Source organism: Chrysemys picta, chromosome 10 (assembly GCF_011386835.1).
Source record: "Chrysemys picta bellii isolate R12L10 chromosome 10, ASM1138683v2, whole genome shotgun sequence".
Taxonomy (NCBI): Eukaryota; Metazoa; Chordata; order Testudines; family Emydidae; genus Chrysemys; species Chrysemys picta.
The window spans coordinates 86,872,508-87,016,336 of record NC_088800.1 but is presented as its reverse complement, the minus strand read 5'-3'; the positions used below and the strand labels follow the sequence as shown (position 1 = coordinate 87,016,336).

The 143,829-nt window shown below is 50.9% G+C and overlaps 1 protein-coding gene across 3 annotated transcripts; it reads right to left on the bottom strand.

Annotated features, from left to right (window-relative positions):
* Positions 1 to 82,781: 82,781 nt before the first annotated feature.
* On the bottom strand, positions 82,782 to 143,411 carry USP31 (ubiquitin specific peptidase 31). Of its 3 annotated transcripts, none has more exons than XM_065560364.1 (16): positions 142,648 to 143,411; positions 116,297 to 116,434; positions 114,171 to 114,259; positions 112,286 to 112,378; positions 110,665 to 110,800; positions 109,858 to 110,002; positions 103,668 to 103,848; positions 102,508 to 102,619; positions 100,575 to 100,669; positions 98,222 to 98,299; positions 97,591 to 97,720; positions 95,453 to 95,572; positions 94,727 to 94,952; positions 93,363 to 93,521; positions 91,938 to 92,090; positions 82,782 to 91,047 (listed from the first exon to the last, which is right to left on the bottom strand). In XM_065560364.1, exons 1-16 carry the CDS (start codon positions 143,236 to 143,238, stop codon positions 89,510 to 89,512), a joined length of 3,984 nt encoding a protein of 1,327 aa, XP_065416436.1. In that variant the 5' UTR covers positions 143,239 to 143,411; the 3' UTR covers positions 82,782 to 89,509. The 3 variants fall into 3 exon arrangements, with proteins under 3 accessions (XP_065416436.1, XP_065416438.1, XP_065416437.1); XM_065560366.1 differs by lacking the exon at positions 142,648 to 143,411 and adding an exon at positions 129,419 to 133,803; XM_065560365.1 differs by lacking the exon at positions 95,453 to 95,572.
* Positions 143,412 to 143,829: the final 418 nt, after the last annotated feature.

Sequence of the window (143,829 nt, the reverse complement as noted above, 5' to 3'; positions counted from 1 at the left end):
ATGCACACCCATCCCACACTGCGGGCACACACCCCACCTCCCTGCACCAGCATGTGCACACACCAGCTCGCCCTGCCCCCACACACACCCCACCTCCCTGCACCAGCATGTGCACACACCAGATCGCCCTGCCCCCCCCCACACACACACACACCCCACACTGCGGACACACACCCCACCTCCCTGCACCAGCATGTGCACACACCAGCTCGCCCTGCCCCCCCCCCACACACACACCCCATCTCCCTGCACCAGCATGTGCACACACCAGATCGCCCTGCCCTCCCACCCCCAACGCACACACTTCTAGGGCCCTGCACCTGTCCCCTGAGTGACCTGCAAGCTGGAAGGGCAATACGTCAGACTTGCTTTGAAAAAAGTAGTTTAGAAAGCTCAGGTGCTGGAATATGAAAACCACCGACTCCTCTTCCCCCCCCCCGTCCGAATTAGCCAAGTCCCTGAGCGCAGCCTGGGTCAGTCCTAAAGCTAAAGAGGTTTGGGTCACAGACCGCTGGCTCCCTGCCGATTGAACTGCTCATGTAGAAAGAAAACTTTAGAGAGATCCCAGCAGTCACTGCTGTACCGGTGCTAACCCAAAAGGCTGCATCACACACGTTGTTTAGGAAGGCAAAGTTTGTGCACACGCACACACACACGCACACACTCTCCCTCTCCCCATTTCCAGCTGGTCGCTGAGTGACTAACACTGACTCAGCATTCGAACATTTCCTTTCAGGTTGTGTGTGGGCTCTAAACCGAGAACGAGCTGATTCAAAACACAAGAGCTGCGGGAGGCCAAGCCGACTGCAATAACGTTCTCCTTGTTGGGCACTGGAAAGAAGTTTATTGTTTTAGAGAAAAGGAAATCGGGCCTGTTTTAATAATGCACTTCAATGGAATTCTTGGCAGGTGAAACACCCACCCGCAGGCTCGAATGTTGATTGTGGGTTGAGCAGCCGGGGGCAGTTACGATGGCCACCACATACGCAGGACATGGCTATGCCAGTGTCCGCTCGTGGCAACGCTGCTGGAAGTCTGCTTTGCATACAGCCGGCTGAGGTCTAATTCTAAGACGCTCAGCCTCCCCAGAGAGGGCAAGGCTGTCAGGAGACCTGGCTGGCTGGAATTGTTTTATTCCTGGGTCAGATCTCTTTGGATCATGCTCCTGATAATGAAAACTCACCCGATGTTGTATCCATAACGTAAATTGCAACACGTTACTATGCACACGTGACGGGCTAATACATCATTTTCAATAGGTGAATGCAGATTAACTCCAGAGATGCACAGCTACCACTGGTGTTACCAGCTGCTGGGGTGTCTTCCTTCCAAGGAGAAGGGAAAGGGGACGAAGTTACATCCTGCAACCGCCTAGCAGGTTAGCAGCTAGCAAGGAGCAATCAGCTAGATCAGCTAGCAGAAAGAGCCAGGTGCAACTGATGCACACGAGGACATTCGTAATAGCAGTTTGCTTTCTGTTCTGGTAATTTTAGACCATCTGCCCCAGCTATCACAGAGCATGGCTTGGTGGAACACGGGTCCTTTCACCTCCAGGCCATCCGCTCAAATATGGCCCTGGTCAATACTGACCGACAGCTGTTCCTTTCCGATGGCTACTTGGCAGCCTGGAGCTGGAATGTTGGCTGGTTCTTACGTTGTCCCAAGCAGCCAAGGATTGGAGGCGGGTGCATGCAGAATCCCACAGGAAAACCCACTGGATGGCACCACCTCCCGCATCTAAACCAGTGGCCACCCCCATTGTGAAAGGCAATTTTTCTAAATATGCAAATCCATAAAAATGGATCTTTCTGCAATGACACCAGTTTTGGTTAGCACTGATTGGCCACTGAGGTGATGTCACATCTAGCACTGCTCCGAGAAGCAGGGCTGCCAAAGCGACAGTCACCGGGTTGGGTTTTCAGCAATGGCCAAGGGTCCAAAGACAAGTGAGAGAAGTAACAGCCTCTCTGTTAACGGAGTTTAACACAGGGAGGGGAGAGGTGACAGCGCCCACTGACTTCAGTGGAAAACCCAGACCTCTGTCTAGCCTCTAGCCTACTGGAGATTAACCTGCAAATATTACAACAGCCAAACGATTCATTGGCCAGTGACAATCCTGGGACAGACACTCATCTAACAACTGCAGAGCTGGTTCATGCAAATTAACCCTCCTATGGTGTCACGTGCACCACAAAATGCCCCCCCCCATTAGAGTTTGTGAGCGGTCGTCTCTCTGTAGCTCGTGAATTAGGATGTTCTGGACGCTGCGGGGTAAAGTCACCGCTCTCGGTACATGCTTATGTCCCTGCTCCTTTCCTCTGCTTGCCTGCCTAGTTTCCCTCAGACATTTTAGTGCCCGATAGAATTTGTACCTGTCTACAATTCTAGTCCGAACTGCTGTGCAACTGTTATATTTTAAGAAAAATGGTATTTATAAGGCAGCAATAAAGTGCTTTCGAAAGCACAATGTTCTTGGCAACTAGCAGAGTATCAGGTTCCTTGTTCAATGTTTGGTGGTTACAGAGTTGGTTGAAGCCAAGCAGCAGTTCTGTCTCCAGTGCCGCGGTTCCCAGGGTGGGGTGCGTGGGAGGGGAGGGCACGAGGCAGGTCTGGGGCAGTGGAAGCCAGGCAGCGTCTCGTTTCGTTCTCAGACATGCTTGGCCGGCAGTCTTTGAAGCTTTTAGGGCAGGTTTTGAACTCCCAGTGAAAGCCGTAAACAGGGGATGGGGAACTTGACACACCTAAGCTGACCGTTCAAACCCAGCTGAGTTTAGCAGAGGCCACTCACAACCCCAGACAGTGGTTCAGGGCCCTGTGTGAAGTGCCGTGATGGTCTCAAGCCAGCTCCAGCTAGGTAAGTGCCACATCACAACGGTCATGGTCAGAAGAGAGGCCCTGGACTGAATGGGCCACGTGGACCATCTCCCATTTGTGCTGCCTCTGCTACACCTGTCCTGAGGACAGATGGCAGCTGCCAGGGAATACATTAGGAGACACGACAATCCAGCCTCCTCCCGCCTGATACTGAGCACTCGGCAGCTGTGGGTTGGGCCATCAGTAAAACTCCTCCCCGCCCAAGAGCACACGGGGCTGACGAGCGAAGCAGGCCAGGGGGGTTTCTATGAAGCTTTCATGGGAGAACAGCAATTCAGCGAAACCCAAACTTTTTGAAGAAATGGATCCGTTTCAACAGTCCGGGGTGGACTCTCTGGTCAAAGCGACACGCACGCTTGCCCAGAACAGCCAATGGCTCAGTGGCTGGGGCACTCAGCAGACCTAGGTTGAAGGAGGGCCTCCCCCATCCCAGGTGAGCGCCCTCTCCACGGGCTATTGGCTGTTCTAGGACGGGGTGGGGGAAGAGGAAGGGGATCCCTCTCTCTCGTTTTCCCCCATATTTTTTGGGGGGGGGAGGGAGGCGAGGCTCAGTTTTGTTCCAATGGAGAACAAACAAAAACAAATGTCCAAAACCCCGACGTTTTCCAGGGCACAGAACTCTCGCTTCTCAGCCAGGCCCAGATATGACGCTCTTCAGACATCGCTGCTCATTCTTTATCTGGCACTTCACAAACAATCCCCCGTAGGTGCGTGCAAGGCCCAGAGCATCGTCATCCACCTTTTACCAAGCAGGACGCCGCACCAGCCTGGTGGAGCGATTTGTCCCGGCCCACCCCCACCCCACCCCACCCCACGAGCCAGTGGGAGAACCTGAGTTTCTGATCCTAGTTCCGTGCTCAGCCGACAGGGTGCCCTGGTGTCACACACAAAACTGTGCACCTGGGGGCCAGGTAGTTCTTTACCCCCCAGTTTGAGAACTCCTCTCTGGGCTGAGCCGCACCCTCCTGCCACTTCATATCTGAGACAACAGCTACCTGAGCCTAGCGGATGTAGAAGGAGGTCCTACATTAACAAGGGACCTCTTCCTTCACCGTGAAGTATGCGCCAAAGTGTCCAGGAGGAATGAGACCCGAGCTACATAAATCTGTCTATTGCCAGAGCGCGGATAAAAGAGAACATGCTGGTTAATTAAATCCATTCATAATTGGGTGGATTCTGGCTCTACTTCGGTAGCTTTGCTATGCTCAGAATCCTCTTCCTCGAATGGTTTTGGAAAATAAAGCAAACTTGACATTTTCTGAAATGTGCATTTTCCCCTGAGAGCCCTTGCATAATTTAATGGGAGGCAGCGTGCACTCACTGATAAGAGCCTGGCAAATCACTTTCTAGGGACATCTCAAATGTTACTCATTTCTCTTCCCCACTCACATTCAGAGCGGCTCAGCCTTGCCACAGGGCCTGCAGGGTTTGCACCCTACATTCTTAGCAGCCTACTGTACAGGACACAGCAGAGCTGGTATGAGTTTGTGTCACTGCCAGAAAAGCTGACTGTAAAACTGAAGCTTCACAGCCAATTCTTTCCCCAACATATTCCCGCTCCCTTACCCACTTCTTCTCTATTTCATCTCACCCGCCACCTTTCTCTCCTCCATCCTATTGCTAGAACCGTTTTCCATCCCGGTGCCTTCTTCCCACACTATACCGAGCCCATCTTCCTGCTGGAAAGTCAAGCAAAACATTTGTCCCAAGAAAGGATTCATTGCATGTCCCTTCGGTGGCTTTGTGAAATGCCCAGGAGCAGACTGGGCCAGCCACCAGTTCATTTAGCATTTAACATCGATCATTTGAAAATGGTTATTCCCCGCCCACACACACACACACCCCATAGGAACAGTTCATTGGGAAGGTTCAGCTGTCAGTTCACAATGGCCTGGTGAGCTACCGCAGTCACATATGGCTTGTATTACTGCAGGGCTGGTCCTGGACCAGCACCCCCTTGTGCTAGGCACTCTCCAGCCACACAACACGTTTTCTGTTCCCTGGTTAATTGCACAAGAGCACGTTCAGAGCATTATCAAAACTAAAAACGGAAAGTCACTTCCAGCGACCATTTGAGACTAAAGTTCACACGCAGCACGTGTGCTGGTAAAGCGAGCGCTCGAGTGGGTCTGCAGGAAGCAAAAAGAAAGCCAGTTGTGAACCCTGGAGAAACAAAGTTAACTCTGGAATTAAAAACAAATATTGACAGAAAATTCTTTCCAGTTTCCATTCTCCTCTGTCCAGGACAGAACAGGCATTAATTACCTGCCACCAGTTCCACATGCAGGGAGAGTTCAGAGCAGCCGTGTCAGTAACCTGGCAGGGATGGAGGGAAGGGACAAAGCAAATATAACCCCCAAAACCATTAGCCTGCCAGCCCTCACAATGTTAGCACATGGCTTGCAATATGTGGTGTTTTTTCTTAAAGCCACCTGACTCCAGGAGGTGGGGTTACATGAGAATCTCAGCTTTCATCTGAAGATTGTTTCTAGCCCTCACAGAGCTAGAAAATGTGACCCTAGTACATCCCCCAGGCTCAGAAACCAGAAGAACGAACCCAGACATTTATCATTGTTTTAAAATCTCATGATCTGAGGCCTCGTTCATGATTTCTGAACACTAACTGGCAATACTGACTGTCCCCCCACCACCACACTCCCCCACCACCTAAGAGCTCCTCTCCAATCCAGGCAGAGTGTTATTCCAGTCCCAGGAAAGCCCCTGCAAGAGGAGACGATTAAGTCAGCCTTTATAAAAGCCAGTTTGTTTAGTGCTCGGCCAGTCACAACTCCAGCTCTCTGATGGAGCTGCAGACAAGCCTGCAATCAGGAAGCCCTCAGACCCGCTGGAGCAGTTGCTGCACCTTGGAAGTCGTTTAGCACCACAAAGGGAACCCCCTGAGGAAGTGGTTCTCAACCAGGGGCCGGGGGCCCCCTAGGGGGCCACGAGCAGGTTTCAGGGGGGGCCGCCAAGCAGGGCCAGCATTAGTCTCGCTGGGGCCCAGGGCAGAAAGCCGAAGCCCCGCCACCCAGGGCTGAAGCCCGGCACCCTGAGCCCCACCTCCCGGGGCTGAAGCCAAAGCCTGAGCAATGTAACTTTGTGGGGACCCTGTGGCATAGGGCCCCGGGCAGTTACCCTGCTTGCCACCCCCGAGGCCGGCTCTGGCTGTTCTATGCAGAAAACCAGCTATTGTGGCACAGGGGGGCCGTGGAGTTTTTATAGCATGTTACGCCTCAGAAAGAAAAAGGTGAAGAACCTCTGCCCCAAGGAAGTCTACGAGAACTTCTTGTAGCACATTAATATTTTAGCTCTCCGAACAAACAGCAGGATTACGCCAGCACTTCCCGCAGGAGAGATCCCACCACCGCCAGCATTCAACCTGGGCACCCTAAAACCATCACACACACAAGCTGGAGGAGAAGCTGCACCTGCTGCCAGCATGTGGCAAACCCCTTCTGTCCCTTACTGGGTATGAGGAGCTATTGTCTGGTGGGGGTCGCTTGACAGAGCTGCTGACCTACATCCGAGCAGGGAGTTAGCCTAGGTCTAGATGACCCTTGTGGTCCCTTCTAGCCTCATGGCTCTGTGATTCTATGACCTGTGGGTGTCCATTCAGACGATTGTTTTCTGCCTTGGATTGTAATATTTTAGGTTATTTTATTGCACAGCCATCAGATGCTGCCTGGTGAACCTGACATACATATATTAAACAAACAATAGTCCTGGTGGTTCTCTCCTCTTTGCCAGCCTGGCCTCCAGCCACTTGTGCAACACGGCACGTTCAGTGAGAGAAGCACAATTTCAGCCCCATGCAGCGTCCCGGACCTGGAGGTCGCAGGGCGGAGGCGGCAGCCTGGTAACGGCGCTCTCCTCATTCGAGATGAGATGGAATTTACGCTCCATATCAAACTGGTATTCTGCGCTTTGTTTGCCGTCCAGAACCGAGTCAGAACTTCAACATTTACAGCGGAATGGAAAGTCCAAAGGGGTTATTCAAAAAACATTGAAATGTTTCATCTCCATAATGTCAGAGATATATATACACACACAATATTGTAAATGTAAAAGTCAAAACAAACTGGTAATGAAATGACTCATTTAGACTTTCTCCCATCAAGTTTCATCAAAATCAACATGTTCCTGACAAACATTTCAGGTTCAACAAAACTGTTTTCCAACAGAACCCTTCTCTCCACAACAGAGTTCCAGACTCTTCAGAGCCCAGCTGCGAGAACTGGAGGAGCACTTGAAAGGCTTTGGTATTAAAACACATTTTGTTTGAATGGGCCCAGTTTACCAAGGGACCCAGATCGCTCTGTAGGACTGTCCTTTCCCACCCGCCTCCACGTCATCCACCCGTTTCGTCAGCAGTGATTTCATCTGACAGATCACTGATGACAGTATTAAATAGTGTTGGGCCTAGTACTGATCCCAGCAGAGCCCCACTAGTCAGTGATGGTTCCCCATACCGCTATGGGGATGGCTGAACAACTGCTAACGCGGCCATTAAAACTAGAGGTGGTGTTTCAGTGTGAGACCAAGCAGGACTCAAACCCACAACTTGCAGGAGTGTAGGCAAGAGCCTGAACCACTCAGCCAGCTCACCGCTTGTTCAGCACAGAGTCAATAAAATACAACAAGGAGATTAAACCCATCTCTACGAGACCACAGGCCGTCTCCCCAGGGCGTGAAGCAGTGTAGCCCCAGTCAGTCTGGGCAGCTGCCAGGGACAAGCCTGGCTAGGGCCTTTGAGGCAGGTGAGGAGGACAGGGAGAAGAGGGAGTGATTGGGGATCCCTGTGGAGCCCCAGAAGCAGGTTTGCATTTTGGATTAATAGGCTGCAAACTGTCACTTTTCAGCTGCAAGTCATTGGATTGTGAGGCTGGAGGCCTGAGACCAGCCCTCGGGGGATTTCACCGTTAGAAGAGGATTGGCTCCCTGGGTAAGCCGTTATTACAGCTCGCCTCAGCCCAAGGGAATCCCCAACCCCAGGGTTACCGTAGCCCATGCAGCTCCTGCTTTGGGCATGCAGCAGACTCTCCCAGCGCCAACCGCTCCCAGTGCGCAGTCACTCCTGCGCCTTCAGCAACTCGGCTCCCCCCACCGCAGCCCCCGGCTAGGCCTGGCCGGGGGAGCTGCCCCCTAAGCCTTTGGAGGCAGCTCTCCCCAGAGTCCCTCCCGAACTCCCCGGAGCGTCAAGCTGACTCACAGCTGAGAGGAGAGAAGCAGAACGGAGCTCCCCCTGGGCAGCGCCTCAGCTGCTGCCCCTCTCTCTACACAGCCCGCCATGCTGCCCCCTGACCCACTGCAAAGGCAGAATACCAGGAGACGTCTGGGCACTAGCAGCCAGCCGGTTAAATGCCTACCTGGGGGCGTGTCATCCTGCTAATGCCGTATCACTGGGAGCCGGGCCAGAGCCTGCGCCCGCAGTACAGGTGGCTCCGGGCTAGGGGAGGCTGCCCAGGGCTCTCTTTTCTAGTAGCAGCATCCTTCTGAGCATGCCTAGCAGAGCACCCTGGGACCAGGGAAGCAGGTCGGGGCATGGCCTTGCAGGAGGCGGAGCTGGGGCACTATTAATAGTGCTTCCCTCTGCAAACTGTCGGTGTTTGGGGGTGCTAGGGGAACAGTCAGGCCCGTGAATCCAGGGAAGTGTGTCTCATTGTGACACCTCTGTCCAAATGCCCCTGGACTCTTCTTAGGGGTTCGTACACCTTTATCCTCAATGCTTTTCTTTGCGGATTTTCTGACTTCTTTATTTGTTGACTTCTCTCCTCTGTTTGCACCTGTAGTTCTGATTAGCATTTCCTAGACACCATCCCTGACAACAAACACCCCAGGTTGTACCTGGACACTCTCTCCTCTCTGTCGGGCCCTTCCTCAATGATCCCCTGAACCTGTAGCATTTAGATTCACGAGGGGCTTTAAATTGAGGTCTAGCCAGCGTCCTGCTTTGCACATTCCTTTATTCCGCTTCCCCAGACAGCTGGCAGGTCACGCCAGGCTTTGTGCCTTTGTACTGGGGCAGCTCTGGGGTCAGAGTAGCTCCTTGTCATGGGATAATGATTTGTACCCTGCCTGAGCTGCCCGCGTGGCCAGAATCTGCCTGCGAGCGTCCCGTGTGGTGGACCGAGCTGAACCAGGAGACTGAACGGATTAATTGGAATCAAATAGAACAACAGTAACAATCTATATGGGAAAAGCCACCCGTTTCTACAGGGCCAGTGCTCTCGTCACAAAACCACGCCCCAGCCAGGGCAGTCAGTGTGACAGTGATAGGGCCGGGCTGCCAGAAGTGCTCAGCCCCCAGCCCACCCCAGAGAGCTGCAGCAACCCCACCCCGTCCCCACTGGCCCCTAATGACCAGCAGTTTGTTCGATTAAAACCAAAAGGTTTAAACGTTCTGTTACTTGGGTGGGTTTTTGTTCAGCTGCTCCCCAGACCAATGGTAATTCCCAGCAAAATGGAGGGAGGGGCCTGTGGGTTTCATCATCCAGCATCCCTGACTCCCAGCTTCACCGGTCCCTGTGCCCAGCTCACGCCGCCTAGTCGAAGGGCAGAAGTGAGGTGACCAGGAGTCTTCACGCCAAGTCCTCAGGGTTACTGAGCAGGAAGGATTTCTGGGGAGGGGGACGGGGTTGGGGGAAGAGACGGTACCAGCGCCACGACGTTTGTACCTTTCTCCCCCTAGAATCTTTTTATTAAACATTTAATAGGTCATTTGAATACTGCAGACTCATTAAAAAATCCCGCTTTAATGGCGGCAATACACTGTGTGTGCATCCGCGTGTCATCTGTCCAAGCTCGTGTGGCTATAAATCAGCACTACATGCAGTAAAGCTAATGAGAGGCAATCATGGAAACCTCATTAGTCCTCATTTACATAAGATACACAGGGAAATTTCCTAACCTTTAATCCTTCCAGTCACAATCCATTTAGACATCTCCTGCACTTTTAATTCAAAGGCACAAGCAAAGCCCAATTCCCCCCCTGGGCTGCCATCACAGAACTCCGTATTCTCAGTCTTCTAGACCGAGGAAGATCCTTCCAACTGCTTCACTCTTTCTAAGCGCTGCTTAAAGGAGCGGGTACCTGCGCACCTTTCCGCTCCCTGCCCAGGGCCTCAGACGACTCCTCTGCTCCCAGCCTGACGTTACACGCCCATAGGGCCCACTCTTGCAATGCACGGCCTGGTGTTAATGCAGAAACCCACCCGGATGAAGCAGCAAGGCCAGCTGGTGCCCCACAGAGCCTGCCCGCTGTCTTCCCCAGCACAGCAAGGGGAGTTGCTGCCCCTCTGACCCCTGGCCAAAGGGGGTCTCTGCAGAGCGACAGAGAGCACTCCCGGCCCCTGCGGGACAGCCTACGGCCACAGCACAGAGCCGCCGGCTCTCCAGCCAGGCAGTGAGCGACCACGGGATCGCCAACAATGACTGGGCTGCCTCGCTAGCCCCCAGCCCAGTGGGGCCAATGGCGAGAATTGAGCGGGTGAAGAACAGCTTTTCACTGCAGAGAACGGCCCTGGAGAGCCAACACCAAGGGACCAGCAGCAACCGGAGAAAAGGGGCCCTGGAAGTGCAGGGAGATGAGAGAGGAAGGTAAAGCAGCGGGATTACGACGACTGAACCGTCAGCTCTAAGGTCAGCCTGCTACTTTCAAGAGACTGAACTGAAAAGAAATAAGCAAGTGCCCCCACCAGACACGTCGTGCTGCCAGACGCCTGCCCCCACACTGCCCCACGACACTCTTGTGGGACTAGCGCCTCCATCCTGGTGCCACCACCTCAGTAACTGGCCAGTGCGTCCCCAGGTGCCCCCTGCCACAGAGTCTAGACCGGGCACGAGGCTTATTCACTCATCCAAGCCAGGCCATCCCCCGGCAGGCAGATCTGCCCCATCGCACCTTTCCAACGACTTTCGCCAGACACGTTTTGGGTGTCCGAGGTGACAGCGGTTGCTTAGCCGGCCCCACGCAGGGACATTCCTGCCCGCTTTCCAAGTCCTGGCACTGGACATTGCACCTGAGAAGCAGAGTTTTTTTGCAACAGAAATAAAAGAAAAAGAAAAGGGGAAATTCAACCCCCTGGAGGAAACAAAGTTTTGACTGCACGAAAGAGAAATTTGCTACTTGCGCCAAGATACATCACCATTCCTGTAGCAAATCTGTGAGTTTTGCCAGCTTGGGTTGCAGTGCCGAAGCTCCCACAGTGCTGCACGACAGTCAGCAAAGGTGCCAGTCCTGTAGGAAAGCCCCCCAGGGGGCAGCTTGCAGAATCCGAGCCTGGCTATGTAAAATGCACGCACAGCAGCTACCCTGCCTGGCGCATTTCCGATACAGTCACAAAGCTTAATTAGAATCCTGTGTGCCATAAAAATATCAGAGCATTAAGGGTATTAGATAAAACTACTTCTCCTATTAAAGCAAATCACGTCCTGGAAATCAAAGCAGTAAACTGTGCAATTTCACTCTGCTATACGACTGGATTAAGTTGTTGCCACAAAAGCCTCTTATTGTACAAAAAAAAGCCATTAGCAACCTATGAAATCAATAGAAAACACAGCCCTGTTGCTGTAAAACAATAGAATTAGCCACAAAGCCAGCAATAGCACCAATTAGGCTGGTGCCCGGTTTCATAAACTCACCCAGGAAAGAGCCTCTCTGCAATAAGAGGAGTTATAATTTCCCCCCACTTGCAGCGTAGCTGAATTGCAGGGATAAATAATGCAAGCTGCAGGATTGTTGTTAGTGGCAATTTTTAGCAGCACTGATTCGGTTTTAGAAAAAACCCCAAACCCTACAGAGGAAGCGGCAGAGCAGCTTAGAGCTGACAAGCCACTGAGGGCTTCATTGATCGGTGAGCCAGCATCATGAACAGGGCAGATGGAATTAACTGCAGGAGCTCACGGGCAGGTGTCCGGCTGTCAGCCGAAGTGGCTGGTCTACGCTGTGATCAGGCAGTGAGGAAACCAATACTTAGCCACACCGGTGGCGAGTAGAGAGATGCCAGACCCTTCCTGAGAGCATTTGAGGGGCTGGATCCCAGCATCTCTGCTCCAGGTTTTCCTTACACCCTTGTGTAAAGCCAGCCTGGCCTCAGAAAGCAGAGTGAGCGCCAGGGCTCCTGCCGTCTGCACTGAATAGTCTGGGGAAGATTCTGGGGTGGAGGGCAGGCAGGAGGTGACGCTTTCTGCTAACGCAATTAAAGCCCAAAGCAAGAGGCAGCATCTCAGGGACAGTGCCGGCAGTTGCTCTGGACGCTCCACGATAGCGCTGCTCATGCACCAGTTTTGACCAGCAGCAGCCGCAGCTCTGCAAGTCGTGAGCCCGCCAGCGCGGCCAACCTCGCCCTAAGCTGGTCTGTAGCAGCCATTATTCCAGCCCTGGGCCTACAAACATGTCTGCAGAATTCTGCCGGTGCACCTCGAGCCTGACCTGGAGGTCTCCCCCCATGCTGCTCTGCCCAGACACCAGATCTGTGGCACTCCCTGTTCTTCCAGCCCTGCCCATCCCTCCCCCACCCACAGCTCTGCCAGTGCACCCCGAGACCGACCCACAGCACCCGTGGCTATTCCACTCCCCAGCTTCTGCTTCCCATCAGTGAGAGACGTGGCAAGTCACTCCAGCCTCTGTGGGGGATGAGTCCCACTAGGGGCAGGAGAGAGATCAAATCCGCATCCTCCTTACCTAACCCCTCTGAACCCAGGTCTCCTCATGCACAAGGCCAATGCAGCACCACCTCTCCTGAGAGGTGCGCCCTGATTTTCCCTGAGTCTACGTGAGCTGGGGATCACGCCCCCCACTCCAAGCATGGAGGGGGCTTTATTTAGTCAGCTTTGCCCAGGTAGCAAAACCCTTCTGCGAAGCTTCATCCAGGACCGGGCTCAGGGCTGGGGCAGCGGGTCGGGGTGAGGGCTCCGGCCAGGCAGCACTTACCTCGGGTGGCTCCTGGAAGTGGCGGCATGTCCGGCAGTGGCTCCTAGGCTCAGGGGCAGCCAGGTGGCTGTGCGCGCTGTCCCTGCCTGCAGGCATTGCCCCCACAGCTCCCATTGGCTGCGGTTCCCCGTTCCTGGCCAATGGGAGCTGCGGAGTCGGCGCTCAGGGCAGGGGCACCGCGTAGAGACCCCTGGTCGCGCCTTCTCCTCAGAGTCACTGGTGGACATGCCGGCCACTTCCAGGAGCAGCATGGAGCCAGGGCAGCGTGGAGCCCCGCTGCGCCACCAGACTTTTAGCGGCCTAAAATCTCCTGGATTGGCTTCAGTAGCCTCCGGGAGATTGAGCCGGATTCTGGGAGACTCCCGGCCAAACCGGGAGGGTTGGGAACCCTACTGGGGATTTGGCTCTCACTGGCCTGGACCAGAGACCGGTGCTGAGAAGCCTGGACTTGAAGGAGGAGAGCAAGGCCCCTTGGTGCACAGGACGAGGGACTGGACCAGGGGCTCCAAGCCCTGGGTAGGAGAGAAGAGAGCCCGCAAGGACAGCAGCGCAGCGGAGTGCAGGATGCCAGGAGAGCACTAGAAGCAGCAGGAGAGCAACGTCGCTAAGAGGAGAGCAGACAGCTCCCCTGCCCAGCTGGGGCCAGGACCAGCCATTGGACCCCAAACAAAAGTCAAATAAACATTGTTACTTTAAACATAGTCACTTCCCCACCCCTGGCTGCACCTAACCCCTCCCAACAGCCAGCCGGGCATCACACGCACGCTACGAACTTGGCAACGTTTCTAATCTAAGCCAAGGCGAATTGTCAGCCTGTTACAACTGCTCTGACGCCCCCCACCTGAGGCTGCAGGGTTTAGCCAGAGCCTTTCCCCTGCAGGGACAAAAGGAAGCTCGGCATATTAACACTCCGTATCTGCGGCTTGCAGGACTGCTGCAGAGTGCGCCGGGAAGGAGGTTACTAATAAGCAGCACTAAGTGGCATGGAGGCTTTGCAGTTTGCTGATAAGGGTAGAAAAGGAGCTCGTCTAATGGGCATTATGGGCAACACGTCAGCACAAAATCCCGTATAACAACCACCCAGGGGAACAAGCATGGAGCAGCGTTCCACTGCAGATGCAGGCCAAGAGCTGCTCAAGCCCTGCCCAGTGGATGGAAGGAAAAGCAGCCCCACTCCTGTCCTTTTCCTGCTGCTCTGTGGAGCTGTTCCACTTTTCACCACAAATTAAGTTGGCAGCTTTTATCCCACAGCAGCTCAGCCTCACACTGGCATCTGCAAACTGTCAGCCCATTTCCAAAAGCCCTTTGCTCACTAGGAGGCCAAATTGTTTTTCTCAGAAAACCCCAGGGCCCTTGCAGGGAGGATTGAATGGCATTTGCTCGACGGTGGAATCACGTCTGCACTGACACTCTCCGTTTATTGCTCCAGCTGTGGCTGCCCTGTTGGGATCTGACATAAGTACAGGGCACCACTTGGAGTCCCTGCTGTTTTCGAGTCTCTTTCTAATACCTCATTTCTAATTGTCAGTGGTTCAGTCTGGGGCAGAGTTGGGCGAAATGCACGACCCCACCTACGCTTCACAGAATGTTGCAAGTGCTGCAGAAATATTTGCAAGACGTCATTTTGCTCAATTTCCTCAAGTTTTATCCATTTGCCATAATTTCCTAATTTGGGATCCAATGTGGAGGAAATAGTCATTTTTCTGCTGGACGGAACCTGACTTCCTCTGATGGCAAAGTCTTGTGTATCTCCACCTCTGAACACAACCAAACTGCTGAATCAAAGGTCCTTGGGCCAAACAGCAGCCTCTCAATAATCAAACCTAATGAAATTTTGGAGATATTTTTACCACGGACATGGAAAAATGCTTGGAGAGATGCTACACACTGGCAGAAAGTTACAAATTGGAATCGAAACCGTGACCCAGTGGACACGGGCTTGAGGATCTATGGGCATATCTTGCCCTGCAGAACTGAAAGGAGAGTTTTGCCCTAAATATGGAGTGTCCTCACCAAGCATGGATTCTGAAAGCCCTTGCCCCTTCAGAGATCATGTCTGGAGATGGAGCTGATCAGAACAGTAGTCTGAGCAGGGCCGGCTCCAGGCACCAGCTTACCAAGCAGGTGCTTGGGGTGGCCACTTCGGAGAGGGGCGGCACGTCCAGCTGTTCGGCGGACGGTCCCTCACTCCTGCTCGGCGCGAAGGGCCTCCCGCCGAATTGCCGCCGCAGATCGCGATCGCGGCTTTTGTTTTTGTTTGTTTGGCTGCTTGGGTTGGCCAAAACCCTGGAGCCGGCCCTGAGTCTAAGCAAAGGCTTGGCTGGGAACTGGGTGCCTGCTGTTCTTTAAAAGGCTAGAATAGATGTTGATGAGTTTTCTCCAAGCTCCGAGCCACACCAGAGTCCCATGCTCCAGCCTCCGGCGCCCACTGCCCATCCCTAGGGCAAAGCATAAGAGGCGGAGGGTGAGAAGGGCACAAAACGTCCAGAGCAGATGATGTTCGCCAAGCAGGGAGTTTTCTCCACTTCCTCAAACTTCCACCAGTGATTCTCATAGTCAGAGACTTTACCCTCTTGAAAACAGCCCAAACCTCAAGTGCTGCCAGACAGGCCACCTCCATCCTGACACCAGGCCCCTGCTGCCCAGTGTTCTGCCCCTTCCAGGGGGACGCACTTCCCCTGTGCCTGGCCTCCACGGTCTCTCTATACAGGAACATGAGAACGGCCACACTGGGTCAGACCCAAGGTCCATCTAGCCCAGTATCCTGTCTTCTGACAGTGGCCAGTGCCAGGTGCCCCAGAGGGAATGGACAGAACAGGGAATCATCAAGTGATCCATCCCCTGTCGCCCATTCCCAGCTTCTGGCAAAACTGGAAAGGCTCCCATAGATTGGTTCAAACTAGATTCTCTAGAGAGCAACAGACAAGGAAAGGACTTCAGGATAAATAGCCTGAATTTAGACTGACTCAAGGCCTTCTTTCTAACCCAGCTAACAGACAGGATCTGCTGTCCCGGGGTGGGTCCAATCTTTGCAGAAGGACGTGACCGACGAGGGCCCCATATGACTGATGGTGACCTCTGGTGAGCTTTGGGCATGCATGTAGCTTCTTTTATTGTTTAAATATGTTTTCTTTGTAACACTTTTGCCTTCAGAATAAATGTGCTTGCTTAGAAGGAGCTATGTGGTAACTTATTACCGGGGCAATGCCCTGGGCATAGCCTTCAGAGAGAGAGCAAAGCACAGCCTCTGGCCCGTGCAGGTGGCCTGGCTTTCTGGGAATATCGCAGTGTGGGCAGGGAACTGTGCAGCCTTAAAAAAAACCCAGTCAGGAGGGAGAGACACACAGGTCTCTGCCCAGATTGGTGACCGCCAAGGAGCTGGGCGCCTAGAGTGGGTGCCCCAAACTGAGACAAGGAGCACTTTGGTGAGAGTGAAGATTTGCTTGCCTCTGGAGGGGCCAATAGTGGAATTAAGGGGAAGAGGTGTTCGCTCCGTGCAGAGAGAGGGGAACCTAGAAAAGCCAAGCCGCCTGCCACTCCTCCTGAAAGGGATTCCGTGGGCACTTGTTAAGGGCAGGTCAATATGAGAGAACAGAGACGGGAACCTGGCAGAGGGAATAGCCCATCAGCACAATCAGGGGGAGACGAATAGCTGAGCACTGGCCTGTTCTCCCTCAGAAGTGACTATCAGCACCTTGGAGCTGCAGGTCCCAGAGCCCCTGGTGCAGAGCGCCACCCCCTTCCATCATCTAGCAGGGTAGGGAAGCTGTGAAGTTGACACCGGCTACAGTGCAGGCCAGGGCCCCATAGGAAGCAAGCACCTGCCTGGAACAAAGTCCGAACTTCTGTTCTCCAGGTTAGCCCCAAGGCCTGGCCCAAGGCTCCAGCCTCATGCACAGCAAACAGGAGCAGATTTTCCCTCCGAACCTGTGAGGAAACAGAAGTGTAAATGTCTGCCCACCAGACGAAACGTGATCCCGAGGGAAATGCGAATGGCCCAACACTTGCTCCAGGGAGGCAGATGGCTTTCTTTGGAGCGGGAGAGGAGATTAAACATGTGACGGGATCCCCGGGGTGCAGCCTGGGATTGTGGGACCGCTGTGCCCTCTTAACTCTCTCCAGCCTGGGCTGTGTCTCACAATGCCCTGCTAGTGACCAGCAGCAAACCCCTCCAGGCGCTGTGATCACTCAGCACAACATGTGGAGCCCCACCCCCAGCTAGATTGTGTGAATGCTCCCAGAGCCACTGACGAATCCCCCAGAGACAGGCATCAGCCGAATCCCCCCAGCTCCCAGCACTGTACCCAGGAATATACCGACTTGCACTGCTCAAAACGAACATGCATATCAATTAATTGGTTCACCGCTTCACCAGTGGAAAGTGGACAGACACCAGCCTTTGCAAAACTGGAGCAGATTTGCCCCACACTTCATACAAATTCACTGGTAAAGATAAACAGTCAAACAAAGTTAGTGACTACAAAAAATAGATTTTAAGTGATAGGCAAAAAGTCAGAGTTAGTTACCAAAAGAAATAAACTATAAGCACGAGTCTAAACGCTCAGCCCTGTTAGACTGGGCAGCATCTAGATGGAGCAGTTTTCTCACCCCACTGGATATTGCAGTCCTTAATATACAGGAGAAGAGGCCCCACATGTGGCCACTGTGTTCGTTTTATACCCTCAGTCCACGTGCTTGGAAAACACAAGGTCAGGCATGTCCGGGGGGCACTGCTGAGTCTCCAGGCAAGTTGAGCAATTCCCCTGGTGTGGCCTCCTGCAGGAGTCACTGAATCAGAGCTCCCTTGCTGGACAACTGCTGTTGATGGGTTGATTGACACCCCGCCTGGGCGTTGGTCACTTTCCTTACAGTAGCCTCTGGGGAGCTACTATCTGGCTGATTCCCCAACTTACAGCTTGTTTTAGTGACCAGCATACAACACAATTCTCATAACTTCACATGCATTAATGATACACATCTATGGATAGAGAAATGACTTTCAGCAGATCATAACCTTTCCCCTGACACCTTACAAGGCTGCTTTATAAGGAAGATCACAATTCTATAAAAATGAGGAATATGGGGGTTCCAGGACGCTCCCCCAAGGTATAGAATGTCACAAAACATTTCCATTCAGCCTTTGAGAATCGCTGGGGACTTGTCGGAGTCTTTGGGAGTTCCAGTGCACCCTCGGCCCAGACTCAGACGGGCTCTGCTGTGCGGGCACGATGTAGATATGCAGTGAAGCAGGAGTCAGAGGGATGCGAAGAGATTTGGCTGCTCCAGGAGAGTCCTAGGCAAATGCAAGTATAGACAGAATCACCTCTGTTCTTTCCCAATTTGCTTCAGATCAATTGCCCTCATTAATTCTTGTCAATTATTTGTACTGCAATGGTGCTGAGAGACCCATCCCCACGTGCTAGGCGCTGTACAGACACACCACATGGAAACAGCCTCTTTAAAAACCCGCTATGGAATGTCTCCCTCGCTTTGCCTCCTGTGCTTATCCAACATCAGCCTCCTCTCAGGCCCTTCAGACACCATCACAGCCACCTTCTCCTATGCCACTTGTTCAGCCTGAAACAGCCTCCCCCTGTCATTTGGCTTCATCAGCTCCCTCCCTATCCCCGCCTCCCCTTTCCCCACCCCCAGTTCAAATCTCCGCTGAAAACTCTCTCTCTCTCAGCTAATGGCCTTATAATGAACATGGAGAGGGAGGGAGGAATAGATTGCTCTCTGGTTAGGTTTTGCATCACTCAGAGCTGTTCCAAGAGCTAGCACACTTCCTGACAGACAAATGTAGCTCTCCCAGTGCTAATGGACACAGTCAAGCCTCCACTTTCAGGAAACCAAAGGTGTGCACAATAATGTGCTTTCTTCTCAGCTGTGGTCTCTTGATTGAGCCTAACTTACTGCGAGAGGATGTCTTCTGGCCATCTGCTGTCCCCCAGCACAAGTGCCAAGACAGAGTCGTATGCTGCTCAAATGAGTCAGATGCATATTGAAAACAATTCTCTGACAAACACCATCTCACACGGCCCCCAGAATGAAACACAGTAAAAACTTTCTCTGAGCAACTACAGAGATGCTTAGAACGTCATGTCGGGCCAACTTTTGTGTTTCTTAAACTGACTTTTTTTAATTGTTTGTAATTAGGATTAAAAGACGAAGCGTGAGAAGAAACAGAATTCCAAATGGGCTTTCCACAATTCAAAGGCTGGCGCTTTTACTGTGGTCTAGGATTTTGCCAAAACACTCTGAGGCCGATTCTCCGGTTGATGTCTGCACATAAGTTCCATCGACAGTAACACGGGTTGACAGGCTGGATAGACTCCCTGCTGGATGTGTTCAAAGCCTGAAAATCTAGTGACAAGTATTTAAATATTAAATGATACCTAAAAGCGTGAGAGGCTTGGAAACTGAATCATGGCAAATACAACACCGTGAAGGGGGAATAAGAGGGCAATTGACAGCCAGCTATTTAGAGGCAGCTAACTACAAAACACCCAGAATTGCTCAAGAGAGTGTAAACCCACCGGTCTCTTACTGCAGTGATTCCACAGTGGTGATTTAACAGAGCAATAGGAGTTTTGGTGTTTGATTTCTAAAAATTAGACTATTAAACATTTTGCCTTGTGTTCCTAGCCTGGTGGGAGAAGTCTTTAAGAATACTGAAACCTACAAAACACTCCTGGATGGTTAGTTGAGCCAGACCTTCAGCTGGTGAAAATTGGTGTCACTCCACTGAATTGCTGGACTGGCAAGTTCAAAGAAAGGGTCGGTGGAGGAACATGACTGCCTGAAGCACCTTGCCAGGCAGAATGCTAGCTGAGGGCACTAACTCGGGGTTCAGATACCTGTCCATGCAGGGCTGGTGTATTAGCAGCCAGACTTTCTTTAGCTGAATCTGTATATGCCTATTATGCCTGACTGCCCCAGAAACCCCCCAATGGACCAACATGCACATGCTGTGGGAAGCAGAGGTCAGGTTTCTCTCTTGGACTTCACAGTTTCAATGTCCTGTTATAGAACAGCCGCTTTGTCCTCCCTGCCACCTACAGACAGGGCCGGCTCCAGGCACCAGCCCACCAAGCTTGTGCTTGGGGCGGCACCTGGAGGGGGGCGGCGCGGCGCTCCGGCCCCCGGGGAGAGCGGGGCCATGGCCGGGCTCGCTGCCCTCCCCCGGGGCTCCGGCCACCCTCCTCCCCCCCCCCCCCGCGCCCTCCCCTGCCGCACGGGGAAGGGGGGGCGGCCGGAGGCTTTTTTGCCTGGGGCCATGTGCTCAGGAATGGCTGCACTGAGCAGGATCGGCTCAGTCTCAAAGCCACGGAGGACGCCCTGAGCACGCACAGCTGCAGAAAGCAGGGCTCCCCAGTCTGCGCTGCAAACGCCAGACAGCTCTGGAAGCTCCAGTCCCTGCCTGGCTAATAGGCTGTTCCCGGCGATCTGGAGATTTCTCATCCATTAATGAGCCGGTGTCAGTCCCAGGAAAGCCGACGGAGATCACCTGCATAGCCCTACTCCCACACCACCTATTAGGCACTGTTTGCAAAGTGCTGAGAGAGGGAAAGTGCCGTGTACAGAGCACTGAGGTTTATTATTGTCATAAGCAGAGAAGGTTCAAGCCAGGGGCTCTCAGCCTTTTTTGAATCACAGCTCCCCCCCGGGCCCCCCCCCCGAGTCTTTTTATTATTTTTTAACTTGGAGGGGCCCCCCCATTACAAAATGGGACTCTCTTATGAAGAGGAGCCTACTTTAAGTAAATCAGCCTGTTGCACCTGCTGTCTAAATGCTCCCAGGCCAGGAAAGCTTTTCAAAGCCCAGACCTTACGTGACGCAGTAGGGAGCGGGGCGGATTGACCTGGGAATGTCTCTAGTTTTGCTGGGACTGTCTGCATGGGGGATGGGAGAGCAGGGGGTGACTTTATTTGAGGGATGATACCTGAGCCTGTAACCTGAGCGGGAGGGGGGGTTGGGCCAGGGGGCACTTTCTGCCCGGGAAACTGGACAAAGGCTGGGGGAGGAGCTGGGGGAGGGGGAGTGAGACCGGTGGAGGGTTGTTGTTTTTCAGTCTTGGGCTGGCGGGGGAATCGTAGGGAACCCCGAGGTTGGGGGCTAAGTTCCCTACTACCCAGAAGGATCTGACTAAGGGGTCCTGGCTGTACCTACAAGCTCTGGTTTGGACTGTGTTTGTGTCGTCTAATAAACCTTCTGTTCTACTGTCTGGCTGAGAGTCCTGGTGAATCGCAGGAAGCCGGGGATGCAGGGCCCTGACTCCCCCACTCTCCGTGACACCTTAGTATCCACAGCGTTTTCCAGGCAGCATTTCCAGCTGTGGCAGTGAAGAATGCCAGTGGGCATCGTGACCCAGTGCACCACGGTGCAATCACTCACTGCACTTTGGCGCGGCCAGCCCCATGATAGAGGCACAGCCTAGCCAAGTGTGAGTGGTGTCGCACCCCTGCAAGTGGGTGGGGCGGTTCACCGTACCCCTCTTAGAGACTTTGAGAGCCCTCCCAGCCCCCATTGAGAACCAAGCCATGCATGCTTTGAAATGGCACCAGAGCACAGCACCTCCTTGCTGGTCCTGCTGTTCACTATCTCAGCCATGCCCCCTGGCATGCCTGTTCCCGGAGACGTGCAGTACCCGGAATCTTCCCCCCTTCCAGCAGCGGGCAGGGCAGCAGTCTGCCCTGTGGAGATGGGGTTTCCAATTTCCAAGCGTTTCGAAATGTCTTTCCCCAAGCAAGCACATTGGTGTGGGGCTCAGCACCCCACCCAGGCTAGAGCCAGAGGGCTGATCCCACACCAGCCTCCTCCCTTCAGTCCATCGGCGTTCCTGCTGCTCACACAGCGCACCACGTCCCCGCGATCCTGGTGTTAGCACTTGGCACAGTGAAACATCAAGCCAGCCCCGCCATGGCGACTCGCCCCGCCAAATCCCATTGCTGACGACTGCCCCGGCAACGCGCCGGATGAAAGAAAGGGACGCCAGCCCAAAGGAGCACCGTCACTATGCGGCTGGCGGTGCCTCTGTCCAGGCCTGGAATGCTGACAACCGCCTCGGCACCGGGACGTTTCCTGGGCTTTAATGACCAGCTGGGGCTAACGCCCATCAACTTTCACTTTGGGGTCAGCAGTTCTCCCAGCCACTCATTAATCTCCGTGACATGCCCATGGCCAGGCTCCTTGCTGTCTGACGAGCATAGCGTCACGGTCTGTTATAACATGGATACATGCAGCAGGACGTGAACGTCATCAATGGACATGGTGGAACCAATTTGGTCTCAGTTGCTGTGCTCCCGACGCACGTGCAGGGAACTCCATCGTCACAGGGCCGCAGGGCTGTTCTCCCCTCCTTGCCGGAGTTCAGGTCAATCACTAACGAACTTTGGCTGGCTTGGGGAGAGTCGAAGTGTCACAGCCAATGGGTGAAGGGTAATACTTCTGATTTACTCCCATCAATATGACATGGCACCAGACTGACCAGTTAGTCATCAGCTAGCAATCTCTTCTGGAAAAATCAGAATCTAGCTAGGGTGAGAAGCCTGCTAGGCTGCTACATGTGCTGAGCTGACCTCAGTGACCCGTGGGAAGCACGAGGCCTGGGCAGGACGTGACACCGGCTCTCTGGAGTCCACCCTCTGCTTTCTTGTGTAGGTGCCCTGGATGCAGGCACCCAGAGAGCGCTCCCTCTCTGCGGCCTGCCCCCCTTCTCCCTCCCGGTAACGCTAACTGGCCAGCAGCCAGCCTGACGGCACTCAGCGGGGCCTGCAAGGGGTCCAAATTCTCCTCGCTCGAGGAGCCCGGTGCTGGCCGGCTGCAGAGTCATTGTACCTTCACTGCGCTGGCTGCTCTCCCTTACAATCCCCCGCAGTGCCACCAGCTTTAGAGACCCAGCCAGCGTCGAATGCAAACGGCTCCTGGATTTCACTGAGCTGAGGAGGATTGAAGGTGGGTGTGCTGCCTAACGAGCCGGTGTGCTTCTCCCAGCGGATCTCCTGGGCTGTTACCTTCTCCTGCAGCAGAGCGGGGCTCTTGCAGGCTTCCCCCTGCTGAACTATGCCCCCAAGCCTTCGACTGCTGACCCGTTGGGGCCACGTGTGCCCTGGGAGCGCTCACCTGAGTTGTGGAGCACCGCGGGCCACAGCTCAGCCCTCGCACCGCCATGGGCCCCAGTGCGGAAAGAGGGGGAGCATCTCCTGGCTCAGACTCTGACACCTGCACATCGAATTACAGGGTCCTCGCCTCTGCCTCTGTGAAAGCTCCGGTTTGACCCCGTCCAAATTGCCGGGCCACAGAAAGGTTCTCCGGGGCTGTTCTGGAGGAGACGACGTTCCTGCTCGCTTCATTGCCCAGAGTCCTTCTGTTGTTACAGTTTAATCAAAGTCGAATATTAAAGGTGCCAAACCGAAACCTGCTGCTCTGCCAACAGAGTCACTGCGCGATGAATAACTGAGACCTCAGACCAACCTTGGGAGAGCGCCTGGGATCGGAGAGGGGCGGGGAGAGAAGTATCCTCTCCAGCGCCGGAGAAGGGGCGGGGAGAGAAGTGTCCTCCCCAGCGCCGGAGAAGGATGCAGATGTGCAGGGCCAGCAGGCCCCGCGATGGAGCCTGCCAGACAGAGCTTTGCTGATGCTATCGATTGGACTTGATTTGGCCCCAGGAGTGTTGGCCCTTTTGAAGAGTGAGAGCCTTCCTTGGGCACACAGGAGTGAGCAGTTTCCAGACTGGCTCAGACCAGTGGCCATCTAGGCCAGGATCCCGTTTCTGACAGTGACTGGCACCAGATGCCCCCGAGGAAGGTGCAAGAAACCCAGCAGTAGAGATGTGGGATAATCTGCCTGCCATGAAGGTCTCATCCCAATCTCCAATAGGGATTGGCATCGACCCTACAGCAGGAGGTTTAGTATCCCTCCAAAAACCACGATTCATTAGAACAACTCCATTTCATTCTTAGCCATAGCCGAGGCTGGTCCCTCTTTCAGTCTCTCTCACGTCACGGCCTCGTGGAAACGTAGGAGCCTTTTGCTCAGGGGTGCCAGGGCTGCGGGAGTGGCTGACTCTCAGGCAGGAGGCCTGTGGTCTCTTATGTCTACGCTGTGGTAAAAATCCTCCAGCGCTGACTCTCAGAGCCTGGGTCAGGCGGCTCAGGCTCACAGGGCTACCACCAGCAGTGTCGCCGTTCGGGCTCAGATTGAAGCTGGGCTCGGGGACCCTGCGAGGGGAGAGGATCTCAGAGCCGGGCTCCGGCCCCAGCTCGAACGTCTACACTGCTATTTTAGGGCCCCTGAGAGCCTGTCAACGGATCCAGGCCAGCCACGTCCCTGCTGGGGGTCTTTTACTGCCAAGTAGACAGCCCCTTTGTGGCCTCCTCCTGTGGCCAAGACTCAATCTGCCCTACGACGGACACGCGGCTAAGAGACTCATGTTTATGGTTTATGTCACTTTCCTCCAGTTAAACAGTGGCCAGGGCCCATTAATCAGCCTCAACTGGACCCCGAAGGTTCATGTCCTGGGTCCTCAGAACGACGTCTTTTTCTCAGTTGTCTCTCCCCCGCTCCCTTCCTTTGCTGGTCTGAGGGCCAGAGCTTACGTCTGATACCAAGCTCATTTCAGTCCACAAATTTCCTTTTCGTGAAACACTCCCACACTAAAATGTTATGTTCCAGCAGACTAGCCCGTCAAAGCGGATATTCATTTGTATTCTGCTTTTCTATTCAAAGAGCATCACGCCACATTGCTCAGAGATTATAGAAGAAATGCATTAAACAGCGTATTTACCATGCAAAATGTATATGACAAGAGTCCTGGTTACATCCGCTTCTTCTCTGCCAGGGTTTCAGCACTCGGTTAAACCCCTCCCGATTCTTTGCGTACAGTTCCCCAAAGGAGAACCGACATTCTGACGAGATCTCAGCCATCGGCACTCATGGGACGAGCTCCGGAGCAGAGGAGAGGGAAGCTAAGAACGCAGCTGTCAGTCTGAGCGAAAGCTCAAGTGTAGGATTCCCAACACAGCCCCCACTTAGCCAAGTCTTCGAAGTCAGTGACGTTTTCAGGGATAGGCGACGCAGGCTGAAAAACGTTCCTGGTCATTCACGGCTAGCACGGGAGAAACAAGCATTGTGTGGTGTGATCTCTGCCAAAGGGGATAAGAGCAGAACCACTAGGGCTTTAAACTGTTACACCGTGTGAGGAATCTCCATTGCACAGGAAGAAAAACATTTCAGCACCAGACTCCTCGGGAGGCGGGAGAGATGGTTATCTAGGGGAACCGTGTGTGACCCTCAGTGTGGCAGGGAGTTTTACTTTTCATCCCTGCTGCCAACCCGGGATAGCCAGACCACCACCTACCCTCCCCCCCACACACACGCACACGGGATGGCCAGACCGCCACTTACCCTCCCCTCCACACACGCACCCGGGATAGCCAGACCGCCACCTACCCTCCCCCCACACACACACGCACCCGGGATAGCCAGACCGCCACCTACCCTCCCCCCCACACACACACACGGGATGGGCAGACCTCCACCAACCCCCCACACACACACACGGGATGGCTAGACCTCCACCTACCCCCCCCACACACACACACACACAGGATGGCCAGACCTCCACCTACCCCCCCCCCCACACACACACACATGGGATGGCCAGACCTCCACCTACCCCCCCCCCCACACACACACACACAGGATGGCCAGACCTCCACCTACCCCTGCCACATTTTCTTCTCAAAGTCACATGAGGGGGCAATAATCGTTTCCTCCCAGGAACCAACAGCAGAAGGGCCGAGGTTAATGGAAGCTCCTTAGAATGCGGCTCTCGCTCCCTGGAAATTCGGCGTCTCAATGGCACGCCAGGGACTCGCCTGGAGATGGAGAGCTGGTTTCATTAGAGTGAAGCTATAATAATAATAATAATGCCAGTAGCAGCAGCCCGACTGAGTGAGGGACAGGAGAAACCTGAGCGATAGCCATGGAAATGCAGACCGTAATTCTAGGCACTAATTGCCCAGACTACGCACTCCCATGATGGGTTTAAATAATAAATTCAGGTTAACCATGTCAGAAGCCCATAAGCTCTTCAAGTATCAGGGGGTAGCCGTGTTAGTCTGTATCTACAAAAACAACAAGGAGTCTGGTGGCACCTTAAAGACTAACAGATTTATTTGGGCATCCGACCGCTCGGGGGTCGCATAACTAGTTGGAGAAATGCCCAAATACGTCTGTTAGTCTTTAAGGTGCCACCAGACTCCTTGTTGTTTTCATAAGCTCTTCAGTCTCTCTCGGCATTGAGGAAGGAGAGCAGAAAAGGCTACGGACAGACCTTCAGTGTTAACTAACAAAAACCACCTCGTCTCTCAGGGGCAGTGTCCGTAGAGCTCTGGCGCAAGCCCCGGGGATATCGGAGCTGGGACACACCCCGCCACCTTCTCTGACACTACGGGCAGCTCCTGCTGCATGTCCCTCTGGAGACATCCTGGGATTTCCTCGGCAGGCAAACCCCGAAGAGCCCTGTTGATTCCAAGGGCGAAGTCTGATTGGCCACTAGTGGGCAAAGACAGGGTGATCCCGAGCCGCTTCTTTTCAGCAGCGTCACAGTGGCCTCCTGGGAGCTGTGCACTCCCGAGTGCAGATGAAGCTAGGCTGGTCCAGCCGCTCAGGGGCTGGCGATCCCCAGCCGCTCAGGCTTCTCTCGCCGGCACTGGACACACGGGCTGTGACGGGGAAAGCAGACACGGCTGCCCCCTTTCGGAGGTCATGGACTCTTCCTCCGATACTGATCCGGCTGCCCTTCTCCACAAACCCTCCAACGTGCTGTGGAAGCAGGGAAAGAAAGAGAGGGTTTAAGTGCAGCCATTTAAGTGTCAGAGACAGAGCAACTGTTCTGTCAAGTCTTAGCCTAATATCGCGAGACCTGTAGAAGCCGGGCTCCCGTCAGAAGCGAGTGGAAAACAGCAGAATAGTCAGTGTGACCCAGCCTTGAGATAACGATGTTTGAGAGGAGAAAGTGAGAAAATACTGGAATAGAGAGCAAATAGCCTAAATAAAATGTGGATGTTTTTATTTTCATGCACGTCATGAAGAGGTATAAATGCTTGTGTGACTTTGCTTGTACTTTGGAGAAACTGAGGCAGAGATGCTCTCTGCCAGCTGTATTCTTCCCCTGCAATTGCTTGAATAAAGCGCTCTCTGATTTTGTTGCTTCCAACCTGAGAGTGGAGTTTTGTTTCTTCCACAGTGCCATTTCTAAAGAGCCAAACCTGCTGGCAGGCCCCTGACTAGCCGCGCCAGAGAGTCCCGGGCATTAGTCAGTCCTTGGTTTCAGGGCACGCTGGCTCCGGTGGGACCGATGCTTTGCAGACCCGTGACAGTGACCTCTGCTATACACCCTGCTCTGCTCTGCTGGGAAGCTGGGCCCTGTCTGGATGAAATGCAGGTGCTGGGATGATGCCTGGTGACCAAACAGAGACAAGGATATCGACATTGGTTAAATCCCGCACAGCCTGTCATCTGCTAGCACTGCCACCCACACCCTGGCTCCACCCCTCCTGCCAGGACCACCTCCCTCCCCCAGCGCCAGCGGGGAATTTCTCCAAGCAACCCTGTCCCGCGCCTCTGTTTGCCTGAGTCATCCCAACATCAGCCACTCCATCGCAGGACTGGAGGAGGGTCCCAGCTGGTTTGTTTGCTCAGGTGGGCACGCCAGAGGTTATCGTCTTCCCCCAACGCATCAGAGATTGGGCACAGCTGGAGCCGGGACATGGCCTGCGGCACACCAGCGTCTGAACGGGTGCACAAGAAACCTCTGTCCAGCTACCTGGCTGGTGTGTTTTGCTCACGTGTTCAGGGTCACTCGGATTGCCAGAGTCAGCGGTGGGAAGCATTGGCGGCAGGTGTAACAGGCAGGGAAGGTTTTAGGGCTGGGGCTGTTCGGGCCAGCCGGCTGTTGGTTGGTGGTGGGGGTGGCTTGAGCTTCCGGCCAGCCCAGGGCTTCTCCAGCTGCAGGGGGATGCGAGGGGGCTCGGGGCTCCTGCCGCAGAGGGCAGGGCCTTGTGCAGAAGGGGGGGTCCACCCACTGCCCATGGTGGGAAGGAATTTCCCCCACATCAGATTGGCAGGGGGATGGACCAGCTGCTGACCACTGGGGCATTTTCCTACTAATAAACTCCCTGGCTTTGCAGGGCCTCCGCCACTGGTGGCACCTCGGTCTCTCCTGCTCTCTGCCTGTGGTTACAACCCAGTCTCCTGAGGACGGGAATCCTTTCACCTACCCCACGACTGGGCTCAGGAGCAGGGCACTGTGACAGACAGGCCCTGGTAGCCTTCCACTCCAGGACATCAACCAGGATAACAGCGCCCAGGTGACTGCCCAGTTCCTGAGCTCTTTGGCAGCCCGGCCCCGGGGCAGACACGGTTCCGTTGCCTCCCTCGCCCATCTGCAGGCTCACCGAGGGTCGCGTGGCTCAGGGGCACGGATATGAGAGCTGGGTTTGAAGGACTGATACACAGACGGGCAGAGGCGCTCAGTCTGTGTGGCTCCTTCAGTCCCGTTGAGCCTGCCAGGAAGGGAGCGTTTGGGATCGGGGGGTTGGAGAGCGGACACCTGCCTGGCCTTGCAACGCGTGCGGCACAGCCCAGCGGTGCCCTGGCTTTGAGTCCTGCCGGTGTCATTCACTCAGCAGCGCCCCGCAGTAACCAAAGGGGGGCCCCACGGATTGGTGTGTGGGGCTGTGACCGGATGGACCAGGCTGCTCTTTGCTTAACAGCAGAGGGGGAAAGGACCTCACGCCGCTCAGCGTCATTAACCCTTTGCGACGGAGTCGTTGCCGTTCACACACCTGACCAGCTCAATTCAAAGTATCCAGCCGAAAAGACAGCGGTGTGACGTGACGAACATGACTGGGAGGGTTCATGTAATATTGTACCTTCCTCAGCTGGGTGTGCGAGGTGGAGACAAGGGCCTGCAGGTTCCCGACAGGCGGGACATCCTCATCCAGCCAGCGGGGTCAGTGCCTCCCCAGCTGGCAGCTCCAGTGGCAATGGGCCATACAATCTCCAGAGCACTGCCAGGGTCCAGCGACAGCTCCCACCTCGATTCATGCAGGGGCATAAGAATTGGGCCAAACCCCAGCTCGCAATTTATAATCCCTCCTTGGAGCCCTGTTATTTTCTGCAAGCCGACTGTACGTGCCGGGGCTGGTATTCCTGGGCCTGACGAGGGCTTTAGACAGGATTTTAAAATACGATCACTTCAAGGAACAGGGAAAAATCTATCTGGGGGCAACTTCATGGGACACGTTTGTAACAGGTTTAACACTGACCCAGTTCCATATTTTCTTTAGCTCTATTGGGAGAGCTTAATTTCCTGTGAAAAGCAGGTTGCAAATGAATGTGGATGTGCAGCCAACCAGCAAAGTGGCTCAAATAAGTGATTTCATTTCAACTGATCAAGAACTCCAGCCTCCGCCAATGTCCTGGGCTGGGATGTGAAGCCAGAAGCATCTCAAGGCAGTTTGACACTTGCTTGGGGTTAATTTGGATTGTATTTAAAACCTAGCAGAGTGAGGGAGAATACGTCTGAACCAGTAGAAGAACCACCCCACTAGATGCTCGAGACAGGAGGTGTTTGCTTTTCTGATGTTTCATTTAATGTCATTGTTTTCTGCCAGCGAGTTCTTGGCACCCTTTCCCAGGTTCAGGAGAATGGCTGGTAAGTGCTGTGTTCAATATTTCTGAGTTTAGCTTTAGTTAGGGTGACCAGACATCCCGCTCTTTGTCTTATATACTCAACTATCCCCCCTCCCCCCTGATTTGCTAGCGGGTCACCCTAGTTTTAGTGCCTGGCTATTTGAAGAGGGGACAAGAGAGCATTGGCTCCTACACTAGGATAAGGGCCCCAGGAACCACACCCCGCCTAGTCCATATGAAAGAAATATTGAAATCCTGGCCCACGACAGGCGATGGGACCATGGTCTCGGGCTTCGCCTGGATTCTGAGCCCTAGGAAGCCCATTGCAGCATCAGCGCAATGCCAAGCGGCATTCACAGCCAAGAGCTGCTCTAATGCCGGTAGAGCAAGGCGTCTTCATGGTGCGGCTCACTGTGGCTGTGGCCAAAACACTAAAAGAAAATCCAAATGAACGAGGTAAGAGAGAGTCTTCAAGTCAGATGCCATCCTCCGCTCTGTCCTGCCTTGCTCCGTAGCTATCCAGGTCAGCCAGAGGCAGCGCGAGGCCTGCTCTCCCAAGCCGTGCAGGAGACACAACGCACTGCTCAGGAGGGCAGCTGTTGTTATCCTCACGTTAAACACGCCAGCTGTTCCCGGAGAGATTTCATCTAGTCTCGACTGGCCTTACAAAGCCAATTGCATGCCTCAGCTCCACTCTCTGGGCCCGAAGAGTCAGGGCACAGACATCGCCGGCCCCCGGGGCTGCCGGAGCAGAGCCTGTGAATATCTGAGGAGAGCGCCTGAGCCTCTGAACCAGCCCCAGGTGGACTAATCCCTGCGGCTCCTCTCACCCAGCCACAGCACTGCAGCTGCAACTCCCTCAGGCCTCACCAGCAAAGAGGGATGGGGCATGATGTGGGGGCTGCTTTTCCCCCTGGGGCTGGCCCTGGGGGAAGCTGTGCTGCTGGAGGTGCCACCTCCCTGGGGAGAGAGAAAAGCGAGGCCCTGGCCACACCCAGGCATTGAGGATCCCAAGAGTTACAGGTGTTACCCTGCTGCTCCCACCTCAATGACTGCAGAGTCCGAATTCACCCCTCTGGGACAGATCATGGAGTATGGTGTTTTCACAGCCACTGGGAGTTTTCAGAAAGATTTGGAAGGAAAGAATGAGCAATCTTTCACTTTCCATGGATGGACACTACAAACACCTGATTTTTGTCTGGTCTTAGCCACATTGACACAAAATAACGCACATCTTGAGAACTAAAATCTAGCTGCGGGGCTGGTTAAAGATACAGGGACAAATACAGCCCTGGGGTGAATAAATGCAACTCCAGGGGAGTCCCTGAATTTGCATATTGACCCTGGGGGCTGAATTTGGCTCACATGTCCTCAGGGCCGGCTCCAGGCACCAGCCCACCAAGCTTGTGCTTGGGGCGGCACCTGGAGGGGGGCAGCGCGGTGCTCTGGCCGCCAGGGAGAGCGGAGCCCCGGCTAGGCTCTCCGGCCTCCCCCCAGCACTCTGGCCGCCGGGGAGAGCGGAGCCCCGGCCGGCACGCCGCCCTACACCCGGCGCTCTGGCCGCCGGGGAGAGCGGAGCCCCGGCCGGCACTCCGCCCTCCACCCGGCGCTCTGGCCGCCGGGGAGAGCGGAGCCCCGGCCGGCACTCCGCCCTCCACCCGGCGCTCTGGCCACGGGGGAGAGCGGAGCCGCGGCGGGCTCTCCGCCCTCCTCCCAGTGCTCTGGCCATGGGGTAGAGCGGAGCCACGGCGGGCTCTCCGCCCTCCTCCCTGCGCTCTGGCCGCCGGGGAGAGCAGAGCCGCGGCAGGCTCGCCGCCCTCCTCCCTGCGCTCTGGCCGCCGGGGAGAGCAGAGCCGCGGCAGGCTCGCCGCCCTCCACCCGGCGCTCTGGCCACCGGGGAGAGCGGAGCCGCAGCGGGCTCTCCGCCCTCCTCCCGGGGCTCCGGCGGCCAGCGGAGCCACGGCAGGCTCACCGCCCTCCCCCCGGCGCTCTGGCCGGTTGGGGAGAGTGGCCTGCGGCCGGGCTCGGTGCCCTCCCCTGCCGCCCTGGGGGGCGGCGGCGGCTTTTTTGCCTGGGGCGGCAAAAAAGCCAGAGCCGGCCCTGCATATCCTGGTACCAGTGCAGTTACTGTATTTACATTTACATCTCTATCTGTACATTCGTTTGTCCTTGGGAGGGAAATATCTGCTAATGATTTTACATCATTAAACCTCCAAGCTGAGGCTTTGCAATCATTAGATTCAAAGTTCATTTAGCTGGGAGGCAGAGGAGTTTGCAGGGGGCCTGCAAAGAGATTGCCAAGACAGGGCTGGCATAAACAAGAGCTAGTGTTTAAAATGCCACAGTTAAGGGCAGTCACGTTCCCAAGAGGCTGGAGTTGTTCGGTCCCTGCTTCGGCCCTAGGAGCAGGCGTCATAACTGAGCCTGAGTGTCTCTCATCTGGAAAGCAGGATGTTTGAACAGTCTGAGAGACACACAGCTGGTGTCCAACAGCATCTGCTTTGCTAATGGGAATATTTATGAACGTAACAAACCCCTAGAACAGACCCCCAACAATTATGCTAACAAGGAGCTTTGGGTAGCGATCCACTGAATAAAATATACATCATGTAGGTTCAGGAGCAGGCCTCCTTCCCCTGCCTGGCCAGGAGAAGGGGTTACCTTTCTCGGGAAAGCACCTCCCTTCCCCCCACAGCTGGGTGGTGGGGGGAGGTACTGCTGGTTTGATTTGTCCACACTGAAAGACTGGGGGTCTCCGGCACAGAGCGAAAGAGCAACTTGGGTTTATGCCAGCACCGGGCCCAAACCCAAGCCCCAGATCCAAACACCGGCAAACTTTGGGGGAGCCAACACGAGACGCAGGAGCTGAATTTTCCTAATGGCCCACACTTTTACAACGGGCCAAACCAAAACCCAGCCCCCAGCCATGCCAAAGAACTACAGGTATTTGAACCCTAGATCTTTGCACTCTGAGCCCCTCTTGAGTTTCTACAGGAGATTGTTAGCAACTGCTAAGTAGCTAAATCAAAGTGGCCAACCCACTATTAGCCAATAACCAGTGAGGCTTTCACGGGGCTGCTGCCCACCCCATCTCTTAGCGACTGTCTCTCACCTTCCCCACAGGGTCCAGCAGCATCGTTTCAAACCAGTGTCTCAGCAGTGGCTTGTGTTGGACCTAGAGTCCCCCACGCAGGTTTGCTGCTGTGGAGAGACCATCAGTGATCTGTACTTGAAAGATCATTTTTAATTGCACCCATCAACAATTCCTGGTGCTGGTGACAAACAGATGCAAATAGATGAGCGAGAGGGAAAGTCTCTTGGATTTCTAGAATACTCGGGAACAGCAAGAGAGGGTGATGCATTATTTAAAGGCTCATCTAAGGAAGGAAAATAATTTCAGCTTAGTTAGCTTTTTAGGACAACATAAGCAAAGAGTGGAGGCTGCAGGCAGCAATGCAGGTGATAAATGTGACGCTGCGTGAGCTTCCGCCCTTTCAGTGGAAAGGCCGCGGCGCATTAGCGCTGTCCCAGCAGCTCGGGTCACCTGGGGGTGCTCAGAACTATTCGTTACAAGTCTCCAAGGGCAGAAGGTTGCTGGACTCCTGGCTAGCGGCTCGCTCAAGGCAGCTGGGAAAGACACGTTCTTCCAAGGCGCCAGTGGCAGAGCAGAGCAGCACAGCGCAGCAGCAGTGGGGACAGGCTCCGTACTGAGGGTAAGAATCAGTTCTAGTGGCCGGTTCCCAGTGAGAGGCCCCGCGAGCCCCAAGGACCGTGAGCCCAGCTCCCTGTATGGGCAGGGCTCAGACGTGCCAAGCAAGCTCAGCCAAGGCCTAGGGGAAGTACAATGCAGTTTCTGGACGTCCGGTTCCCAGCCATGGGCCATTTCCAGACTGTACAGCCATAAAGGGATACACAAGAACGGCCAGACTGGGTCAGACCAAGGGTCCGTCTAGCCCAGTGTCCTGTTTGCTGACGGTGGCCAATGCCAGGTGCCCCAGAGGGGATGAACAGAACAGAGAATCATCAAGTGATCCATCCCCTGTCGCCCATTCCCAGCTTCTGGCAAACAGAGGCTAGGGACACCATCCCTGCCCATCCTGGCTAATCGCCATCGATGGACCGATCCTCCATGAACTGATCTAGTTCTTTTTTGAACCCTGATATAGTCTTGGCCTTCACAACATCCTCTGGCAAGGAGTTCCACAGGATGACTGTGCATTGTGTGAAGAAATACTTCCTTTTGTTTGTTTTAAACAAAGGGTAGTGGCATAGGGGAGGTTCTGTTTGATTGCTGTCCCCCATAGGCCTGCAGAGCACAATCCACAACCCAAGTTATGTTTTCCTGGTTGTAAGAAAACCGTAATGATGGACGACAATAAGGCTTAATGGGCAAGTGCAGCGGAGGAGTTTATTGATGAATTAGGTGTCACAGGGTTTAATCCAGAGTCATTAGGCATGCTGAACACTGACATACCATTTGTTAAGCTAATGGATTGCTGGAGGTCATTGGGTAATCAGAAGGGGGGAGGTGGGTTATTAGTTTTTAATCAGACATTAATTGGCTAAAATCAATTACTTATTTGGCATTTGCAGTGTATTAGGGGTATTTTTTTTAATCAGAATGCACTTCAATTGGGAATGGGCTGGTGCAACCAGAGCTGAGTGATTAGCCAGGCTGGGTAGAGCTGGGGAAAGGCAGCTTTCTTTGGCAGGTGATAGGTAATTTCTCCAGGCTACAAAGCACCGTGCCAGTGTGACTAGGCAGAGCGCCGAGCCCACAGAGAGCTGGCAAAGCCAGGACAGGGACACATGGCGAGGACAGCCATTCCGTTCTCCTGTGACTGGAAACCAGAACACGCTGAAAACAGCTCCCGCTCTCACTCCTCCAAATGCTGTCTCCTTCCTCTCCTCCTGGCCTGCCAAGGAGACGTCTCTGCCATGGAACGAGGTGGGTTTCACTTTCCTCTTTGCAACTGGCTGCTCTACCGATGGCCGCTTAGCCTCCGTTTTGCTGCCCTGACCCAACTGAAAAACAAAACCTGGAATTATAAACCCAGCACCCACGTCATGCCGTGGAGTGGGTGGGTCTCATGAGAGCCATGAACTGCAGACAGGAGATGATCTGGAATGTGGATGGGGTCAAGGAATTAGAGCAATGGATGGGGAACCAGGAGCCCTGGGTTCTGGTCTTGACTGTGCCTGGGCCTCAATACAAGGGTCACGGCAGTATTCACTAGCTTCCCTTTCCGGGGGCTGGCAGGGGCGGGTGAGCGCCCTGAGGAACGGCGCTAGAGCAGCAAAGGGCCTCCCCATTTCTAAGCGTTTCCATAATGAAGGTGAAAGGCTCATGCCTGAAGATTAACAGCAGCTGTCGAGCTTGCATCTACCCGCTACGTGAAGTGCAGCCTTCACTGCCTGGGCATCTCCCAGATGCCAGTCACTCGAACTCTGCCCCAAGCCACGGCTCGCCCCAGCACAGACTATTACCACACTAACAGCTTTTATAACTCTCCTCCCTCCCACAGCCACAAGTGCCACTCAGTATTGTGGGGAAAGGAAGAAATTATTTTGGAACAGTTCAGGTGATACCACATTTATCTAACAAGCTTCCAAATGAAAACTAGTATTTGGACTTATTGCGTTCTGGCTCAAAATTTGATTACATTTTTCTACAGCTGTAAATCTGCCTTCCTTTCTGCAACATTATTATTAAAGCCAGCATTGAATTGGTGGTGTGATACGTAAAATTTCAATCCTGGCTTTGACATTCCCGGAAGTTAAAAACCAATTACAGTGTGTGCTTTGCCTCAGGACAGAATGAATCACTGAGCACAGCCACTTCACCAAAAGAAATGAACGCTTGGAGCAGCAACACAGGAAAGGCATCACGCTGAGAATCAAAGGTCAATTCAAGTAAAACTAAGTATTTTATTTTTAATATTTTGCTTACATTTTCATTCCTTCCAAGGAACAAGGAAGTGAACTAAACTGGCACTTTTATTTATTGGCTAGGTAATAAATCGACGCTGAAGTTTGTTTCTAAAGCTAAGAGGAAACATTCAGGTGATAAAACTCCCAATCCAATAACCCACATTAATCTCACCATAACAAAGGCTGCATAATAATTGAGGGCAGTGTATTCTTCCCCCAAACATCAGCAGTGGCTCAAAGGGCCGGCTTACCTTTCTGTGAGAGCTCCAGCATGGCCGTAATTAGCCACAGCTGGAAGAGGGGAGCAGCAAATTCTGGGGGAGGAAGGACTATCCATGGCCCCCTGCCCCTTCGGTACATGCAGGACAAGCCCCACAGGCCAATCTAAGCACTCCGACCCCACAAGGACTAGGCGCTGGGGACACAGCGTTCAGTAACGTTCTGCCCAGCCAGGATGCCTGGGTTCTCTTCTTGGCTCTGGCACTGACTTGGGTGGCCTCTCTTTACTGCTCATCCCATAGCACCCAGCACCACTCACTGGCCTCGCAAGGGGCCTGGTGCGTGTCCATGGAGAGACGTTCCTGCAGGCAGGACTGGGACTGGGTCAAGGCGCCGAGCAGAGTCCGAGTCCCAGGGGTTTCAACCCGGTCTGAAATTGGCCAGTCAGTGCCTCAGGTGTGTGTGGAAGGGGGCAGGGGGATATTTTTGGACACATTGGAAAAGCGAAGAGTCCGGGACACGGGCACAGGGGAGGGCAGAACCAAGCGGCCAGCATCTGGCAGTCACACGTAGTCCCCACGCCTGCCCGGGCAGACCTGCTGAGTGCAGTTAGAGGTGGAGCACGACATCCCAAAGGCCAGGCGTCTCCCAGCCAAGGCCTGCCCCCTCCCTCCCCAGGCAAGGCCAACGCTGGCTCCTGTCATAACCCCTTGGGACGGGTAATAGCCGCATTCAAGACAGTGCAGGCATGCTGCATTAACCCTCTCTCTGCCAGCCACAGGATGGGGGCCACACCTCCATCGTGAGCTGTAATAACTCCTGGCACCTTCCTGTTCCCAACCCCGCTACTGTGAGTGGGGGCAGCAGGCTCCTCGGGGAGCTGCATTCGCTCCCATAAGCTGGGATCCTTATAACCAACGAGGCCCTAACTACAAACAGCCTACACTAGCTCCGCGGACGAAATCCTAATACTTGGAATGGAATACTAATGCCCTGCCAGCATACACCCTGTGGGGACCCGGAGCCAGCCAGCTGCCTCCGCTCCTACAACGAAGACGAACAAGCCCAGTGGTTTGTAAGAATCTGGGTGCTTGTGCCTTTTCCCCAGAGCAGCCACGTGTGCTCCGGACCAGCAGGGGCAGGAGAGGGACCGGTTCAGATACGTTTGGATAAATGGTCTTTCCTCAAATTACCAGGCTGGAGTTTTCCGTTAACTGTTGGCGTCAAGCTATCCCGCAGTGGCTCAAGAACAAGAATACCAGCCTCAGGGCAGGCTGTTCGGAACCAGGGACCAACCCCAAACTGTCTGAGTTCTGTACTTAGATTTCACCCACCAGTTAGCAAGTGAAAACTTCTCGGTCACTATCACAGCCTAACCACGGAGTCACAGAGTCTCCTTGGGTACTCCCGTCATCTAAGCAAACCTGCCTGTGTGACAAATGGCCCCTTACACCAAGGATCATAACAATATTCAGGCTACTTCTGGTCACTTACTTCATGTCAGTTGCACCTTGGATCTCCCCGCAAAGACAACGCTTGTGGCCAATCCTATAATAAAGAGTCATTAACTAGGAAAAGGAAACAAGAGTTCTTTGCAAGGTTGATGGAGGTAAACATACACACACCAGTGACTTTCAGTCTTAAGTTTCTAAAGGCAATAGAAGCTTCTCTAATAAGCAAGCTCTGTATGTCCTTTAGGGCTAACCCAGGCCAAACATTGGGATCGCCTGGAAGTCCAAGCAGCAGAGAGATACAGTTTCTTCTTGTTAGGGGTTTTTATCCCATCCCCCGTTGTGCTTCTCAGCTGACGGGAGGAATTCCCTTGCAAGACTCATTTGGGGGACAGAGGGGAGGGAGAGAAGGGACGAGCAATTGACAGTCTTTTGTCCCCTTCAAGGTTCCACACTAGTTTCTCTGGCGTCGATGGGCTCTCTCTGGGGCAAGATTTTAACAGCATTTCACACTAGTGACTGGCTCTCCCGCCTGGTGAGTTACAACGCAAGCACTCAGTAGAGCCTTATAACCTGGGATACAGATGCTGTAAGTGAGATGAACGCAGGCAGCAATTTACTAGCAGTTCATAAAGCCTAAACACTAAGCACGTTTTTATAACTCTAATGCCTGCTGTAACAATCCTAACACCCAGGTGAGCCAGGCGGATTCCAGCCAAGGAGCTGTCGGTGTTCAGCTGAGAAGTGGGTCCCTGGCCTGCCAGCATCACAGCTAGGTTGGCCTATCAGTGCTGAGTTAGCCACGTCTATCAAGGCCCCGGTACAGGTCAGGGGCTCATCATTAACTGACGCATGGAGAAAAGGGGGTGCTCATTAGTGCTGGGGTACAAGTTGGGGTAAAGGAGCCGGGCCTGCTGCACCCTCCAGCCATTCCATGGCTCTGCAGGAGAACAGCAGGCTGTGGAGGATGGGGGTTCAGACATTTTTCAGGCGATTGTGCCAGCGTCGCCAGGAAGCGGGAAACCGGGAGCTCAGGCCCTGCCTGAAACCTCCCAGGGAAGCTTGTCACACAGCTCCCACTCACAGCAGTTATTTCTGGCTGAGCAGACAGCTCACAGCGTCACCATGGCCTCTGCTTGGGGACCCAGGGAAATGGAAGTGCAGTTCTAGTGCGAGGGAGCACGTGTCTCCCCCAGTGCCTGGCTGCTGGGGCCAGAGGCCACGACACAGTCAGCCGCTGTGCCTCCTTCCCTTCCGATTGTCTGTCTTTACTGAGCCACCTCTGCCTTCTGCAGTCACCCACTGTGGCCAACTCCCAACACCAGCAGTGGCCCCGCTGGCCCTAACCCGGGCACCGGCAGAATCCATGCACACACCTGTCTGCCCTCGGGGGGGGTGGGGGGGGTGCAGGAGTACCCATAAGAACAGGCTCAGAAAGGAGCCCGGCTCTGTCTGAACAATCCCCTCACCCTCACACCTAAAGCCACAAGTAAAAACACATAACACAGGCACATCACCACAGGCGTGCCCCTGGTGTCCCATGGGCTAGAGAGCTACAGCCCCCCAGCCCCTGCCCCTGCTGGGCACCGGCCCTAGCTCTCTGCTGCAGTAGGGCCCTCAGTGGCAAGGGGAGAGCATTTCCTTCTCCCTCAGCAAAACATACAAGACAAACCCCGCAGGCAAACACTGCGCGGGCAGCAGCCTCCAGTGAGCCTGCAGCTCCCAGGTGTGCCCCAGGTTTCACAGGGACCAGGCCGAAGGAAGGTGAGAGGCCGTGGACTCCTGGAACGGCACAAACATCCCCGCTGGGCTGTCAGAACCTCACGGGGTCTGCTTGCCTACCTGGAGGAGGGGCTCAGCTGCTCGGACAGGCCGGCTGGGGGGAGTCCAAGGCACTGTCCCCTGAGCCATCCTGTAGAAATCTCACAGAACGCACTCCAGAGGAAGCTCTCGCCAGCTATTTCCATACTCGAGAAGGGGTAAAACGGGCTTCGAAGGTGCTGCTTTCTGTCCAGAGAGCGGGCGCTCGGACTCCAGGAGCGCCAGGGAGGAAGGACACTCCCAAGGGCCCAGAACAGCGAGCACACAGCTTCTGAAGAAAGGAGAACACGTGTCGCAGCGGCCCACTGGCTTAGTATCCCAGCCCAGCCCATCACCCCCATGCCACGTGCTCTGTGCTGAATGCAGAGGTCATTGCAAGCTCTGTCGCGATACCCCGACTGGCCCTGGCTGCCCTGCATTCAGGACCTCCCACTGACAGCTCCATTCCACCGCGGGCTGGAGGAAGCGCTGGAGCGTGGGAGACAAAACCTGCACGGGAGAGGAGCTGGGCCCAGACTCTGAACTCTGCCCCCAGAGATAAAGGACCTCCTGGCTCACCACATGCAGAATTAAATGCAGCCCTCGGCCATGACTCATCTCTCTCAGAGAGGTCTTGCCCATACCAGCCTCTCCTGGAACTGCCCATTTGCAGGGGCATCAGTAAACATGAACCTTACTACTAAGGTGAATGTGAGTGGAGTTTCGACTCCGTGGGACCCAGTTCTGCACTCACACAGAGGCAACTACCCCAGACACCCCAAGAGCTGCACCCACATGACCCAGGGCATGGCCGGGAGCAGAGCTCCCGCAGCACCTGCCGCTGAGGAGGTTCTCACAGTTCTGAGCTCGGAGCTGCTGCTCTTGTGGAAGACGTGTTCCAGGTGCCGATGTCCCAGCCCCCTGCTTCCCTACCTTCACCTCGGCACAGCCGGCTCCATCCTCAGGGCACGTTGTCGGGTTAGAGCTGCCTTAGGGGTCATCTACAGCAGCGGTGAGTGCACACGTTCCGATGGAAGTGCGGTTTCCAAGTGAACAGCGGCCTTTCAGGTAGATTAGCAGCAGCCGCACTCCGGTTCTTGGCAGATCAGCAGAGTGTCCCTAGCTCAGCTGGAGGAAGTTTGGGGCATCTGTCTCTACGTTCAAGTGCCCGGCAGAATGACGTGGGGCTCCAGGGACGGGGTGGAGGATTTGCCTTAAACCCCAGTTTGCATTTCTGAGACGGTAGCACCTTTGACGAGACGGTCACTGCTCCAACTCCTGCAGGAAACCGCCTCTGATTTTTACTTCAGCAAGGTGATTTCCCTGGAAGCTGGTTGACTGGGTTTGGGCAGGGTCCGGGACTGCATGCTGCACCCTATGCCATGACCAACTCAGCTAATAGCCCTTCGTTAGCTGATAGCTTCCCTGGAGGCTTTGCAGTCCCGTTTCACGTCTGCTTCTAAAAGTATCTTTCCAGGCCAGTTTAAGCCTGAGTTGCCCGGCCTGCTCCTTCCCCTCCCCAGCTACTGTAACAAGAGCAATGCTGGCCACAGCTGTGCAATTCTTTAACCATTTCATCCAGGTAAGAAAGCCCAGGCCTCCTGCTCCCGCATTGTCTCCTGGTGCCGGTCTGTGCCTGCTTCCATAGCCAGCACGTGGCCACACCCACTTCTCTTTAGTTTTACGCTTGCTTTCCTTAGCAAGCCCCAGGCTGCCGCGGCTGCCTTCAGGTGCCACCTGGCATTTCGAAACAAGGGCAGTCGTTGCATGGGGGGGATGAATGTTGCGTCCCCCGGTTTAGATTTACAAATCTGGAGCGTGTCCGTTTCGAGACGCCAAGGTGCTCATCAGACTTGTTTGAAAGAGGCCAGCCGTGACGGGGCGGATTAGAATCCGGCTCGTTCCCAAGCTAAGAACGAACCCTGGCTGCTGCACTGTCTGAAAGGGAGCAGGAAGTTGCCCCTGTACCACGTGGCACCAGGTTATTCTGCGATAGCCCAGATTCAGTTCCAGGCTGCAGCCCCGGCCACCTTCTCCTAGAGGCGAGTCTCCCTGGTAAGTGATTAGTGTGGCCTTGTGTGGTCCTGGGACATGCCTGGCTCGCCGCACGCCCCCCACGCTCGCTGAGAAGGGCAGAGTTCTCTGCTCTGGCCTGCTGCAGGGCACGGGGACGTGGCTGGGCCGTGGAGCTGTGGCACCTGGGGGACAACGCACCAGAGCAGTGTCACAGCACAGCCACCAACGACGCTGCAATACACCAATTCCACTGGCAACTCCCCCAGGGAGAGAGCGGCCACACGGCGGAGACGCGCACACACCCAGGAACTCTGTGCGGAGAAGAACAACGAGAAAGTGGCACAACCCCCCGGCTACAACGGCTGCGATTGGGCTGCGCCAGGGAGCCCCCAAGAGCCAACACCACAGTGCAAGAGACGTGGAGGCACCAATGGAGGGAAATGGGCTTTTGTTTTCTCATCACAAAGCCAGACTGCGGTCGCTAGGGCAGAGCCTGGCTGTTCCCTACATGTCTGTCTATACGGGGCCCAGCGCGGCACTGACTGGCATCCTTAGACACTACTGTAGTACAGGCAGTGCTGCTGGGAGTGACAGCCATGGGCCCCAGCATGTGCCACGTCTCCCACCGTGTTTGAGGTCTTCAGTGCCCCCGAGCCTGGGGTGAGACGGCCCGGCAGACGGAAATCCGTGTTACCCTGGAGGACACGTGGCAGCCCAGTGAGGTTCTGTAGCTGCAAAGAAACCTCAGCCGAGGTTTGGGTGAGGGTTGCAGCTGGCTCCCGCCTTCTCTTAGGCACATCCCGGTACCCGGCTGCCTTGGCAGAAAGTCTGCGGCTTGGGTGCCCGAAGGATGCTGGGTGGGATGGGGCATGGGGTGCCCGAGGGATAAGACACTCTTTGGCCGGGACGCAGCATCCCTTCCCTCAGGGGTTTGTCTTTTCCCTGCTGTATGCATCAGGAGGTGGGGCCGATTGCCGCCAAAGAGCCCTGCCTACTGTGCTCACCCCCAGTGCGTGCCGGCTGTCTGCACGTTTCCCTCCTCGCCGCGCACCGGCACGCCAACAGCGCTGGGATGGCAGGAGCACTGAGGTGGAACGGCACTTCCACATGCCCGTAAACGGCCAGCAAGCACATTCTCCTGGGGAGCAGGCATCTCACAGCATTAGTGACAGGCCAGTGCTCTCAAAAATAATTGATGTGTTGACAAACGAGGGCAGCTCGTCACTCCCACACCGGTTTGCACCATTTAAAGTGTTTCCAAATTGAAGTGAGACAGCAAGGCTGGATGTGCAGCAACATGATACAGGTTGGAGCTCTGCAGTGAAAGGGCCTAATGTAGAGAGCAGCTATTGCAGATCCAAATGGTTTCCCGCCGTGGCTGGGGGAAGCCTCACAAGACTTGGGGGCTCCCTTGCACACACAAAGCTCACCCCAACTTCTCCAAACCATGTGGGGCGGGCAGTGCGCCAGGCCAGACTGACTTGCAAGACACCAAGTTTCTCCAGGGTTCAGAGAAACAAGAAACATTCCAAGCAAGGCTGTTCCCATAGCTTTTCCGCTTCCATGCCTGGCTGGAGCTGGGACCGCGCGCTCCTGGGAGATCCCCGACAGTCTAACCCTGAACATCCCCAGCGCCCAGCAGGCTGTATCCTGATTAGCGAAGCCAGGTTCCTTCCCGCCCCAGTTCTGCACACACGAGTGTTTTCTGTTAGTATTGGGATTGGCCAATGGTCTGTCACTGGAGGCAGTGGGCTGGTGGGATTCGCCTCCAACTCCCCAGGCAGCCCAAAGGTTAGTGAAACATTTCCATCCCATCCTGGCGGTGCTTACTCTACCAAGATCTCTGTCAGGAGGGCGGGAAGTCTGCCAAGGAGTCCGTTGTCCCGCGGGGTAGTGGAGTTTGAGCAAGATGGTTCTCAGCAGAGGCCACATCTGTTAGGAGTAAGGGGGAGGCAGGCGCTCAGAACCACTCCAGTGCATGAGCAGTTGCAAAATTGATTTACGTCGGGCTTGGGCTGGTCAAGCAGGTAAAACGTTGTCATGAGTCCAAGAGATCCTTGAACATCAACTCAGCAGTGACAAGGGATCAAATGCAAAGAGCTGCTACTGTTCTCCCCACAGCAGCATAACGCTGAAGGCTCTGATCCAAATCTGATGAAGAAATTACAGTTCATAATTGATTGTAAGATGTGATTTGTTGCTAGTGCTGGAAGCCAGCTGTACCGTGCAGACTCTCGATGGCGCAGGGATGTTTGTATTGCTTCACAGCCCTGCTCACAGGTGCTCCAGGCAGCCATGTGGACATGGGCTAATCTGCCCTGCCCAGGAACTCTTCCCAGCGCTGGACCAGCCCGTTCCTCCTCTGGCGTCAATTCAAAGGGAAGCGAGCAGAGCTGCAGCTCTTGCTGGACTGGAGCGGACTGGAGTGCTTCCTGGTGAGCTCAGTGAGCAAGGCTTTTCTGACAGGTCCCTCACCAAAGGCTCTTAAGCAAAGTGAGCAGAGATGGGATAAGAGGGAAGGTTCTCTCATGGATCAGTAGCTGGTTAAAAGCTAGGAAACAAAGGGTAGGAATAAATGGTCAGTTTTCAGAATGGAGAGAGGTAAATAGTGGTGTCCCCCAGGGTCTGTACTGGGCCCAGTCCTATTCAATATATTCATAAATGATCTGGGAAAAGTGGTAAGCAGTGAGGTGGCAACATTTGCAGATGATCTAAAATTATTCAGGATAGTTAAGTCCCAGGCAGACTGCGAAGAGCTACAAAAGGATCTCTCAAAACTGGGTGACAAAATGGCAGATGAAATTCAATGTTCATCAGTGCAAAGTAATGCACATTGGAAAACATAATCCCAACTTTACATACAAAGATAGATATTGGAGTCACTGTGGCTAGTTCTCTGAAAACAGCCGCTCAATGTGCAGCAACAGTCAAAAATGCTAACAGAACGTTAGGGACCCTTAGGAAAAGGAGAGAGAAGAAGACAGTAAATATCATAATGCCACTAGATAAAGCCATGGTACCCCCGCATCTTGAATACTGTGTGCAGTCCTGGTAGCCGCATCTCAACAAAGATATATTAGAATTGGAAAACGGTTCAGAGAAGGGCAACAGACACTGACTTTTGTTTTGCCAGCAAGTGTTCCTCTCCGCCCCCTCCCCTCCATGCAAGCAGCCGGCGGGGCCTCGGGGGGAAGAGGCTGAGCACGGGCGGAGTCTCGGAGCATGGGCAGGGCCTGGGAGGGAAGAGGCCAAGTGGGGGCAGGGCCTTAGGGCAGAGCAGGGGGTGGGCATCCCCTATTTTTTTTCGGTGGGTGAAGCAGCCCTGGAGCACCCACAGAGTCGGTGTCTATGGCAACAAAAATGATGAGCGGCATGGAACAGCTTCCATAAGAGGAGAGATTAAAAAGACTGGGACAGTTGCGCTTGGAAAAGAGATGTCTAAAGGGGATGTGATCAAGGTCTATAAGACCATGACTGGTGTGGAGAACGTGAAGAGAGAAATGTCATTTACCCCTTCACATAACACAAGAACTAGGGGTCACCTAATGAAATTAACAGGCAGTAGGTTTAAAACAAACAAAAGGAAGTATTTCTTCACACAACACACAGTCAACCTGTGGAACTCGTTGCCAGGGGATGTTGTGACGGGCAAGTCTAGAACAGGGTTCAAAACATAATTAAGTCAGTCATGGAGGATAGGTCCATCAATGGCTATTAGCTGAGATGCAATCCCATGCTCTGGGTGTCCCTAGCCTCTCACTGCCAGAACCTGGGAATGGCCGACGGGATGGATCACTCAGTTGTCCTGTTCTGTTCATTCCCTCTGGGGCACCTGGCACTGGCCACTGTCAGCAGACAGGACACTGGGCTAGACGGACCCTTGGTCTGACCCAGTGTGGCCATTTTAATGTTCTTATGTAAAGCAAGTGAAAATATCAGTGACTATTAAACTACATGTTGATTTACTGGTTTCCTCTGTTAGACTGAGAAAATTCACTGATTTCAATTTCAAGGACAATCTACTGCACCGTTTTACTGCTAAAGGCGGCTGCTGGGAGAATGTAATTTTAGATTTTAACCCTATGGCACAAAACCTTTAAAATGAATTAATAGCTAGATTCAGTCTGCTTTTCCAGCCACCAGCAGAATGACCGACTGTAGGCCTACAAGCATGAGCTAGCTCTCCCTTCACACACACACACACACACACACACACACACACACACACACCTGTATAAACTAAAACTTCCATGCAACAAAAACACATTCAAAACAATCACTTTTCAGTGCCAATGGGGGACACTCCACCACAATGAAACACACAGGGAGCCAGCTGGCCCGGGCCAGCCCTGGGTGTGTAATTGCAGTGTAGACACACCCTAAGTGCAGCTGTGGCTAGAAAGCAAATGTCGAGAGAAAATGGCTCATGTCCAGGACCATGAGTGCTATCTCCTGACTGGGTCAGGCCCGTGCTGCCAGTAATCCCCCCTCTCCCGCCTCCATCTCAACCATCACAGCCACCGCCACCTCCCCACTCCCCCAGGGAGCGGTGCCAGCAGGGCAGGGAGCTTACCAGCCTGGCAGCGTGTACAGTGAACCTGGTGGGATGGGATCAGCCCTGCTCCAGTCACCAACCCCCTGCACAGGTGGCCCCGCTGGGCACTCAGCAGCCAGGCCACACAGCCTGGGCTCCCCTCAGCCCGCTGGAAGAAGTCCCTCAGTCAGGGGTGAGGCGGGGGTTGGGGCATGCCGTGTGGGACGCTGCCAGTCACCCCTATTCTGGGCACCGGCGGGGCTGTCGATCCACTACATAAGCTAAAGCAAACTAAGACCACTTTAGTTCTGAACGGGCGCGTCCACATGGGGGTTTAACATGCTCTGAATTCGCACCCTTGGCTAGCTCAGCGTAACTCTGCTGTGTGGATGAGCCCTCCAAGAGCAGACATCTCCGAAGCGCTGGGTGCACCCGTGCAGACCCTGGGCTGGGCAGGTGAGAGCCTTTTGCCAGAGCCCAGCCCACCACCCTGCATCGGCAGCATCCTCCTCGCGCTGCCTGGCTGAGCGACTTGCACCAGTGCCGGGCAAACGGCGGGTGTGGGCCTGGGCCAAGTGGCGGTGCCGGAGTTGCTACAGGCAGGGGAGGACCACTGAGCTGCTGCAGGGCCCCCCGCGACGGCAAACGAGGAGACTCCGAGCCTGGCACAGACTAACCGAGTGACGCAACGAGACAGACACGCACCCTGCGACCATGGGAGCGCCTGGATGGGGAGAAATAAGGTTCCTCTGAGGAGAGCTGCCCCCTCATCCACCACAGACGCCCACGTGAGAGGCAAGCTGCTTCTAGAGCCCCTGTGCACAAAGTGGGGGTCGTGGTGGGGTCTCCCAGGGCCCAGCGGTGGGTGAGTCAGATGCTGCCGAGCAGGGAGGGTGGCCCCAGGGTTAGGGTGCTGGTCTGGGATTGGTTCAGTTCCTGGCTCTGTCATGGACTGTCCCTGTTGCCCTGGGACAAGTCACCCAGACACCCTGTGCCTCAGGTTCCCCCCTGTACAGTGGGAATATAGCATGGCCCTATCCCCAGAGCTGTGGGGAAGATAAATACATCACAGGGTGTGAGGTGCTCAGACCCGGCAGTGGGGGGTCAGGCCAGCACCTCATGGGGCAGCATAGCTGAGCTCACCAGCCTGCCTTTAGCTTAGCACAGCGTGTCAATGCACCCGGCCACCCCCAAACCAGTCTGTCCCTCCCAGCACGTGGGCCCTGCCCCAGTGCAGCTACCCCATAGGAGGGAGGGGGAGGCTAGCGCCTGGGCCTGCCCCAGTGCAGCTACCCCATAGCCTCCGCCTCCTAGCGCCTGGGCCCTACCCCAGTGCAGCTACCCCATAGCCTCCCCCTCCCTCCTAGCGCCTGGGCCTGCCCCAGTGCAGCTACCCCATAGCCTCCCCCTCCCTCCTAGCGCCTGGGCCTGCCCCAGTGCAGCTACCCCATAGCCTCCCCCTCCCTCCTAGCGCCTGGGCCTGCCCCAGTGCAGCTACCCCATAGCCTCCCCCTCCCTCCTAGCGCCTGGGCCCTACCCCAGTGCAGCTACCCCATAGCCTCCCCCTCCCTCCTAGCGCCTGGGCCTGCCCCAGTGCAGCTACCCCATAGCCTCCGCCTCCCTCCTAGCGCCTGGGCCCTACCCCAGTGCAGCTGGGTACACAGGAGTTCCCACCCCTCGGCCTAGCTCGGACACGGGCTGCACCGTGCGGAGACAGCAGCTGTGCTCTCTGGGCGTGAGCTGATGCAGAGCCCAGGACACCACAGGATGGAGGGCGGCGATCCCTACCCTGAGTCCAGCCCGGGGAGGGGGGGCATGCACTGCCTTGGAGCCGGCGCCACGTCCATCTGGGTGTGCCCCCACGCCAGCCCTCAGCACGGCTGCCCACAGCCCCCTCAGAGCCTGGGTCTCAGCTTCACCCCCTTCGCTGCCCATGGGCGGCTCCGCCCCTGCCATCCCTGGGAACCCCCTGGAAGGGACTCAGGGGAGAAAACAGCCATGGGCCCTTGCTGGCAAAGTCCCCCTGCTCTTCCCTGGGGGAGGGGAGCTGTCTCCCCTCACTCCCTGTGGAACAGATCCCTGCCCCTGTCCCCACAGATCCCAGGCACTAAGGGGGCCGGAGGGAAGCCAGGTCCACCCGCACAGGAACTCCATGTCTCCAGCATCAGAGGAGCCGGGGCAGGGGTCCCTGTGCCCCATCTGCACTTCCCCCGGGCCCCACGGCTAAAGAGCAGGAATGGGAAAGGCCTGAGGCCAAAAGCACCCACAGCTGTGGGAAGTGAGAACTGTAAATATCTGACGCCATCCGGTGGAAACGGCCAGTAACAGGCCGGCTCCTCCTGACTGCGGCACTGAGGGGAGCGTGCGACGCTCCAGCCGGGAGCCGAAGAAGGGATCTATCCCCACTAGCATGAAGGGGACGCTGCCCCCGCTCCAGTGACCCTCGGGACTCGGCAGCTACATTGCTTGGCCACAGTGCGAGCAGGCCACGCCTCAGGCGCCGAACTTTGCACAGTCTGTCCCAGCAGCACAGACCTCTGCCCTGGCGTTACAGCAACCGCCCAGAGTCATATCCTTGGTACCCTACGCTCACACTCAGGCCTCCAGTCACCAGAGGGCAAGAGCATTAGAAAATACTTCAGTACCGGGCACCCGTACGTACAGACAGCACCACAGTGCAAGGTGCATGCCTACTGCACTGGTCTAGTGTGCGTGAGCATCTCCCCTCTAGCGCCTGGTCCCAGGGACTGTCCACCCTCCGCCTCGCTGCTAGAGGAGCCCTCTTCTAACTCGGCTTTACGTGCGCAAGGTCCCAGGTTCAGTCCTGACCAGAGACCTTCCCATTGGCCCTCATTGCAGTAACTGAGCTCCTCAGAGACATGGATGAATTTATTCTCACAGCTCCCCTGGGAGGCAGAGACGTTATTATCAGTGAGGCACGAAGTAACATGGCCAAGGTCACACAGGGAGGCGGTGGCAGAGCTAGGAATTGAACCCAGCTCGTTCAGTTCCCGGGCTGATGTCATCCTTCTGCTCGGGCCCTGAGAGCCGTGCACCTGTGGCTATAGTTCTTTACCCTCTGATGGGAGACTAGCTGCCCTCTGAGTCACTGAGCTGAGCCGGGGCTACCAGAATCCGCACTCTCCCCTCTCCCCAGTCTCAGCCCGGCCGGCTGGTACAGCAGCCCAGCTCCCTCTCCAGCCGATTCCCATTCAGAGAACCCATCAGTGCTCCTCACAGGCGGCTAATGACTGAACCGAGACTCAACTCGTCCCACTGAGAACATCACATTCAACTTCAACCATTTCCCCAGCAATGAAGTCACTTCATGGCCCCTTCTCTCCCCCGCGGGGTCGGGTTCTGCTCTCAGTTACACTGGTAAATCCCGGGCACCCCCAGTGAAAGGCACTAGAGTGACTCCGGATTGACAGAGCAGAATTTGACCAGAAGGTCCCAGAAGGACCCAGCAAAACTAGACAAACATGCACCAGGGAGGCAGATGAAATCCAGTGCCGACAAGCACAAGGTGAAGCACGCTGGAAGGAACCATCTGAACCACGCAGATGCTGATGGAGTCTAAATTAACAGACCCCTCAGGAAAAGACCTCAGAGTCTGTGTGGGCAGCTCGGTGAAAACAGCACTGTGCAGGAGCGGTCTGAGAAGCAAAGGTGCATGGGGGAAAAAGGACAGAATGATACTGAAAATATGCTCATGCCATTACTAAAATCTAAGGGGCACGCTGCCCTGGAACTCCGGGCCTAGTCCTCATCACCCCATCTCGAAAAGGACATAGCAGAGAAGGAAGAGGTGCTAAGAGGAAAGCAGCCATATAAAGAGAATAAAGAGACTGGCACTGTCGCATTTAGAGACGGAGATAGACACAATAATGCATGGTCCAGAGAGGGTAAATTGGACACTGCTATTTACCCTCTAACAACACACGAACAAGGGACCACCTACTGAATCTGATTTACACCAGCTGGGGGTCGGCTTCCCATTCCCCTCTGAATGCGTGTGTACACGCAGATCGCAGCTCCCAGTCCCTGGTATACACCTCACTTACCCTCTTATCCCGGGGGAAATCTCCCTAACAATCCCCAGGAAAGAGCTGAAGTTAGTTTGATGGCAAGTAATCCTGAAGTGAGGTTGAAAGAATGGCTAATTTGCAGTGACTTTTATAAAGCTATATTAATGTCTTATAATACTAATAACTAATTCAAGCCGCACTGTAAATAGAACATAATTATAAAGCATCTGATGGGAACCAGTGTTTCTCCTAGTAATTTGTGGCTGATTATTAAGCAGAACCCAATCCAGCATGTTGGTGACAAACCATCTTCAAATCCCTCCTCAAAAATCCCTTTTGCTGTGGTGCCTACAAAAAATTTGACAACAGTTAGGCTGTGAGATCAGCCTGCCACGGTGACCAATGTTGCCTCATTGTTTCCTCCCTCCCCTGTCCGCCTGTATCCACCTGTTGTCTCTTGTCTTACATTTACATTGTAACTCCTTGGGGTACGGACCCTCTGCTCTGTGTGTGTACAGCACCTGACACAACGGGGTGCTGGTCCATGACCAGGGCTCCTAGATGCTATGCTAATCATCAATAATATTAATACTGCCAAAAATCACTCCGTAGGGGCGGTTTTCCGGACCACAGAAAAAAAATGGTACAGTAGTTGCTGACAGCCATGGTACAATTTCAGACACACCAAGCGCATAAGCTGACAAAGCATCACAGTGGTTGGTCCTCACATGGGAACATTCAAACAGGAACAGTCTTGCCAAGCCCCCTTGCTAATCTTCGGGCCCTTAGCTCCTGATCACTCTGGGAGCCACGACCAGCCAGTCACTAGCCAACCACCCCCCCCACTCCCTGGGAAAGGAAGATCAGATCTGCAAGAAGAAAATCTCACTCCCAGCAGCGTGAGGGGACCAGCTGGGCAGCAGGAAGGTTGCCTTGCCCAGCACAGGGTATTTCTGCAGGACTCTCGTCTAACTCTCTGACATGCACGTGCCCCATTCAGCCACCAACTCCCTTTCATAGAATAAAGGACCCAGGCTGGGGGTGGAGCTTTCGTGGGTGAAGTGCTACATTTAAGATCACTAACACATCTGGTCCCCCACAATAGCCACTCTGCGGCCGGGCAGTAACATTGTATTGGAATCCGGGGAATCTTCAAACATACCTGGGACCACGCAGCTGCCCGGCAGGTCTAGTCTAGCTGGATGCAGCCGGGATCCAGCAAGAGACCAATTGCATCCTCATTACACCCGAGAGGATTCATTTTTGAAGTATGGCGATTACATAATAAAAACACGGCTCTCCACAATGACTGCATTCATCCTCCATAATGTGTGTCTAATACGGAACAGTGCATGGCTTATTACCTTCCACTGAAGTGGCTAATGCATTACCGGCCCGGTGCCCTACCTTAGACTACTGGCCAATGAACAAAACAAGAGCCAACATAGGCATTGGCTCAAAATGCAAAACAGAGTTCCCATCCAAAGCCAGCTGTGCTGGGTCATCTTACACACCCCCTCCCGCTCCCCCCGGCTTGCAAAGAGAAGGCTACAGAAAGTTTTGCTCCAAGCTAAAGCCTGACCCTGCTCTCCAACATCCGGCTGACCTGGGCTAGGTGACCACTGATTGCCGGCTTTATGAATGGAATTATAGACAAACAAACAAGCATCCTTCTCCCAAACTACCTGGAGCATAACCAGCCCTGGAGATGATCATATCAGGTGCCAAGGCCTAGAAACCAATGTAGCAACAGAGTGTGAATCAACTCAGTCCTGGCCTCCTAACTGAGCTCTGGATACACACGTGGAGTCGCCGGAGGAGCAAGCCGGCCACGGCACAAACCCCAAACAGAAGAGACTATTGACCAGAGTCATTAATAGGAGAGAACGCAAAGGTAGGTTATCTCCCAAATTGGAGCAGAAGCAGTTGACCTCTCCTGTTAAACAAAAGATAAGTCGTACTTTACTTTCCATTTCCTGTTAGCAATATGTCATCTGCAGCTGCCTTTTATGGTGCCAGCTTTAATATCTAATCCATACCCTTGAAGTGGAGTATATCATCTGCTCATTACCAATGATAAATCATTTGCAAAATATTAAAATGCTTAAAGACTGTCATCTGGTCTTCATGAATTGCTTTGCAATCCATACGCTTCTGCCTGTTAAAGGAGAAAATGTATTAATCACAGAGCCAGGCAGCGCTATCAAATTCTGCTTTATTTACTGTCTGGAGTACAAAGCTATCAGAGGTTCACAGCAGTGGAGCAAGAACCACCTCCATGCCCTACCATTACCAGCCTTCCTAGATCAATCTGACCTCAGCTATGGAAACTCATTAAGGTCATTAGGAAACGTGCCAATTCTCCAGGGAGCCGGGTTCTCTTAGATTAAAAAAGAGAGAGAGAGGGAGTGCTGCTAACTGTGCAGTTTATTCACATCTACACAAGTGCACAACCTCAGGGAGAGAATAATCCAATATATTCTCCGTCAATTTAAACTCATTTCAATAAAAAAAGAATTAGATGGCAGCAAATGGCAGCCGGAGCAGATGTTACAGTACTCGTGACACCCCAAAGAACAAGCGGATAGAAACGTACCGCGCAGAGAGCGTCCTGGTCACCTTAGAACGGGGGCTGGGAGGAAGCCAGTGCAAGACGACAGGAATAAATCACTCAGGACAGAGAAACAAGGGAAGCAGGAGGGTGTGGGGCACCGGCAGGCCAGGATCCAGCTGCCAGTCCTGGAGTAAATAACGACGCAGCAGCAGGTAGGAATCCAACAACTTTCCCCTCTGAAACAACCCCTTCCACTCCTGCTTTCAAATTGCTCTGCCCGCCTGCCGCCTTCCGGAGGGCCTTCGTTTTTCAGAGTTGAGCCATCCGGGACGGAGCTTAGGAGCAGAGAGATGGTTCATTTACATTCTCGTCATGCTGCGAGGCCCTGACTGAGATCAGAGCACCATTGTGCTGGGTGCTGCACGTACACATAGCGCGAGATAGTCCCTGCTCCACAGTGCTCACGGGCTAAATAGACACGGGTGGGAGGGGAAACTGGAGCTTGGAGCAATGAAGAGACTTGCCCAAGGTCACCCAGCAGGTCAGTGGCAGAGCTGGGAAAAGAACCCAGGTCTCCTGCTTACCAGACCGGTGCCACAGATGATGGAAAGTATCAGATCCAAGAGAAGCCAGATCAGTTCAGGGAATCCGTCTTTGAACCAACAACCCATCCCACAAGCCATCTCTTCAGCAGCATAGAGCACCTGTACGAACACGCCCCCCACTCCCGGGACACAGCCACAAACATGCCCCCCTCCCCGGGGCACGGGGCCGGGGCTTAGTCAGGTATCAGGACCTGGCTGGAGTGGACAGAACCTCCTGCAGGCCAGACCAACGCCCATATTAACTTCCCGGAGTGCTATCCAAGGACACACAACTACTTCACACCTGCTCCTAACTTAGCCTTGCTTTGCTGGGCCTGCCTGGCGTAGAGCCACACACAGAGAGGCCTTCGTTCGGAGCTGCAGTCTCAGACGGCTCAGATCCAGGGGGGCTTTGCAAAGAGGTGGTGTCCCGCAGGCGCTCTCCAGGGACAGCCAAAAGCAGCAGAACCAAAAGCCCAGTTCGCATTAGCTGCAGCAGGGTCAGCAACCTCTCAGCAGTGCTGTGCCGAGTCTTCACTCAGTCACTCTCATGTAAGGTGTCACGTGCCGGTCATACATTGGAACGTTTTTAGAAGGTCTCTTTCTCTAAGTCTATAATCTAGAACTAAACTATTGTTGTATGTAAAGTAAATAAGGTTTTTAAAATGTTTAAGAAGCTTCTTTTAAAATTAAATTAAAATGCAGAGCCCCCCGGATCAGTGGCCAGGACCGGGCAGTGTGAGTGCCACGGAAATCAGCTCACGTGCCGCCTTTGGCACACGGGCCATAGGTTGCCTACCCCTGGGCTCCAGCTTGCTGGCAGCCTCTGCAGACTGAGGCCCGACAGGCTTCCCCATGCAGGTGCATGGCAGGGGCGGAGCCGTGCTCGGCATAGAGAGCACCTCCCAAGGAGCAAGAAGACACGCTGCAATCGGCTGTATTTCACGCAGAGTGAAAATCAGCCCTGGGGGGGAGGGGCTCTGTAGCCCGGGGGCCGAAGCAGGACTGAAGCGGTGCCTAGACCTTATACGGAGCCCCTCTGCCCAGGAGGGATTTTCACCCATAAGCTGCACCCCTCAAGTACCTGACAAGCTGCGACTGGGCCCTCGGTGGAGCAAAGTCTGGGCGTGAGCCCTGTTCTTGTCAGTCCTGTGGAACTGAGCGCTTGTCGCCCTCCAGCTGCACAGCTTCCTTCACCGAGTCGCAGGAAAGACCCTGTTGATAAAATGTGTTGGGGGCGTGTTTCCCGGGGGATGGGGAGCTTTAACCTGGCTTGTGTGGTCGCAGTGCAGCACGCAGAGAGTAGCCTACTAAGCCCGGTCCAGGACCTGCCATCGAGCGGACAGGGACGCAGGTGCAGTGATGACTCTGGAATGTGCCAGACTCTCTCCCACCCATCCTGCGCCGTAAGAACAGTTCCCTGGTGGTGCTGATCATCCGTGCGTGGTAAAGGGCCGGTAGCGCTCTTGTCCAGAGCACATGCGCGGCCGTAGCAAAAGGGTGTCGAGATCAGCCATGGGGTCACAACCCCAGGTCCTCCCCGGAACATGAGCAGGCGTTGGAGTTGGTGCTGCATGTTGTTCCCTGTCAGTCAACCGGAGATGCAAGATTGGGGTCATCTGTCCCAGCTCTCCAGGCAGTTTTAACAGTCGCTCCATCTCCTCACCGGTCTGGAGCAGCTACGTGCTGGCGCACACAGGCTGAAACTGGTGTATAATTCAAGCAGCCACTAAGAATACGAGGGGAGGAATTCAGCTGAGCGTGGTGGCCCCAGGGCGCAGAGCAGTGTTCGGCTGGAGCCAACTCCAGGGCCAATGCAGATGTACGACGGACCGAAGGGTCGGCTCCCCGGGAGGTTCCCCATAGTTTGTGCATTGAGGCAGTACGGGAAGAGATTCATTTGCAGGTGTCCCAGGGAGGCTGGCATGTCAAGCTCCAATCACGTTTTGCTCCCAAGAACGTGACATTTGGTTGGAACAGCCGTAACTGGCTCGTACAGGGATCGAGGTGGGTCGATGGGCAAGAGGGTTGTCTCGATGGAAAGTCATTACCACTGTCCTGGTCTCACTGAGAATCACACTTCAGAGCTGGAAAGAAGTGGTCAAAAGATCTGTCTTGGCTGAGATTCCCTTCAATCCGGGGGAAGCCATTTCCAAAGCCATCAGTATAGCTATACTTCTCAGCCTGCCGTCAGGAAGCTCATGTGTGCGTGTGTATTGAACAAGAGGGGAGGCAAAGCACACCCTTGGGGACAGCCATTGTGGAGAGGTTTAAGGCGACTGATTTTTCTCCCCTGCTTCTAGGCTGAATCTTCCGTTACTAACCAGATCTTGGCTGAACTGCACCGTCGGCCTGCGGGGCCCAGCAGTCAGCCCAAGGTCCCACCGGCTGCCGACAGATCAATAAGGACTAGACCAACTTCCTTTCCTGACTCCAATGTTCTGTATGTCTTGAGTCAGACCAAGCACCTGGTATTGGGTGCATCGTCCCTCCTCAATCCAGCCTGAATGCAAGGCAGACGAGGATCTACTGCCTTAATCCGCACCAACATTAGTCTCTCCAGCTATTTCCTTGACAGGCGGGAAAGGAAGAGGGATGGTTATTTCTATTTTTAAATACTCGCGGGTGCGGGGTACCTGCAGGAGATGGGGCCAATGTAAACAGACAGGACAATGGCAGAACATACAGGATTAATTCAGTAACATCCCCACCTGCCTGACCTTTCCCCATCCTCTCCACCTGCTGAAACCCAAACGTGGGACCGAGACCCAAAGAGGCCAGGAAGCCTAAAGTTGCCTTGCATCAGCACCTTGAGCAGGAAGTGTTTGCCTCAGTGTCCCGATTCAGCATTTCTGAAGTCACTAATTGACATGAATGATAGCAAGACAGCAGCCGTCTGGGCGTGGGGATCGGGACATGAAACAAGAGACAAGTGAAAGGTTTGAAGATGTTTTCAAAGCAAACAGCAAAGTAAAAGCCCACAGCTCACAGCAAGAGGGTGAAGGAATTTGTATCGAGTGCTGCTGGCTAGAATTTCAAAGAGCCTTCGGTTCAACCCGCATTCCAGGGCTGGCACTTCCCTGGGCCCTTCGGTCAATGGAGGAGTAGCCTGAAGGGTGAAGAATGAAACGCTTGGTTGGCTTCATGGAAACCCACCTTGGAGCAGCTGTTGTGACGCGTCCATCAGAGAAACGCATGGAACAGCTTCAGACCAGCTGCACCCGGCCTCGCCGTTATCAGGATACACGGAGGCTCCAGCAGTCTCCTGCCGCCGGTAACTAGCTCCACGCTGGCCTCCCCCGGAGCGTTGGGCTCTCACAAACGTCATGGCTCCGAGTCAGTGGCCATGGGCTGCCACACAGGCTGGGCTCTGCCGCCCTGCGGTGCTCATGGGCTAGGGCTGTTTCACCTTCGCTTCTAGCCGCTTAATCCAGATCTCCTACCCCAGGTGGCTCCAAACCCCCTTCTTCCTCCCCACCCAAGAGCGACGGGTGCCAGTGGGAGCCCAGCCGAGCCCTGGGGAATCGGCCTCGTAAGGACCTACTCTGTTTCTGTTGTGGGGATTGGGGCCCCCTGAGCCGGGTGCAGCAAGGACAGAGCTAGGGCTGGTCCCAGCCCCAGAGCTCGGGCTAGTGCACCAAACCCCAGGGGTGGAGGAGCCGGGGGGGGGAGGTGAGGGGAGCAGCCATAAACTCCCCTAGGGACACAGACTGGCCGCGTTTAAGAACCAGCACGTTGAACAGGATCTAATTTCTTTCTCAAATAAAAACCATCCCCCTAACTGAGCAGCACAAGCCAATCGCCACTGAGCGCCCGACTCCTTGCAATGCCACCCTTTGCTGAGACGCCTGCAATGGGGGGCAGGAGGGGGAGCGGGAAGGAAGCACCAGGATGTCTGTGGGAGGAGCAGCGAAATTGGCATCATCAAGGCTAAGGGACACACCAGCTCCTCTGAGTGCAGCCCCCGCCCGAGCTCCTGGGCGTCCCAGAAGCCTCGGGAGGCAGAGGGGAAGCCAGGAGTGTCTGAGAGCTGGGTCCGTGACCCTTACGGACCAAGGCCGACACACAGTGGGGAGAGGGGAAAAGGCCCAACCAGCTCCCAGCGCCAGTCCCACAGGCAGGGGCAAGAGCTCTTCTCCGTTAGTAACAGGCTCCCTGGAGCCATCGACGCACCCAGCAACCCTGCTGCAGAGCAGCTCCCCGGGGGCACCTGCATCTGAACTCCTACCTGGCTGCCGAAGCAGAGGGGCAGGGAGTGAGCAGGGCGGGGGGGAATGAAATGCCCCTTGGCCCCCTCCCCCCCCCCCACGCCAGAGAGCAGCTGGCCTGGGATGCCTGTGAACACACATGATAAATAATGACATTGTTATAAATATTCTAGAAGCCCAAGAACTGCAGCGCATTAAAAAATGATGAGGTCCCTGCTTTCCAAGCAGCAGCAACTATCTATTTGCATTGGCACGCTGGGAGAGGTATTTAAAATAGGGTGTCAGCTGGGGCCGACAGCTGTATTTGTCGTGGGGCTGATGAATAGTTTAAGAAATATTCAATACATTTAGGAAGGATTAATTCATCATGGCTTGGTTCAGGCTGAGTGGAAACATACAGCCATCCATATTCCATGTGTTTATTAAGAAATTCACGTCATTATGTTAGACACGAGGTTTCTTATTATTTTTCCACTGGATGAAACTGCTGTGAAAAGGAGACCACGTGGTGACGTGATAAATGGCTCCAGCAGCCAACAGTGTGTTAGTTATTCCTGATTTAAACATCTTCGGGGGTGGGGGTGCGGCGGGAGAGGAACGGGGACACTCTCTAGTTTTAAAGTAATTAGCATTTGCAGCTCCCAGCTGGGCTGGGATTGGGACTTGCCTTCAGTTACCAAATAACTAATAATTTCCCCATGATTTGCTATCATGGCAATTACCAGAAGCTCCCCAGGTCACAGCGACTGGCTGTCCCCGGATCTGGACACACGCGGCACCGTGCTAGGAGTTTTTAGACTGAATGGCAGCTGGGTCAAGGCACAGACCAGAGTGGCCAGCCGGGGGCTCTGTGCACCAGTGAGCAGGAAAGGAGGTCATGGGGATTGAATGTGTTTGCATGTCACTTGTTATCTCCCCAAACACTCGGCTTTATAGAAACAAACCCCGGTGTCTGCGGAGCTGCTATATGACAAATGAATGTTGGCGTGTCAGTGAACAGGCAGTCGGAGGCAGCGAACAGAGAGGAAGCAACAAAGAGCAACATGGCAGGCGTTCATCTCAACAAGGCGAGCCAGGGCGTAGTGCTCCCCCCCTACCTATGCCATTTACCAGGCCAAAAGATCGGCGCGAAGAATGGCTCAACAAGCGAGAGCTCGCTCTGAACGACTAGTCCCTCTAGGGTCATTGCAACAAATGAGTCAATTGCGTTCGCAAGCAGCATTCAAGCCCAGCTTCGCTATTTCCCGTCGGTACGTCGGGTTTCTGTTCTCAGAAAGGCCACCCAGGGACCAGGGCTCCTGCTACACACAGCAGCAATCGCTGGAGTGGCAGTAGGCGGAAGAAGACCATGCTGCCAAAGCTGGTGAATTAATGCAGAGGGGAAGGCACCGTGGCTCTCACGGTCCCTGCTGGGCTCCTTGTCGGACCCCAATAAGGAAGTGATCCCGGTAGATAAGAGACCCCGCCCCCTTTCCAGGCCTCCCCAATGGACAGCACTGAATAGGGAGGAGAGCAGCAGGACCTGAGCCTTGGGGAAAGGGATGCCGGAACCACAACCTCTGCTCCCAGAGGTCAGCAGGAACGTCGAACTCCAGAGGCCATGAGACCAGTTCACTGACCGTCTCTCCCACCCCACTACCCTGCTGGAGATGCACAAACACACCACCGTGTACCATCATTTTACGTTCACATTCCCCATTAGCGCCGCCTCCTATTTCCCCCGGAGCGCTCGCTGCCCTGGAAAAGGTCCCTGCCCCAGCTGCTGAACAGCCCATCTGCCCCACAACCAAAGCCATGTGCCGTGTGTTAGCGGGGACCTAATACCATCTCCCACTAGCATGGCCAGAGGTTGCTTCCTGAAAACCACACTAGGACCTCAGCTCCTCTAGGGAGGAGAGGACCTAGTTCTCAGGCAGAAATCCTGGTCTGCACCAGCAGCAGAACCCCGCTAGGCCCTTTGAGTGGAGGGCATGTCTACACCACCATCAGGAGGAGCGCTGGCAGCCTGGTTAGACAAAGTTAGCTTGGAGCTAGCTAGCGGGGGTACCAATAGCAGCGAAGACATAACCGTGCACCGGCTGTAGGAGCCCCAGCACGGCCAACCCCAAACGTTCAAAAACTATGAGTCAGGCTCACCAAAAATCATGAGATTGGCTTTAAAATCAGGAGATTGTGTAAAAAATACTAGATTTGGGGGTCTTTTTATTTCCCTTCTGCCTTTTGAGCCTTTGGGGTGCACTGGGGTCACATTTTGAAGCTTCCTCCACAGCCACGAGGGCTAGAAACTCACTTTTTCTCTAAGAACAAAGGCTGAAATCATCACAACCACCTGATTCCAGGAGCCGGGGCTTTAAGGAAAACAATAATTATCATGAGACTCATGACAAAATCATGGAAGTTGGCAACACTGAAGCCCACCCAGAACCCTGGACGTATATTCATTGCGAGCGGGTGGCAGGATCCACACTGCCACATCAGAGGGGGGCTCCCTCCAATGAGCCCTGAAATCAGGGTATATAAAAGTGAGGTCACCATGTGGGACCCCAGAGTTGACTGCACCCCCAAAGAAGCTGCTGAATCCCACAGCAAAAGATGCCCAGACTTGCCGTGTGGAAAGGACTCACCCCCATGCCAAGACTAACAGGATAAGAAGTGGTGGGTTTCATTGCAAAGCTTAGAGCAAAGAAAAGAAGGAGAAATACAAATAACCAACAGTTGAAATAAGTGAAATTTGATCCATTGTTTCTGACATTCTAAACTTAGCTCTTTTGGACCCACCAGCAGGGACCAAACTCTCAAACGTGCCTTAAAGAAACGGGCGTCATCACTCCTAGGAGAAATAGCGGGGAGGCGACAAGTGTGTTAGGTACTGAAGAACTGATGATCATAAGTGAACGTCATGAGAAATCTTGGTGATCTGCATTGATCCCTGGCGTAACGGCTGAGCCTTGACCCTAGTCTTGGACAACAGCCTGCAAGACAGTACCTACCTAGAACCTTGGTTGTGTCTACTCTTGATTGATGAGCTGTATTGCATACTGAGGTGGTTCTGGGTGAATTAATAAATTGCTGATTGGTTAAAATAACCACATGCCCTGATCTGATAAATATTGCTCAAGTTAAAAGTTGACCTGAAAAGAACCTAGCATTAAATTAGTAAGCTAATGCTCGCTGGACTCAACACAAGTGGGTCACCCTGTTCGATTCCATTCTCACCTTGGCTGTAACATGCAGACTGGGAAATATAGTTTGTTTAATTCATCTTCAAAGTCTAACTGGAACCTCAGCAGATTCACAGAATCGCCCCCTTCGCACTGACACCTCTCCCTGGAAAAGGGCGGGCGCAGCCGGCCAGGGATTCTCTGTGAGGGCTCCAGGACTTTGCTGTCACTCAGGCTAAAGCAGCCCATACATGGTGACCTTTGGGACACGCTGCAAAGGGAACCTGTTCCGCAGGGATACCTGGGTGCACTCCCCACAATGCTGAACGGGAAGCGAGTGGGTCCTGGTTGGGATCTCGTGTGAGATGATTGGTTTTGCTGCTGGGGTTTTATTGTTTCATTAATGACGTGCTAGGGGACCTACCCTGTTCCCAAAAATACAATGCACCCTCCACCCCACCCCCCGCTGACAGGCCCTCTCCTTGCTGCTCCCCATCCAGCAGGCACCAGCGCAGGAAAGACGAACGCTCGCTTTCAATAGGACCAATTGTATATCCTGCTCCTGGATGAGGTGGTGTCACACCAACGGCCTTGTTCACACGAGGACTGGAGAGGAACTGCGTTAGACGCACCTGACTCTGCCCTCATTTACAAGGAAAGGGCTGGAGAAAGGGTCCTACCCTCCGCCCTCCCTCTCTGCTCCTCCCGCCTTGGGCCAGCGCCCTCTCCTTCCCCTGCTCATTCCCAGCTGCCCCATCTCTCAGCCCCATCAGAGATCACCACATCCCCCCAGCCAAGTCACAGCACAGACTCCGCTCCCCACTGAGGAGGATGGTAGACAACATTACTAGGGATAACTATTTAAATCAGCAGGCCTGGATAAACTTGCACCCAAACAAGTTGCCCGAGAAGTTCTCTGGCCCACTGAGGCTAATTTTTAATAAATCTGGAATAACAGGGAATTCCAGAATACTAGAAGAGGGCTAATGTAATGACAATGTTCAAAAAGAGCAAACAGGATGACCCGGGTAACTACAGTCCAGTTAACCTGAACATCAATCCCAGGAAAAATTGATACAGGATCAAAGGATAGGAATATAGTGCCCGTCAACGTGGTTATACGGAAAACAGGTCTTCACACAAACCTGATTTCATTTTTTGATGACATTACATTTGGGTGATAAAAGTAACTGTAGATTAATATACTTTTGTAAGGTGTGTCACTTAGTACCACATAACATTCTAATTAAAAAAAATAGCACTGTACAATTTCAACAAACACACCTTACATAGATTATAAACAGACTGTCCAATCCCAGGAAAGAGTTTTCCATAGAAAATCACCATCTACTGGGGGTGTTTCTAGCAGGGTTCGGCAAGGATCAGTTCCAGGTCTGACACACATTCTCATCAATCACCAGGAAGGAAACATTCAATCACTGCTAATAAAATTTGTGAATGACTCAAAAATTGGCGGAGTGACAAATGACGATGAGGACAGGGCAGGCCAAACGATTGGGATTGTTTGGTAAATCAGGCCTATTCAAATCAAATACATTTTAAATACAGCAAAATACAAAGTTACACATCCAAGTACCAATACTTCAGGCCAGACCTACAGAATGGGGGACAGTAGCCTGGAAAGCAGCGACTCTGACAAGGATTTAGGTGTCACACTGAACAAGCAACTCAACGTGAGCTCCCAGCACGATGCTGTGGCCAAAAGGGTTAACGTGATCCCTGGATGTATAAAACAGAAGAATAGTGGGCATGAGTAAGGAGTTGATTCTACCTCTGGATCGGGCACTGGTGAGACAGACGCTGGAGACTGGGTGCCATTCTAGTGAGCACATTTTAAAAGGTTGTTGAAAAATTGGAGATGGTGCAGAAAAGAGCAACAAAGTGATTCAAGGGAAGGAGAAAATGCCTGAGAGACCCAGGGCTGGTCTACACGACCGCTTACCTCGATGTAACTTATATCAGTCAGGGGGGTGAAAAAGCCCCCTCCTCCCCCGAGCGACGCAAGTTACATCAACCTAAGCGCTGTCCATACCAGCCTTATGTCAGCTGCTGCCTCTCGCGGAGGTGTGGAGTAATTATGCCAACAGGAGAGCGCTCTCCTGTCAGCGTAGAGCGTCTTCACCAGACACGCTACAGCAGCGCGGCTGTGCTGATGTAGCACGGCCGTGTAGACTTGCCCTTAGAGAGCTCCATCTGCTTAGTGCATCAAACAGAAGATCTAGAGGTGACTTGATTACAGTGTAGAAAATACCAGCACTAAAAGGCTGTAATCTAGCAGAGAAAGGCATAACAAGAGCCAATTTAACTGACTTAAAGCTAGAAATAAGGCATTTTGGTTTTTGAACAGCAAGGGTGATTAACCATTGGAGCAAACTCCCCAGGCAAGTGGTGGATTCTTCATCTCTTGACATCTTTCTGGAGGATGCTTTAGTCAAACAGGTGACTGGGCTCAGTACAGAGTAACCAAGTGAGACACAATGGCCTGCGATATAAGGACGCCAGAGCAGATGATCTAATGGCCTCTTGGGGCCTTCAACTCTGTGACTCTGTTAATCGAAGTCTTGTTCTTCTGCAGTCTCACCTCCTTGATTAGGGAGCCAGTCGCAAATTTACGGCACGACTGGTGACTTAGCCGTAATTCCAACTGAAGCTACTTCTAAAAATATTGAGGCAGTCGCTGACTTAGCCTGAGCTCTCACACGGCTCACGGACACGAGGGAGCAGGAGCAAAGTGCCTCAGAGACAAGGGGCAATGGAGCTGAGGGGCCAATCAGTGTCGGCGCTGAAGAGTGGGATGCAGAAGCAGAGTATTTCCCCCCTGACCCGACGGGCTGGGCTTTGGGAGTCACCGGCTCCTCCACTTCTGTTATCAAAGGAAAAGGAGCCTGTCAAATGAACCCCCCTGGCCCTGATCCCATCTTCAGGGGACACAAAAATCCACCGTTTCCTTACAGGGCTGAAAACCTCCTTCCGGATCACACATTTGGCGTCAGCCTACGCTGTCCACGTAATCAAGAACAGCCATCACGATAAGCCTCTAACAATCCCATCGTCCAGTCTATCCCCAGGGCCCCAGCGGGAGTCCTATTCCCTCTGAAATCCCAGTAACACACTCAATCCATGGGGAGAAAGTTCAGAACTCTCATTGTCTCTCAGCAGCCAGCCCTCCTTCGAGCAGACGATTGACGGAGCTGGCCTGTTAGACCAGCAGCAGGTCACATCTCAAGCCCCCCACGCGACTGGAAGTCCTACTGCTTGACTATTAGCCAAGACACAGCTAGTGTCTTAAGGCAACACTATAAGGAGCCGTTGACGAAGGGGGGACATGATCGAGATCTATAAAATCATGACTGGTGGGGAGAAGGTGCATTAGGAAGTGATATTCACCCCTTCACATAACAAGAACCAGGGGTCACCCAATGAAATTAATAGGCAGCAGGTTTAAAACAAACAAAGGAAGTATTTCTTCGCACAACCCCTGGAACTCATTGCCAGGGGATGTTGTGAAGGCCAAACTGTTGAACCGGGCTCAAAAAAGAATTAGATAAATTCATGGAGGATAGGACCATCGATGGCTATTTGCCAACCCCATGTTCTGGGTGTCCCTAAGCCTCTGAATGCCAGAAGATGGGACTTGATGACAGGGAATGGATCACGTGATAATTGCCCTGTTCATTCCCTCTGAAGCATCTGCCATCGGCCACTGCCAGAAGAGAGGATACTGGGCTAGACCATCGGTGTGACCCTGTCTGGCCGTTCTGGTGTAGCAGAGAGTCCCGGTGGTGTGAGGGAAGCACTGTCATCTTCTCACCCCACTGTCCTTGCTCCCAAGCAGAGGTGACTGGAGTGAACGTCTCTGAGGACAGAGTGGAAACTCAACAGCCCACGCAACTGAATCAGCCACGGAGTAGCGGATCTACGCCTGGCCCTGGAGAGGCCTTTCCTCATCTCCGAGTTCAGCTCCTGAGCGCACACGTACCAGAGACAGACAGAAGTGGGAAGTGATGAATCCCATAGCGAAGGGCGTGGGGCTGGCATGGGGTGGAGGCCTAAGAACCTGCCATTTTCACCGAGTTTCTACAACCTCCTTTGCAGTTCAATGAATAAAACCAACCACCAGCTTCCTTTCAGCACAGATACAGAGCAAGGCCTTTTCAACCCTAAATTAGAGATTTCTCCAATGCACAGATGGAGGCCATAGCATGGCAAATCTCTGTAAGAATGTACTTGTGCTCCAGACCGCAGCTATTCAATGCAACCCTAGAGGAGCGCTGCTCTTCTCGGCACGGAGCTCGGCTGCATTCAAATGTTAATAGGAGAGGATCCTATCGCCCAAAGATTATCTGTTTCCTTTCTGTACCTAATAAAAAAGCTGCACACCAATGTGTCTCTGCCGGGAGGAGACAATGATTTTATCAGGAACATGATCGTACAAGCCCTACTGATGCCCCAATTAACTGTCAAGAGAAGATGTGGGCCAATAGCTCTCACTGGTTTCCATTGGCCCCTGTAGCTTCAATTAGGTACCTAGATATTTATGCAATTCTCCGACAACTGAAAGACTTGGTGTTACAATAAAAATCCCTATGTGCAAAATGACTAGCGGCGCGGGTGCGCCCTTAACTGCTAAATCCATTCCATAATCAGGCCAGGCTGCTGCTAGGAGGCGGCTGGCCGCGGTTTTTATTAAAAGCTGTGCTTTTGCTGCAAGAGGTACTAGCTTTATGTTACCATAAATTGTCAACAGTTGGTCAGATCCCCACAGAGAACGGATCGATACCCAGCAGAGGGGAAAAGTGCTGAGACAGGGAAAGCAATGCTCTAATTAGAACAAAATTTAAGAGTCCAGGGCTACCACTGACAGCGCCTAATCTGTTATAATTTATTAACGTCCCCGAAGATTAGGCTTTTGTTCTGGCTCTCGTAGTGAGACTGCTGGCGGTTCAGAACGTATCATATAAAGCCTCGTACCTAACTCCAGGGAACGGGCGACTCTCGTGCATCTATTGCCTGCCGCTTGCCTCCGACAATCAGTGTAACTAATGACCCTCCCTCCTAGAGTGGAAACACCATCGCTCGTGCTCTGCACAGCGTCGACTTGTGCTGCAGGCTCTCCACGGAGCAGAGCCCGTCTCCCACGCGTCTCTCTCTCGCTGACCTCTGTCAGCGGCCCGGGATTTCTCTGCTGCTATGGTGCATATTAAATAGGGCTCCCTCCCTGACTGGGATCTTACAGCCCGACTTAAACATCATTAACAATCCCCGTAGCCAGGAGAAGGCAGCTTCTTGTAGGGTTAGTAGCCCTCAAAAGGCCCTTTGGCTGCTGCATGAAAGTGAGGCTGGGAGCCAGGGTGCGAGTCTCCAGAAAATGGCGCTCTGCCAGGGGGGCTGGCAGTTTGCTCACGCTACAGATCAGCCTGGACAGCACGATTTGGAGCATTGCTTTGACGCCTCCACAGCACAGGTCAGCCACATCGACAGCTGAGCTCTGAACCCCCCGCCAAGCCGGAGCCCCACAGAGCTGGTCTGCGCACACCCCACCAGAGTCACCCCCGCCTAGGCTGGCAGAGGACGGGGACGGGCAGTTTGATTCACAGGAACATGTTATAGCCCCACCAGCCAACACAAGACTCTTCTCAGCCACCCTTCCCGAGAGGGGCAGAGCACACTCACTGCTCAGCTGGACGAGACGCCAGAGATATTGCAAACGGCCCACGGGCCGTGCTAGCCATGGAAATCCAGGCAGCTCCTTAGGGTGGCTGACTCTGCATAGGGCCCCGCCCCGGGGGTGCCAGGCCTAGCCTTCATGGTGCATCAGGGCCAAAGCCACTCCTCAGATTTGGCCCAGCCAGCCCCCTGTCATGGAGGAGGGGTAGCCAGCCAACCCTGAGTTAGTGGCGCGGCAACCTGACACTTCTCCCCACACCCCGTTTCTGCCATAGCCACTGAACCATCAGAAGGGTCACTGTGCCCCCAGCTGAGACCCTCTGATCTCGGGGGCTGGAGGGGGCGGCACCCTGAGGCTTTGCCTAGGGCAGCAGGTTGTCTTGAATGACCTGAAATGGCCAGTTATGCTTTCAGCCCCCACCCCTTACCAGACCTGAGAGGGGCACATAACTACCCGCCAGGGAGAGGCAGCCCAGGTTGTAGCCAATGGGAGCTGCAGAGCCAGCAATCAGGGCGGAGCCTGCAGATGGGGGCAGCGCACGGAGCTCCCCGGCCGCCCCTGCGCCTAGGAGCTGGAGGGACATGACAACACTTCCTGGGAGCCGTGCGGCGCTGGGCACGGAGCCTGCCTGCCCCACTGTAGCCAAACGGACTTTTAGAGGCCTGGTCAGCAGTGCTGACAGGACCCAGCAAGGTCCCTTTTTGACCAGGCGTTCTGGTCGAAAACTCAGAGTCAGATCAGCAAGCACTCAGGAAGCACCCAGGGAGCCGGGGTGGGGAGGGAGACCTGAGTCCCACTGAGACGTGGGTCCAAGCCCTGTTATTTTGCAGTGTGGACGCAGCTCTAGCCCCAGACCTGAGTCGGGAGATCTAACCGCAGTGCGGCCGTGTTAGCTCAGCGGAGAAACCCGGGACCAGCAATTGTAAACCCAGGTTTCCAGCAGCGCAGCCTATCAGCCCGTCCCTGCCCCAAGCAGCAATAATCCGAACTGACCAGGCGGGCTCAGGGTGGGAGAAAGGAGACATCTGCCCTGCTTCCCACACGGGGAGCCGAGGCCCAGAGCTCAGTGACTTCCTGCAGGGGACATGGGGAGGCTGTCGTAGAGCTGGGAATCGAGGTCTCCAGGCCCAGGCTCATGGGGGCTCTGCCCAGCCAGCCGGGGAGTCTGAGCGACGGGCTGCATGACCCTGGGCTCCCTCAGTCGTGGGGTTTGCCCGGGGCGGGGTCTGTCCTGCAGCTTTGGGCTCCTGGGGGCACCAGAACAATTTCAGGTACCCGGACTCGCTCCACCCCCACCCTTCACACATTGCAGGAAAGACACCCAAAGAGGCAACCCCCAGCTCCACCCAGGACACAATCCACACAAGCCAGGGCCCAGCCATAGTGACTCCCACACAAGCCTTCCTGCTCCTCCCCCCCCCCCCCCCCGACTCCTGGCCTGCATGTCCAAGCGGAGGTGCTGGTTGCATTAACTGCAGAGGTCTGGGAGTACGGCACCAAGCCCTGGTTTGCTTGCTAGGCTGCAGCGCCAGCTGGCCTCGTTAGTCCTGGGTTGACAGCACTTGCTGCTGCTGCTCCGCACTAATCAGTGTGACCTTTTGGATTGGCCATGGGTAAAAGGGCCTCCAAAGCTCACACTGGCACACAATGCAAGCTAATCCTTTCACAGCCACCCCGCAACAGGCTTCCCTACCCAGCTGCAGTGATGAACTTCAATCCAATTCAGATGAACCCCTGTGCTGGGCTTGCTCTCTGATAGGCAGGGCTGGCTCCAGACATTAAACCACAGCCTGTTACGGGGGGAATGGGAGACTGGCAGGGGTTCTGGGAGGCACCATGTCCCCAGAGCGCAGCCACTGCACCCCTCTCCCCCTGGCTAACTCCACTTCGGAGGCACTCACCCTGCAGAGTCCTTGTGCAGGGGCTGCCACTGTGTCTGGCTGCGTGACCCCGTCTCCACTCCACAGCCATGATGCAGGAGCTGCCCGTGGGTTTACGCAGCCCAGTGGAGATAAGGACAGGGTCACTGCAGTGGCTGCACTTCGGACTGGCAAAGTGCGGTTGAGGATCAGGACTAAGCCCCAGGGAGGATTTGGGGGGTGGTTCGTCCACAGGCCACTTTGAACCAGGACAGGAAATTTTACTTTTCCCAACAAGAGACGTCTCTCTGTCCAGTGACTGAACATTCCTAGCAGCGGAATGGGGGGAGGGGAAGAGAAAAGAGCCTCATACCCCAGCCTGTGTGGGACTAAGGTAGGGTCTTGTTTACACTGGGACTTAGCCAGTCCCAACCACTGGCATGGCCGCACCGGGTGCAACGCTGGCGAGTTTCAATGCAGGTTCAGATGCACCTTGCAAGTCACCACTGTCACAGGTCAGTGTAACTTAGGGCGACCAGGTGTCCGGTTTTTTACCTGAACACCCCGTCGAAAAGGGACCCTGGTGGCTCTGGTCAGCATTGCTGACCGAGCCGTTAAAGTCCGGTTGACGGTGCTGCAGGGCTAAGGCAGGCTAGTCCCTACCTGTCCTGGCACCGCGCTGCTCCTCGGGAGCGATCAGCAGCAGGTCCGGCTCCTAGGCAGGGGGATCATGGGGCTCCGCGTGCTGCCCCCACCCGAGCACCGGCTCCGCACTCCCATTGGCCGGGAACCAGCCAAGGGGAGCTGGAGGGGCAGTGCCTGCGGCATAGAGCCTCCTGCCGTTGGACCTGCTCCTGGCTGCTTCTGGGGCGTGTGCAACGTGGGTTAGAACAGGCAGCCAGTGCACACTTCATCCTGTAGAGGCTGTGCAGACGTGCCACGCTTGTGATTCAGCCAGGGACGGCTCCAGGGTTTTGGCCGCCCCAAGCAGCCAAAACAAAACAAAACAAAACAAAACAAAACAAAAAAAAGCCGCAATCGCGATCGGCAATTCAGCGGGAGGTCCTTCACTCCCAGGCAGAGTGAGGGACCGTCCGCCGAATTGCCGCCGAATACCTGGACCTGCCGCCCCTCTCCGGAGCGGCCACCCCAAGCACCTGCTTGAGAAGCTGATGCCTGGAGCTGGCCCTGGATTCAGCACATCTGGGTGGTGGTTATTCTCAAGCAGGGGACGTGCTCACTGGCTTTGGGAGCAGCACTGGTTGCAAAGGGGCTACAACAGGAAATAGCATGGAAAAGTGTCAGGCACCAGAGTCTAAAGCCAATCAGCACGCCGTACCGCGGCCCGGAGAGCTCGCAGTCTGGTTTAGATAGTTAGCATCTGGGGGCAGGGGCCGAGCCTGTGTTCTGTGTTCATACAGCACCTTGTACACTGGTGGGGGGAGGTCCTTGGCATTCCCACACTACAAAACATGCTGAAGATTCTCCCGCACTAGGGAAAGGAAATGGAGGACTTGCCCTGGATTCTGCAAGCCAGGCGGGCAGCAGGAAGGCAAATGAGGCAAAGGAAAGCACGGTCGGGATGTTGAGAATCGCCTTCTCCTGACACAGAGCGTCTGGTCTAAAGCAAACCCCTCAGCTCAGCCCCCACCTCATCATTAGAAATCTTGGCCTTATTTCACAATCACCTAATCCTGGTTTAGCCTCGCAGTAATCCTGACCAAGCAGTCAAACACCAGCTGGGCTCGCATGCTCTGCTCTGGTACTTAACCTTCTCGGTTGACCTAGATTTAACCACGCACGTTCTAGGCTCCTGTCCACTCCTTTCAAAGACTGCAAAGCACCTTGTACAGGACCCTTCATAAAGCTGAGGAGCGATGCAATCTAATCACAGCAAGATCAAAGTTCTCAAGTGTTTTCCAATTGCCTGGTCAATACCCTCCCAGCTCTATCAGGGGAGCTGCAGGGGGGTCTCCATTGAATAAGTGGCTGTAAAAACCTGACAGGATTGGAAAAATATTGGCCAATAAGGCTTAATGTATTTTTATTGTGTATAATTCCATAAAGCCTAAGGCTATATTAATATATCTTTAATATAATCATCTATAAATAAATGATGGGCCTATGATTTAATTTGACATCTGTCATACCCATTTCCATACAAGATATGAAGCAATTATGCTCTTTAAAATGTAATAAAAATATGGATTTCATCTGTGTCCGTGACCGTACAGTGAAATTTAGAGGCCAAGCAACAGAAAAGGAGAAATGCAAGGTATTCTGGGACTGCGAAGGGTAAGTGAAAACAAGCTGCTATTAGTGATTTGTACAGCACTATTGGCATGCAGGGGCCTTCACAGTCAACACAATTGCTTGGCTGCTGCTCCAGGGTCAACACACCCAGTGAGAGAGGACAAAAGGGGAGAGGGGCCTGTGGTGGTGGCAGGAGAGCAGGGCTTGGGAATTGAGGGAATTTTCCAATGACGTGGGGGGTTTTCTATCAGAAAATGCCTATTTGTCGCCACAAAACTCTTGGCAGACGCTTGTCAGTTTCAAGGAAACTTTCATCTTCTGGTAGGTTTCTCAAGCCCAGGATGGAATTTCTGATTCAAACAAGAGGGATCCCCCAGACTAGTTCATAGCCCAGTGCTCAGGGCACACACCTGGGGACCCAAGTCCCTGATCTGACCAATTCAGCACAGATCACAAGAGATGGGGGGGGGGGGGGGGAAGTGTCCGAACCACTGGGCTATTGGCTAGTCTGGGGGCGCCTCTGTGAAAAACGTCACAAGGACTCCGCACTGCAACGAAAACAAATTCTGAAACGTCAACGTTTTTTCCTCATGGCCCAGCCAGCCCTCCTCAGCAAGTCAGTTCCTGGCTTCATCACCAGCTCCCCGCAGGACCCTCGTTTAGTCTCCCTGGACCCCAGAAGCTGCAAGGGGGAAGTTTGGTGCCCGCGTCGCACAGAAGAGGCCTCGCTGCTGGAGCGCTCGGCTACAGCCGATTGCCCCGCAGGGCCTGGCCCGTCCCTCAGCCTAGCCCCACACCACGTCCCCATGGGCCAGGGGCCGAGTGACAGCTGATCCTCATGGCCACTGGGGCTGCTGTGGGGCCAGTGAGGGGCAGCCAGAGGCGCCTCCTGCCCCCTCCCTCCATTTCCCTGCCAGGAGGCAGCAGCTCCTTGATGGGGGTGGGGGCGCAAGGTGCTGAGGAGCAGCAGGGGGTGCTGGCTGAATGGGAGAGGCCAGTAGTGAGACTCCATCTCTGCCCCCCACCGCCGCATCCCTCCTGACCAGCAGCCGCAGCCACCCGAGGGCCCTGCCCCCCTCCCTGCTCCCGTGGCCCCCGCGAGGCAAGCGGTGCCGTGCAGTGCACCTGGAACACAGCAGCCAGGCCGGCAGGGGAGCGAACGCCATCTCGCGTACCAGGGGCTCCAGACCAGGGCAGGGGGCCGAGTCTGTGCTGCGGGCCGCGTGCTGCGGAGTCTCTCAGGCGGATGCGAGTGACTGGGGCGGACCCTCAGTGCCCCGAGGCCGCTCACCCGGGGTGCTGGTGTCTCAGGAGCTCTGTCCCGGCCTCTGCGTCTCCACCAGTCACCAGGCCCAGGCAGTCATTAATCCCAGCAAGCTTCTTAATCAACAAGATCTTCTCCACGTGCCATAAATCTCAACTGGCCTGTTGGAGAGAAACAAGAGCTGACAACACAACCCACGTTTTGTGGGGGATTTATGGGTGTCCGGAGCCTGCCTGGTGCGGTAGATGCAGCTCCCTTGGCAGTGCAGGCCATATTTCATTCGGTTATAACAACCTCTATTCAATAATTTATGGCTCCCTTACGAAATTCCCCTTAACGCTGGCAGGACACGGAGTGTTTCACCGACTCCCTTGCGACTGGAGCCTCCTTGGGGTGGGGGCTGGAGGAGCAGAGGGCAGAGCCTGTGGCCAGGCAGGCAGCCAGGGTCCTGCCGCCGGAGTCTGAGGCCAGCCTGGACTCGCTAGCACATCACACTGCAGAGCGCCTGCTCCAACAACCTCACACGCTGCAAGCGCACACAGCCAGGGTGTCGCTGGTCAGTGATTCCCACAGCCTTCTGGAGTCACCAGCCCCGGAACCCGCTTCCCGCGGCGGGAGAGGCGTCCACAAGGCGCGTCTCCAACAGGGATTGGAAACACACGCAATAGCCTAAGAAACCCGAGACCAGCCCTCAGAGCAACGTACCCCTCCGACCCGGCTTGGCTGCCTGCACTGCTCCGTCCGGACGCTGGGTCAGACTCAGGTCTCGTCTGAGACACCCTCCGTGGGGTTGGCCCAGGCTACCCGAGGGTACCTCAGCCTGCGTGCCCGTGAGCTCCCCCAGCCACATCCCACCGACACCCTGGAACCATCATCCCCAAAGGCCAGGCTTGGACGTGCAGCAGGTAGAGACTTCTCAGCGACTGGCCCACGGCTCGTGAACTGGCTCCTGGGAGAGACCAGAGTGAGCAGGGGCCTCAGAACCCCAGAGCAAATGGCCCCCAGAGCCGCCACCCCCGGGCAACCTGCCCCCAGAGCCGCTTCCCCCGGGCAAACCTGCCCCCGCAGCCACCTCCCCCGGGCAAACCGGCCCCCAGAGCCACCTCCCCTGGGCAACCTGCCCCCGCAGCCGCCTCCCCCGGGCAAACCGGCCCCCAGAGCCACCTCCCCCCAAGGCAAAACAGCTCCTCCCCCTGCCCCCCAAGCCTCTCGCTGTGATTTTGGGCAAAAATCCACAAGGGACTAGAAAGAGCAACGAACTCACTTCATCTCGGACCTCTCTCGAGGCCGGCGAAGAGGCCAGGTCACCCCCTAACCTCCAGCACCAGTGCGGCCTCCCGCAGCAGGGTCCTTCCATTCCTCCCCTTCCCAGCCCGGCGTAAGTCACGTGGCCCAGTCGAGCGTTAGGTGGTGGATGGTAACGACGGCGGCTTTGTCAGCGGGGGCTCACGTGGCAGGGCCGGCCTGTAACTCTGGCCTGCTGAACTCTGGCTAGAGTCTGCCAAGGCCTGTGACCCTTGTCCAATATGCTTTGAACATCTCCCAACGTAATGCTCTGTAACCCGCACACTCCAGGGCACCCGCCTTTACCCTGCCGTGGGCTCAGGACGTAACCCCGTTCATTTAGACACCCACCCATACCCAACTCCTAGGGCTCAGAGTGTAACCTGGTTCATTTAAGTACCATCCTTACCCAATTCCCAGGGCTCAGGGCATAATCTTCTGCGGGTTTGTGGGGCCTTTTACCAGTGAAAGAGCCTCACGCAGTAATATCCTACTTAACCTCGATTTATTAACAATCGCCAAAAACAGACGGCACGCGCTGAGCATTCAATGCTCTCCACTCCCAGTAATCAGACAAACTTTTCCTGCCGGCCAGTCAGGATCAGGTTGTCCGGGGCTCCCCCCACTTCTGCACGTTATAGTTGGCAGGTGCTGAGGTCTGGTAGCTCTGATCTTGGGCTGGGTCCTGGGGTTAGCTTCCGAAGAACTTCCTTTTGGACCCCAGTTGATATAGTTAAGCCTGAGTTCTGCTTAGCTGTAGCTTAACCAATCGTAAACTAAAGTGCTACAAAACAGTGTTTTGTACCAATCCTAGCCCACTACAAAACAATTCTTTAACAATCAGACCCCACCACCATAGCAGATTTAAATCTTGCAAAATTAGTTATGCAACAAACAAACAATTAAAGAATCAGACAGAAACCATACAGATAAACAATAGAGACGTAGGGACCATAAAGGTAAAACAATAAAGTAGCAGAGATTTCACACTCAAAACTGTTGACACATGATTCCTTGCCAGACAGATGCCATCAAACAACGTTTTCTTTAAACATCTTAAGATCAGTTTCTTTATCTGGTGAAAGTGGATTCTACTCGAACAGGAGCCTTCTCAACAGCCCGATCTTTCATTGTTTGGATAGAATTTAGAGGGATTGTGAGGATGTGACTTTCTGCTTCTTGGCTCATGGCTGCGGAAAAAAAAAATCTCTGGCCTTACAGACCCTCTGCCTGTTCAGAAAGTTTGCCTGGCTCCCAGGAGGTCACAGCCGCCGGACGGCGCTGCTTTCCTGCTGAGTCTCTGAGCATTTGATGGATGCTGGACTCTAGTGATCAAGCGTCATTGCTCTAACAGCCTACGGCAAAGCCGCCGAACCAGGGTCTGAGATCAGCAACTCTGGGTCAGCGTCTGAGCACCCCTCACAGGGCCGGCTCCTTAGCAGCGCCGAGGCGGGAGGCATCACCCCTGCTTCCTTTCCCAACATCCCCGGCACTTCTTAGCTTTCCGGTGAGGACACTAGTCCTGCTCTGCTCATGCTCAGTCTAGCGCCCGGGCAGGCCTGCTCCTGCTGTGGAAAGTTGTGTGGGGTTTAAAGCTTCACCAGCGCTCGCCTAGCGACCTGGAGTCTCACCCAGCTGGGTACTGGGTCCCGTTCACGTCCTGCCACCCCCCCGGAAAGCTATTTGCCAACGTCCCCACTGCAGACGGAGCCATGGCAGACAATTCTGAACTGCTCAGAGCTTCGCTTTGCGTCCCTCCACCCCCACCGCCCTGCAGAGGGGGTGTGCGTCCCTTGTAACCAAAGCACAGCTCGGGGGGAGGGAGGGAGGGTGCAGTCTGGTCTATTGCAGCCAGCACTTGCCTCCCCGTGCTCTCCATCTACGTACACCACAGGCACCGCACGGTAACCGGCTGCCAAAGCAGCACAATCCAGCCCTCGACGTAATCAATACGGAACAGGCTGGTCCTGGGGGACCGCAAACCCCTAGTTCAGGCTACTCAGACCCGGCTGCTTTGAGAAGGGCGGAGACTTTCCTTATGGAGGCTACAGCCCCCAAGGAAGACGCCGTCGCTGGTACCAATGCACTGGCCCAATTAAGCTCTTGCATTATTCAGAACACGCTCTAGAAGCGTCAGAGCCAACTGCCAGGACGTCCGAGCGTGACGGGTCACCTGGCTCATCCGGAGGCCAGGCCTCGCTGCAGGGGAACTTCCACTGGCAGGAACACACAGGACTGGTCTTGGGCTCGGAGTATCAGCTATTGTCCCGCCTGCAGGGGGAGACGCACAGGAGAGGGAGCCAGGCCCACCCCCCCCCCCGTTGAGCCTGGGTCATGGCTCATTCACACCAGCCTGCGGAGCGGTGAGCACCGAGCAAAGGGAAGCGACGGCATCTGCCTAGCAGAGCCCATTAGCCCAGAGCCACGCCTGACCCGTTAGTCTCTGGGCTGCTGCTGCAGACGCAGCTAGGAGAGGGAGCCCGAGTTAACTAACAAACCCAGAGCGGCGCTGACACGGGCAAAGCAGATTCCCAGACCCAGGTGCTCAGCCGGCCACGACACATGGTTCCTGCTCCCTAAGGAGCCCAGGAGTCAGGGCCCACTTTGCCTAACGGAAAAGGCAAGCCCAGGAGGGGAAGGAGCAGTGTGCAAACAGTGCAGCTAGGAGGCAATTGCAGGAGTTGGGAAAGAATAGAGCACGGGGCCCCCCACCTCCGCCAGCCTGAAGCAGCCCTGGGACCTGGATGCTTCCAGACAATTGCCACAATCCCATCTAAAGTCTCACCCCGACCGCTGAAGAAGTGATCGAGCGAGACTCCACTAGGGAGCTGCAGCATCAGTCTCTTCGTTAGCTTCTCCCGGCTCGTGTCCGAGGCCAGGGCTTCACACCAGCAGTAAATGAGATAGTTAAAGGACGGCTGGTTCCTCAGCTTGGTTAAAATCAATGCTGGCAGATCAGGTGCCAGCTCCGGCCATGGCCCCTGGGCCTCACCGGACACCGACATGGATTGTCTCACCAGCCAGCAATTCCAGATAGCTGGAACCCAGTCTGGCTCACCTGGGCACTAGCATTGTTCAAACCCAAGTGACGTTGAATGTGTTTAGACTAGGGCTGTTGATTAATCACAGTTAACTCACACGATTAACTCAAAAAAATTAATCGTGATTAATCACAGTTTTAATCGCACTGTTAAACAATAGAATACCAATTGAAATTTATTAAATATTTTGGATGTTTTTCTATGTTTTCATATATATTGTATTCTGTGTTGTAACTGAAATCAAAGTGTATATTTTTATTACAAATATTTGCACTGTAAAAATGATGAACAAAAGAAATAGTATTTTTCAATTGACCTCATACAATTACTGTAGTGCAATCTTTGTCGTGAAAGTGCATCTTACAAATGTAGATTTTTGTTACATGACTGCCCTCAAAAACAAAACAATGTAAAACTTCAGAGCCTACAAGTCCACTCAGTCCTACTTCTTCTTCAGCCAATCGCTAAGACAAACAAGTTTGTTTACATTTACAGGAGATAATGCTGCCCTCGTCTTATTTACAACGTCACCAGAAAGTGAGAACAGGCAGTTGCATGGCCCTTTTGTAGCTGGCATTGCAAGGTATTTACGTGCCAGATATGCTAAACATTCATATGCCCCTTCATGCTTTGGCCACCATTCCAGAGGAAATGCTTCTATGCTGATGACGCTCGTTAAAAAAATAATGCGTTAATTAAATTTGTGACTGAACTCCTCGGGAGGAAAATTGTACGTCTCCTGCTCTGTTTTACTCGCATTCTGCCCTATATTTCATGTTATAGCAGTCTCGGATGATGACCCAGCACATGTTGTTCATTTTAAGAACACTTTCACAGCAGATTTGACAAAACACAAAGACGGTACCAATGTGAGATTTCTAAAGCTAGCTACAGCACTCGACCCAAGGGTTAAAAATCTGAAGTGCCTTCCAAAATCTGAGAGGGACAAAGGTGTAGAGTATGCTTTCAGAAGTCTTAAAAGAGCAACGCTCCAATGCAGAAGCTACAGAACCAGAACCACCAAAAAAAGCAAATCAACCTTCTGCTGGTGGCATTTGACTCAGTTGCTGAAAATGAACATGCATCAGCCCACACTGCTTTGCATCGTATTTGAGCAGAACCCATCATCAGCATAGTTGCATGTCCTCTGGAATGGTGGTTGAAGCATGAAGTGACAGATGACTCTTTAGCGGGTCTGGCATGTAAATATCTTGCGACACCGGCTACAACAGTGCCATGCGAACACCTCTTCTCACTTTCAGGTGACATTGTAAACAAGAAGTGGGCAGCATTATCTCCTGAAAATGTGAACAAACTTGTTTGTCTGAGCGATTGGCTGAACAAGAAGTAGGACTGAGTGGACTTGCAGGCTCTAAAATTTTACATTGTTTTATTTTTGAATCCAGGTTTTTTGTACATAATTCTACATTTGTAAGTTCAACTTTCAGGATAAAGATTGCACTACAGTACTTGTATTAGGTGAATTGAAAAATATTATTTCTTTTGGTTTTTTACAGTGCAAATACTTGTAATCAAAAATTAATATAAAGTGAGCACCGTACATTTTGTATGCTGTGTTGTAATTGAAATCAATATTTGAAAAATGTAGAAAACATCCAAAAATACTTAAATAAATGGTATTCTATTATTGTTTAACAGCGCGATTAATTGCGCGATTAATTTTTTTAATCGCTTGACAGCCCTAGTTTAGACTACATGAAATGCTTGTGGGATGCTGTATGTATTGATCTCGCTTATAATATCTGCAGCCCATGGTCTAAAGTTACATTGAGTGTTTGCATTGCAAACCTCTGTCCCTGTGTAGCTCACCGAACAGGAAAGCAGCATGAATGATTGTAAAGAGCTGGTCCTGCACACAAGGGCCCACTGAAACCAGTCGAGCCGTTGTGAAACAAAGGCCAAAGACCCCACACCAACACACACACACACCATGACGAGGAGACAGGCACTGACACTTATTCCATCAGTTTGAACTCCGGAGGAAGGGGATAAAAATCCCTGACTAGCAGGACCGGCTCCAGGCACCAGCTTGCCAAGCAGGTGCTTGGGGCGGCCACTCCGCTCCGAGCGAAGGACCTCCCGCCGAATTGCCGCCGCAGATCATGATCGCAGCTTTTTTTTTTTTGCACCGCTTGGGGCGGCAAAAACCCTGGAGCCGGCCCTGCTGACTAGAATAAATGTGACCACGGTGCCGTTTGGAATTTGGAGGGGGTGATATTTATAAGCTTAAGCAAGGGACCCCAACCTGCTTGGCATGGGTTAGCCCTAAAGGACAGGCAGATCTTGCATATTAGAGCAGCTTCTATTCTCTTGTGAAACCCAAGATTAACTCACTTGTGTGTGTACGTTTACCTGCTTTAACCTTGTAAGTAACATTTCTTTTCCTTAGTTAATAAATCTTTAATTAGTTTACTTCAGGTCTGTCTACAAGTGTTGACTTTGGTGAGAGATCTGAGGTGTAACTGATATGGGGCAAGCGACTGGTCCTTTGGGACTGGGAGTAGCCTAAATATTGTTCTGATATTATTTGTAAAGGGACCATCTACCACAAAGACAGGCTTACCTGGGTGGCAAGACAGACTGGAATGCCCAAGGGGACTATCTGTGACTCCATGGCAAGGCCATTCTAGTGCTTGAGGAATTCACACTTGTTACTTGGTTGTGAAAGCTAAGCGTAGAACACAACCGGTTTGGGGTTTGTGCCCTGAGGTTGGCATTCTCGGCCGTGAGTCTTTCCGGACAGTGTGGCAAAGGCCTATTGATTTGTTATGAAGTTTCCAGAGGCCTCCAAGACACTGGCAGCTGGGAACACACAGATAAACCCCCTAGTAAATGGCTGAGTCTTGTTCCCCTTTAATGGCTGGCCTCATACCTGCCAAGGGTCAGAGGTGCTGGCCTTTGTTTCAGAAGTGTGCCATTCACACTGCACTGATGGGCACCAACTGCACCTATTTGTACAGGTCCACGGGCCGGGGGGGCAGGAAAAGGGAGACTGATGCTCCACTTCCTCTTTCGAGCCACGTGGCCCAGAGATGGGGCATCCCTCCCAATGCATGCAGAAGCCAGGATAAACTCACAGAGCAGAACGCGGCAGACGAGACAGGAGCGACTGACCCGTGGGGACCAGGGGCCAGAAGAAGAATCGAGGAGAGCGACTCGCCTGGTCATCAGGGGTTACATGTAGGAGGAGTGTCTCCCCATCCCTGCCGCGGCGGCTCCACTGGCCCTGGAAAGGCAGCCTGAGCCCCGCCAGCAGAGGCACTGCGGCAGTCTCCGCAGCCCTACGTGTTCTCAAAGCGCAAGTCAGACCCAAACAGTCATGAGGTTTTAGAAAGAAAGATGGAGTCAGGCCCTTGGTCAGTCTGTGGTTGTTCCCAGCCCTGGTGCTGCCCCTGCTCAGTGTTGGCAGTACTTGCTAGAGGACCTGCCGAGATCAGGGTACTTAGCTCCGCATTGGGCTCCGCAGTCACCATTCTATCCTTAACCTGCCCTTCTGGTCCAGGCAGCCCCAGCTGCCCCGGGGAGCCATTCTGGGACATTCCTTAAGTACAGCTGTTCAACGGTCCATTCTGTGTCCCCTCCGTTCTCCAACCTGGGGAGCCTTTTACACTGCTTCGCTGTAAACGTCACCACTCCTGGTGTCCTCACACCCAGCCTCCAGCATCTACATTACTCCCAGCTATGCTGCAAGAGTGCAACAGCCAGCCACTCCTGAATGATATTACCAAGCAACACCAGCAAATTCCCAGTCCCAGACTTGTCCCCAGAAATGTGCATCCTGTACTGCCCAGCTCTCTCCTTCTCTGAACAATGCAAGCTCATGGAAAGTCCATCACTTCATTAACAGGAAATGATACGCACAACCTGTTATCTCCAATGGAGGTTCCCAAACACTTCAACCAAACACAGTGGTTTAGATAAAAACAATTTTATTAACTACAGGTATCTTTTAAGTGACTACAAGCAGTGAGGCATAAAAGTCAGAATTGGCTACAAAGAAATAAAAGCTAAAACAAATACTTAACTTAGCTTAAGCTAAGTGAATTCAAAGCAAAATGTCTCTCGCCACATGCTTTTGCAGTCTGACTGGCTGAATCTTTCAACCAGGATCCCTCCCCAGTCTAATGATGCTTCCTGTGTCTTTCAAGTGTTGCTGATGCCGTGAGTAGAGATGAAGGGAGAGAAGCCTTGGGGGCCTCTGTTCCCTTTTTCTTATACTTATCCTTTCCTTTGGAAAATGATCTCCAGCTGGGGTTCAGGAGACTGGATGTCTGTGGGGACGAGAACTTCCAGCTGTTCCTTGGCCAAAATATAAATTTCTTGCTCACACCCTTTTTCCTGCCAAAGAATGGTCACTTAATCAGGTGATTGTCCATCTGATGTGGACAACACCTGGCTCCAATGTTGGCTAGCCTTTTGTCTCTGGGGAACTGGTTTGAAGTGGTTTCCCCAGACTTGAACATGTCTTATAGAGTAGAATCTTATAACTTTACATACAATGTTGCCACACATTTTACCAGGACAATAATGTTCAGCTAAATATGGGTTTTCGGATGATACCTCACAAGGCATACTTTGTACAAAATCCATTATAGTTTTGTAGAAAGGGTGAACATAGGGATACAGGCTGTCACTATGCTTCCGGTTCAAGCAGCCCAGCGGCTCCTGGGAGCCATACATACTTATCTACAACAATGGGAGCCAGCTCCCAGTCTGCCTGACCACAGTCTAGAGAGTTCATCCACATCAGAATTAGTCACGAGCAAACGGCTGATTAAGCTCCAGCCAGCTATCAGAACTGGAGATTTCTCCAATCTTCCCCTCCAGCCCCAAAACCAGGCTGGAGCACTCTCTCCAGCACGGTCACCAGCACAGTCTGGACCAAGCGAAGCAATGGAGCTGGAGAACTACTGTACATCCCTGTTCTGACAGCACAGAATAAATCAGCAACTCATCTACATTCCAGGAGAGCTCGCATGTTCTCGTCACTGACAGGGGGAAAACCATCACTGCATAACCTACCAAATGAAAAACAATATTTAATTAGGACAGAGCTCGACAAGCACACAATTAAATGTTCTATTACTATCAGTCTTACACAGTTTAAGCCTCAGTTCAATAAGGGGCCATTAAAAAAGGCTAATAGAATATTGAATTGTACATAGGGAAGTTACAGGTTGCATTTCAATAATTGCTCCAGCACAGGAGATCTGGGGAGAGTTCTGCAGAAACCCGCATGAAAACGAAAGGCAGGAGTCAGACAAGACCTGAATGGGAAGCCTAGGGTGACCAGACAGCAAGTGTGAAAAATCAGGACAGGGGGTGGGGGGTAATAGGAGCCTATATAAGAAAAAGCCCCAAATATCAGGACTGTCTCTACAAAATCGGGACATCTGGTCACCCTAAAGCCTCCCAGCTCCCTCCAGTGAAAATCACAGAGGAGATGGGAGCAGCAGCTGCTGTAGGACTCCGCAGTTCCTCCTGGAGAGGCAGAAGCAAATGGCTGCAGAATTGAACTAGCTGCCTTGTCTAAGCAGAGGCCCAAGCCTTCCCATTGCACGAGGGAGCTTGACAGTGAGGCTGCTTGAGGCGCGCCTGCACTCTGCACAAGGGGATCGCCCCCAGACGCCAGCCTGGGGGGATAGCAGACACGTGAAGGGCTGGAGGAACCCTCCCGAGGGAGCCAAACACAGGAATCTGAGAGCGATTCAGACTGCCAACCTCCTCCCCCCCAGACCACCACTCACCAAGGTAAATGGGGCTCCCGCCTGTTTGGGGTCTCCCCTCCCCGGGCATCATGAGGGGATTCCAGTCCAACACAGCAGCAGCCATCTGCAGCACAAGAACCAGAACATCCGACATGCCGAGTGTCTGAGAGGAGGCCTGAAAAAACAGTGGGATGGAGCAGGGGGTCTGCTTCTCCTTAACCTTAGCGTACAGGAACCATGTCTGGTCTTCTCTGCTTCTGCTGGAGGACTCCTCGGTGGACTAGAGAACTGAAGTGGAAGACTTTCCAGTCCTTTGAGGAAGAGATGCGAGTGTTGTGTCTTTTACTAAGAGCGCTCTCTGCCCCATTGTCTGTCAGGAGATGGAATTAAATAGGTGTACAGAATGTTCTAGATCACTATTGTCCTCTGCAGCAATGGAACCATTTGTTTTCCCAGGTTGTCTCCCCTGCCCTGCAAGGGTCAACGGACATTGAAGACGACGCACTGGATCTCTTTGCTGAAGGGCACGTGGCAAAGCGATTCAGGGCCGGGGAGCGGACTGGGTTGCCTGCAGTTCTCAGCACCGTCTTACCAACCTACTGTGCTACCCCAGGCCCAAGCAGAGCAGAGCTGAGCTGGACTAGGGTGGATTTCTGGGAGGGACTGGTTGAAGCCCTGGTTTAGTTGCTGACACTTTTCAAAGCGGAGTAGGAAGGGACCCTGAGGAGAGGGGCCGTGGGCAGGAGGCCCTGGAGTGAGGTAGGATTTGTCGTGCATCCAACAAGGGGCTCTGAGAAAACACTGGAATCACAGACATTCGCTCCCGTTAGGTCTGCGCTGCACCTTGGAGAACCAATTCCATGAAAATCCACCTCAGTGGTATATAAACCCACCGAGCCCAAGGCATCCAAACATTTCACTTCTGGATGAGTCTGCAGGCCTGAGGAGCCTCCAGATGAGTTTCTGAAACTTGCCTCCCCATCAGGGATAACACAGGATGGTTGTGCCATCTAGTGGCCACAAAGGAGATTCTACACTACCCACCAGCAAGACAGGAAACATGCAATTTGAACGTTGTAAGATCTCATCTAACTGTAAGAAGTACCTTTGGATCCGGCTCATCTCTTGTCATTTGCTCACAGGGACATGAGACAAACCCCCGCAGTCACTAAACGGAGAGGTCAGGTGTGAAGGCTTTGTACGCCACCTGTACGCTAGACTCACGGCACTCTATGCCGTGTCGTCGTCCTACTCTAGAGGCCTTCCAGAAAGAGCTCACAAGTCCAGGCAGCAGCATGAGAACAGAGGAGGGAGAGGGAATGCCCAGTGAAGCCAGGGGGCTGATTGGAGGGGAGTGGCCACAGCATGACAATGCCATCTTTAGGTGCGTCCCTGGGCCTGGCCTGAAGGAGAGACATGGTGTCAGACCAGGTTCAGGAAAGGGTTTGAGCATGGGGGTGCGTGAAGGGAGGCCAATCCAGAAATGGCAGAGACACCCCAAAGGGAGAAGCTAGTCTGTGGCAGCGAAGGTGGAGCGAAGTGGAGAAAGGGAAAAACAGGGAGTGGTGCCGAGATGAAGAAGGGGCAGGTTTATGGGGTGAATCCGAACCACGTGCCCTGGGTAGCAGGCACCAACCCCTCACCCCTGAAGAAAGCTCATGCAGCCAAGATGCATGGTAATAAATTTATTGTATTTTATTACATTTTCCCACTTTTTCCACTTAATTCCAATTCCTTGTATTCAAAGCTCTTCTTTCTGAAAGAAAATGATCTTTTAACATAAAAATATAAATTCTGCATATTAAAAGTGCATACACCTCGAATAATAAAACATACAAATAAATAATAAAAGGCATCACAGTCTCATGCACTTGTCCTCAAATAATTTAAAAGTTTTTATGGTACAATGTTCAACCCCAAGTAAAGACAGCCTGCTTTCCAGATTACTGTACAGTTCAAAAACATTAAAATACAGAAGAGTATCAAAGGTGGGGTGATCCCCACTGCCCAGTATCCGTGTACAGTGATATGACATGCAGCTTTTAGAACTGTAGATATTCCAGTTAAAATCTGAAATTTGGTGACCAGAAGAGAAACTGCATTTGTAACGGGACTTAAAATTCAATTTTAACCAATGGTGAGGCACAGTTGGTGAGCAAACCTGTATACTCGGAAGGCCACAAGAAAGTGTTCTAGCCATGTGTAGCCTATATCTCCTGGTGTTTAATACTACCCAAGGCTGTATAGCACCTAGAAACATTCCCATATTGCATTGCACAAATGCTGCATCCTAACACAAGCTTTCTTGAAAAGTGTTTGTGCTGCAGGGCCTTAAGAGTGGAACAGAATGTATGTTTGCACCTAGTTTTAATCTGTGCCATTTAAACACTATTTGCAGATATACTGGGTGTTAGCGGGGTTTTTTAAAAAGCCACTAAGCTTTCAAAAACCTGAAAGATACTGTAGGAATCTTCATTTTACCTTTATTCTGCAAAATAAAGCTCCCAATGGTAACAAATGCTTTGTGGTGCTTTTATTAAGAAAATCATGTAGCACTTTCATCTCACCACAGATTAAAACTAAATTTCAGTTGCCTCCACAGATAACATGAGATACTGCCAAATTATTTCGGATTAGTAGGCAAATGACAGCAAAGATAAAGAGGATTACTGTAAAATGATTTGGAATGTCATTTCAAAACAAACGTTCTTTATAAGTGCTGTCCAACTGAGAAAAAAGGGTCCTGGAACAGATGCCACAAAGAAGTGGGGGTGATAAGTATGTCCTACATGTGACCAGTGACTGACTGGATTATTGGCGATGGGAAAGATGTTTGTATAAGAGGGAATATCTCCTATCGGGGTCACATTCCGTTTTCCAGAAAAATTATAAACACGTTTCATTGTGGCTCTTTAATTTTTCTTAATAAAAGGCCTGATCCCTCAAGAAGTCTTGAAACCCATCTTTGAATTAAGAGGGCAGTGTCCCTTAGACCAGCTGTTCTCAATCTCCTCAGGCAACTGTACCAAGCTAAGACCTCAGCCAACCCCATGATGCTCCCATTAGGCTGTGCACGCTCTACCCATCATGGAGCCTGCACTCGCACAAGACTGAGGCTTGGAGAAAGCAAAGCTCCGTGGTGGTCATAGCATGAGGTACACAGCGGAGTGTAGACAGCCAGTGAACAGCAGGGCCTAGGACAAAAGCGCATCATTCAGGAGGAACCTACGGTCCCAGTCACCAAAGCCTGCTGTGCCAATGTAGGCAATGTGCCAATGGCTGGTAACCATTCCCTTAGACAGCACTGAAATTCTACAAAGCTCTTTTAGACTGTCAACACTGCTACAGGCAACCTCCTTGTCTCACAACATGACGTACAGAACGTGTCATTAAAACCATATAGAACATGGCAGGCTACATACAGAACATAACAGAGTCAGGCTATTCCAGTTTAAAAAAAATATATAGAAAACCAGTTTGTTCTCATTTCAACACTTCAAATTCTTTTCTGACTTTACTCTACACTGCAGTCTTGTCAGTAATCCAAAATTCTGCAAAGGAAAGAGAATCAAAGATGTGCAAATAAAGCAAGAAATCAGATACATGCTCTTCTCTGGTGCTTGATACTTTCTGTGCTGACTTGCAGCCGCATTGGGAAATAAAACTACAGATTCAAAAACAGAGCTCCAGAGTCTACCTAGTAGCTTGTGATACTGACAGTGCAATCTATAGTTCATATTAATGCTTGCATAGTTAATAAGTGCATGCAGTCAGGATACAGCAAGAATTGCCATGCAAAAACGGTCTTCGTTTCTTAGAAAAAATGGCTGGTCATGCTTCAATTTCTGTTGCGACAAGGAGACAGCTCTGCGTGTAGAGACCAGAGAACTTGTAATGGGCTAAATGTACTGTAATTAAGCGGTTAGTTTTCTACCTAAAGCATGTGGTTTTTGACTTAGCCATACAGATCGCCTAAGTTTGAAAGGGTTAAAAGTTTGTACATCCATCCAAAGTGAGACACCTCTCACCCTTAAGAATTGGAGGCACCAGTTTGTCTATCAAATGCAAGTAATCCAAAGTACAAGGTGCCTCTATAAATACATTTCATTGAAAATGTACTTCTAGTTCACATACTACTAAATACTTCCCAAAAACCTCGCCCAGAAGGGTGAAAATCATTTCTTCAAATGGCTCTAGCAAGAGTTTAACTATGGAATGAAAGCTCAGCTCTTCTGCAATCAGAGGGCAAGACATCAGGATTAGAAGCGAGTAACTAGAGACATTTTAATCTCCACAGTTTAAGAAATGAATTAATTCACACCAGGCCCACCCACAGATGGCTATAACCATCTATTAAGCTCTTCAGATGACTAACTCTCTCCCTTCTCCTCCGAGGATTGTGTGGCTCTGCTGGAACTTCAAAGACAGGGCTAGCACTGGAATTCCCTACTCAAAAGGACTCTCACATCTAGTACTGTAACTTTCTCTTCCAGTTCATCAGTCTCTGGTCTTGCAGGATCTCACCTGTGAGCTAAACAAGCTGGAGACCAGACTCGGCCCCACTAAAGGCTACACTGGCAATTCAACAGAAGCCCAAAGGCTCCCTTGACTAATAAAATGGAGCAGGGTTACAGCCACTTGTCTTTAATTCAGAGCTGCTGGCATGAGGACTACGGGACCCAGCATACAAACCCATGAGATCAGAATGGCATCCTGGGTCCTGCCATCCCCCCAGGTTGCATCTCTTCTACATCAGATATGAGCTGCTCTGGGAGCCAAAGCTAAATTAAGTTACTGTAAACCAGGTATAGGTCACTGCTTCAGGGCAGTCCAAGACCTTTAAGGACTAAGACATAAATCCCTGCCAGACCTGGCTTTTAGGACTTGCAAAACTCACAGCCAAAGGGACCCCATACTGGGGATACCCCTAATTTGGGGTCGAACTGTTGTGTTGGACAACAGCACACACCAACTGCTTTCCCTTCCTCTCATCTTGTAGACAGGAGAGAAAACGGATTGATGGGGAAGTGAGGGAAAGAGATTGAGATGATGTCCCTCCTCCCCAAATCATCTCACGGAGAAGCCTCCAAAATCATGCAGATGGCCCTAGAAAAATCTACTCCCCATAACTGGTTCAGTCAGGGCTAACAGGACAGATGCTTGGCTTAGATTCATATTCAGGGTGGTTCTTTTCTGGAGCCACCACCAGGTCAAGCATCACATATCCCCAGAATTTCACATTCTATTGATATGAATAGAACCCAAGGGCAGAGGATGCAGAGGAAAGCAGTGAACGACCGCGACACTTTCCAGATAGTTTTGTGTTCGTGTTTCATCTGCCCATAAAGACACAGCTCCAGTTCTAGTTACTGTTAAGAGTCACAGCCATCGTATTTTATTCACTTTGTTGTGCCCTTTATGAGACCACCAACAGAAATCCACTGCCCTATATAAACTGAAGTGATTTGTTGTATGGCTCAGCCTACGCAGAAGTGCAGGCAGTCTGCCACAGGAGAACAGCATGTCACTCACTTGAAGGAGAGATTTCGTTCTTACACTCTTCCCCCGAGAGGAAAATTAATGGGAAGAGGGGGATGTTCTAAAAACTTCAGATGGGCGGGATTGACCAGATGCCAGGGTCCTGTGTATCCTGCTTTCAAAGGCGCAGGTACCAACTCTCATTGGACAGTTTGCGGAAGGAGAGAGAGGATTTTGGAGCTAGTGGGAATTCCCAAGGAGGGATTATCAGCAGACCCCAGAGAAAGATTGGCGTTACCTACCAGAATGGGCAATTTGGCTGTTTTTGATCTTAACTGTTAGAATATTTGGCAACAAACTTCTTGCTCCCACTTTGGTGCTGCAGCCTATGTCTATATAGCAAACTCACCACACGGCACCAGCACACTGATTAGCATTGGTCTACAACACAATTTCAGTCATTGCTGCAAATCTGCTTCAATAAGGCAGTGAACACAAGAAGTAAAGCTACCACTTGGAAACCCTAAACCAACTTTCAGCTGTATGTAATACAAGAATTGCTCAATGAATGAGTGCACAAGAGGGGGAAGCTATTCCATAAGGTCACTTTGCACAATGATACACTTTCTAATGAGGTGGCAAACTAGGCCCAGTCTATAGTGAGAGGTCCAACCATGTTAGCACTGGCTATTGGAACGGTGTTCCTGCTAGAAGAGCTGTTGCAACTAAGGAGATACCATGGTTTGCACTCTCAAGGCGACAAAGCCTTAAACTAATGCTTCAATATCAGAAGTTTTAGGTAGAAATTTACGACTAGAGGAATATGCCCAGTAACTCCTGCCTGTTCAGGAAACAGAGTACAAGAAACAAAACAATCCAGCTTCACAAAATTAAGATCAATTTTCTATGCTTCTTGCCCCCTTTTTGCTCCATTAAGTGTGATATAGGAACAGGAATGAATGGAGAAAATGGCCATGTTTGGGTTTTAAAACATAATCCACGACATGGAAAGTCAGGCAGAGTATAGAGAAGCATTACAGGTTATTAGCACTGCTTCTGGGGATCAAGAATGCTTGTCCTGCAGAGGATATGGTCTGGACTGAATGGTGTGGGTTACGCTGCACATGGGTTCATATTCGCAGGTTACACAGAGCTTTGTGGTATGCACAATCACGTATGAGGCTGTATATGCAAGTCTTGTGTATCACCAAGATAAAGCTACCCTGAAAGTAAATCTCTCAACACCTTGTTGCAGATGAGCTAAGTGTAAGTGATCAAGGAGCAGCCACAATCAGTGACCTGTGAGCAACTTTCCCAACAGGTTCAAGAGAGGAGATTGAACCGGATATTTAATAATAACTATTTGTTCCAGGGTCATTTGTTACTGTAATACTGAGCAGGAAAGGTTAATAAATAGGTCTGTCCACACACTAAGCTCACAGAGCCAGAAGTGTTCATGTGACAGACAAAGAATGAATGTACATAATAATGTAAACTGGAGATGATTTGTGCACACAGTACAACTGAGCTATCATACACCATTTACCACAAAACACGATTCCATACATGAAGGACACAGTTTGTTGTTTTCTTAAAATGAGAATGCAATTCATCAGCTTATGAAATAAAAAAACAGACAATGCCACGTGTGTATCAAAGGACTTGAGGGAAGAGAAGCCACCTTTCAGAGAGACAGTGTGTGCAAAGATGTTACCAATGTAGTGTTTTAACCCTGACAGAATTCCTCATCTGATCAGAAACCAGACCTGTCTTGTAAGACATTGTTGCAGCTGGACCCGTCAGCAAGCATTAGAAATGTAGAATGAAGAGAAGAATGTGGGACTACACTATTGGTCAAAATACAACCCCACAGCATTTTGGCCTGGCCATACAGAGGTGCGTTGAAACACACTCGGAAAACGCAAAAAGGGAGCAGAGAACATGTGGCACATCTATTCACTTCTCCTGCAGATAGAGATGCCAATTAAGCATCTGAGCATGTGTGTTAGAAAATTCTTCTCAGGGGTTTAACGATCTCAGGAGTTTAATGATAAGGGTCCTACCAGCTTCACTATTATTCAAGACTAAGAATTCCAGCTGTCTTTCTAGGCATTGTAATAATCTTTCACCTTGGACATTTCACTGCTAGTGGCTGGCAACCGACTAGTCATTTTCTCTGTTGCGTAGTGTAACTCTTCAAAGGAAGAAGGAAGTTGGAGCAGACAGTGGAGTCTCCAGATATGGCAACAACAAAATGCAAGTTATATTTTATAAAAAAAATTAAGCTTGTTGGAATGAAAATATGAAAACTGTTCTGCACACACATACATGGGAGTACCTTTTGGATCTGTCCAGTCACTAATGCTAACCCTCCTATACTGGCTGAGTATATACCTGAGAAACAACATTAGTGTTGAGATATTGCCCTTTAAAAAGCTTGAAAAATGGGGGATTGGGGAGAGCGCAAAGAAGCGGCAGTCTCTCTTTTTCACAGGTCCCTTAGCATCTTCTGCAGCCAAGAACCAGGTCACCCATCACCACAGATGGAGCCTGCTTAGACTAAAACCAATGGAATATTAGTTCACAGTTCTATAAAGCACGCTAATTACAGTATAACTGGGTCACAGGTTTCAAACCTGCTGTCTGAAGAAAGTTGTTGCATTTTTCTATAAAGAGACTTCTGTACAAGTGCTATGGGACAGCTGCGTTCATGTTCTATGACTCCAGCTGGACTTCACTTGGAATCAGTGCTGGCCAGCTGTGGCTATTTGGTTTGATGGCAGAATCAAAAGGCGCTTTACCAATTTGCAGTTAAGTTCTCCTCAAACACACATTAGGCACATGAACAAAAAAAACAACAACAAGAACTCAGAATAAATTAGCTCTCAGCAGAAGAAAAAAACACCTGGATTGCAGCATCTCACTGAGGTTTCGGAGAAGGCCGTGCAGACATGTGCATGCTGGAAGGTAACTTTTTCAATGACTTGTCAGCAGACTGTTTGTCACTGGAAGGAGACTGCACTCCGGGGTCTATCTGGGAAGACTTGGATTTGCGGCTGGACAGCAGAGAATGTTTGCTGGGCATGGCATCTTTGAGGGCAAGCTTCTCTTTCGCAGCAATGTTGGGGTTTGCATGAGAGGATGGTGGGAGGCTGCTCTTCTCTGACTTGTCTTCGGCCACATTTTTACTGCCTGGCTTGGAGGAGCCACCTGCAGTCTTTTTTGAAAGCATTGTAGTCTTTCCCAGATCAGCCGACCGTCGGGTCTCCTTCTGCCTCAGGGCTGATTTGAAGAAAGACAGCCCTTTATCTTCCGACTTGCTGTCCCTCTTTAAACCGGAACGCATGCTGATGCTTGGGGACCTCAGGCTGGCCATAGAGTTGCTCCGCACATGCTTGCTGTCCATTGCTCTGCTCTCGCTTCTAGGCTGGCTTATCCGAGGAGAGCTGGTTCTTGAGCTGGAAGTGACACTGGTCTTATCCGAGCCAAGGCTTACCTTGGAGCCCTCCCTGCTGAGGCTCTTCCCAGCAGAGGGCCCCCGTGTCACTGACCCCGAAGTGGTTTTCTTGGCAGCTGTGGAGGATGGGGAAGAAACTGACTTGTGTTTCTGTTGAGTCGATGACAAAGCCCGGCTTTCCTGGAGTTTGGCGCCAGATTCCTTTCTAGTCTGGCCAGAAGCAGGAGATGCATGTCGCCCACTGGCCCTGGAAGAATCTGTCTTGCTTCTGGAACGGGAAACCTTCTGAGAGGTCTTTAAAGGAGGGGCAGAGGCAGGAGAGGGGTGAGAAATTGGGGATTCTTGGCTAGACAAGACTGTCCTTCCTTTCCTCAAAGTTTTATCTGGCTCAGAAATGCCTTTGGAGCTGGGAGCCTTCTTGGGAGTGCCATCTGCCTTCTCGGAGAGCAGCCCTGTCCCACTGGGGGCTTTCACCTCTTTGACTGGAGAACTCTCTACAGAGTCACTCTGATCCACAAAAGCAATTTGATTGTTGTTATCAAAAGGGTCCAGAGCCAGATGGCTCCTGTCTGCTTGCACCAAGCTTTTCCCATATGGGTCCATGAAAGCAGAATTTGATTTCCTTGCAGCAGATTCCTCTCTGAACACCCCTTCCATGACAGCCAGAGGGGCTCTGCCCACAGTCCTATGTTCTCGCCTGCTGCTGCTGTCACTTGGTTCCGGGTAACTACTGGAGAGATTCCTTAAGCTGCCAAAGCAGGAGGTGGACACTTTATCAGCAGCAGCCTCCCCGATCTTCTCCAGTGTCGAGGCAGAAGTGCGCACAGGGGAGTCTCCAGAGAAGCGTGAAGGAGAGTTGGAGCGCATCTGCAGCTTCGCAGACAGCGACCAGGATGGCCGAACGCCATTTTCATTTACTGCCAGAGGGCTGGTGACAGAGGATCTAGAAGACAAACTCTGACGCTGGACGCTTCTTACAAAGGGTCGAGTCGAGAATCCCCCTGCAGGGGAAGAGAGCAACACTTAGTTTTGTTTTGTTTTTTAACTCAGAAAGCTAAGCCAACAGCAGATGGAGAAAGCCTGGAGAAGCGGAGTGCAGCCAGCAGCTATTGGGTTATTTGTGCTAGTGTTCTCTTTGCTGTGGAAATGAGAAGATCGGGCCTCATGCGTGCTTTGAGCATGGCAACACTACACCAGCGGTTCTCAAACTGTGCGTCACTACCCCATTTTAATGGGGTTGCCAGGGCTGGCTTAGATTTGCTGGGGCCCAGGGCCAAAGGCTTTCCCCTGGGCGGTGGGGCTCAGGGTACAGGCCCCCTGCCTGGGGCCGAAGCCCTTGGTCTTCGGCTTTGGCACCACCAGGACAGCAAAGCTCGAGTGGGCTCAACCTTCAGCACCCCTCCTGGGGCCGTGCAGTAATTTTTGTTGTCAGAAGGGGGCTGCGGTGCCATGAAGTTTGAGAACCGCTGCTCTACACTAAACGAACGTGGAGTGTCAGCCTGATATTGCTCCCTGCAAACAAGAAAGAACTTAATTCTCAAAAAAGTAAACAAAACTGTTTTCTAGAGGGGCTGGGCAGATGCTGCGGTTTCCACCTTACATTTTCTTCCTCTCCAAGGCCCTCTATGCTGATTCCCCCCCTCCCAAAAAGGGCAGCCCCATCAGTGCCACTCAGTCTCCTGGCACTCCTTGATTGCTGTCTGTTGCTCCTAGAGGCTGGGTACACGGCCTGCCTCCCCAGCACTCCCTGCTCAGCATAGGGAGCCCACTTGCGGTGCTGGGTGCATTCTGCTGCTATCCTAGGAGAGGGTCTGTATGAGAGGAAATCCACAGACCGGTTTTGATTTGATGACCCCCTTCCCACACAATGCATCAGAACGCTCATACACACCATCATCTTCACTCCTTTCCCCAGTCAGCTCAACCGACTCGGACAGCGAGGCCAGAGAGGTGCGTCGGGAGGAAGCTGCTGAGGCGATGCTGGGCTGTTTGCTGCCAGGAAGCCGGCTCACCCAGTGTTCACACAGAGAAGAGCTTGTAGAGCCTGCGGAGGGGTCAGGGCACTGAGATCAGACCAGCAGCACGTGGCCAATTACAGATCACACACCCCCTACCAAGGCACTGACTGATCACAAGCAAATTACATTCCTGCCACTGGGATTCAACTCTAACTCCCGGAAAGCAGAGCTGTGCCTATGTGACTGCAACGTTCTGACTAGTGAAGGAATAAATCCACATTCACGTCACATCTTTTACCCATGATTTTGTAACCAGTTAGAGGCACAGCCACTTCAACCAGCTACCAGGAACACTTCAGTTTGTGTCCATGGGGCATGGATCCACAGTCACGTCGCACTCCCCATCAGTACTCTGCCTGGGCCAGGGAAGCTAATGATCCACCCAGCAGACCAAATCTGGTGATGAAATCTGGGTACATGCCACCTGAGGCACGGTGCACATACACTAAGAAGTTTGTCTGTAGGAGTGCATTCTGGGAAGAGTCTGGGCAGCCATCCTACAGCACCTCAGCCGGGAGAGCATGCCTGGAGAACGTGCAGGTGGAGCTGCCCCAGTGACACATGGAGCTGTGCACTTGCGCTGGCCTCCTAATCAAAGGAGGACTGACCAAAGTACTGTACACATGATCAGGACGCTCTAGATAAAAAACACAGCTGAACTGGTTACAGGAAGGAAGCCACCTGCCTCTGATAGGGTGAAGGGACACAGCTGAGCGCAGTAACTGAACTGGGCAAGGACACTAGCCAGGTTGGTTAAAGTTCCCTCAGCACTGATGAGACTGAAGTCCTCCCTCCAGGGCTGCTCCGACAGCAGCCGTGCTAGTGTGATCAGCAGTATTTTTATCTCTGGGTTGTTCAGAACAGCCCTCTGTGGTAAAAGTGCCTGTGCTACAGGAGTGGGTCCCCCAGGACTAGCCCCAAGAGAACAGAGCAAGTGCCAGAGCAGCAGTGGAGGAATTTCCCAGCATCTTCAGCATCGAGAAGAGGCCTCAGTGGGAGCAAACTCAGGCACATGCTCTAGGATGGGCAGAGCTCGGGCTGTAAGCTCTTTGGGAGCTGTCTCTACTCCTGCCTTGTCAGCACAAGCTGAAACCATCATTAAGAACAGGCAGCCACAAGGGCTAGCGACACGGCTAGTTAGCTACGCCAGCTCCCTGACCACGCCCTCAGCAGCCCTGCGCACCGGGGCTGACGAGGAGCGAGGCACAAGGCTGATTTGATCACTAAGCTAAAGCTCTTCCGTCATTTCTATAAGGAAAGACCATGTAAGTTCCATGACCAAGCCAGCCTGGCTTTACCTGCCACAGAGCTGTTAGCCGACCAGGATGGGATCGTTGTGCGCCTCTGGTAGAAGAGGATATAAGCAGTCTGCTTGCAGACTTCATTTTCTGCCAACTGCTGCACGTCAGTATCATCGAAGCAGTACCACAAGCCATCTACAGAGTTCTTACAATATGCTGTGAGACAGAAGAGTGCGTTAGAGACCGCACAGCACTAGGCACCATTCACTTCATTCCTGCCAACCCAGCAGCCAAATCCGTTGTACGGCAAACAGCAAGCAACCTCTTTGTCTAAGTGAGCCCGTGGTAGCAGAAGTGGAGAAGGAAGGATCACAGATTTATTATACTGGCTACCCAGACGCTGAATGGCCAGTGGGAAGCTTGCTGAAGACACCAGAGATGTACATCGTAGGCACTCCAGTGCCTACAGTTGCCCCGTGCTGCCCATAGAGAAGGGACCCCTGCTTTGGGGCAGCTCTATTTGTTTTATTTTTTGTTTGTGGCATTTTGCTTCTGTTGCTGTATCTTGTCTCTTAACGGAACCTATTCAGAATGATGCAGGACTAGAACATCCAGAGGATACACACTGAAGGACTGGTATGTGTCTGATCACTGGGCTGGGAGCGGACAAGCAAAGATATTGAGCGGTGTTAAATTCCTCTCTCTCTCCAGCTGTTCCTTAGAGCTACAAAAGGCCAAGCAAGTAGGAATCTGCTGGGATATGCACACACGTAGCTGAAGCTCATATACAACACAAGCTCTGGTGGCAGGCGAGCACTGACCAGCATTTTGGAAGCTGTAAGGAGAGTTAACTTGACCGTCCGTTCTAAGGATTATGGCTTTTTAGCATGTCTAGCTCCAAGAAAAGCAGTTAGGACAACTGGGAGACACGAATTTGTGTCAGATTTGATTGTAATTTCATCTAATGTGCAGCTCATTTCTAAAACCCTATTGGCACTCCAGAATCTGGCAAACTCCTGTCAAAGTCAGTGCCATTAGGGAGTAGGCAGCAGCAAACAGGGCTCTAAGTACCTATCTGGCAGCCCTCATCACCATGTTCTCCAAGCACCTAGAGTTGGAGTCTGCTATTCGACTGTGTTTCTGGAATTATTTGCACTAGAAGGAGCTGTGCACAGGCTGTTTGGTAGGACATGTGAAGGGAGTTTGGGCCTAGAGGGCATTGTTCCAGTTCCCTGTAAGCAGGTCACAAAAACACACCTATAAAATTGACTCTAAATGGCCCCTTTTTAGCAGGCTCAGAGGGGCCAAGCTAGACTCCTGCAGGTTCGGGAAGGTGGCACATTGGTGAGGGTACAGAGATCCACCCTGACAGTTACCCATCTCCTGGAAAGTGTATCAGTCGAACGCCACAGAGCACTTGCCTGTATAGTGCCCTCCTTGCATAGTGCCATGGTGATTGCACACCGCATACAGGTCGTAGACATAATCCTCAGGATCCCTTCCAAGACCGTAGGGTCGTCTCCATGGGGACCAGTGAGATGGCAGACTCCAGCTACTCTGACTGCGTTTGACGACGTGAGGGGTCATATCCAAGCCGGTCAGAGGGAACTTGACCATGTTTTGCAGTTTCATTCTTCGGTCTCCTTCCTGTTTGAAAGGAAACATGCGTTACAATGGCAGGGAGGATCCGGAGCTTGAGGAGAAGAGGAATGCAGGATGCAGAAGCACAGTCGCACCGTAAGGGACTTCTCTCTACAACTCCTCTCTCCAGAGGTTACTAGAGAAACGAGAGTGAAGTTCCAAAGCCGAAAGCAGTTATGGCAGACAGAAGAATGCACAGGAAGGCAGGCAATGCCGACATGTTCCAGTGTGCAGTAAATGCAGCTTTGAACTGCAGTGTCGGTTGTGTTGAGGAACACTCTGACTTTACTTTGGTTTGCACAAGAACCACAACTCCAGGTGTCAATACAAGCCCATCTAGGATATTCATACTTCTAGTGAGCACAATTGGCCACTTGGGGACAGTGTTGCATTGCAATGTAGGCAACAGGCAAAGTGCCAATCAACCGCCTACGCTCAGAGGGTCAGTAGTTTGAAAGCCCATTTTTCAGGGTACCTTTTGGAGTCTCCCACTTCAGGTTTCTTACCTGTCTAAACCTCTTTAGATGTATGATGAGAACATCGGGTAAAGTCCATAGGCTCAATGTAATACTCCCCTGCTGCAGCTGCTTGCAATGGGGGCAGCGCCATGCATCATCTGGAGCAAGCTAAGAACAAGGAGCATTAGCAGCTGTTAGCTGGCAAACATCTCAATTCAAACATTTCCCTACAGCCATTGCTCACTTATGCGCTCAGACGCAGTGCATCCAGACACCTGCTCCAAACACCTTCACTGTCCGGCTGGCACCCTGGCCAACAGGGGCTTCCAGCAGCGCAGAGGAGCTCCCCACCACTCGCCACATTGATGGTGCGTAATAAACATGAAGTGGATGGATGCAGGAGGCACTTCAGCCAATGCAGCTGTGCAAAGCACCTACTTACACACACACACAAAACGGACAGGTCTGGCAGTATGAGAAAGCGATTTTTTGCTGAGGGCGAGAACACGCTTGCCAATGGTCCTCGTGGCTCAATGGAACACAGACAAATACACTGCTGAAATCAGTCTGGCTCACCAGGGTGTTAGTATTGTTAAAACAGGTATTGGAATTACAAGGATGTGTTTAGTGTTTAAGTTTTATTGAATGCTTGTGAGCTGTTGCATACATTAATCTCACATATGACGTCTGTATCCCATACTGTAAGGTAATATTTGAACATTTGCATTCTAAGCCTTTGCAACTGTGCAAAATCACCAGGCAGGAGAAACATTATTTCGTGTGAAATGCTGGTCTCCCACAGAAGGGGTTCTATCCTGCCTCACAAGGAAGGCCCATCATCGGCAGATGGGCTAAAGTGGAACATCAAAGGGCAAAAGCCTGCTTACTCTGCCTCCACATCCCATGAGGACAAGTCTTGCAAGTGAATTCCTCCCATCAGCTCAGTTTGCCGCTCAAAGCAGAAGGGGGCCCAGGCTATAAAAGCCCCTAACAAGGAGGGGCTGTATCTCTATGCTGCTTGGACTCTGGAGGACAAGGATTATTTGACATAAGCAAAAGATCCCCCAGGTTTAGCCCTAAAGGTCAGATAGAGCTTGCTTATCAGAGAAGCTTTTATTATCTTTTAAAACTTAGACTGCAACTCATTTGTGTGTATCTATGTTCCTGCTTTAACCTTGTAAATAACTCTCTTGTATCCTTTCCCTACACAATAAATCTTCAGATAGTTTATTATAGGATGGGCTACAAGCGTTGTCTTTGGGGCGAGATTCAAAGTGCAAGTGACCTGGGGTAAGTGACTGGTCCTTTGAGACTGAAAGTGTCCTGAGCATTGCTGTGATACTTGGTGTAAGGGACGTTTATCACAAAAGTAAGCTTACCAGGGTGGCAAGACAGAATAGGGGGTGCCCCAGGGAACGGTCTGTGACTCCGTGGTTAGGCTGTGATAGTGCCCAAGGAGTTTACACTTGCTAGTTGGTTGGTGAACGTATAGAACTCTCAGCCAGTTTGGGGCTGGTCCCTGGTTCCGAACAGCCTGCCCTGAGGCTGGTACTCATGCTCGAGCCACTGCAGAACAGCTTGAACTTAGCTTTGGGACTACACTGCTTCCTATCGGTAATTACAGCCCCCTGCCCAAGACATGTGGAACCCAATTTCATGTTCTGGATTGTGCCAGCCCGTTTCATGGCCAGGCATTCAGATCACATGTGCATGCATGAAAGTGACATTTGCATGTTATCCTCCTTTACAGCCCCATCCTTAGCATGCACAGAACATCCCTCCCAGAAGCCATGAAAAGGCTGTCTGAAGGCACCTGATACCAAGCTAGCAATCTCTCCCTCTAACGTCCCCAGCTTGAAGAAGTTCTTCTACAAGAGGTTAAGTAACTTGGAAACACACAATAGCATATTCCCATGAGAATAAAGAGAAGCCCACACTGTCTCCAGACTCTCGTGAAGCACATCTGCAGAACACATTACCCCTTCCAAAGGCGGACACTGCCAGAGGGGGAGAAGGATTTGAACCTGGGGCTCTGACACCCCAATGAGTCATGTCTGCAGAACAGCTACTCCAGCAAACTAGTGCATCTCGGCAGCACCAGAAGTGAGTAAAGCAGCAGAGAAGATGATGGAATCCCCTTCTCCTCCCCAGCTTCCCGCTCCATATTGAAAGAGGCCTGCTCCTACCTGTTCCTCTTTGGTGTAAAGTTGGAAACACTGAGATAAAGTGCAGGACTGAGGCTGGTGATGAAGCTCCCTTTGCTGGCGGACACTTTCGGAGTCTGGGACGTACTCATCCTCCATGTTCACAAACAAACTGCATCAGGGAAACAAGGCATTTACCAGTTGTACAATACACACCCCAAAGTTACAGATGAGCCACTGCAGGGCTGGAGGTATTGCTTGCTTGATCTGTCCCATCCCATAGGGAGCCAGCCTTGGTAAGAGGCTGCTCTACAACAACTAACTTAAAGCAAGAAAGGGAAGCATTTTTCACTCAGCCTTCGGTCTGGATCAGGTAGCAGAAAAGCCACCTGATGTATTTCCCTTAAGACGACATGAATGGGAGCTGTGCACATGGAGCAAACGGTTTGTGATTGAGAAGCCAGCTCGGATAGTACGGAATCCAGGCTAGACAGAAGTAGGGATCCCACCACTCACAAGCTCCAGTCACTAGATCCTCCTGTCTTTACAGCTACAGTCTAACCTGAAACAGCTCAGAAGCTGCAGATTCTATTGGATTTAACAGTTTGCTGCATTTCCTATCATGCCAGGCTGTTTGCCAATATTTCCCTGCAGTTAATGCAATCATACTTACTAATCTTTAGTCTCTTTGTCCCATTCTACCACCAACTTCACATGAGCAGTTCCACCCTGTCCACATGATTTCAGTGCCCTGGAGAGAGAAGACGACATCATAGGGTTAGAACAGCATTGGGTCTAAACCTCCAGTCACCCTGTACCGCATGTTTGTATCTATATCTATACCTATACCCACTGTGCCCCCTCAGCCCCTGAGCTAACCTAGCAGGGCCCTATGAAGCAGGAACTCAGCTGGATCAGAGAAGCAAGTCTTTCAGCTTAGCTACTACTGCCGCTAACTGGCTACATCAATACAGACAGGCTACACACACACACAAAAAATCCAGCAAGAACAGCTTATCCATAAAGTCTCCATTCACAAGAATGACCAGATATTCTGGGGGATTTTCCTTCGTGCTATCAGCAGGAAACAGAATAAAGAAATGATACCAGAAACAAACTACTTGTCAATTCATGTGTTAGACACACTTCACTGTGCAAAATGGAGCAAGGAAAACAACTCAAACAGCAAGTTATGAAGCCAGCAACACGTGTGACCAGAGAAACCGAGCATGAACCAGATTTTCTGTTAGCCAACTGGATTCCAGCATTTTCTCCATTGAAAAATGGCTGATTTTGTCTGTAATAAGCCTGTCCCATGCACAAGACTGACAAGAATTTTAAAGGGTTTCTCACATCCAAAATTGGAGGCCCTAGCCACTCAATGTACTATGGCACATAACAGAGAAGAGTGGTGCCCACGAAACTTTGCCCCAGTGAACTGGCCAAATTCCAATTTGGGATCTACCTGTGGCATTTCATTATGCCTAAGGATAGGATTCTGTCACGGAGGTCACAGATTCCATGATTTTCCAGGCTCTCTGTGAGTTCTTCTGGGGCAGGGCTGAAGCAGCAGCTGCGGTTGGGTCAGCACCCCTGGTGCTGGAACAGCGGCAGTCAGCCCCTGGCGCAGGAGCAGCCCCTCCGGCCAGCCAGACTGCCCCCAGCACGGGGCGGCAGCAGACAGCCCATGCCGCAGGGGGCTGAAACAGCTGCAAGCCCCCAGCAGTGATCTATTTGTTCATCTGTTCCCCTCTCCCCCTACGCACAGGGTATTTTTAGTAAGAGTCAGGGACAGGTCATGAGCTTCTGTGAATTTTTGTTTATTGTCTGCAACCTGTCCGACTTTTACTACAAATAACCGTGAGAGAATCTTAACCTTAATTATGCCCATCATTTCAGTATTTTATTGCTGACCATCATATCCCTTTGGGTACTGTTTCTTGCTTCATTCCCTGTGTTCAGGATAACGCAGTAATGTCACATGCTGCTGCTATGGTTTTGCATTCCAATCGATTCTAGCTACATATATGACTCTGCTCAACACATTATCCAAGCACCTAGATGAGTGTGCATTGCAATGATGGGTGAAGTGGTTCTTGAGTAAGGTTCCTGAAGCATTGTGGGATGGGAGTAGTAGGGAAAGGCAGAATTACTATAATATGTTCCACTCTGGGGGCAGAAATCCAATTTTAGAGATGAGATTTTTTAGAGCCCGCAGTCCCTTCCTTGTTTTCCTTCAACACTAGCATGTCTAATGCCAGTTAACAGCCGGTAAGTTGAACTCCTCTCGCTCCTAGAGATGGTCCCACCCTGGGCACAGCTGAACACAGCCCTTGCTCAGCCCTTTGGGGAGGCTAGCCCCCAACTCTGCCCCTTCTGCCTGCGCCCTCCCCATGGCCAGAGCCCCAAGACCCCCTCTCCCTCCCCTCCCCCCCGCCTCAGCTGGAAGAGCCCCGGGCCAGCTGAAGCCCTGATATGCCCCATGCTTTTGATATGCCCCATGCAGGTTTTGGGGCGCCTGAGGCAGCAGTATGTGCCTCCTCAGCCACCCCGGAACCTGCATGGGGCATAATAAAGCAAAAACTTCACCACCAAACCCCACAACCGGGGTCCAGCAGCCACGGCAGGGGAGGCAGAGCCTCCCCTGGCCATTAGACCTGCCGCCCATGGGGCCTGCAGTCATTTTACTCCCTTAGTCTTTTACCATCTCTGGCATCGCACACCTGCCTCTCAAAGCTTCTCTCATCTTTTCTCCCCATCTATTTCCAATCACTCGCTCTCCTTCTCCAAGTGGCACCAAGTAGGAGTTTTCTAATGGAATTTTCTGACAACAAATATAAAATACGCCCATGGCCCCAGGTTTAGAAAGTCTGTCTATGCTCCCACACGTAAGGCACCCGTCTCCTACTGACTAAGCAGCAATACTTTAACTGCAACACTAGAACAAGTGAGTAGTGAACTGGGGAAAAACTGTGCCCCACGGGGGGGGGGGGGGGGGGGGGGGACGACACAAGGGCCGTACTTACCGTTCCACAGTGGGGTGGCAGAGGGGCCGCTCCTCCTGAGGTAATAAGTATGTTATGCCCACAACACTAACCACCCGCAAGCTGAACGGACACACCTATGGTAAACAGGATAAAAAGTAAACTGGTTGAGTGACTGAAGTTAGATTTATTCTACAGGACTGGTTCATTCCCTGCAAGTTCCAAGGCAGGATCTGCCCCTCTGAGTATGCGTTTCACAAGTAGATTAAGTTCTCGTGGCTACTGTGCTAAAAGTAGATGTTCCTGCACCTGGAAGCCAACGCGGGGACACATGAAAGAGCAGAGGTTTGGGAGAATCACCAGAAATTCCTCCGTAGTGATAGGCAATGTCTCCTCTCCCCCCTCACCTGCTTGTTCTTACACAGACTTTTCCAACAGACATGTCTGCTCTAAGAGCCACCTAGCATGCTTGTGGGAGCCATGAACACATCCACTAATGTTTCAATATCTTTTTTAAGGCAGATTTCTCAATTAAGAATGTTAATGGCAGAACTACAAAACAAAGGCTGGCACATGTTTGATCTTACAAATTACTCATTACAGCTTCAAGCCTCAGATTTTTGCAATTTAAACTGAACAGTTTGAGGCTTATTGAGTGGGGGTGTGAGGAAAATTAGCAATCCTCTCATTGACACAATTATAAGCAAAGGACTAACTGGAGCAAAAGTTCCCCAGGAATAAAGAGATGGAAAGATCAGCATGGGTTCTAAACAGACCACCAAAGTACTAAGGGGACAGGAAAATTCTCGGGCTTCCCATCTAACCTGATCTCAGCTCCTCCATCCACCTTATGCAAAGACCAAAGACAAGCAGTGCCTGCATCAGGCTGAAGCCAAGCACTCTAGTGCGCCTACTTCCCTTGGCATTGCATTTCTCACGCTCGCCTCAGCTCAGAGCGCTTGGCAAAGGGATTTTCTCTTTTAAATGCAGAAGTTATGTCCTGATCACTAGATGTCTGACCTGAGAATGAAGTAACTATCAATATGGCACGCCAAGAACATACAAGCACTTCACTCCCTATTGGAGGTGCCCAGCCCTAGGGCAATCCCTTTGGTGCTCCCCAGAATGGGTCACACACCAAATTTCAGACGCTTGCTCATCCCAAATTTTGCCAAGCCCAGGCTTTTAATATCAGGGGGAAATTCCAAGTATGAGACCTGAACACTGGGTGGCTATCATTTAGACCAGGGGTAGGCAACCTATGGCATGCGTGCCAAACGTGGCACGTGAGCTGATTTTCAGTGGCACTCACGCTGCCAGGGTCCTGGCCACCGGTTTGGGGGGGTGGCTCTGCATTTTAATTTAATTTTAAATTAAGCTTCTTAAAAACCTTATTTACTTTACATACAACAATAACTAAACTATTTATTATAGACTTATAGAGACCTTCTAAAAATGTTAAAATGTATTACTGGCACGCGAAACCTTAAATTAGAGTTAATAAATGAAGACTCGGCACCCCACTTCTGAAAGGTTGCTGCCCCCTGGTTTAGACCGAAGGGCTCTGCTCTAAGGGGTGTAAAAGGCAGAGATCTCCTGCTGGCTGGTTTCAGTTATGGAAGGAAGCGTAACGCAAGAGTTCTTACAGCATGCTGCTCTCAGAATGGTGAGCAGAGCTATTGACAGAAATCCTTTACGCAACAGCCATAGGAAGCGGACTTCATTCAGCCCCTGCCCAGGCCGAGCACCTATATGTTTTCAAGGTGGTAAATAAAAGTGGGCAATTCGGCAAACGGCACACACAGGCTGACTGTCAGACTGCACACTACCCCCGGGCATATATTTCACTCAAGGAATATTCCATCACCACACACAGCACCTTCGCCACCTCCAATCAACTGGATTCTTCATCAGCTTTAAGCTACAAAGACAAAGAGGTGGAAATTCCAGGATCAGAAGTGTCAGTCTGTCTTACCTGAATGCAGGCTGAGGGCCGCAGAATATTTTGCATCTTCTCCAGGATTTCCTTCTGGAGGAGATCCCACACAATTGTTTTCTCCAGGTGCAACACAAAGGGCTGGCCAAACCTATCAAAGGGAGCAACGTTTTAAGAAACTGTTAGAAGATTAGTCTTTTTGAAGGGACGATCCTGATTCAGTTGATGTTATTTGCCCTCTCTCACTGCATGTCTACAACACTGAATAGCATCAACCCTAAAGCTGACACACTGTATGAGATTTCCAGCAATGGCCTAATTCTGCTCCCAGCAGAGTCGATAGCAAAGCTCACCCTCTCCTCGTTAAGTCCAGTTACCACCTCAGGAAAACACATAAGGCCCAATTCTACCCTCACCCCACTTCTACTGACTTCAGTGGAGCCCAGGCCTCGGAGACCTATTGAGATCAGAATCAAGCCCAGATGCATTTTGGGGGAGGGAGGGTGAACATTCAGGGGTACACCCTGGAGCACACAGGGACAAGTTACTGTTAAGGTTATCTCAGCAGTCACATTCAAAAGGGCCTTTTCAGTTGGTCCTAACTTCCCACCAACAAGGTCCCATTTTCAGGCTGAAATGTTGGGGTCCAACCCCTACCTGAAAGTGAGTTTTTGGAAAGCGTGAACATCAATGGCTCAGCCATTTATCAATACAAAGACGAGGAAGGAGAAGAAACTTCTCATTATAAAATATTTCCCAGGCCCACTCGATCACCCCAGCAAGAGCCGGTAGAGCCTTGACATTTGGCAGGGAGGCACATCAGGTACAAGTGTGAACAGCACCACCCTCAAAGGACAGGCTGGGCTCATCAGAGGTGATTTTAGGCCACCTGACGGGATCTAATTCCCTATGACACACACAGCTCCCATTAGTGTTCTCAGAAGTTGCGCCCATTTAACTGCAGACTCAACTATTAATGGTTTCAAATGAATCCAGTGGCTACATCACTGAACATATGTTTTTAGTGGGCCAACAAGTCTTCACACCTCACTCTGGCTCCCAACAAGAGTTCGGACTTTACACTGTGGCTCCAGAGAGGTGTCTATGCTGTCGTCCCAGTACATGGAGAGTTACAACAGTGAATCCTGGCTTTCCATGGAGGCCACGACCAGAGGTGTAGCCTGGAAGCTGGCGTTTACCTTTTCCCCTGCTGTCCGGTAGATGCTCTGTTGCAGACCAGCAATACAATCTTGTCACTGGCTGCTGAGCGAGTAGAGGTTTCCTGTTTCCCAGACTTCACCGCCCCTTGTGTATAAGATGATATTCTGTGGTGGTCAGTGCCATATTTCAAGTTATTCAGGTTATTGTTCACATGAATTCCTGAAACATTAGGGGAGAGAAGGCATTTTAAATGGTTTTCCTCTACCATTGGGTCCTTGTGCCCTCCACTGACAGGGGAACGTCAACATGCTCTCAAGAAGCCTTCTTCTAATTTAGAACAGCACGTCAGTGTAAAATCAGGGCTTCTAGATTGGGTCATTTATATTAAAAAAGTTATTTGACAATGAATCTAATTCAACAAAAAAGTTGTTTTTATATACGTGATTATTTCTATACAACAGAGATACAATATAGAGCGCACACACACACACACACACACCCCTAGTATCTTACACTGGAAACTCAGTTCAGTTGTTGCATATGCACCTGTAGTTTTAGATCAGCTCATTTTGTTTGTATGTAGAAGGAGAACTGTTTGAAGGAGTAAATGAAAAAAACCCTTGCTCATTTTCAAATATAAAATTTTGCTTTTGTTCTCCTACATCCCACTCTCAGATGTTTCCTCCTCTAGTTAATGCTAATGGGAAGGGGGTAGGTTTAGCAGATAAAATAAAAAAAGAACAAGTTAAAAATCACTTAGAAAAGTTAGATGCCTGCAAGTCACCAGGGCCTGATGAAATGCATCCTAGAATACTCAAGGAGCTAATAGAGGAGATATCTGAGCCTCTAGCTATTATCTTTGGAAAATCATGGGAGAGATTCCAGAAGACTGGAAAAGGGCAAATATAGTGCCCATCTATAAAAAGGGAAATAAAAACAACCCAGGAAACTACAGACCAGTCAGTTTAACTTCTGTGCCAGGGAAGATAATGGAGCAAGTAATTAAGGAAATCATCTGCAAACACTTGGAAGGTGGTAAGGTGATAGGGAACAGCCAGCATGGATTTGTGAAGAACAAATCATGTCAAACCAATCTGATAGCTTTCTTCGATAGGATAACGAGTCTTGTGGATAAGAGTGAAGCTGTGGATGTGGTATACCTAGACTTTAGTAAGGCATTTGATACGGTCTCGCATTATATTCTTATCAATAAACTAGGCAAATACAATTTAGATGGGGCTACTATAAGGTGGGTGCATAACTGGCTGGATAACCGTACTCAGAGAGTTGTTATTAATGGTTCCCAATCCTGCTGGAAAGGCATAATGAGTGGGGTTCCGCAGGGGTCTGTTTTGGGACCGGCTCTGTTCAATATCTTCAATAACGACTTAGATATTGGCATAAAAAGTACGCTTATTAAGTTTGTGGATGATACCAAACTGGGAGGGATTGCAACTGCTTTGGAGGACAGGGTCATAATTCAAAATGATCTGGACAAATTGGAGAAATGGTCTGAGTTAAACAGGATGAAGTTTAACAAAGACAAATGCAAAGTGCTCCACTTAGGAAGAAAAAAAAATCAGTTTCACACATACAGAATGGGAAAAGACTGTCTAGGAAGGAGTACGGCAGAAACGGATCTAGGGGTTATAGTGGACCACAAGCTAAATATGAGTCAACAGTGTGATGCTGTTGCAAAAAAAGCAAACATGATTCTGGGATGTATTAACAGGTGTGTTGTGAGCAAGACATGAGAAGTCATTCTTCCGCTATACTCTGCTCTGGTTAGGCCTCAGCTGGAGTATTGTGTCCAGTTCTGGGCACCGCATTTCAAGAAAGATGTGGAGAAATTGGAGAGGGACCAGAGAAGAGCAACAAGAATGATTAAAGATCTTGAGACCATGACCTATGAAGGAAGGCTGAAAGAATTGGGTTTGTTTACTTTGGAAAAGAGAAGACTGAGAGGGGACATGATAGCAGTTTTCAGGTATCTAAAAGGGTGTCATAAGGAGGAGGGAGAAAACGTGTTCACCTTAGCCTCTAAGGATAGAGCAAGCAGCAATGGGTTTAAACTGCAGCAAGGGAGGTCTAGGTTGGACATTAGGAAAAAGTTCCTAACTGTCAGGGTGGTTAAACACTGGAATAAATTGCCTAGGGGGGTTGTGGAATCTCCATCTCTGGAGATATTTAAGAGTAGGTTAGATAAATGTCTATCAGGGATGGTCTAGACAGTATTTGGTCCTGCCATGCGGGCAGGGGACTGGACTCGATGACCTCTCGAGGTCCCTTCCAGTCCTAGAATCTATGAATCTAGTTGGCGAAATCTGTACTCTGCCAAATTGCCAACAGATCTACAGCAAATCCAGCTTCTTTTGGTTTCCTTCTCTGCCTGTGCACCAGCAGCATGCAGGTCAGCTGGAAAATGCATGGATTGGCTGAAGCATAGGTGAGCACGAGCTGTTACAAAGAAGACAGGAGAAACTCATTGTTTCATCCTGCAGGATCTGAGTTACTCCTATTGACCTGAATGAGAGTTACCAAGACAGGGAGAGAACAGGGGCCCAAGGGCCTTAGAAAGAGAGGGGCACATTTTGTTTATTCCTGAAACATCACCAAAATCTGATTTTCATAGCAAAATTTTAGCTTCTTGGGTTGTGTCAGAGTTCAGGACAACTGCCACTGTTCCTTTAGCATCCCAAAAGGTGCACCCACTTTTGTGCTTCCAGCCCCCCAGCTGTTGCCAGAGAGTGAGTGCCCTTGCTGGGCCACTAACAGGAAATACAGGGGCAGGTGCCCTGAACTATAACATATACGATAACAGTGTATTTGGAATCTGTAACAATCTGAATTGCACAAGTGCCAACAGCAGTAAAAGCCAGTACTGAAGAAGGAAAAGCACAGAGAACTGTCTCAGTAGTGAAAAGAAATAGCAAAAAGAGACAGGGGAAAACGAATTATGAACAGCTGAAGAAAAATGGACTGGTTGAGTTATACAGAGAAATGCTTTCAGAGCTGCTTTGTCTAACTAATCAATTTGTTGTATTCTAATGACCAGCTGAGGAATGATGGTTCAGAAAACCTCCAGGCTGCTGGAGGAAGATCCAGCAGATGGAGAGCCCTGCAGGGAAGAGACAGAGGCACAACTATGTTCCATCCAGGCCAAGCCCACCACTGGAACAGGAGTGGTGACAGCTCACTAGCTGGAGCAGGAGAAGCTGCAGTTGGAGCGGGACAGAGTGCATCTGGAAACCCAACAGCTTGCAGACCAGGAGCAGCAGTGTCTGTATGAGGGTGAAGAGGACAAGAAGCAGCACTACTAGCTCCAGATAGAGAGACTGCAACAGCAGAACAGTCGTCGGAACCAGGCCCCAGTTCCTGTCCGGATGGGTGGTGTACCTCGCTTTAGGGAGAGGAATGATAGGGGTGTGTTCCAACATGCTTTTGAACTGGGGTGCTAGCTGAATAAAGCGGGGGAAAAGGGACATGGTAAGGTACCTTGCTCCACCGCTGTCTGGGACAAAGGCCTTGGCCATTTTTACCCTTATGGGAAGTGAGAACTATAAAGATGATAACAGTTCACAAGCTTTGTTACAAAAGTTTAAACTGACCCCCGAAACATACAGGAGAAGGTTTCAGGGAGTTTAGAACAAAAGGGACATGATCTATGCCGAAGTTTCAACTCAAATGAGGAGTTACGAAAGGAAATGGGGAGCTGGTTGTGGGGTGACCATGGTCAATGAGACCTGCAAATTAATGGGGCTGACAGCCTGAGCTCACCCTGTCAGCACCGGAGCAGAAGGAAGGGCCCCGGCTGTCAGAAGCACGGCAGAGGGCAGGGGAGGGCAGGGCACCCAGGCTCCAGCAGTCCGTGTCCCACAATGCCCCACTTCAGTTGGCGGATTGGATGTGCTCTGGTGAGGATGCGCACCACCGACAGAAGGCATAAGAAGGAGCTTTAATTACTGTGGTGGCTGTAAGTCAACTTCATTTTGTAGTGTAGACAAGTCCTCAGTTAGCCTCAGACAGGCAAGGACAGGCAGAGGGCATGAGAGCAAAAATGCAAAGAGTAGCTGACAGGGGGAAGGGGCATCACATTTCCACTGCCCGTGTCCAAGAGGAGTCCGGTTACATCCCCAAAGCATGCAGACTGAGAGGCGAGGGGATGAGAGTGCTTGTTGCTCAGGAGAAGGGACGAGACCTACTGACTTTAAGGGAAATTAACTGGGCCCTAAAACGCAGATCAGGAAATGAAGTTCTCTGCCAGCCCCTCAAAGGGACCCCGGGGCAGAACAGAGCCTGATGGTGGCAGTGTCTCAAGCCAGAAGTAGGGAGACAGGCAGCTGCAGTGCACTGACACATCTACCCCAGGTTGGGAAATGCACAAGTACAGGGTAAGACAGCTGCTGGGGAGATGGTGAAGGATCCTGAACCAAGTGGGAGAGGGAATTCTGCTCACCTTGACTCAGTGGGGGAGAAGGGGGTGGACAAAAGGAACCAATGGTGTGGGGGATCAATATTTCATCGCCTGAACCCAGAGGAGCTAAGGTGGGGCCACGGGAGTCCCTAGAGCCCAAATTCAGGGGAGGTGGGGCAGAGAAAGGAATCTGGCTATGGGGGAGGTTTGAAGACACCCCCTTGGCTTGACTTTTCCTGTTAAAAGCAGTGCATTGTTGAGAGCCACTGCAGAACTATTTCTCTCCGTGGTCCAAAGAATGGCTGCTTGTAAAACTCCTGGCTGGTGGGAAGTAGGGAACCTCAATCCAGAACTGAAGCAACTAACCCCTTAGGGCACCACAGAACAAGACACATGCTCTCTAGAAACTGCATGAGAAGTGGGAGAATCAGGTCTCAAGTTTCCATCCAAGAATTTGGGGTAACAGGGCAAGAAGATGCTTCTGAAAGCTCAGGCCCATAGGTTTAAAGTAGAAAATTATGTAGGATGTTGGACAGACAATGCCATACATATTTTTGAAGGATGTATGCTGGTTTGCTAGCAGAAGGTTTGTTATCTGAACAGGTGAAATGTAAAACAGAGAAGTAATGGCACAGCTGCCATCCAGGAAATAACTCCGCCCAGGCATTCAGTCAATGTGTTCCCCTAGAATGTCGGTCAGCACCCGCATTACACCCACTTCTGTAGGGGAAGAGATGTGACAGACTGACAATATCCTGAATGAGCTTTAATTAATTAGTTACACCTTATTGAATTATGGTTAATACCTCTGGGGTACACTGCATTAGAAATGCAAGTGTTTATTTACTATCACGAGATTGTATGGAACTTCTTTAGCAGGAAGACAGGATTAATGCGGTCTCTGAAAGGTACTAGGACCAAAGATCTTTTTGCAACATGCGTGAAGTGGATTTCCTAGGAAGTACCTGGAGGTGAGGGGAATGCCAACCTCCTGAAGAGAGAGGCCCCGTTTTGTACCAATTACTTGCTTCTGAAAACTCCAGATCAAAGACCCCTGAACTGTATAATGTGTGAACTGAACATGTTATGAGTGTGCTCGTTCTGAGCTGAAGCTGTGATGAACTGGTAACCAAGAACTCTCCTAGGGAGGGGTATTGATGGACTTATCCTGCCACAATCCATATAAGGCTTGGGGGTCTTAGTACACTTAAAAGCATGTCTGTAGGTGCTTTTATTGTTTTTAATAGGTCTTCTCCTCAATGCTGTTTACCAGTAGAATAAAGTAGGCTTGCTTGGGAAGTCTGTGTGGTAACAAATCTGTAGCAATTACACTTGTTATCCATCTCTAAAGAGAAAGCATGCAGGTGTTCTTGAACAGCTTATCCGTGCTGGGAAGTATACCGTGAAGGCAGGAAACTGTGCAGCCTGGAGATACCAGGTCAGAAGGAGAAGGAGAGGGACACGTCGCCACTCAAGAGAGGCACCAGCTGGGGAGCTGGAAGCCTGAGTGAGTGCCCTTGCTGGACCACTAAGGAGAAATACAGGTGCAGTTGCCCTGTACTGTAACAGGTTGCTCTGCACCACCCCTCCGCCACAAGGTCTGGTGATGCCAGGTTCCAAGGTAAGCCATCTAGGTCTGGAACACCAGCCCATGGAAGCAGAGCTCGATTCAGAGTCAGCAGACCAGGAGACACGCCACGTTCCTCTCTAGGCCTGGGACATATATAACCAAATGCCCCCTTTTCAAACAAATTCCCCATAGCCAATACTCCAGTAGGGGTGGTAAGGGGTGTTTAGAAGACCTACCCACTTACCTCTCTGACTAAGGATCCCCTCAGGCCTAAATATCTCAGGGGTCTCAAAGGCAAAAATGCAGTCACTGTCCTGAAGCGTGTCCAGATCATCAGTGTCACAGAAGGAGCGATGGAACCCATCGTAGTACATCTCCGTCAGCACAATCTACAAGGCAGAAATGGAACAGCAGCCATTAGACCATCAGTGCTGGCCACTGCTGAGCTGCCAAGCTCCCAGGATGGGGAGAGAAGTTAACAAATGGACTTTTGCTGAAGTGTTCCTGACGGAGGATGGGAATTCTCCAGTCTTACAGTACCAGCCAATAAGGAGAAATGGGGGAGGGTCTGGCCATGAGGGAGCAGCTGGGATCAAGGGAATACATGGGACCCTTCGAGTGTCATTTTAGTAGTTTTCCCCTAAGAATCTCAAAACTCCAGGACATTTCCCATGAGCCCCTGCTGATTTCTCAATAGTGAGCAGAGTACACCCGTGCACACACCGTCACTGTAGGGCTGATAGGCAGAAGCACCAGGCTTTCCCTTCCTCAAGTAATAGAGCAAAAAGGAGCAGAAGCAGCAATGCAGCCTGGAGGCCTGAGCAGGGATCTGGTATAACCTACAGGCAGCCAACCCGATTCCTGTGAGAGTTACACGCAAGAGACAATGAGTTCAGGCTAGTTTCTGCAGTCACTCATTTCCTCCACAAATTTAGGTCCACTGATCTGAACCCGAGCGTCCATTGTTACCTGCCATATCAACTAGAAAAAACACATCAGAACTCCTGCAGGACACCAGTGGCACCACGGTGACCAAAGACCAGCCCATTACCTGCTCAGTGGGTATCTTGGTTTCCATGGATACTGCTTCGCGCAACTTCGCCACTGTTCCAGACAGAGGCACTGCCACACCGATGCGCATGCAATGCGAACACTTCCCTTGATACACCACAGTGATATACAGAGGTCTGCAGAGAGTACAGGGAAGAAGTGGGATGGCTGAACATTTCTATATAGTACCTAGAAGAACTCAGCCTGAGCTAAGCTTGGTCGGATCAACAAAGCAGGCAGCAGAACCCTGAATGGGGACTTTTACATTGCACACATCATAAGAATACAGACCATTTCTGATCTGGTTGTTATGACAACCTCCAGGCCATTTAGGGATGGAAAAATGGTGCAAGGATCTCACTCAGTCCTTGGGTCGCGACCCAAGCCTAGTTCCCACACAGAGCTCCTAAAGAGGCTGGTTGCATCATCAGTAATGAAGTCATACATGACCATTCTGGGCCACGTTACCCTGGAGCTATTCAGGCAATCAGGCCCACCCAGCAGATGCTTTGGAGTCCCAAATGTTTACCAGACCTTTAAAATACAGGAGGGACAGACACCTATCTGGCTCCAAGTTAGAGGTATGTTCCCTATGGTGCTAGCCCTCTACTCTACGCACTAACTGGGGAGTCCTCCCAAGAAAGTGGAATCACAAAATACAGTTCCTCAATGAGGCCACCCTAGATGACCTCTTGATTGAAGGGCAATCCTAATTTTACCTCAAGGATCCTTGTAACATGGCCCAGATCTATCAAAACTGACATCCTAAAGTCACTCTCAAAGAGGTGCTGCTGGGAAAACCCACTGGGTTAAAGAGAAGGGGAAGAGTGGAAGCATTTTTGCAGCCTCTTTTCTACAGCTGGTTGGAAATTTTCCCACAGAAAGTTTTCCCATTGGCAAAAGCCAATTTGTCAATAGCAAAATGGCCTTTCTGCAACCGAATATTTCCAATTTTCTGTTCACATTTTTAAAAAAAATTATATTCTAGAATCAAAGAAACGTCGGGCTGGAAAGGACATTGAGAGGTCGTCTGGCCCATCCCCTGCACTGAGGCAGGACCAAGTCAATCTAGGCCATCTCTGGCAGGTGTTTGTCCAACCTGGTTTTAAAAACCTCCAATGACCGGGATTCTACAGCTGCCCTAGGTAACCTATTCCAATGCTTAACTAGCCTTATAGTTAGAAAGTTTTTCTTAATATCCAACTTAAATCTCTCTCTTGCTGCAAACTCAGCTCATTACTTCTTCTCCTACACTTGGTGAACCTGGAGAACAATTTAAAAAAAAAATCAAAATTGGAACCAAAAAAAACTAACCCAAAATGAAATTTTGAAACTAAGTTTTGTAGGAAATTTTCCATCTTTTCATTCTGTTTTGTATAGGAAAAACTTTTAGATTTTTGGAATTCTGAGAAATAAGAAATCTAGTTCCTGCACAGCTCATCTTTTCGGCGTTGTTTGGGGGCTCCCTTCAGAATACAGCTCTACTGGCCCATCAATTCAACCCCAATCTGCCACAAAGCTTGTTGGCGTCTCAATCTCTTCTAGATTAAGATTTGCAATGCTACCAAGCAGTGGGAAAGACACCCAAAATTTTAACTTCAAGGCACAGATTAGCACATTACCGTGTATGAGGCAGAGGAATTGGCAGAGAGATGCAGAGGAAAGGGTCAAAGGTATTACTCTGCTTCTGACAATGAGGGCACGTCAGAGAGGACCTATTAAAAATATCAATAGGGGTAAAGTTACATCTCTCATTTAACTAGGGACAAGCAAACCATCAAGAAACAAACAGCGACCCTGCTCTTCCCTCCTGATCAAACCCCTTCCCCCCACACACTCCAGCAAGGCTCTGCACAGCGTTTTTGCAGACAAACCCTTGCTGTAAATGAAAGGCGCCTAATTCCCAGATGCTCACACAGTAATTAGTCTCTGAGCTCATTTATTACAGGGCATGCCAGGACAACAGCTCCTCTCTATTATTCCACTTTGCCTCCACTAAGAGACATTTGTGAAATTAACAATTTGCCCACATTTGATTCTAATCTAAAGAGACTGACAAGGACTATTCTCCCCCAGACATGTGGGCGAGGGGATGGTTATGCAGACAGCACTGCATGGGCCTCAATCTCATTCACTCAGAAAGAAAGGAGACTCCTCACATACACACACACACACACCCTGAATATTTCATATCCCAAATTAACAAGCCATAGGGTCACTCTAAGTCTTGCTCAGGATTCTGTAACATCCCAAAGTTTATTTCTTTGCCACTGGGGAGCCTCAGTGACCTACTGAGAAGACTGTGGCCACGCAATCTCCTACACCAGACCGGCTGCAGTGCTGCTGGGTGAGTTTGGAAGTTGGCCTGTTTTTTTCCCAATTTCAGGTCCCAGGTGGAAAGCTGGGGTAATTCCCATGAACAAAGGGGCAGTGAAGAACTAAGCGCAGACAGGGCCAGCTCCAGGCACCAGCCAACCAAGCACGTGCTTGGGGCGGCACCTGGTAAGGGGCAGCCAATCTCAGGGTGGCGGGGGGCAGCGTGGCACGGCACTCAGGGAGGGTGTTCCGGCGGCGCAGCGCTCCGCAGGGAGGCGAGGGTGTTCGGCAGTGCGGCGCTTCGCAGGGGTTTTCGGCGGCGCTCCGCGCAGGGGAGTGCTTCAACAGTGTGGTGCTCCGCGGGGGTGTTCGGCAGCACAGCGCGGCGCTCTGTGGGGGGTGTTCAGCATCATGGCGGGGGCTGTTCGGCGGTGTGCCACTCGGCGGGGGGGGGGGTGTTTCGGTGGGGCAGGGCGGCGCTGGAGGAGTGTGTGTGTGTGAGCGCACGTGCACGTGTGACGGTGGGGCAGCGCTTTTTTTTGCTGCTTAGGGTGGCAAAAAAGTTAGAGCCGGCCCTGAGAGCAGAATTTCTTTTCTGCTAGAGGGTTCCTCATTAGCTTAATGATAAGGACTACAAGCTTGCGTGGGATTCTAAACTCAAGCAGCCACCACATGCCTCCAGTTCATGCCCCAGGCTCCTGACTTGGCACAACCCAGGCAGCTGTCAGACATGCGAAATCGTGTTCCACAGCTTTGCTCCCTGACCAATTGGGCTGGAAACGCCGTGGGGACTCAGGTTGGGGGTGAAGGCTGAAACAAACACTCCTGATTTACTGACAAGAGGGAAACAAATGTAGATTTTCCACTGAAGTGACAAAGAATTTTAGTGCAATAAAACTGGCCGTTACTCCCCTTTGGAGCAAGATCTCTTAGGCCAGATTTCATTCACCAAAGTGAGAGAGACAACCACTAAGGGAGTCTGACCAAGGGGGGCATGGAGACACAGCAGCACTGTAAACAAAATGGAGGGCTGCAGAGGGTTAATTGCCCGCCGCCTCTCTGCCCCCGGACCACACACAGCCCTGCTGCATTGCACCGGGCTCTGCCACCAGGGATTAAAGAATTTTATTGTGGTTATAAAAACCATGCACATAAACCCCCATAATCTGAGTGTGCTGAAAGTTACTGTACCTGTACTGGGCTTGAAAGAGTTCCTGTACGAAAGTGCTACTGATTGGAAAGCCTGGTACCTCGAGCAGTGCAGCATCTTCCAACGGCGGCTGAAAAGGAAAAGCAATTCCAAAGGGAGGCATGCCAGGATACGCAGGAGTGCCACACCAATCACATACAGCTAAATGGGGAAGAGCCAAGTTAGGTTCTCCCGAGCTAAACACACCAGGACAAAGCCAAGTATTTGAAATTGCAAGTGCTTTCGGCTCCTGTGGGTGGTCCACAGAGGGGACTAGAGCACCTGGGCAGCCATCTTTGCTGAATATAGCTGGCACATCATTAAGCTGCCAAACTTAACGGGTGGCAGAGTCAGGTGTCACCATTCACACTGGGTTGTGCTGGTGCACACTTGCCACGCATTGATTGAGACGCTCTTTGCAGTCACAGGGGCCAGGAACAGCCCTCTGGCCCCAATCGCACTGTTAAACAGAATACCAATTGACATTTATTGAATATTTGTGGATGTTTTTCTATATTTTTAAATATATTGATTTCAATTAGAACAGAATATGAAATGTACAGTACTCACTTTATATAATTATTACAAATATTCACACTGTAAAAATAAAATAGTATTTTTCAATTCGGCTCATACAAGTACTATAGTGCAATCTCTATTATGAAAGTGCAACTTACAAATGTAGATTTTTGTTACATAACTGCCCTCAAAAACAAAACACTGTAAAACTTCAGAGCCTACAAGTCCATGCAGTCCTACTTCTTCTTCAGCCAATCGCTAAGACAAAAGTTTGTTTACGTTTACAGTAGATAATGCTGCCCTCGTCTTATTTACAATGTCACCTGAAAGTGAGAACAGGCATTTGCATGGCCCGTTTGTAGCCGCACTGCAAGGTATTTACGTGCCAGATATGCTAAACATTCGTATGCTCCTTCATGCTTCAGCACCATTCCAGAGGACATGCTTCTATGCTGATGCTCATTAAAAAAATAATGCATTCATTAAATTTGTGACTGAACTCCTCGGGGGGAGAATTGTGTCTTCTGCTCTGTTTTACTTGCATTCTGCTATATACTTCATGTTATAGCAATCTCGGATGATGACCCAGCACATGTTGTTCGTTTTAAGAACACTTTCACTGCAGATTTGACAAAACACAAAGAAGGTACCAATGTGAGAGTTCTAAAGCTAGCTACAGCACTCGACCCAAGGTTTAAAAATCTGAAGTGCCTTCCAAAATCTGAGAGGGATGAGGTGTGGAGCATGCTTTCAGAAGTCTTAAAAGAGCAACACTGATGCAGAAACTACAGAACTCGAACTACCAAAAAAGAAAATCAACTTTCTGCTGGTGGCATCTGACCAGATGATGAAAATGAACACGCATCGGTCCGCACTGCTTTGGATCGTTATTGAGCAGAACCCATCATCAGCACCGAGGCATGCCCTCTGGAATGGGGGTTGAAGCATGAAATACAATATGAATCTTTACCGCATCTGGCATGTAAATATCTTGCGACACCGGCTACAACAGTGCCATACGAACACCTCTTCTCACTTTCAGGTGACATTGTAAATAAGAAGAGGGCAGCATTATCTCCTGAAAATGTAAACAAACTTGTTTGTCTTAGCAACTGGCTGAACAAGAAGTAGGATTGAGTGGACTTGTAGGCTCTAAAGTTTTACATTGTTTTATTTTTGAATGCAGGGGTTTTTGTACATAATTTTACATTTGTAAATTCAATTTTCATGATAAAGAGATTGCACTACAGCTCTTGTATTAGGTGAATTGAAAAATACTATTTCTTTTGTTTTTTACAGTGCAAATATTTGTAATCAAAAATAAATATAAAGTGAGCACTGTACACTTTGTATTCTGTGTTGTAATTGAAATCAATATATTTGAAAATGTAGAAAACATCAAAAATATTTAAATAAATAGTACGCTTATTGTTTAACAGCGCAATTAATCGCAAATGATTTTTTTAAATCACTTGACAGCCATACTGGGAAGCTAATACAGAAATATTTTGTTTCAAATGGAAAGCTTCCATGGAACAATTAATCTATATATACACATGTATACACACACACACACCCTCCCTGTTGGCCTGTGCTGGATTTACCTTACCTTCAGTGGAGGTCTGCCATTGTATTTCACTAAATTGTTCAGGTCTTCATGAACTCTGTCTAACAGCCAGAGCAGAAATTCCTGTGCATCGTGCTGCGAGTTCCCTCGGTACTGCATGGAGTTCTTCGAGACAATGCTCTGCAGAGGAACAGCAAAGAAGCCCTCAGAACACAGTACAAGCCCAGGGACAGAACATCTGCCTTCAAGAACAGCCCTGTGATCAGAAACAGGCTCAGCTATCCGCTAGGTTCAGAAACATACAGCTTCCTGTTGTCGAGGTGGAGCGTTTACAGGTGGAAGGGGCAGTGGGTTCTGTGCCAAGCTTGAAGTAAGCCGAGAGCCGCAGGAGATGTGGAAGTTGCTATCTGATCTGAAAACTGGATAGCGGGGCTAAGGCAGAGGCTACCAAGGAACCTGTTTCTATTTTAGACAGAAATGTAAGTGATGCATTGACTGATTCAAAGAGATCAGCACCAAAGTGATCAGTCTGTAGAACTAGTACTAGCTAAAAATCAGGCAGGTGCATTTTGGATCCACTAAAGTGGAGCAGAGGCACTTGCAGGGAGGCTGGCACAGAGGTCTTTTGGAGAAGGTGTAAAACGCACCTGGGATTTCCCCCCCCGAGAATAAGAGGAAAAATCCTGCTCCATTATTAATAGTCTGTCTTGAGGAACTATCTACATTCCTAGTCTAGCCAAGCCAGTAATACTCCTCTGGCATGGATAGGGCACCTACATTGTAACACGGCTTTGGCAGTTCTAAACCCATGCTAGGAATCATGTCACAGCCTAAAAGGGTCGAACATCCTGCAACACAGATGCTGCTAAGCACAAACTAGTACAGTTAGATTCGTAGTACACCTGGGCCATAAATTCCCTATTATTTCAAAACAATCAACATGTCTTCACTGTAAAAAGCAACAGAGGGTCCTGTGGCACCTTTAAGACTAACAGAAGTATTGGGAGCATAAGCTTTCGTGGGTAAGAACCTCACTTCTTCAGATGCAAGTGGGTAAGAAGTGAGGTTCTTACCCACGAAAGCTTATGCTCCCAATACTTCTGTTAGTCTTAAAGGTGCCACAGGACCCTCTGTTGCTTTTGACAGATTCAGACTAACACGACTACCCCTCTGATACATGTCTTCACTGTGTGTCTGAACTCGTGGAGTAGCTGTGCACTGTCAACCAACTGCCTGTTCGATCCAGAAGTGGCTGCATTTCAGTGATATACAGGTAGGTAAACGTCAAGACAGTTTGCAAAGTGCTTTGGAGTCATTTTGGATAGGAGTTCACTACATATCTTGATTAGCTTCACACTCAGCGTATGGAATCCCTAGATTTAAGTGTCTGCTGTTAAGACGCGTCTTTGGACTCAAGCTTGTGTGAAAGAGCCAGAAGTCAGACAAATCATAACCCTCTGTTGAGGACACTCAACCCTTGAAGATAGCTACATAAATCCAAAATTTATCTGGACTAGCAAACAGAAATTCCAGCCACTGCTACAATCCTGGCCGAGGGGCTGCTTGCCCAAAAGCACATTTACCAAGTGTTTCATCAACGAAGCATGTGCAACTTTTCCCTTTGGTAAATATAAAACATCAGTGACCCAGTGCACAAACCTAGAACGAAGAGCTCTGTTTGCCTTCATATCAGATATGTCGTTACGGACAGGGCTTCGCTATCAGCCTGGGTACAACAGCCTAGCCTCTGTCTAATGGATGGGACAGGCAAGGAACTGGGAAATTTGCCAGAGAACTGCACTTTAATTTATCAGAAAAGTACTATTTATCATAATACTACTGTCCTAGACTGAAGCCATTAAAGAGAGGCTGGCAGCCATGAAGAACTACATCTCCCAAAGAAACAGCACCAGCGCATAGCATTACCTGATTGAGTCCCTTCACCTTTGTAGAGCAGAAGTGATTTCAAATGCTGGTTGTTAGACTTTACTCAAAACCAAGCATTTGGGGTGGGGGAGGCAGACCTCTGGACTTTTACCATTGTCTATACTTAGGAACATCATGGCTCTGTAGCTTAGAGGTGTGATTGAAAGGGGTCCAAGATCTAAAGAGACCCTAGTATTGACAAGCTATACTAATAATTGATATTTCACAGCACCACCTTGAAATCGGCTTTCTCTAGCTGAACACATTGTCTTTACAAGTATGCAGCAGATAGGTCCTCAGACCCATGCCATCTAGCCTGGATTCTACCTCCAATATTCCCATCTACAAAAAAGGCTCCTGTCTGAAGTTCTCCAAAGCCATCTCCCTGCTCCCCCACCCATCTTCAGTAAATTCTGACAGTCACTCTGCCCCCAAGCAGACTGTGCCATGCACCTAGGAATAATCACACTCCACGTTATTCATCATGTTTATCATGGTCGTGCCTAAGGACCAGCCAGGAATGAAGCCCCATTGTGCCAGGGACTGTACAAATATACAGTTGCAGACAGTTCCTCTCCTGAAGAGCATACAACCTAAACAGACAGGGTCAGGGAAGGGACAGAACATAGAAGCAGAGTAAACAAGCTGATGGTAGCAAAGGGCATGACCACCACTAACCCAACAAATACTCCCCAAAGAGACTGCGGGTGGTGTGGATGGCTGACTGACACACACACACCCCTCTGCTGGAGCAGGGATTGAGAGAGACTGTGCTGTCTGTGGAGGGATTTCCACATCAGGGAAAGCTTAAACACAGGAGCTACATTGACTTCTTATTGGGAGCCAGAGGGATGCACCTAATTTACATTTGAGTTCCCAGAAATGTATTAGAAGCATGTGCATGCACTGATATTTGCCCAGACTTGATTCTTCCTGGACGCAAACAGGAACTGCTTGTTGGAGTTTACTAGCTGTGAAAACCTGCAGTTCAGCTTCAACATCACCAGCCGTTTCAGGGATTGTGCTGGCCAGACTGCTGCTTACAACGCTGCTGCCTGTGTTTAGCCATCCTGTCACACAACGCGCACCCCAGCTTTCAGATCTCCCACAGACTCATTCTCCCTGCTTGTTTCTTCCCTCCACCCCCCCTTAAGTCCCCCTTAGCACATTCAATAAATCAAAGATTGCGTGTTTAGTCTATAGCAGGGATTCTCAACCAGGGATACGCAGAGGTCTTCCAGGGGGCACATCAATTCATCTAGATATTGGCCTTGTTTTGCAACAGGCTACATAAAAAACACTAGTGAAGTCAGTCCAAACTAACATTTCATACAATTACTTGTTTATACTGCTCTATACACAGAAATGCAAGTACAATATTTATATTCCAATTGATTTATTTTGTAATTATATGGTAAAAATGAGAAAGTCCGCATTTTTCCAGTAACAGTGTGCTGTGACACGTTTGTATTCTTAGGTTTCATTTTGTAAGTAGTTTAAGTGAGGTGAAACTTGGGGGTACGCAACACAAATCAGACCCCTGAAAGGGGTGCAGGAGTCTGGAAAGGTTGAGAGCCATGGGTCTATAGCATCCCTTTGGCAACTGATCCACCGCAACACATTATTTCACCTCCAGCTCTCAGCACCTGATCGTCAAACAGGGTCAGGCTTCCATTGTGCCTTGCGCTATACGGAGGCGATGGGACTCCTGCCCTGAAAAGCTTACCAGAGAGCCGCTAGGATCCTCCTCACCACAGCTGCAGCGCTATTCATGAGTGAGGCTCTTTGGCCTGTGTTAGGCAGAAGGTCAGACCAACTGATCATAAAGAGCTAAGGATTTCTGTACAATCAGCATATCCAGGCTCAAAAGCTGAAAATGCCAATATTGCTGAAGCAGCTTTGCCCAGCTTTTGAGGACTACTCCTGCCCAATAACGGGAGATTTGATGTGGAGTGACAGGTGGAGAGATCAGCCATGTTGAGAGAGGATTTACTGAGCAACAGGAACCACCATTTCCTCCGAGTCCTCGGCATGTTGACTAGGTCACCTGCGAAAGAGGCCCAGCACCTTCCTTCTGACTTTCATTAGCCAGGAGAGACACGCATCAAACTCAAATGGTCACAGGGCAGAACACTTCCTGTGTCTCAGTCTCAGCAATTGTATCCAGAAAATAATTTTCAGACTCCTCATTGAGCAAGGCTCAACTGCTAGGGGATGCCAGTTGCAGGTGATCTGAAAACTACGGTGAAGAAATTGAAAAACAGTTATCTTTCCATACCAGGCATGTGACAGGACAAGCTGTCCCAATGCAACAGTTGCCAGGCCAGTAAGGAAATATTCCTGCAGGACCAGGAACAAGAAAATGGGGCTGTAAGAGCAACACAATCAGCAATAACGGCACGACCAACACAGGGGATTGCTGGAAGAGACCAGACATTCTGCACACATGCTCATGTTATCAAGCCCCCTTCCCCGCCCAATCAGACATTACAACAGATTTGAGAAAGGAGGTTGGGCTACTTGTTTTATCCCTCTAGGAAATGGGGTCACGGCTGGGGAGGGAAATGGGCCAATCAATATTTATTCTAGTTCTCAGTAATCTGCCCACTTGCTCTGAAGCAGCAAATGAGAGGAAATGGAAGCTAAGGCATATAATCTGCTCTCAATACAGATGTGCAATTTCCACTGACATTAGTGGATTTACTGCTCATGCCTGCACAGGGACTACTGTCTTCCCACCTGCAAAGTCTTGTAGGCACCTGAGACCCACTATTCCTCCTCCACCACCACCACCACCCACAGCCCCCACAAACCAAAGGGTTGCCATACAGAGGGTCATAGCTTGCGGACATTTTAAACCTATTCACTCTGTCAGGAATGGCAGGGGAACTTGTGGGTCTACAGTGCTGGAAAGCCTCCCGGAAAGGACAGTGTCCTGACAGAGAACATACAGTACTAACATAGCCCTTTGCCTACTGTATCAGAAACAGGTGATGTACTAGCATTCACAAGCAGGCAGCACTGAACTGGGCCTGAGGTATTTACAGAACATTGTAGTTTTAAACCTCACCTGGGGCACATGCACAACACAGCTGGAGAAGGACAGCATTAAGAGTACAGACGACCTGATGGATTTGCGCAGTCTAAACTCGATTATCCAGAATTAGCGGAATAACTACGCATTTTAAGGTTTCAAGAGTGAGCTATATCCTACATATAGGAACAAATGTATGAAGTTTAATGCTCCAAGAAACTGTGGCTGAAGTTGGATTAGCTAGAAAAACCCACAGAAATGTGTGAAAACCAGGACAATTTTTTTTTTTAAAGGAGCATTTTTACACCTTTCCTCAGCATTCATTAGTACATATTTTGCTAAAAAGGTTACACAGAAAATTCAATTGGTCCTTAAATTATTGGGCCAACTTTGTAGACCAAATTCAACTCATTCAAATGTGAAAGAGGGATTTGAGTCCCGGTTTAAGTGCTAATCTCAATACAACCTTACTCTGCAATTGCTACCAATGCCTCCACAATAATAAATTTGCACTTTACAGCCTTGTCAGAGCGTTCACCCTTCCCGCCAGACAGCACTTCACTCATTGAGAAACTGCCTAGGCTATTATCCCCAAGAGGCAGAAAGTCTACCTCACAGACCAACCCCACAGCCATCCTTCTCAGTCGCCAGAGGGCTAGGAGGAAGAGAGGTACAAGCAAAAAGCAGTTCTATGGCTTTGTCTTGATTAGGTGTGATGTTAGCCTGTTAACTTTAACTCCACCAGTTTAGCATGTCAAAGGCAGCGTGCCTTGTTTATATTAGATTTTAAAACATTTTAGTTATATGCCAATACATGCTATCATCGCACCTTAAAATCCTAGTCTAGAAAAAGCCTCAGAGGAAAGAGTCTGCAGATCCCCTCTTTGAGGTATATAAGGTAAAAGTGAGCTTTCTACACAGAAATAGTCTACAGAAATCTAGGCCCAAGTTGCCCCATTTCCCCTTCCCCACTATTGTCTGCACATCACTCCAATCAAAAGGCTAGTGGTATTTGACCAAAAGCTTCACGGATGAGCTTTCACGCCACATGGAAGCCAGCCAATCCTGTAGAAAGGGAAGTCTCTGTTCATAATGGAGAGAAAAGCCAGGCAACTAACAGCAAACAGCACATCTTGGGTAGTATCATCTTCCTTCCCTGCCTCACAGATGTCTCCATGATACTCCGACTCCAGATCACTGAGAAGGGAGCAGGCAGAGACTAAAGAGAGTTGCCTGTGGAGATGGATTGCTAGGTCATTGGAGGTGAATCAGGAAGTACCACAGAACATCAGCGGCAGTTCCCTCGTGAGTTGCTTTGCTCTGGAGAGCATGTTCCCAATTCTATTCAGGCCCCTTCTGCCATCACTGCTCTGAAGTGGGTTTGTTGTTACTGAAACCTTTATATTTGCGGCTCTGCGAAATGTTACATGGCCTTTCTTCTAATCAGATGCTGTGGCAGCAAAGTAATCAACAAGGGACAAGCAAGGTAGAAAGAAAGCAACAGACATATAGCAAAGAACACACAGTACAATCTGGCTGTACTAAGGAGCACGATTGAACCTAAACAAAAGATCAAGAGTAGACTCTTCAATACAAGTGCAATTTAGTAAGACAAAAAAAAAAAGAAGTTCTTTAAATTTACATTCCATGGCTTAGTAATGGGATAGGGTACTTCTCACTGCCAGATCAACAGTACAACCCCAGCTCATTCTCCTAGCCTGCTGCCCAGTCACTAGATGAGAACACACTACACGGATCTCTGGGCAGTTCAAAACGGGCAGGTGCTCACACCACAAGAAAACCCACCACAATTAGTACTACATTGTTTCAGTAGACAGGTAAGGAAGATTGCATGGGCCAGACGCAGAATAAGGAAGCCCCCTTGCACCTCAAGTGGTGCCCACACAGAGATTTTCCTGCTGTTTTCCCCACTGTTAGCCTAGCACCTGTGCAGCTCTACTAGGGTACACCAGCCACCTGCCTTCCTTTGCTCAGGCAGCTCCAGATGAGAGTGCTAAAATGCCTGTGCTGATTCACAGGAGTAAAACTGCACAGATACTTAGGCCAGCAGTGAGAAAATAGCATCAAATTCTCAGTGTAGACAAGGCCCTGAAGATTACACCTCTACATCAGGACACAGGAAGTCTGGCAGGACAGTGTGGGGAAGCTTGCTCTGCTGCCCATGCTATACCAGTTCTGTGAACAGCCTATTTCACTGGGCAGTAACTCCAGCACTTACCACCAACTACAATCTCACAAAATTAGAGGGTAGAAATGGGAAACAGGGTCACTAGGAGGAAAAAGGGGAAGTTTCCAAATTCCACACTCGGATCTTGTCTACACTGAGGGAACTACATGGACATAAACCCCTAGTGTGGGAACCTTATCCAGACACAAGTTGCTGTTCACACCAGTGCAATGTGTCTAAATATTGGTGCAGCTACATCAGTGCAGAACACCACACACAAGATCGACCAAACAACCAGTCTAATTTAATGCTCTAATCACAAACAGTAAATAAAACCACATGGAACAGAATTATTAGCCTTTCATTTTGTTGTTTCTGTTCCCTGGAACGCACAAGATTTTAATGGGAAAAATATGGGTCTGCTATTTTCCAGTACATCTCTGGTAGGAAACAGCTGTGGAAAGGATTGTGTATGTAAACTGATGGGGCTAGCTCATTAGAGGTCTGAAAACATAATGGCACAGATGTGCACAGGAAAGATCTCTACTCTTTATCTTTCAATACAGAACACCCAGTGACGTTAAGACAGATTTTTATCACATGCAAACCTCATTCTGCATTCGGGAAATGATGTTACAGGCAGATCTCTCTGAGCACGGGATGTTATGTGCAGCACGGGATGTTATGTGCATAGGACCAGCGTGTCCACCTCCACCCCCCTCCACACACACACCCCTCCCCAGCCAGCTATCCTTCTCTATAAAGGTGAAATCGAAATCTGGAACATGCAGAGTTTGTATCGCCAAGAGCAAATGCCATGGAACTAAAAAGGGGTTGGACAGTCTAGATCTTCCATTTGTCCCCAAAACAGGACACAGTGTCCCCGCAACAGTGGTGACTGCAACCAAAAAGCTACCTAGGCTTGCAATGACTAGTGTGGGGCCCACACATGTTCCTTCCTGGCCTGCCAGCCACTGAGCTGACTTCCTCCATCAAGGGACCAATACGGCCTCCAGATACAGAGGACAGTACAGAGGAGGAGCGGATTTAGCTGTAGGCAGGGAACCAGTGCAAAGGACACAGAAACAGACGAAACAGTCTCCCTTCCCCACACCCTTAACAGTAGGGGAATCAACTGGGGTGAGTGGGTGGGAAGAGGCAGAGATAGAAGAGGTAATACAGCAACAAAGGAAGGGTTCATCTAGAGTAGGAAGAAAGCCAATTCTGACTAATCTCAGCCTCAGCCACCTCTGAGCAAACCCCAAGCTTTTTTCCCCCAACCCAGATGTATCCAAAGAGGAGACTGAATCCCAGGAGAGGCTGCAACAGGAAGAGGGATTCCATGTTCATCTTCCCGCCCCACCACTGCAGTGCCTCCTTGGGGACAGAGAAGGAAAGGGCATCTCTGTGAGGGGGCAAACAGAAAATGTTTGTGGGGAGGGGAAGAATACAACAAAAATGGAGCACACATACAAAATGGGGGAAGGAGATGCTGATGCTTCCCAATAGAGAGATAAGAAGAGAACACAGAGAGAGGAAACAGTGGGGAAAAACTGTGCCCAACACTCCTGTCACATTCCAGGGTGCAATGCATACCAGCGAGGGGTTCCACCCCCACCTGCCCTGAAACCTTGGGTGCCTCACAAAGTTTTGCTGTTGTATCTCCCAACCTGGGTCACTCTCCAACAGCATGCAGGGCACACCCCGAGTGTCTGTGTAAGGCTGCAGCTCTGGTCCAGCAATTCTGGCCCGAGGAGCCTGTCAGCTACACACCAGCCACACGCTGGCTTCCAGCAGCCTTGGTTACTACGTGCAGGGTGACCAACACACTCTCAGTCCCAAATTTTCCCCAAATTGTGTGTTCTGCACTGTCCAACCCTCTCCTGGGCAGTTCAGTTAAAGTACCAAACTATTGAAGATCTGTTCCCTTACAGGGACAACAGACCGAATATCTAGAGTTACCCAAACAGTACAGTTTAAACACAACACTAGATTAGTTTTGATTAAAAAGAAGTTTATTTAACTACAAAGAGATTCAGTTGTACTCACTCAAGGTATTAAAGTCAGAAATGGTTACAAAATAAAATGCCTTTTAGTAGCTAAAACTTAAACTAGATTTGATTCAAAGTAAAATCCTCACCATGTTACCAGCTACACTGCTGACCACATTTTCAGGTCAGAATCACACCCAAAGTCAAAAGGCTGGTTCCTTTGTCTTCTTAGATGAGAGACAGGGGAAGGGAGAGAAAAAGATAACCTGGGGTGTTTTCCCCCTCACTTTTATAGTCCAGTCACCTTTGAAATGCGTTATCCTGAGGGTTACCCCTAGACAAAGTTCCTTCCAGCTGACAGGACAGAGCAATGGAGTGTCCTGGTGAAAGAGGTTCTATGTTGCTGCTAAAATGCAGATTGATCTGTTCCCACTCCCCCTCTTTGTCAAAAATGGCCACCATAACAGTGATTGCTAATCAACTTTGATGACAGCTCACTAGAGGCATCAGCTTGTCCTTTGTCTTTGAGTAACCGGTTTACCCTTCTCGCTGTTCCAAGAACCTTCTTTCCTGCTTACATGTTAACTGAAGTAAATACATTTCTTTGTTTAGGATAGACCTGTTTAACTACTGCTTAGTCAGGGCTACGTTGGTTTGAACATGTGCTAACAACATCCTAGGGGGGAATTCGTAACTTTACACATAATGTTACTACACCCATTGCACCGTGATATTATTGACCAGTGAGTTATTAGTTTTCAAACTGATACCTCCCAAGGCATATTCTGTACAAAGATAATGACACTGGTTTGCAGGATGTGAATACAGGGGTGCATTCGGTCACAACCCACCCCCCAAACAGATGGAGGCTTAGCATCCCCCGGATTTCCAGCTGATGTGGAGAGTGTTAGATGGTGGTCACCATCAGCTCGCCCGTCAATTTAAGAAGGATCAGATATGAGGGTGGGATTTGGGAAAGGGAGAGGATAGCCCAAATAATCCTCTCACTGACCTTCCCAAAAGTCCTAATCCTAGCCCTACAAAGTGGCACGGGCAGGTTAGTGCATAGTCACATGGCCACTAAAGCCATTGGAAGAAAGATGTCTCTCCACAGGGCTTTTTGGCTTCACGGTGTGAACATTCTGCAACATGGGGACTAACAAGAAAGATCAGCCAGTCGGAAGACCATGGCCCAAATTCACTTCACCATGACTTCTACTCTAGTTTAAGATGGGTCAGAGAAGGACAGTCCTTTGAAATGGCACATTTGTATTTCAAAACAGTACCTCCCAATGACTGTTGTATCCTAGTGAATATAAAAAGCCACTTCCTACCTCAGAAGGTAGACATTTCAAGAAAGCTTTTGTATACTTAGTCCACACAGAAATAGCCAGTTTTATGGCTCCTGGTGAAGTTTTGCTCCAGGTTTTATAGGGCTCCCTCACTGCTGGTTATGTTTGTATGTACTACAGTTAACCTTCCTAGCCTTAGCACATCAAATAATGCCATCTGGCCAGACAAACAGCAGGCCATCCATTATTATTGTGTAGATGGAGAGGAATAAGCCACATGCAAATAACATCTCCATGGCTGTTTAAAAGCTCCCTGCTCTGTCTCAGATGGACATGGAGCTGACAACGCACTGAGCTCACCACTAGCCTCCCAAGCGTGTTTGACTGTCATGCTGCCCTGGTACTAAAAATACAGTGCTTATAACTTTGATTAACTGAACCCTTTTCCTTTGTGATTGAATTTACGACGAGGCTGTAAAATCTGTCTTTCAGAATTTAAGAAGGAAATACAGCCATCATGAAGATAAATCAGGATTTACCGTCTTACTGCATATGAAATTGCTAGGAGAAGCGTTAAGGCTCTTTATCCTTATCCAAAATTGCTTCACGAGTCTTGTTGCCAAACACCGCTAAGCAAGGCATTCCAAAGAGGAAAGCGGAAGCTTCTCTGGCAGCGTGCCACCCCCAGAAGCTGCTGCTTCGTTCCGTTCTACACCAGAGCACTCGCCTTCTTCAGAGAGAAGTGTGCCACTTTGCTTTTCCCTAACGAAAGTCACAGATTCGATAGAAATTGGCATATTAAGAAGCAGCACAGTGGATTCCTAGCCCACGTTTGATACAAATTCATAGATCAATGAACACTGCCCAGCTCTCCCTATGCCAGTAGTCTGGCAAAACACTAGCAATTAGCCCCATTCCTCTAGTTGTAACCTTTAATGATCCTATTTCTAGTTTTCTCTAATTTTGTTGAAGAAAAAACAATTTTCAGGGACATAATAATCATAAGCCTTCCAGTAAAATAACCCACGCCTTCGGTCACACAGCAATCGGGGATAAGACTTTGCAGACAACCCTGCTGTTAAAAATATAAACATTCGGTGAAGCAAACAATATAGCTAAACCTGGGTCTCAATACTACTGGGCAAAATACCAAGGACGGGATGCGGATGCTGTTTTCACATGAACAGGATTCAAAATGTAGTTAAAATGCAGAGACAGGGAACAGGATTGGGACTCAGGAGACCTTAGTTCCCTGCCACTGACCTGCTGTGCAATCTTAGGCAAGTCACTTCCCTTCCCACCTTTTTGCCTCATATCTCAAATTATGACTGTAAACCCACTGGGGCAGGGACTTGCTTTTATTTCTTCTGTAAAGCTCCCAACACATTTCATGTGCTGTATTGAAAAAGGACTGGGAATGGCTGAGCCATTACAAACATTGAATCTATCTCCCCTTGTAAGTATTCTCACACTTCTTATCAAACTGTCTGTACTGGGCTAGCTTGATTATCACTTCAAAAGTTTTTTTTCTCTTATTTAATTGGCCTCTCAGAGTTGGTAAGACAACTCCCACCTGTTCATGCTCTCTGTATGTGTGTATATATATCTCCTCAATATATGTTCCATTCTATATGCATCCGAAGAAGTGGGCTGTAGTCCACGAAAGCTTATGCTCTAATAAATTTGTTAGTCTCCAAGGTGCCACAAGTACTCCTGTTCTTTTTGCGGATACAGACTAACACGGCTGCTACTCTGAAACCTGTAAAATAATGAGAAGTCAACTGTCATGTCAGTCACATCTAAAATGGTTAGATGTCACTAATTATTCTTAAAGGCCAAATTTTCAAATGGGTCCCTGAACAGGCTCACTTCAGTGGCAAGCACACTCACCTATAAATGCTAGTCTGCAAATGAGGGGGTTAGGACATATGGATTAATTTCAGTCTCATTGGAACAAGTCACTCACTTATTTTATCATGTAAAAGTGGGTGACCAAAAGGGTCAGTTCGATGTTTTTGCAGATTAACTTTTATCTTATAGCTAAAGGATGACACGTAAGTTACAGGCCCAGCCACCTCTGAGATCACATACCTAATTAGCACTAAAAGCTTTTTCTATCTGGCAAAGCAGCGCACAGCTACAACTGGACAGTTGATTCCCCCTCCTTGCGTTTGTTTCCTTTGCCTTCTAGAGATGTCATTGTGCCTCATTGTCACTTCTTCCTTACTGGAGACCTGGCTTTGCAAGCAATGCATCTCCTGGCTGTTCAACATGGAAATTTGCTTTCAGTTTCTACCTCCTTCTCCTTTACCATTCACAGATCAAACTCACCCATTAAACTCAAATGGCCAGCAAGCCACTGAACTTGACAGATCAAAGCAGCAGCCTGAGGAGGACCTCCTCAGAGTCAGCAGAGCAAGGAGGCAGCAAACACTGACTAGCATTTTGAAAGATGTGTGGCGTCTTCTAGTAGCAACTACAGACAAGTAGTAAAAGCAAAGCTCAGATTTTACTGATGATTAAACACAAAAATATTAACTCAGCAAGACTACCCGAGACTTTAGTGAATAGCAGGTCACATTTACTCTAGATAACATGCCAGAAGTGCTGCAATTGTTTTACAGAAGGTTTTTAAAAACTCTCTTTTCAATTTTATTAAGAAAAGGCACCTGACGATACCAACTAACAGAGCAGCTGTGGGATTAACACTCAATTTACCACATCTATACTAACCTTTTTTTGGAAGTCTCCCACCATGACATCTCTGTCGGTGATAGCACAGAGAGGGGACAGGCGTTTCAACCACATCGTCACCTTGCCTAGATCTAAGCCAGTCTAGACAAGCACAGTGCCAAACACACCAGCAGTCTATACTGGCACTACCAACACGTGAAACTGCCTGAAAAAGGCAAACATGAGGTGACTGGGTTCAAGTCTGCATCCCATCCACTCGCGCTGAAGCAGAGCGGACAGGCTGGAGTGATCACTCACTGAGTGGAGCGCACTTCAGATAACAGTACTGCCTCACTGCAAACTCCACTAAACATTAACTGGGAAATGCTCCCTAAACAAGTTTTAAACGGTGCATTGAGTTGCTTCTTTCACAAGGAGAACTATCCATAGAACAGGAGAAGGGTGGGCCTGGAGCGAAGGCTAGAACCACATACTACATATACAACTACACCTCTACCTTGATAGAACACTACCCGATATAACATGAATTCGGATATAACGCGGTAAAGCAGTGCTCCGGGGGGGCGGGGCTGCGCACTCTGGTGAATCAAAGCAAGTTTGATATAACGTGGTAAGATTTTTTGGCTCCCAAGGGCAGCGTTTTGAACCCTTGCAATTGAACCCTTTGTACAGAATAAAAACAACTGACCGCTGTGCTGAATGTGCAGATACAAGATATTAAACTCTGACCGGAAGGGGGATCCCATTGCCCCTATAATAATGAATCACTCTCCTAAAAGGACTGTCTTTTAGTCAAATGCATGGGAGGGAAGCGGAGAAGCTCATGGCCCAAGTGACTGCATGTGCAGGAAAAAAGTCCTGCCCAGAAGGTCAGCATGGGCCAGGCAGTCCAGGCCAGGCACCAGACTGGGAATTTCTAACCTCTCACCATCTACCAGGAAAGTAGGATCAATAGCCATTGACTTAAGCACTCATTAAGAGTCACCTTTTTAAATCCGTATATTGGATCAATTCTTCCTTCATCCCTAGATTTCACCGTTTGTACAGACTTGACCTAAACTGATACAGAACATAATGCTTTACCGTACTTGTACTAACTGGTAAGAAATCTCCCTGTTACACAAGCCGCAATCCTCTCTCCAAGGTTTTATGTACATAAGGATTTCACTGTTCATACCACATGCACTTTGAATGCATTTGTCCACAGAACATTTTGCTTTGCTGTCCCCAGATTGCACACAAGTGCTGTTGTGGGGTAAGGGCAACTCTCCTAGCAGGATGTTTCTATTCCCCCACCGAAGCAAAGCCCCTGAGGATGGAGATGCTCTTTCCCTCACCTTTTCAAACATGTGGCATTTACCATATCTAAAACAATCAATCATTGTGAGCTAACTCCATCCAGTGCGAGATACTGCTTCTGCACCTTGGACAGAGGTAGCAACATTCATTAAAGCGCTTGATATTCTAAATAGTCAACACTCATCCTGACTTTAACTACTACCACCCCAATTTGGGCACTCATTTCCACTGTGATTTCTGTGTATGGTATTTCTAATGCACCCAACATTACCCTGCACTTGGTTTTCCCAGGACTGTGGATTGCTACTAAGTTTTGCAGAGCAATGAACTATACCCCGTTCTAGGACTTCAGCACTTTCACAATATTTACAAGATTGCTCCTCATAGTACTGGTGCTTACATCAAGAATGTCCCCAAAGCATGTGCATCTTGAAACCCTAGGATTTATTTCTATACAAATACTAATGACACAAATAAGAGAATGGGTGCAGTTCTGTCAATATAATATAGTGATCACATTTATAGCACTCCCGGCAGTGATCCATCAGCTCGGATAAGAATCCAGCTCAATATCAAGTGTCTTAAACTTACAATGCTCCTTTAAATCAAAGTTACAAAAAAAGGCAGTCCCCAACTTGTAGAAGGTAAAGTATCACCATGCTCTAGCCAATTAAGGATGCTTTATAGCCTATGTACTCAGGTCCTGCATTGACAGGCAGTTAGTACGTAAAGTTCAAAAGAGAATATAGAATATCGTTCCCAGCCGAAGCCCCATCAGAAAGGAGAACAAGAGCCGAAGGAAGGCCAGTTAATGGAGTTTGGAGAGTGTTGAAAGTGGGATTTTCAAAGCCTAATTCTCACTGCTTTTAATGGAAATTGGACACCAAGATCCTGTAAGCAGCTTTAAAAATCTCTATGGCAGAGATTGTTCTATGTATGTCAGAGTCCAAAAGCCATTCGGAAAAAGAAATGGCAAGTCTCCTGTGAACAACAAGTCTGAGGCCCAGCACTGCTTACCCAGCAGTTGCTTGTTGCCAATTCCAAACATTACAAAGAGGAGAAAGGAAGCATCGGCTGCGAAATTGGCACTAGTTAGAGCAGCTGCTCTCATTAGGGAGAAAAACTGCTGAGCAGCCAGGAGATGCTGGTTGTTACATTCTGTAAGGGCATGAGAACCAGAGGAAGTAGAGTCACCCAAAGCAGAGAGAGGGAACACACTCCACCGCTACATTCAACAGCGCTTCCTCAGAATCGCTGGGAAACTTTCCCCTCCAACCCCGCCCAGCTCCATTACATAGGGCTATGCTCCCGAAGCTAGTGCTGAGAAGGTCCTGTACAAACAAACAGATGCAAGTAGCTAGATTTCAGAAGAGAGGAAGAGCTGCCATCAAGTTGTTTTTCTAAAAAGCCAGAGCCCATGTGAACCCTCAGAAGCAGAAGCAGTTGTGGCAGAAGGGTTAGTATGGGTCAAAAAGAGATTTAGTAGAGAGTACAATTACAGTAAGAACAAGTTAAAGCTATTCTACAGTTCTAAACGTGGACAAAGATGTTGAGTCCCCTGGCAGGCTAGAATCCATCTGCTTGGCAGGAGTTCACGATCTGGGAGGAGATTATCACAGCTGCAGGCTTCACTGCATCTCTGCCCCCTTTCTGGTCTCTGGGAGTGCTTCTCCGCCCCACCCCCCGAGGTCGGGCCTCATGCTTTTACCTCTCCTGGGACGGAATTCCATGATTCTCCCACTCTTACCCAGGATGCTGCAGCCCAGAGCCCACTCCACCAATCATGGTTATCAAGCAGGTCTGACTAGGTTCTTCCCTTCAGGAATTCTGGACCAGTGGTCACTACATATACCAAACAGCTTCCTCAAAACCAAAGCATTGCTATGTTGTAGGAATCAAGCACTTAAAGAAAAAGGATTTTAGAAATATACATGCATGTCTATCTCACCAAGTGGCTTACCATCCCCAATGGTAACCTAGACAGGCCTAGCTTCTTCAGACACCTCCAGCTGGTGCCTGTATCTTAATCTAGTTCCCCAAGCAACCCCCCCTCTCGACAGGCAGGCAGAGTCCCTTTTTACATTGCTACAGTCCTTCTGGCTCCCTCCTGGCCTGGCCTCTCCTCTCAACAAATCAGGTGTTTGCTGAGAAGTGGCTTATTTTGAGCGAGGCTTATTACAATTTAGGACTGGAAAGTACCTTTGCTTCAAGATAATTTGCTGCTTTTTCTCTTCCAGTTTAATTTTTTCATACAGTCCCCCGTGATGTTATTAAAATATGACCACACAAATCACTGTGGTCAGGGGGAGGGATAGCTAAGTGGTTTGAGCATTGGCCTGCTAAACCCAGGGTTGGGAGTTCAATCCTTGAGGGGGCCACTTAGGGATCTGGGGCAAAAATCAGTATTTGGTCCTGCTACTGAAGGCAGGGGGCTGGACTTGATGACCTTTCAGGGTCCCCTCCAGTTCTATGAGATAGGTATATCTCCATATATTAACTGCTGCTACCACTGTTATATAATTACAACAAATCTTATACAAAATGTGACAGAAAGGGTTATGCCGCTTACAGGATAATTGACCCAGACTCAACCATTAGAGAAAAAAGAACAAGGAATCCTTGTGGCACCTTGGAGACTAAAAAATTTATTTGGGCATAAGCTTCCGTGGGCTAGAACCCACTTCATCAGATGCATGAAGTGAAAAATATAGGAGCAGGTATAAATACATGAAAAGATGGGGGTTGCTTTACCGAGTGTGAGGTCAATCTAATGAGATAAATCAATTAACAGCAGGATACCAAGGGAGAAAAAATAACTTTTGAAGTGGTAAGAGAGTGGCCCATTACAGACAGTTGACAAGAAGGTGTGAGTATCAGTAGGGAGAAATTAGTATTGGAGAAATTAAGTTTAGTTTTGTAATGACCCAACCACTCCCAGTCTTTATTCAGGCCTAATCTGATGGTATCCAGGTTGCAAATTAATTCCAGTTCTGCAGCTTCACGTTAGAGTCTGTTTTTGAAGTTTTTTTGTTGAAGAATTGCCACTTTTAGGTCTGTTACTGAGTGACCAGAGAGACTGAAGTGTTCCCCTACTGGTTTTTGAATGTTATGATTCCTGATGTCAGATTTAACATGGTTACCACTCTGAAACTTGTAACCACTAGAGCAGGGGTCGGCAACGTTTGGCACGTGGCTCGCCAGGGTAAGCACCCTGGCGGGCTGGGCCAGTTTATTTACCTGCTGACGCGGCAGGTTCGGCCGATCGCGGCCCCCACTTGCCACAGTCGGCCAACCCGGGCCAATGGGGGCGGCGGGAAGCCACGGCCAGCACATCCCTCGCCTGCGCCGCTTCTTGCCGCCCCCATTGGCCCGGGACGGTGAACCGCAGCGAGTGGGGGCTGCGATCGGCTGAACCTGCCGCGTCAGCAGGTAAACAAACTGGCCCGGCCCCCTAGGGTGCTTACCCTAGCGAGCCGCGTGCTAAACGTTGCCGACCCCTGCACTAGAGAGATATTAGAACAATATGTAAATGGTAATTAGGGCCATTCCATGGTAGATCTGCATTTCGAAGTTCTAGCCTAACTGTACTGTTAGAAATTAGAGGTGATACTAATTGTATGTATGTACTCATATCTTGTTAAATGCTAGCCATGTAAACACACAGTTCCTGTCTGTCATTATAGCTATTGATTCAGAGACCAAAAGGGAATATTAACATTTAGATGAATCTTGGGTGCAATAATGTCATTGTCTATGTGTCTCTTTAAAGTTTGTGATAGATTGCCTAATGGATAAACTGCCTTGTGTTAAGTCAGGTAGCTAATCACCAGTGATGCTTAGGAAATAGATCTACATCAAAGTATCCGTGACCACCTGTTGTTCGCCTAAAGACTCCGAACTGTATAAAGATGCCTTGGGTCCCAATCCTTTTTATCTCAGATCGGCTTGATGCTTCATGCAGAGGAAGCTTAAGCCCAAGATTGAGATCTCTAGTCCTAACCTGGAATCACCCTGAATATAAATATTGGACTATAACCTATTAACTAATTCTGAAAGAAGTCTTTGCAACTACAAAGCTCACCATCTCTGCTAGGAATCTGAATCTCAAGAATTGTACTCATGTCTCTATGTATACTGATCTTTTAACCAATACTCCTCCTCTCCTTTTTTTTGTAAATAAGTTTTAGTTTAGTTAATAAGAATTGGCTGTAAGCGTGTATTTGGGTAAGATCCGGAACATTCATTAACCTGGGAGATAATGTGTCTGATTCTTTGGGATTGGTAGAATTTTTTTTATGTGATCAGTAAGATTTACAGTAATCCTCATATTTGACTTGGGTGTCTGGGTGGAGGCCTGAGGCTGGGTTGCTTTAAGGGAACTGGCTGCAGACACCATCTGTGGATCTACCCACAACGGACTACACACAAAGCATCGGTCTGGAACAACGATAATCCAGTGGAACTGAATAATGAGCTTCAGACACCCCCATGATCAGAGGCCAGGACACAAATCCAGGGCTTTATTTAAAAAAATAAAACAGGTCCTAGGAGACTGGAGAGATCCTGGGACACACAAAACATGGTGTCTCAGGCACATCTGACCAAAGAGTGGATGTTGATTCTAGCTATATAAACATCATCTTTTCACTGTAGAATTAGCTAAGGCAAGCCTGCTCCACTGAGCTCCGCAGAGTTACAAGAGAGATGTTATACAAACTCTCTGTCTTAACCTGATTTTCCGGGTTTTTAAAAAATATGATTATATGATTCATGGACCAGGGGTTAGGCAATTTCTCACAGGCAAACTGAAAGGAAGAACACACCTTAACTGCCACAGAAACATCGAGAAGGATAAAGGGCTGTCAATAAGGGTTCAGACTGAGGTGCTCTCTCTCAGAAGGCAAGTCATAAGAGCAGGCAAATAGAAGAGAAGAGACACTCAAGGATCAAGGAGGAGACAAGAGTCAGCAGGGGTGCAAGTGACAGTAGGAAGTCGACAATCCCTGCAGATCAGCATTTTCTCCCCCATCCCAACTTACTCCACAGAGAGAATGGGAAACTGTCTTTGTCCAGCAACAGTCTGACTCCATCACAAAGCAAAGAGGACTGGAATTTCCATAGCATGCTGGCTGCTACACTAACACTGTTACAGGAACTTTACCTTTGGGTAATTATTTTCTGGTAACTAGCATTTAGGGCTTCCAAAAAGTCTGCATAGGAAATTGTTCTTAGGATGGGGTGCAAATTGCTCTCCTCTAGATACCTTCAAACTTCAATAAACGTATTAAAGACTAACTAAGGAAAGGATAGAACTAGGAAACACTGCGTTGCTTCTGATAACAGGATAACATTCATTTAGCGCTCACTTTTAAATTGAAAAATTCAAGTTCTCCTTATCCCCTACTTTACAGTCCCCGCCTTAGCCACACAAGAGTATTTACTTACACCTTTAAGAAGCATTGTGCAAATCAGCCAGTTAGCATATAATCCCATAAATATAGGATTTAACGGCAGGCTCAGGATGGTTACACTTCGCGACAGAGAATGCAAAAAGTCAATTCACTAGAAACAGCTTGTCTCTTGTAAAGAGGCAGCTGAGCACCTGACAGAGTGTAATTGTCAAGTCACTTTGTAGCTGGTAGAAGCTGGCTTGCTCACTCTTTGCAGATGTGAAGATGGATCTTACTCAGTGGCAGTCTAAACAGTGCACAGTAAGCTAGGGTGTGAATCTACTGTCCGTGTGGCCCCTCTGAATAGGATAAACAGCAGTATATCAAAGCACGCTAGGGAACTTTTAGTGCATGACAGCAGGGTTCACACAGACAGCTAATGAGCGGCAGGCTATTGCAAGGTAGATTTACACCCCAGCTTACTGACTGTTCATTCAGACAATCTCTCAACAGCATTCCCCAGGATATGTTGCTTTTGAGATCATCCAGAAGGCTCCTCGGGTGACTCAAAAGACTGTATGCCAGAGAGACATACAACTAATATCTAGAAAGAGGAGTTCACCTAGCGGGAGTGGGGATTTTGAGAGAGATGGGAATGCAGAAAAGAGTTCTACTAAAATCTTTTGAAGGCAGGAGTTATTTCTATCTAGGTATTATTGTTATTAATCATGTTCCTAACGGTAGTGCTTAAAGACCAACCAAGTGAGGCCTCATGGAGGCACTGTACAAGTTCAAGAGTAGTAGATGGTCCCTGCCCCAAAGAGCTTACAATATATTCCGTTCCCCGCCTTCCATCACCATTTTGTCACTGCAATGTAAACTCCTCTGCAATCTGAAGTCATGTATAAATTTCCAAATGCAAGTTCAACTGCCATTATCAAATAATCAGTTGAAGGAGTAATTGGTAATAGTCTGTATGATCCATTCAAAGACTTGTTTTTAGATTGTGGACTCCTTGGGACAGGACCATCCTCTCTATATTCAGGAAGCACTTTGCACGCTCCAGGCACTATCAGAAAAATAATGATTTCATGTGTCAGCGTCCCCAAGCACTTCCAGAAATGGTTTCATTATTCCTGCAGTTCAAGGGATCTGTTCTTCCAGTGCTTATACTGCCCAGCATGATACTCAGTATTGAAAACAGAAGTGCCCACTCACATGAAGACCCTACACTGCAACTATGCACAATGTAATCACTGAACATGCAGTTAGCTGTGCCATGCACATGACAGGGACAGCAGCTAGTGGGTCCCAGCTCACAAGTGAATTGAAAGACCTCCACAACAAAAAACATGGAAATAGCAGGACTGCACTGGAAAGACATCAGTGGATTTCCTGTGTGGAAACAGACCGGATTGCTGGCCATTGTCCCAAATTCAGAAGATCAGGGAGCCCAAATTGTGTCAGTGCAGCCCCCAAATGGGCAATTGAACAGGAATCAAAAGGGCACATCTACTGTATACATAGGGTGGGTCAGGATATTACTGTCTATCTTCAGTAAGAAAGTAAAGCATGTTAAGATTACATATTCTGGAATTTGATGGGACCTAGTTGCTCAGATCAAGACAGAGCACTGAATGCTAGGACCTGCAGTCTCCATTGGTCGCACCACCATTTGGATAATGGAGTCCTACGGGGCCTTCAAGAGCCACATCAGACCCACAAACCACATTTCCGGCTGCTCTTGCTAGAATCCGGTACATCGTCTCTTCATCCCACCGTGCAGGAAAAGAATTCTCCGTTTAGATGAACAAAATGAAGTCTCCACCGTCTCTTAATCCTCCATGGGAGCGCAGAATTTTGATACCCCAAAGAGTCATTGTTACAAAGAAGGTAGTTTAGTAGTACTGTACTCTCACTATGCTAGGAGTAAAGTTAGCCCAGGAATAACCTCTCTTACTGTAGCTTTGTCCGGTGCCTTTCATCCCAAAGATCTACAGTGCTTTAAAGACTACAGACACAAGATCACTTTCCCCCCACCACAGAAGGGACCTGACTTCTGGGGCAAACAGCACAGCTATTTAACAGCACAACACTTTACAGTGTCTTAGGGCAGAAACTAAAACTGCAGAAGAAATGTTGAAGTAGGCAGATTGCACCCAAGTAAAACAGGAGTTGGCACAGATGTGGAGATTAAAATCCTCCACTCTTGCAAAAAGTGAAATTGGATATTTTCACATGGTCAGAAACTTGGTTTGAGTGTAAGAATCTACTCTTTAAAATGACTGACTCTGTAAGAATGGCATCTTGCTATTCAACAGACCTACTTTCTGCATGTAATCAGAGTCAGACTTGCTCACTTGAGTGACAAAAACAAGTTTTAGTTTTAACACATTAGCACTGCCGAGTCCAGACAGCAAGGTGGATGCTTTTCGGGCTCTCACAAAACCAACAGAATTGTTTATCAAGTTTCAATAAAACACTGAGAATGAAAATACTGGAGTTACTAAGGATAGAATCTGATCTGCAGAATATTTATTACTGGTGACCATATATGAGCCAGAAAGAACCTCATTTGATTTATTGCTTGAGTCTGTGGCACTATCATGTAAAATGATAGTTTGCTTTTTTGAAGACACTTAGAGGCTAAGTTAGGTCTCTGGAGCTGCTGAAATACAAAAGTTGAATCCCACAAGGCCCCTTATGGAGAGGCATGTTTCAAATCAGAACCACACTTTGCATTCCTCCTGAAAGACAGCGTCAATACAGTACTCCCCAGCATCATGCTGGGAAGTGAATCACTAACACCACGTCCTACAGCACCTGCAGCTAGACTACAAAATTGAAAGTCACATTACAGCACCAGTGCAATGGTTCTCAACCTGTGGCCCAATCAGCACACAGCTGCAGCCCGTGTGACGAGGGTGGGATAGCTCAGTGGCTTGAGCATTGGCTTGCTAAACCCAGGGTTGGGAGTGCAATCCTTGAGGGGGCCATTTAGGGATCTGGGGCAAAATCAGTACTTGGTCCTGCTAGTGAAGGCAGGGGGCTGGACTTGACCTTTTAGGGTCCCTTCCAGTTCTATGAGATATACTACCTCTGTGGCCCTGAGGATGTCCTATATATTGCGTGGATGTGGTCCACACAACACAGAAAGAGCTGCATATGCGGCCCTCAATGGTAAATAGATTGCAAACCACTGTATTAGCGGTAAGCTGCTAGGGCAGTCATGCAGATCTGCTCTGTCCTGTCCTGGTGCCATGAATACACCAGTGCCTGCAATATTGGTGGCAGTTGTTGTAATACAGGTAATAATTTTTCTTGTGTAGACCAAGTCTAGGGTGAGATCTCTCCTAGGAACACCAAGAAGTAACCTAGCCCAATAATACTTATGATTAGACCACAAGTTAAAACAAACAATCAATCCCCTTTTCACATCCAGAAATAGAAATGCCAAAGAAAAAGCGTGGCCTGAGGCAAAAGCAAGCAGTTGTTACAGGGGACTACTTGAGAGAGTACTATTTACCCATTACAAACTGTTCATTGCTCAGCTTTGCAAATCAGACGACTGAAATATATCTTCTGCTCACAGCCACAAGTTGGTTCCACCAGGCAGCTTTCAGTTAGCAATATATGGGCCACACAACTATACATATTATTTCAGACATGTCAAGAACCCCAGAATTCTGTTCCAAGGGATTTTGGAATAAAGTTTAAGTTAAGAAAAGACCACCAAAACAAAGTCTGGTACACACTTAACTTGCTACGTGCCTGGTTTGGTATTGATGTTAATAAGTTATAAACTTATTCAGAGAAGAGTTCTCAGGCAAACTAGTCCCAAGGGCAAAGTTAGCCACTGGAACTTGAGACTGAAGCTGAGTAAAGAGAGGGGGGCTAACTTAAAAGTGAACTAGTTTAAGACAGTAAGCAGGGTATTGCTAGCATAGCCAGGTTAACCAGCAACTGCTGCTCTACAGACAAGAAACAAGCTGTTTGCAAACACTGCCAAGTTTACCTTCACACTCAATTTCACCATTTAGTTTTTTGCTTTGCATTACAGAAGTTTCAAACTTTGAAAACGCGGATCTGCTGTTTGTCTGTTTACAGCCAGCTAGCATCTTTGCTTACTCAGAACCGTGAGAAACAACACCTAGTGAAATCTAGGAGTCACTCAAAAAGCTACATTGGCAGTCACTAACCAATACCTATGTATAACATAACATGCCTTATGAATCTGCTCATACTTGAGCTAGTGGGCCACATCTGGTCCCAGCTTCTTAATAGAAGATAAACATTTGTGGCCAAGAATAAAAAGATAAATATCCACTAAAAAGAGTTCCTTTCTCCTGAAAACACTTAATTGAAACAATAAAGGAATCTCCCTAGTGCACTGTTATTCAAACTTTTTTTTCTGGAGACTCAATTGAAGAAAATTGTTGATGCCTGCAACCCAATGGAGCTAGGGATGAGGAGTTTGGAGTGTGGGAGGGGGTCAGGGCTGGGGCAGAGGGTTGGGGTGCAGGGGTGAGGCCTGGGAGGATGGGGCCAGGAATGGAATGCCTGGAGACATAGAAAGATGTGGGAGTGGGGACGGGGCTCTGGGCTGGGACCAGGGATGAGGGGCTTGGGGTACAGAAAGGGGCTCCAGGTTTGGGGAGGCTCAGGGCTGGGGCAGGGGATTGGGGTGCAAGGTTGGGGCCATAGGCACCGACTTTGTGGGTGCTCTGGGGCTGGAGCACCCATGGGGAAAAATTGGTGGGTGCTCTGCACCCACCGTCAGCTCCCCGACCCAGCTTACCTCCGCTTCCCCTGAGCACACCACTGAGTCCTGCTTCTCCCCCTCCCTCCCAGCGCTTGCGCTGCAAAACAGCTGTTTCGCACAGCATGCAGTGGGAGGGAGGGGGAGGAGGAACAAGGCATGCTCGGGGAAGAGGCGGGGCCGGGGCAGGGATTTGGGGAGGGGCAGGGCCATGCAAGCACCCACCAACGCCAAGAAACGTTGGCACCCTGTGGTTGGGGCAGGTCCCGGTCAGCAGCACAGCAGGGGTGCTAAGGTAGGCTTCCTGCCTGTCCTGGCACCGTGGACTGTGCTGCGCCCGGAAGCAGCCAGCAGCAGGGCCGGCTCCTAAGCAGAGGTACACAAGTGGCTCCACATAGCTCTTGCCAGCAGGCACCACCACCACCATCCCGCCTAGGAGCCAGACGTGCTGCTGGCCACTTCCAGAGCACAGTGCGGTGTCAGAACAGGCAGGCACGAGCCCGCCTTAGCCAGGCAGCACCACCGATGGGACTTTTAACGGCCCAGTCAGCCGTGCTGACCGGAGCCACCGTGACCCAGTGCCTTACATTCCACAACCCAGTACTGGGCTGCGACCCGCAGTTTGAAAGCCCCTGCCCTACTGTATACCAAAGCCCTCACACTTGTAAATAAAATAGTTAAACATTAGGTCAGCCTATGTCAGAGATGGGCAAACTGCAGCCCGCAGGACCCTCCTGCCCAGCCCCTGAGCTCCTGGCACAGGAGGCTAGCCCCCAGCCCCTCCGCTGCTGTTCCCCCCCACCCGCAGCCTCAGCTCACTGCGCCACCGGCGCAATGCTCTGGGCGGCGGGGCTGCGAGCTCTTGCCGGGCAGCTCAGGTGCAGAACTGCGGCCTGACCCGGTGCTCTGCGCTGCACGGTGGCCTGGCCGGCTCCAGCTGGGCAGCACAGCTACCTGTCCTGGTGCTCGGGGCAGCACAGCTGTATTACCGCCACCCACAGGTGCTCCAGGCAGCGTGGTAAGGGGGCAGGGAGCGGAGGGGGGTGTGTGGATAGAGAGCAGGGGAGTTCGGGGTGGTGGTCAGGGGGCAGGGGTGTGGATAGGGGTCGGGATGGTCAGAGGGCAGGGAACAGGGGGGTTGAATAGGGGCAGAGGTCCCTGAGGAGGGGCAGTCGGGAACAGGGAATCTGGGGGTGGTCAGGGAGAAGGGGTGGTTGGATGGGGGCAGTCAGGGAACGGGGGGGGGAGGTTGGATGGGGACAGGAGTCCTGGGGGGGACGTCAGGGGGCAAGAACCTGGGGGGGGAGGGGTCAGATGGGGGCAGGGGCCGGACCATGCCTGGCTATTTGGGGAGGCACAGCCTCCCCTAACGGGCCCTCCATAGGATTTCGGAAACCCGATGTGGCCCTCAAGGCAAAAAGTTTCCCTGCCCGGCCTATGTACAGTATTACTAAGCTATGACCTTGTATAACCTGCCTTTCCTCTTGTGTTTTTTAGTTACAAGTCCTCCTGTTAGTCCTTCCAAAGGCGGACAGATTTCCCCCTAGCCCGGGCCAAGCTAGCGGTGTGAACAAGGGATGCCGGTGTGCGGGACCACAGCACCATTGTGCGATACATCAGCCCCACTTCAAACCAAGTGCGGAGCCTAGCCGGGCCGCCCTGAGCAGACCCCTGCCCTGTCTGTCCCAGCCCAGCCCCGCTTGGCGGCCAGCGCCGGGGGCGCAGCGAGCGCTGATCTCGCCGAGGACAGCCCTGGCCAGACAGGCGTCGGGCGGGCCCCGAGGCGAGCCCGGCCCCGAGGCGAGCCCGGCGAGCCTCACCTTGAACTCGCGGCTGTGCTGCGGGGTGTACTCCAGCGTCCAGAGCGCCCGCACCAGGTGCGCCAGCTGCTCGGTGACCTCGCCCTTGGGCGGCGGCGGGGCGCCGTTGTCGGGGGGGGTCCCGTCCCCGGGGCGGGCCGGCTCGCCCCCGCCGCCCGCCTCGCCCCCGCCCCCGCCGCGGTACTGCTCCAGCGCCAGGTACTCGGCGAAGAGCTCGGTGTTGCTGAGGCACTGCAGCACGGCGTTCATGAAGCACGTGTTCCCGTGGTTCTTCAGCCCGGCCACGCCGGGCACCGGCTCCGGGCCCGGCTCCGGCGCCTCGGGCGGCGGCTCGGGCTCGGGGCTCTGCGGCGGGCGGCCCGGGGGGAAGCAGCTGGCCAGGCCGCTGGGCGGCGGGGGCGCCGGGCCCCGGCCCGCCTCGGGCTCGGAGCTGTAGTGCGACAGGGTGGAGAGGGTCTTGAGCACCCGGCTCATGAAGCTGCTGAGCGAGCGGGCCGAGCCCGCGCCGGCCCGGCCCCGGAACAGCCGCTTGCTGAAGGAGCGCTTCTCCTTGGGGCCGCCGGCCGGCCCGGGGCCGCTCACCCTGGACATGGCGCCGGGGCCCAGGGCACATCCCCGGCGGGGGCTGCGATCGGCCGCTCAGCCCGCCGGCCGCTGCATGCCCGTCCGCCCGCCCGCGGCCTCCCGTAGCGGCTGCAGCCCGGCTCCCTCCCCGCTGGGCGCTCACCGGGACTCCATGGGGCGCCGGGGGGCGGAGCCCGAGCGGGTCACGTGCCCGCCGCGAGGCCGCCGCCACCATCTTGAGGACGGGCAGGCCGGGCGCCATCTTTACTACGGGGCGCGTTCCAGCCCGCTCGGGGGCGCCGCGGGGACTGCGCCCCCGCTCCCCCGAGGGGCGGCCTGGGGACCACCTCGGCCCGAGTACAGTCCCGGCCCTGGCGGGAAACCTTTCCGGGGGCCGCGTTGTGCGCAGCACCCTGCCTGGCGCCTCCCTCAGTGCCTGCCCACCGGGCAGCCCGCGCCCCGGGTCCCGGGACAGAGCCAGGCCGGGGAATGGGGTTGGGTGGCACCAGCGGCCGGGTTGTGACCATCTGCCCCACCTGTCACCAACTGCCCCGCCTGTCCCTCCTCTGTCACCATCTGCCCCACCTGTCACCAACTGCCCCGCCTGTCCCTCCTCTG

Coding starts and splice junctions, on each gene's coding strand:
- USP31 (XM_065560364.1), bottom strand. CDS start 143,238: ATGTCCAGGGTGAGCGGCCCCGGGCCGGCCGGCGGCCCCAAGGAGAAG. Junction 100,670..102,507: donor GGCCCTCAGCCTGCATTCAG/GTAAGACAGACT, acceptor TGTTTACCATAG/GTGTGTCCGTTCAGCTTGCG. Junction 93,522..94,726: donor GCAAGGAGGGCACTATACAG/GCAAGTGCTCTG, acceptor TCTGTCTCACAG/CATATTGTAAGAACTCTGTA.